At 40.8% G+C, this 144179-nt stretch overlaps 6 protein-coding genes and 3 long non-coding RNA genes across 26 annotated transcripts in view; 4 read left to right on the forward strand and 5 right to left on the reverse strand.

Annotated features, from left to right (window-relative positions):
• Positions 1-237: 237 nt before the first annotated feature.
• On the forward strand, positions 238-48952 carry trdn (triadin). Of its 17 annotated transcripts, XM_021600388.2 has the most exons (33): positions 238-707; positions 2604-2813; positions 5289-5327; positions 9522-9578; positions 10742-10873; positions 13736-13762; positions 15309-15335; positions 17942-19330; positions 28889-28927; positions 29060-29125; positions 31136-31180; positions 31342-31383; positions 31636-31680; positions 31984-32022; positions 32120-32173; positions 32427-32483; positions 32666-32713; positions 33514-33744; positions 33991-34032; positions 34118-34156; positions 34375-34404; positions 34490-34537; positions 34625-34672; positions 34780-34833; positions 34942-34986; positions 35069-35137; positions 35387-35530; positions 38391-38441; positions 39202-39471; positions 39576-39605; positions 39956-39997; positions 47624-47668; positions 47894-47943. In XM_021600388.2, the coding sequence occupies exons 1-31, from the start codon at positions 689-691 to the stop codon at positions 39994-39996; spliced, it is 3477 nt and encodes a 1158-aa protein (XP_021456063.2). In that variant the 5' UTR covers positions 238-688; the 3' UTR covers position 39997; positions 47624-47668; positions 47894-47943. The 17 variants fall into 17 exon arrangements, 16 of the variants coding, with proteins under 16 accessions (XP_021456063.2, XP_021456048.2, XP_021456049.2 ...); XM_021600373.2 differs by lacking the exon at positions 39956-39997 and having other exon boundaries at positions 47894-48952; XM_021600374.2 differs by lacking the exon at positions 39956-39997 and having other exon boundaries at positions 47627-47668; positions 47894-48952.
• Positions 48953-52439: 3487 nt separating this feature from the next.
• Positions 52440-54475, forward strand: LOC110522194. Its single transcript, XR_002473265.2, has 2 exons — positions 52440-52481; positions 52789-54475. It is a non-coding gene; the product is annotated as an uncharacterized LOC110522194 (long non-coding RNA).
• A 3502-nt stretch (positions 54476-57977) lies between these two features.
• clvs2 (clavesin 2) lies at positions 57978-83232 on the reverse strand. Its single transcript, XM_021600391.2, has 5 exons — positions 81302-83232; positions 80389-80563; positions 64469-64579; positions 63959-64179; positions 57978-60201 (listed from the first exon to the last, which is right to left on the reverse strand). Exons 1-5 carry the CDS (start codon positions 81688-81690, stop codon positions 60108-60110), a joined length of 990 nt encoding a protein of 329 aa, XP_021456066.2. The 5' UTR covers positions 81691-83232; the 3' UTR covers positions 57978-60107.
• Positions 83233-97854: 14622 nt separating this feature from the next.
• Positions 97855-100752, reverse strand: LOC110522196. The gene is made up of 3 exons (XR_005051472.1): positions 100410-100752; positions 99734-99858; positions 97855-98707 (listed from the first exon to the last, which is right to left on the reverse strand). It is a non-coding gene; the product is annotated as an uncharacterized LOC110522196 (long non-coding RNA).
• Positions 100753-106330: 5578 nt separating this feature from the next.
• On the reverse strand, positions 106331-107800 carry smpdl3a (sphingomyelin phosphodiesterase acid like 3A). Its single transcript, XM_036975778.1, is given in 4 exon segments — positions 106331-106538; positions 107319-107389; positions 107391-107452; positions 107455-107800. Coding segments are annotated over 4 exon segments (396 nt in total). The 5' UTR covers positions 107552-107800; the 3' UTR covers positions 106331-106372.
• A 1564-nt stretch (positions 107801-109364) lies between these two features.
• LOC110522197 lies at positions 109365-112050 on the forward strand. The gene is made up of 4 exons (XR_005051473.1): positions 109365-109415; positions 110182-110245; positions 110861-111079; positions 111279-112050. It is a non-coding gene; the product is annotated as an uncharacterized LOC110522197 (long non-coding RNA).
• Positions 112051-114112: 2062 nt separating this feature from the next.
• On the reverse strand, positions 114113-115424 carry fabp7b (fatty acid binding protein 7). Its single transcript, NM_001281342.1, has 4 exons — positions 115346-115424; positions 115039-115211; positions 114666-114767; positions 114113-114166 (listed from the first exon to the last, which is right to left on the reverse strand). Exons 1-4 carry the CDS (start codon positions 115416-115418, stop codon positions 114116-114118), a joined length of 399 nt encoding a protein of 132 aa, NP_001268271.1. The 5' UTR covers positions 115419-115424; the 3' UTR covers positions 114113-114115.
• Positions 115425-116774: 1350 nt separating this feature from the next.
• On the reverse strand, positions 116775-137720 carry pkib (protein kinase (cAMP-dependent, catalytic) inhibitor beta). 2 transcript variants are annotated; one of them, XM_021600392.2, is made up of 3 exons: positions 137564-137720; positions 118810-118969; positions 116775-117599 (listed from the first exon to the last, which is right to left on the reverse strand). In XM_021600392.2, the coding sequence occupies exons 2-3, from the start codon at positions 118940-118942 to the stop codon at positions 117517-117519; spliced, it is 216 nt and encodes a 71-aa protein (XP_021456067.1). In that variant the 5' UTR covers positions 118943-118969; positions 137564-137720; the 3' UTR covers positions 116775-117516. The 2 variants fall into 2 exon arrangements, with proteins under 2 accessions (XP_021456067.1, XP_021456068.1); XM_021600393.2 differs by lacking the exon at positions 137564-137720 and adding an exon at positions 127748-127874.
• A 6333-nt stretch (positions 137721-144053) lies between these two features.
• Positions 144054-144179, forward strand: part of serinc1 (serine incorporator 1) — a 4789-nt gene continuing 4663 nt past the window's right edge. Inside the window, exon 1 of the mRNA XM_021600398.2 lies at positions 144054-144179. This exon is cut by the window's right edge and continues 32 nt beyond it. Coding sequence (XP_021456073.1) covers positions 144173-144179 — 7 coding nt within the window. The 5' untranslated portion in view covers positions 144054-144172.

Below are 144179 nucleotides of genomic sequence, written 5' to 3' on the forward strand. Positions count from 1 at the left end.
GGCTGCTATCAGTCTGGCACCAAGGCCAGGCTAATAGAGGTCTGTAGGCCAGATGAACAGCTCCTGCCTGTGGCCATTTTCCTCCACTGTCAGTGACGTGACGTCTCTGTCTGCCAGTCCCAGGCCAGCAGATGGATACGGCAGTGCAGGAGAGCAGTGCTGATGCCCCCTCTGCTACCCTACTCGATGACAGCACAGGTCTGTTGGAGGGGGTCACGCCCCCAGCCTAAAAAGGCAAAGCAGAATGCAGCTGGTGCGGCTAGCTCTAAGAATAACCCAGGCAGGCAGGGCAGAATAGCCTGGGTTAAGGTTACCTTGAAGCCTCTGTCCCGTCCTAAGCTTCCTGATCTACACCAATCATGGGCAGGGGAAACTTTTAGGCTGGATCCCGAACTCTCCACTGGCCGGCCCTGGAACTTTTCCCCTCGACTTTTTGCTCTCTTCCTGGACATTAACTGAACCTCTTCAGAGATCCTGAGACTGTGACCCTTTGAATTATTTTAAATTGTGATTCTTTAGGGGGGATTTAACATCCAGTCCAGACACCAGGTGTAATATATTTAGGGTCTCTTTGCATGGTCCCATCCTCTCCTTGACGATCAGGACTCAGAACAGGATTAGCCCTGAGGCGCTGCATGTATGTTTTTCAACACAACTCTGTTGCTGAAATTACATTTTCAAAACTGCCATGACTGAGGGAGTCGAAGGTACAGTATCTACACAAGTCTAAGTATGTCTTTACATTTTACTTCCTTATTATAGGTCATTTCATTTGTCATTTTAAATGTTTAAAAACGTGACATAGTTCCGCAGACGATTTAGAAGCTTCTGAAAAATAGTGGATATCATGATAGCATAATTGGCTATTTGCTATGCAGCCTTGAAACACTTGTGACGTCAGCACGGCTTAAAGTATCTAGCACTTCACGTGCACAATCCACGTCCATCATCACTGTTACAACCGAGAAAAGTTGACGTTATCTTACTTTTGGGAATCAAACTTAATGATTCTGTCTGATGTACCTTGTTTTGCCTCAGTCTTACACATCAGTTCCAATAAGAAGGGCTTGATTTGAACCAACTTGAGCCTGGGTGTAAAACTTCTATTCAACAGCAATTCAAATAGACCTAGAAATGAATCAGAGTATATATTGAGGGCACCCAGGAGAGGATAAGATCATATCAGTGTTTTGTTGGCTGACTCTATCAGACTGTATTACTGGCTCTCAATTACGGTCCTGAGATTAGTTGTCATGGAGAACTACTTAGGGTTCCCATGACAGGGACGTCAACTTCAGGCAGCAAGAGGTCAGGAGAGAGGTAAAGTAGATGTGTTGAAGCGTACATTCTTTTTTTTCTTTCTTTTTTTTTTCTTTCTTTTTTTTCCAACACATTTGCGTGATGCATTCCATCACTATCCCCACTCCACTACTCCTGGATTCCAGGATAATACAACTCTGTAAATGCCATTACTGTAACCCTGGCAAACACACTCAAATGCACATACAATAACACCACACACACACACACACACACACACACACACACACACACACACACACACACACACACACACACACACACACACACACACACACACACATACACACACACACACACACACACACACACACACACACACACACACACACACACACACACACACACACACACACACACACACACACACACACACACACACTGTTCTAGTTGCAGTATGACAGTATGTCATATTGTATTTTGTTGAATCAAAGTGAGAAGAAGCAGGGCATATGGTGTTTGCCTGCAGAGCCTCTTGAGTCAGCATATTGAGGGGACATGGGGGCCCATAATCCCCCATTGCTGACAACAGGGTGCAGGCCATGGCGAAGAGATCCAACAGGTGGCCTGAGCCATGCTGGGCGAATACACACATGCACTTATTCTCTTTCTGTCTTTCTTTTTTCTCTCTCTTTCACACTCACGACATACATACATTCATAAACATGCAACACAAAAATCAAGGGGTTTGGAACAGCATTTCAGTCAGATACTATCTCTGTCAGGGGCCGACTAAGAAAACACACCAGAGACCCGTGCCACCAGCAACAGCTTGTCTGGTTTGCACCGACCTGATTTCACAGTATAAAAGCAGCAGATAATGTTTTAGAGACTGAACACTGCATTCTAACTATTGCACCTTCACAAGAATCAATGGCTTATTCTGACCTAGTCTGCCACATTCTGGTAAATCGATGAGCAGCCTTGTAAAATGAATTCCGCACATAAAGGTCATATGCTGTGTTTGTAAGGAAGCATGGCCAGCCCATCTCTCTCCATTTAACATCAAATCAAATTGCCACGCTACAGAGATTTATATTCATTTAGAGAGAGAGCTCTTTGATGGCCAAGTCAAAAGATCACAGAGACAACACAATCCACACAAAAAAAGTATATGGATTCCTTTGACACTGTGTACCATACAGTGTAGTACCTTCAGTGTATAGCTATTCCCCTGTCAAAAACTTGTCTCAGTGCAGTCTATTCATGAACTAACCCTTCACTGGGCCTTTATGGTTGGTTCAGCATCAGGCCAACAACCTATCCTTTGTCCTTTCTTCCAGCGCAATCCTTCACCACAACCATGGTCATTGAGAGCAAAAATGGAGAGGCAGGACACCCCCCAGCCAGGGTGACCAAGAGGACCGCGACTGACGACCTGTACACCACCTTCAGTTCACCTATGGCCTGGATCCTGGTCGTAGCCCTGGTCGTCACCTGGTCTTGTGTGGCCATCATCATGTTTGACCTGATGGACTACAAGGGCCTCACAGGTAAGTCCTGAACCTTTCCTTTCCTCCTATACTGTTCCTACCACCATGCATTGGGATGTTACTGATCTGTGTTAGGGTTACGTTTTTGCTTTTTACCTGATACATCATAGGCCTCTGTAGGTTAGAGCTAGGCTTCCTTTTTCCTTGTATGGGCTCATTAGAATGCAAATGGGCAGTAGTTTTTATGATGCCTCATGCGTTGAGTAATCTTGGTCATTTAGACTCTGGTTTTTAATGATGTGGATATAGATTTGATCCCATTTTATACTATTTATACAAAAGTATGTGGACACCCCTTCAAATGAGTGGATTCAGCTATTTCAGCCACACCCGTTGCTGACAGGTGTATAAAATTGAGCACACAGCCATGCAATCTCCATAAACAAGCTTTGGCAGTAGAATGTCCTTTACTGAAGATATCAGAGACTTTCAACTTGGCATCATCATAGGATGCCACATTTCCAACAAGTCAGTTTGTCAAATTTCTGCCCTGCTAGAGCTGACCCGGTCAACTGTAAGTGCTGTTATTGTGAAGTGGAAAGGTATAGGAGCAACTATAGCTCAGCTGCAAAGTGGTAGGCCACACAAGCTCACAGAACGGGACCACAGAGTGCTAAAAATCGTCTGTCCTCGGTTGCAACACTCACTACCGAGTACCAAACTGCCTCTGCAAGCAATGTCAGCACACAAACAGTTTGTTGGGAGCTTCATGAAATGGGTTTCCATGGCCGAGCAGCCGCACACATGCCTAAGATCACCATGCGCAATGCCAAACGTCAGCTGGAGTGGTGTAAAGCTGGCCGCCATTGGACTCTGGAGCAGTGGAAACACGTTCTCTGGAGTGATGAATCACGCTTCACCATCTGGCAGTCCAACAGACGAATCTGGGTTTGGCGGATGCCAGGAGAATGCTACCTGCTCCAATGCATAGTGTCAACTGTAAAGTTTGGTGGAGTAGGAATTATGGTCTGGGGCTGTTTTTTATGGTTCGTGCTAGTTCGAGTGAAGGGAAATCACTACAGCATACAATGACATTCCAGACGATTCTGTGCTTCCAACTTTGTGGCAACAGTTTGAGGAAGGCCCTTTCCTGTTTCAGCATGACAATGCCCGAGTACACAAACCGAGGTCCATACAGAAATGGTTCATCGAGATTGGTGTGGGAAAACTTGACTGGCCTGCACAGAGCCCTGACCTCAACCCCATCGAACCCCTTTAGAATGAATTAGAACGCCGACTGCGAGCCAGGCCTAATCGCCCAACATCAGTTCCTAACCTCACTAATGCTCTTGTGACTGAATGGAAGCAAGTCCCTGCAGCAATGTTCCAACATCTAGTGAAAAGCTTTCCCAGAAGAGTGGAGGCTGTTATAGCAGCAAAGGAGGAGGACAACTCCCTAACAATGCCCATGATTCTAAAATGAGATGTTCGATGAGCAGGTGTCCACATACTTTTTGTCATGTAGTGTAAATAGTCCCTCTTCTAAGGTTTGTTTAATAATTTAGCCTTAACCTTTAGCTTGGGTGAAACAAGTTCATAGATAATGGCTAAAACAGGCGACAAAGGAATGCAGTGAGCTCAGTGAAAGCGATAAGGCCCAGTAGCTTGTTGTTTTCAGGCTGCCACTACTTTATCCAACGGCGTGTGGGCTCTCAGGGTAGCCAGGAGCTCATTGTCTGGTTACTAATAGTACTGACAGTGACAAAGATAGATAGGGCATAGCATTGCAGTTTACTGGGCCTAGGCCCTATCTGCAGCAGTTGCTGAGAGGGTTTGGCAGAATTAGCCATGCCTCTCTCCCAGTCAAACAGCTTTGAGTCAAATAGCCAAATAGATTTACTGGTAGATTAGTTTTGAGATGCATTGCTTCAGTCAGTAGAGATGTTATTGTATCACAGAATTATGATTGATATAGTTCATTACAACTGTTGCAGACGTAATGGTGAAAATCTCTGTAGAGGGAATGTGTAATGTATTGTATTCTTTAAAGTTGTTTTCAGTGTGATATTGTGGTTTAAAAATAAAGTTGTACAATGACAATTTTCAGTGTTTGAGAGTTTGCTGTTTGCCGATCAGTACGTGCGAGAAATTGTCATTGGTGTACATGGATTCTTTCTCCATTTTCATGTCATATGCCATTCACATTTCATTTCATGTCAAAGGTCTTCCATGTGAGACCTTGCACATACATTTTTGAAGCAAACTTCAAAAGTGGGCCACCATTGTCACGTACTGTAGATCCGATTAACTCACAAGTCACGATAGTTGTTGAAGGCTGACGTACTCTGGGGGCGTGGAGTCTAGTCTACCAACCCAAAGCCATTCTAGCCTTCACTGAAATCACATGCACCTCACTCCCTTCATTTATTCACTAGAGTTCCGTAGCGACGTTCACTCTCTCATTTCTAATCTAGTTTCCTCCTCTTTTCACCCTGTCCATCCCCATGTGCCATCCTGTTCCCATCCAATAAAAAGATCATACATTATACTGTGACGACCCCTGTTTGCCACCTGGTAAAGACTCTCTGCCTGCAGTGTAGTGCTCATACCCATCTGTGTGTTCGCTTCCGCTCTGCTACTAACAACCTGCATGCTTTAATTGCTGACAGGGAGCAATTGTCACACACTCCAGTCAGTGTTGTGGTGGCTTGATGCTACGCAATAATGGATTCATGTACACATGGTCCATCAAGTGTTGATTCTGGTTCATTCAAGGCTGCACAGGTTACATCTGGTACTAAGTGAGTCTGTACACCTTTTTCACACTAGTAGATTATCGCAATTGAAGTGGACTATTTTGCCTAATAAAACTCACAGTAATACAGAGATAGTGTCTCCGTTCTGATGCCAACCATAATTATACATACGTTCATAAAGTCAACCATAATCTCCCTATGTGAATAGTTTAGGGTTATAGCTTCCATGAGAAATCATTCACTGAACTGACTCATTTCTGCTTTGTGATTGGAAAGGTATACAGCCTATTTAGTAGTCACTTGATGTGTCATTTAACTAGCTACTATTTACCTTTTTTGTTTGTTTGTAGCTTAACAAAACATACTATAATAACGCTGTAGTGTGTAACGCCATAGTGTGTAACATTAAAGCAACATTCATTACAAGAAATGCATTTATATGTGTGTGCGTGTGTGTGTGTGTGTGTGTGTGTCCATGTGTGTCTTCAGTCATTACTTGATGTCCAGTGAAATGTGTTTAGTGTATGAAGTGCTCATTTGTGATGAATATGCTGTAGCTAACTGTACTATTTTAAATTGGCTGTAGCATTTCCTGCAGCAGCCAATTTCATTTGACCAATTATAACATAACCAGAAAGCTTTAGAATGTATTGAGGCTGTATCACAGGAGGTACTAGAAGGTTTTGTGCCAGGTTAAGCTGTAAAGAATGGCGCAACAATTTGAGTGTTGCATGTTTTTTGTGCCCTTTACATAATTGAGCAAAATAGGCCACCACGATTATAGGAAAAATAACCATTACATTCACCTGAAATCAGTGCTTGACTTGGACTGAAATAGGTGCCGGTACTCATTTTGGGTGCTGGTACCGTTTATATTTAGTTGCAGGAATTCCTCAATATTTTTTAGATAATATTCGATAAGAGGTGCAAGAACTCAAGCAGAAGAACATTTGAGGTGCCAGTACTCAGTTCAGTTGAGCTTCTGCCCAAGTCAAGTACTGCCTGAAATCACTATTATATTACTGTCAAGTGGTCAGGCGTGAGCTTTTTAGTCTGATTTATTTGACAGTGTTATTTAACCTTATTCCCTGGCAACATGATCCCAATTAATTGTGTGCCAATCGCTCCCATGCATCCGGCCTATGTTAACTTTAGTTGCCTTTCCCGTCTCAATTTATACACAATTGCCTTGATGCTAACATCAATAATGGCACATTGAGAGCATATCAGCTTGTGTTGGTGTTATTAACTGTGTGGTATTGAGTAATAACTCCTTCTGGCCATGGAGAATGCCTTTCTCTTTGATTGAGTTCTGCTTTTGAGAAGGATACACCAATCTGATGTGCTTTAATATTTATAATTTAATATTCTATGTTGCAGATAAGCCTGCAAGGAGAGATATAGATTTCCTCTACAATGCATACTACTGAGCATTGAATGTGGCCAATACCGAAGGTCATCTACGGAGGAATGACCTCCTGACCTCCTGAACCATTCCACATGGAATCATGGGAAGGAGTTGACGCTGTGGCCATTTCTATCAAAGCCTCTCAGCCGAGTCATAACAATACAAGAGTCTTTATTAGGTGTAGAAGTCAGACTGTAGCTAAACTATACCCTTAACCAATGTATTAAACAGTAGACATATTAATTGATAGCAAAAGTACTGGGGTCACGCATCCCTAAATTAGATTAGGGAAAGGGGGGTTATGGTTAGCTAAGAATATACCAGGGGATACTGTATGGCACCAGGACAACACATGTGGAATGGGAGGGTGAATCACCACACAAAACCATGGCACCATGGATAAACCCTTGAAAGGAAAAACAGGAGCTATGTACATATTAATAAATTACTAGATTTCCAAAAAAGAACAAACACGCACAGTATAATGTAAATACCCATATGATATAAATCTTATATACGGAAATGGCCTATGAAGCCACAATCTTTGAGGACAATGTGTAATCTGCACCACAGTAAATGTATGTAGCCAACATGTATCTTGAAAATAAGTGAATTATCTATCAGGTATCAATCTGTTCCAATCGAAAGGGTTGGTAAAATTGGTTTGTAAGACCACACAGTAATAGCGAAAGGAAGTCTCATGTTCTTGCTTTTTAAGAATCGGGTAGCTATGTGTAGCACTAGGTCCTCTGTAGCGGTGTCACTCTGTCTCTCTCTATGAGGGATGGCTGTGGAGCTGGACGCCCTTTCTTAGACTGGTCCTCTCTGTTCGTTTGAACCCCTCGCTGTCAGAGAGGAGACTGCCAGAGACAGTGGAATTTACGGGAATAGCTAGAGTACCTGTCAGTCACCATTTCAAATATTTATAGTACTGGACCCAAGTGGATATACAACATGGAGTTTTGGAATTTGTATTATTAAATGTTTTGTATTTTTGTAGACAGTGGTTAGTGACAGCAGATGTCTTATTTCATCCCCATGTCATCCCCACGCCCATTAAATACTTTACTTTTTGAACACATAAAGATGTACAGTAACAGGGGAAATGCTAAATGATTTCACCAAGGTCACAAACTAATAGATGTGTGAAGCAGAAGGCTGTCTGCCCTGAGAAATTGGAAAATTAGAAATTACGAACCTGCCCATTACACAACCATTTAGTTGGACAGCAAATGGGTATTAAAATTGCACTTTTAATAAGATGCAATTTTTCCCACCATGACATTTCAATAAAGGGCGACACTGTGAAAATTAAATACTAAACCAACATTTTGGAACAATGGGCAAGAGTCCTGGCTGTGAGGAAATGGAATTCCCCTTGATGTGCACTGCAAAGCCTGGGAGGCGTCCAATTGGAGTTGAATCAATTCTATTGCCATGCCTCCATTGCTTCCCGTTAGAGAGAGGGGGGTAGAGGGAGAGGGGGAGAGAGAGGCAGGGGAGGATAGGGAGCGTGAAAGGGAGGAGAATGAGAGAGAGAGGGAGGAGAGGGAGCGAGAGAGAGGGAAAACAGTGCTTTCATTAGGTCCTTCAACTTCCTGCTAAAGAGGGACACCTGCAAACTGGAGCCTGACGGACGTAGTGTCAGAGACCTCCTGAATACAGGAATGAATGTGTTGCCAGGTGACATGGTGCTAGTTATACTGCCACCCACACTTCACCGGTTTCTCTAAACTAAACCCTCCAAAGTGTTTTGGAACAATCCACATAGCCTTTCCGTAATGAGGGACTTAGTTTGGAGGGTTGATTCCATTTCCACTCCCAAGTCCCTTGCCTTCTTTACCACTTCTTTCAGGTTAATATGTAATTTATTTCTGTGGATTTAGTTGCAGTCTCCATGCCAGGAATCAGTGTAGATAGACTACAATGTGAGGGGTTCAAATGCACAAGCATTGAGGGATATATTTTTTCTGCTTTATGACGTAGGTTGAAGTGCCATTCAAACAAATGCCACTGAATTAATCAGTATTCATTAGTATTCCTAGTTGGAGTCAATTTCACATTGTTACTCAATGCCATGAATTTTGATGTACTACTTCAAATCACAGTATTATGTTATTGCACGTAATGTTTTGGAACAAATTAACCAAGTCAATGAGAATACATTTCAAATAAAAACAGGCCAAGCACAGAGGAAGAACTGTTGTTATAGCAGATTCAATAAAGAGTGAAAGACATACTGCGTTTGCTATGGTTACAGTACAGCATGTTGCTGTTCTGTCCTGTTTCTCACTCCTATTGCACTATGGGTGTTTACTGTTCGTATGTTGATGTGTTCTCTACACTGCGGCCGATCTTTGTTTCCATTGTGATGAACGTCTATGTGATGACGTTGAATTCTTCTGTCACCATACGGTGGTTGTGAATCGTGAGTAAATTGTGTCTCTGTGCCATTGTTTCTTGTGGTAAGACTGTCCAGTACTTCCTCCCAGAATGCATCACTCTGGAGTCTGTTCTCCCCGCATTGATCATGTGCATGTGATGGAGACTGTTCACTGTCCCTGTCCCTGTGCCACTGCTTATATGTACCTCTCCTCCTAACAGGGGTCTCCCCACCTCCCGCTGTCAGGAAAGTAATTAAGGATGCAGGAAGGTCTAGAGGCAAGCCATTATACTATGCTTTCAACTTTGTCGTGCCGATTAGAGGCCTCTGAGGCCCTTAGTGAGTTTGGATTGACATACTGTAGCAACTAACTTTAAAGGAGAAGATAAAACTAATGAATTTAAAAGGAAAGATAATACAATTGATTATAAGCGACTAATATAGCAAGTAATCAGTCCGTTAACTCATGTTATGACAAATACCTTTGGATACATTTGAAATAAGCCTTTAGATATTGTCTTTAGCTGAGACATCTAATTGTTTTTCCGAATTGCATAGACAATTAATTCCCACGTGAATATTTTCAATTCCAAGAACCAAAATGTTCCTTTTGTTGAATTTGGCTACATCAACCGTGTTTCCTTAACCCACTCAGTCTGATTCAACACGACTATGGATTAAATAACTAACAATCACTCTCTTCTGAATATCGGTGATACTGCTTTGATAAATCATCACTGAAGAGCACTAAAGAGTCTAAAGTGCAATCTCTAAAGACCAGTCAGTCATATTCTGCTGAGAGTCACTAACGCAGTGCTGGGGTACACTCCGCTGGCAGTGGTGTCTGACATGTCCTGTAGTGTGTTGCATGTTTACCTGTCATGAATGCCTATTGCCTTCTGTATGTCTCTGCCTCCGACGAAATGGGAATGTCTGTCTCACGCCGTTTGCCTGCACTGCACAGCAGAAAGCCGTAAAGAATGGCGCAACAGATGGTGGTCTACACCGTATACTCCAGCAGACATTTGAAGTTACCCATTGGACCATGGATGGACAGAGGATATGTTATACTACATCACATTGGTTCTAGTTGATTAGTTCCAGGCTATAGTTAATAGCCATGTACACAGTCATCTTCATATCTGTAGTCTATATTGCTGAATTTGTTTCTGGGTATAAATTAATTTGCTGTGATCTGCCTTTGTTCTCATATTGTTCTCTAAGTGCAGAACATTTGAACGGTGTGCAGTATAATTGCATTTGAAAGATTAAGGACAGCATATTGTCAAATGACTGTTTTTATCGTGTATAATATAATGCGGTGGTAATTCATGAGGTATTCCTTAAGTCTTTTAGTCCAGGTTTAAGTGTGTGTAAATGCATGCTGGCTATATTGTGCTATTAAATCTTGGCTCACACAGCCTGTTCACCACACTCTCAGGAAGCATTCAGCATATCAGCTCGGACCCCATGAAAGTGGTGAACGAGGCGGTGGAGGAGTCCACTGACTGGGGCAAACTGCTTCTGACCTTTGTCTCCAGCCTGGTAGCACCCGAGGAGGAGGAAATCGAAGGTATATTTTCACAAGTTGTCTCTTGAGCTACCCTAATAATAGATGAAACAACAGCAACAACAGTAACATAACAAACAAACCACCAGGGTATTTCAAGAAGAGAAAAAGGGCTGACCTGCTGTGACTTGACCAGTCACCTGGCAGGTCATGCCACATTCAACGTCAAGCCGTTTGATTTATTCCATTTCACTTCCACCATTTCACCTCTATAGGTTCACATATTCAGTTAATGGCTCGGCTGTAACAATTCAGCCCTTAAGTCTGTATGGCTTAGGGTGCAATGCAGGATAAGTCTGGCAGATTGAGAACCTGTGAACCATAGCCGAGCTTCTTTCCAAGGCTAGCTTGTGGTTTAATAAACACTCAACACACGACTGTGTGTACCACACATATCAACCCGACACTGTTTATCATATCTCATAGTAGATGATGTATTGCAATATTAAATACAGCACCACGTCCATCTGTCAAAGCTTAGACCAGAAACGTAGGAGGTGACATTCATTCCCAAACCCGAACTCCAAAACTAAAGAACGGGACACTGTTTTCCAGCCTTTCACGCGGAAGAATTTTGAAGCGGAAGAACAAGGCTCTCGACCTGCAGCGTGATACTTTTAACTCCTGTACCACATTTGTGTGTGACTGTTCTAAAAAAAAAATAAAGTCATCCAAAGAAAGCAGAAATCACCTCTCTCTCTCATCAATCCCTTGCTTGTGTCTTTTCACCACCCACTGTGCTCGCCACGCTCACTTTAATGTGCACATCTCATCTCCAAGCTTGCTCCAAACCATCATTATCAACCTTATACTCAGCAGTTCATGTTACGTGTCTTTCACAACAACAACAGCTCATGCAGTTTACACCATGTTAGCTAAAGGATATCTGATAGAACCAAGGTGCTAATCTCAATTCCTTAGTTTAGCCTAAGATTCAGCTGGGTATTAAATGCATTTTTACCAGCCCTATTGAAACAGGAAGGCAACTTGACGTCAGGTATTCAATCTCAATGACAACCTAGCAATTTACTTTTATAAGAGGAGCTCTAAGCATACCACAGTGTGGAGGACAACTACTGTACGACAGTCCAGGGACAAACCTCCTGCTAAACAGTAATGATTTGTGGCAGAGGAATGAATGCACAACAGTGTGATGTTTTCAGTCAATTAAGCAGCAGCACCACACATACAGTAGGCCTACAGCAGCCTTAACTGAATCACAGGACAGAATATTAATATGGGCAAACAAATGTAACTTACATTTGTTGTGCAGTAAAGGGAACGCATCATTTAGGCACTGATTTGAGTCCCAATGAAGAAACCAGTGTAGTTTTAATATGAACACACGCATGAAGTTAGAGCTGGAGTGAATCAATTAGAACCTACACGGACGGACCAACTTTATACAGGCATCTGCTGCATTAGTGTTGTTTTTATAAATCATACCATATGCCGTTCATTACCAGGATGCACACACACTGTTATTAGGTCACTTCTATAAGGACGTTATTTCAGATGGTAGTATTATGCCGTCTGGGGATCAACAGTACCTCTGGCCTTAGAGCAGTGACCTTCTGCCTAGGCCAATAGAGTGCGTTAAAGTGTAAAAGGTACAAGTAGGTATTGGGTAAAAACATGTATTAGGAAACAGGCACATAATGCACATTTGAGTTCATTAACAATACAAAATGAACATACTGTATTGTATACATTCAGTATGACAGTAGCTCATCATCCAATGGTGTCTGTCAGACAGACTAAAGTGTCTGCGTATCTTAACTGACCACTCTGCATCCCTCCTTGCCTCGGTCACATCGCAATCACACACACACACACACACACACACACACGCACGCAAACACACACACGCGCACACACACACGTAACTGTGACCTCTGCTCCCTGTTAAATGATGGAGAGAGTGAGTCTGTGGAGGGGTGGAGGTGCAAGACAAACGGAGATAATAGAGAAAGAGAGAAAGCAAGAGGGAATGGTCGTCCCCACAATGGCTATGCATAGCTCAGTGGACTAATGCAGAAAGATGCTGACCTGCCTGGCGGTTTGACAGCTGTCTGTGAGTTACAACTCAAAGGGCAGAGACTATTTCGGTCTCATTTTAGAGTAGCTACTCTAAAACAGGCACACTGTCTCACTGTAGCCTAGCCACTCTAACCACTCTCAGGGCACAGTATAGTTTCCAGGTCATGACACCAAAGCAATGCCAACTTCCTAATAGAGAGTCATAGCACTAAATAACAAATTATTAAATAAATGTCATCCCTGGCCTCAGGATAAGCTTTAAAATATTATTTGTTGCTTTAATTTATTTACACAACCTGGAAACTTTATCCCTCAGGCTAATGTGCTTTGAAAGGAGCTATATCTCAAACACATCCCCAAAACATCAAACACACCCTGGAGAACGAACATTTTCCTCTCACCCAACTTCTGAGGGGGAAAAAATTCATCATAGTGTGAATATCTGCTATTCATAGCTCGTGCCGGTTTAGCACAAATGAGGTTGGTGTATTTTCAAATCTCCTTTGAAGAATGGCTGACTAGTCCAATCATTTCACTAAATCCACCTTTGCTCTGAGATGCATAGTAAACCAAATGTAGCCTACTAGCTGTTGTTGCTGTTGTTGTGTAGCCTACAGTACTGCCTTTCATTGAGTTGACTTGTACTCTTTACTGATTTTTAGTGATTTTTAAGAGTGGAGAATAAGCTGCCTGCAGCTGAAGAAAAGCCTTTCTTCCACTCTGATCCACATTCATAATTTATTCTGCCTTCATCAATGTTTTATTAGATCTATTTGGTTGGTTCCTTTCTTAAGCTGACATCTTTTTCGCCCATCTGCTATTTAGGTGAGCTACATCCAGTTAAGAAAAAAGGTTTGTATTCATGCATCTATTCATTTTGCCGTTTACTTATTCATCAATGTATTATAAAAGCCGTCTCCTTCGTGCTCTTTATGCCACAGCTGTTAGGGAAAGGAAAACTCCTCTTTGTCGAGAAACGCTTCCTGGCTATGTGAACGCTAACTCTTCTGCCTGCTACTCTACATCCTGTTTCCTTAATTAAAGGACTGACACAAAGCTACAGGTTATTGTGAGGACGTGGGCTTGGCTTTAGAGTTTAGCAGGCGTCCGCATGACCTGAGATAACAAAATTCACTTATCCAGGCCACTAATGACGCTTTGGAAGTGAAAGCCTTGTTTCTTTCAGCAAGAGCTTACACATGCTGCGTGATTAGTCACTCCAAACCTGCTGCTGAAATGCAGGGTCACTGCATGGAGTCAGACCGACAAGACCTACACCATTTGTAATCTGCTGTACAGACGTAGGATCTTAATTTGATCGCCCAGTTGCAGGAGAACTTTCCTGCAATGCAGGACATTTTAAAACTTGTAGTGTATTTGTGGTTTAAAAAGGCTTCTGAAGTTTGTCATTTCCACTTGGAAATTTCAGACTTGATTTTCAACCCCTACAAAAATGTCCATGAATTATAATCCACATAATAATTCACATTTCCGGTTGCTGCAGGATCCTGCTATAGCAAACTGGCTCGTATTAAGATCCTACATCTGTAAGATATGCTTTGCATGCTTGGCTGTGCCAGAGACCCTAACAGAATGTAGGCCTAAATCTCTCTTAGCACACTGCTGTCTAATACCAAAGGATTCTGCCCTTCTATCCTTCTCTATGGTATTTTGAAACCATTCCATGCTTATTTTCCCACCGCTTATCTACACTATGCCATTCCCCTCACACTCTTTAGAAGCCTTCACATCGTTGACAAAACGCACAAGCAAAAAAAAATAAAAGATTGACTAATGAAATTATGCGTGTTTTTTGTTTTTTATGACCTCATCAAATTGGAACATTTCAACATTGATTAATGTAGGTTAGCTGTTCCAAGTTTTAGGACTTGAACAGGTGATACAGGCTGAGGTTAATGGGGTAGATTTTGTGGAGTGTGATATTTTATGGGATGTTCACCTTGGCACTTAACTGTAAAACCGTCCCAAAAGATATACGATGGTTCGTTGAAGAGGAACAAGCTGAGGCTGAAGGTACCATGGCCATGCTTTCCATGTTTATAGGTAAACATACACCTAGATGTTTACTATATGTAAACTACATTAGCTCGAATGTAGTTCAACTAGAATGACAACGTAGCAAATACACAAACCGGTAAGCACACTCAATGGTTATTTACTCTAATCATGCTATTGCGCAGTGCTAACAAATGGTTTTGTTGTTTTGTGGCTTTGCTAAAAATGCTTACTTTTCCTCCACATAACCATCGTATTAATTTGGCTACTTCCATCCATAGTCCCACGTTGTGTACTTGTCAAGGAAGGTGGATAGTGTTTTAATAATTGTCTTGTGTTCTAAACTCTTGCTGTTGGAATCCCCTTCCGTCCTACCTCATAGCTGCATTCCTACCGTCCAGAAAACAAGGTCTGTGCCCTCCTGTTCTTTATATGATGCTCAGATTGAAAACTCATTTTTCAGGAAATAACATCGGGCATGTGATGATGATTGATACATCTGTTTGATGGGATTGAGGCATTTTGCTGCGTGATGTATGTGGTCATTTGCGCTGTCGCCAGAGCAACTTTTGGGAAATGGGTGCTATCCTGTCAATAATTGCGATGTAATGTGATATTGCTAGCCTGTACCTGTGTGTAACTGCTGGCTCTATTTGTTCCCAGACACCGTAATTATACTCCCAGAAGCTCCTCTAGACAACTTGTCCAATAGCCTTAATTCATGATCACTGTAATATATGGTCAGTACATGTCTTCTAGATGTTGATTATGTTGTAGGAAAAATCAAATAGTACAATAAAATTCAGTGAATACACATTTCAACTGTCGTAGTCGATTGCAGTTGTTAAATAGACCACTACAGTTTCTCTCGGTGTATCTTATTATTTGGTAGTACTATGGTACAAATAGTATTAGTTAAGAACACAACTAATTTGTGTGAGCATGAATTCACCAATACTGCATCTTGTAAACACATGTTTCCATGTGAATACTGCCCTGCAAACAATAATGAGTATTTAGGACGTCCCTGGGACATTATGAAATGGCCGTCTAAAGTCTTCACGGCGTTTTGTCATGGTCTTGTGGAGGTTTTGTCTAGTTCCCGGCTTGTTCCCAATGATGTTTATGTCCCCAATGATGTTTATAGGATTCTCTTAGAACATTTTGTCATGGTCCCCTGGATGTTTTTATCTACTACCTGGTTGGTTTTGGGGATGTCCTCAAGGACATTTATAGGATTCTCTTAGAACGTTCTGTCATGGTCCCCTGGATGTTTTTATCTACTACCTGGTTGGTTCTGGGGATGTCCTCAAGGACATTTATAGGATTCTCTATAGGATTCTCGTTCTGTCATGGTCCCCTGGATGTTTTTATCTACTACCTGGTTGGTTCTGGGGATGTCTTCAAGGACATTTATAGGATTCTCTATAGGATTCTCGTTCTATCATGGTCCCCTGGATGTTTTTATCTACTACCTGGTTGGTTCTGGGGATGTCCTCAAGGACATTTATAGGATTCTCTATAGGATTCTCGTTCTGTCATGGTCCCCTGGATGTTTTTATCTACTACCTGGTTGGTTCTGGGGATGTCCTCAAGGACATTTATAGGATTCTCTATAGGATTCTCATTCTGTCATGGTCCCCGGGAGGTTTTGTGTAGTTCCCGGCTTGATCCGGGGACGTCACCTGATTATTGCAAAGAAACGCTCACACCTTGTTACTGTTTTTACTGTTAACGTCAATGTTTGTAAACAAAGACAATGTCAAGAAAACACTATAAATGTCCACAAATACTATATAGCCTCAAAACATTGTTAAAACCCCCAAAGGTTGATGTCCGTGCCCCTGCGGAAATTAGCATTAGCATTAATTAGCTTTTTTTTTTAAATCCCCATAACAATCCAACAGCTAAAGCTAGAGATATCTGTTTAGTGCAAAACATATATATCTGATCTTTCTTATACCTCTCAGATATAGGACAGACACTTCAGAACAAACTGTTCATATTCTTTGGGGACTATCTGTTGTTCCATGTAGTGAATCGGTTATTCAATGCATTTGTATGGGCTAAAATCAGTAAGGCCATAATATTTATTTTTTGATTCTTCAAACAGTAAGGCCATAATATTTATTTTTTGATTCTTCAAGCAGTAAGGCCATAATATTTGTTTTTGATACTTAAAATTCTAAATGAAATATCAAAATGATCCTTGGCACGACCTTCTTAAAACAATTCCGTATAGCTTAGTAGAACCCCCACCATGGATGGTCAGTCCTTGCGTACATAGCTCTGTCTATGAATTTGAGAGTGATGACATTTCTCCAACCCCAACCCTCAGTTCTTTACTAAAACGGGGTTACTGCTGATTGCTGCTTTAATTGTTGACAGGACTTTGTATTGTTTGGTTTTTGTTCTGTTCTGTTCTGTTTGTTTTTTTCTGGTCTGGGGTTTTATATGTTTTGGATTGCTTTTCATACCCAACATCAGCATCATAACCATGAGAGAATTCTCCCTCACTACCACAGAAAATAACAACTCTTCACTGACAGAATTACTCTTTGTGAATTGACCATTTCTGAACTATTATTTTCCTCAAACAAGTCAACATCTGCAAGTATATCTATATATGCATTTGTCATTTTGTATGGAGGCAGTATTTGACGTGTCCTGCATGGAACACTGTCATTATGTTTACGCCACTGCTGCAATGTACAGTAATGTAGAGAAAGCATTACATTGGCCATGTTTATGATATGAAATAATGATAACGGTAGCACAGCACATACACACTGAGATATTCATGTAGTGTAAACTCACTACTAGGTGTATATGGCTCAGATGAGCAGAGAGCAGCTTGTCAGGTGTAAGCATTATGAGTACACAATAAAGATATTGTGTTAATTGTGTGGCAGTGTGTTGTGTTGTCTTGAAAACAATGAATTATGGGCATTATTGTTATCTTTTTGTTTACGGCCCACTGGACTGAATGTCACTTTTACGCTGTTAATTCTGTAGTTGCAGGGATGTTTGCCGAGGAAAAGGAACCAGTTGCGGAAGTAGAGGAGGAGGAGGAGGAAGAGGAAGATGATGTAGATGAAGTGGAAGATGAGGAAGAGGATGGAGAGGATGAGGATATGGAAGAAGAGGATGAAGATGAGGAAGAAGATGATGAGGATGAGGAAGAGGAGGAAGAAGATGAAGAAGAGGAGGAAGAGGATGAGGAAGCAGCAGCTGAGGCCGAGGTAGATGAGGATGATGATGATGATGATGGTGATGATGGTGAAGCAGATGAAGAGGACTCTGCTGCAGCGACTGAAGAAGATGATGATGAGGACGAAGAGGTGGCTTCGGAGGCTGATGATGAGGAGGGTGATGATGAGGAGGAAGAAGTTCCTACAGAGGCTGATAAAGAGGAGGAGGATGATGAGGAGGAGGAAGAGGCTGCTCCACATGCTGATTATGAGGATGATGAGGAGGAGGAAGAGGCTACTCCACAGGCTGATGATGAGGAGGAGGAAGAGGCTGCTCCAGAGGTGGCTGCTGCCGAGGCTGATGATGAGGAAGAGGAGGAGGAAGAAGCAGCTGCAGCTGATGAGGTGGCAGAGGAAAATGAAGGTGAAGATGAAGCTGCTGCAGAGGTCATTGCTGAGATTGATGAGGATGAGGGCCCCATTCTGATTGATGTTGATGACACAGAGACAGACACTTCTGTTGGAGATATTGGAGAGGAGGATGACACCATAGCTGAAGCTGAAACTGAAGCAATTACAGATGAGGATGCCAGTGATGCTGCTGCTGCTTCCACTGATGATGATGGTGATAATGAAGAGGATGAAAATGCTGTAGCTGGTCCTGCTGCTGCCAGTGATGAAGCCACAGATGATGCTCCTGTTTCGACTGCAGATGATGATGATGATGATGATGATGTTGATGAGGAAGATCATAGCATAGATGTTGACCAAACAGATGATGATACTAAACCCATTGACCTAGAAGATGACGATGATAATCTTGCTGATAGTGAGGATATGGATATCTCAGACACATTAGCTGAGGATACAACTGATGACTCAGATTTAGAGGACACTGATGATGACGATGATGGCAAAGTCAGTGAGGACAGTGGTGCCGTCGTTGATGACGATGACAATGACAAAACAGTCGAGGATTCAGGAGAGACTGTTAGAGAAGCCGCAGACATTTCTGATGACACAGAAGACGATGATGATGATGATGTTGATGATGATGAGGTGAAGGATTCAGCTGAAGAGATCGGCAAAGAAGATGACGATGAGAATAATGAGATCATAACCGAAGCCTTTGATAGCTCAGCACCTGAAGAAGATGATCTATCCAAGGATGATGACGATGACGATGATGACATTGATGACCTTCTTTTGACAGGTACTGACCAATAACTTTCATTACAGTGATGTTTCATCATCATGCATAACCCTTATACCTGTGTAGTAAATGAGAAAGATAATATCATTAATACATTGTTATCAACTAACTGGTCAGAATTCAAACGAGCTGTCTTTTTCACAGGGTACATTATTGATATTACCATTCATGATTAGTACCGGGACTGAAATCTGATATACAATATCGATAAGCGTTAAAATGTCTTAATATTACACACTTTTTACTGATCCATTATATAACAATATGTCTTAAAACAAAAGCTTTCTTAGAGTTACTGTCACATTATACAGCATCGCAAATATATATATATATATTTTATCCATGAGTGATGGCTGGTGATTTATCATGGTGTTAGTCCAATAATTAATACATATTGTTCCTGGTATCAAGGCCTTCAATCATATTGATATATTTAGCATTTATTGTTACCTAAAGACTGCCCATGATATTTAAAATTATATTAAATTATGATATTTGACACAGATAATATAAAGAGTGTAAGGAAGCCTCATGATGGAAGGATGGAAGACATATGAATACAGTGATACAATAGTACAATTAATGAGTATAATCATTTTGTTATTGTCAACCACAGTGGCACAGGTAGATACAGTAAAAACAAAATATGATCTTCTGTTCCTCAGTACATAATGACATTTTACATTTCAATGGCAACCACCAAAGAAGATGGTGGTTGCCTGGGTAATCGGATTCTTTCTCTCTCTGTAACAGGGCCTGTGTAGATTGTATTTTTCCCAATATCGGGCTGATTAGCTACCACAACAAAACAGGAATAATTATAACACATTATTGTTTTCGTGACCAGTGGTGTAAAGTACTTAAGTAAAAATACTTCAAAGTACTACTTAAGTAGTTTTGGAGGTATTTTTTACTTTAATATTCATATTTTGAAGAAAATAATGTACTTTTTACTCCATACATTTTTCCTAAGACCCAAAAGTTCTCTTTATATTTTGAGTGCTTAGCAGGACAGGAAAATGGTCTAGTTCACCCACTTATCAAGAGAACATCCCTGGTCATCCCTTCTTTCTCTGATCTGGTGGACTCACTAAACAAACACAAATGCTTCATTTGTAAAGTATGTCTGAGTGTTGGAGTGTGCCCCTGGCTAACCGTAAAAAATGTACAACATAAAAAATAGTTGGTTTGCTTGATATAAGGAATTTGAAATGAGTTCTACTTTTCATACTTAAGTATATTTTAGCAATTACATTTACTTTGACACTTAAAACCAAATACTTTTAGACTCTTACTCAAGTAGTATGTTACTGGGAGACCTTTACTTTAGTCATGTTCTATTAAGGTATCTTTACTTTTACTCAAGTATGACAATGGGTACTTTTCCACCACTGTTTGTGGCACACATTTTTTTTATGTTCTGGTTTAGATAAATCGGAAAGAGTTTTATTTGGACGTATTTCAAGATGATACACAGATTAGGTTTGGCAGCGAACCCACCAAGACATGAGTATTAATTACATCAGGTGAGGAGATGTGTGTGGCCATGCATGTTCTGGGGGTTCTGATAGAAATCCCTGTATTTATGCTGTGTAGATCAGAGGACAGCAGCTGTTGTTGCTCTGTAGGGTTGCCAGCCCACTATCCCTTTAAGGCAGGGGGTGCTTTCATGTGTGAACTTGCCACTTACCAAACTACTGTGGCTAGCTATTTTTTACTCCAGCAGTTGAAGTTGGCGGTGTATTGTAGTAGGTGTTCTAGAAACAATAGTATTTTTTAAATTTATTATAATTCATATATTTGTTTATCATAATTACTCACCACAGGCACATATTTTACTAATATATCCCCGTAGTCTAGCTTTAATTGTTAGTAATAGTGTAATAGTTAGTAATGGTTTAATAGTGTAATAGTTAGTAATAGTTTAATAGTTAGTAATAGTGTAATAGTTAGTAATGGTTTAATAGTGTAATAGTTAGTAATAGTTTAATAGTTAGTAATAGTGTAATAGTTGGTAATGGTTTAATAGTGTAATAGTTAGTAATAGTGTAATAGTTAGTAATAGTGTAATAGTTAGTAGTAGTGTAATAGTTAGTAATGGTTTAATAGTGTAATAGTTAGTAATAGTTTAATAGTTAGTAATAGTGTAATAGTTAGTAATGGTTTAATAGTGTAATAGTTAGTAATAGTGTAATAGTTAGTAATGGTTTAATAGTGTAATAGTTAGTAATAGTGTAATAGTTAGTAATAGTGTAATAGTTAGTAGTAGTGTAATAGTTAAAAATAGTGTAATAGTTAGTAATAGTGTAATAGTTAGTAATAGTTTAATAATTAGTAATGCTTTAATAGTGTAATAGTTAGTAATAGTTTAATAGTTAGTAATAGTTTAATAATTAGTAATGCTTTAATAGTGTAATAGTTAGTAATAGTTTAATAGTTAGTAATAGTTTAATAATTAGTAATGCTTTAATAGTTAGTAAAAGTGTAATAGTTAGTAATAGTTTAATAGTTAGTAATAGTGTAATAGTTTAATAATTAGTAATAGTTTAATAGTTATCAATAGTGTAAGATTAGTAATTGTTTAATAGTTTGTAATAGTGTAATAGTTTAATAGTTAGTAATAGTCTAATAGTTACTAATAGTGTAGTAGTTTGTAGTACTATAGCAGTAGTATATTACTAATGACGCTGGCTTGAGTAAAGATACTTCATTTCTTCCCTCTTTGTAAAAATGTTGAACCTCGAATTTGCTATCTAAATACTTTTGGCTATACTTAAACGTTGTCATGCAATGTACCAGTGCTCATAGATTAGTCTATTCATATTCAAGCCATCATGATATTTATTGCCAAAAGATGCCATGAAATGCGCCACTTGAGAGGCCCCTGGTTAGATTTTCTAATATGACTTATTGCATGCATTACAGTAACACCGCCCATTGAAGAAAAGTAACCACACCTTCAGAAGAGGCTAAAGAGAGAGAAGTATAGGAGGAAAAGACAGAGGAGATCGCAGATGCAAATGAACCATCGTTTCATGCTTTTCTCACTGGTGGAGGTCAAATGTGTACCAAGTGTTATGTAACCTACTGATGTTAGTAGCATATTATTCCATTGAAAGTCGACACGACCCTTACAAAAGCTGGATAATATCCCCTAACGTTAAGTTTGGTTCTGCATTGATGCATTGAATCCTGGCAAAACTCTTTAGCTCCAGCTGTGAATATATTCTCAGAGATCATCCTTTCAGAAGCACCGGAGGAGGAGGAGGAGACTGAGGAACTATCTGCTGAACCAGAGCTGACAATAGAGGAAGCTCTGGAAGAGAAGGTAGTGGAGGAAGGGACAGCAGAGCCCAAACCTGAGGAGGAGGTAGAACCCATCACTGAACGAGAGGGGTTAGCACCAGTGCCCAAGAGGGAATTACCTAAACCCGAGGAGGTAGAACCTACAGCCGAAAGGTAAATAAAAAGAGAGGGTTGATGTTAGACACGGGATGAGAAGAGATAAGAAACAGGTCGAAGAAGAGAAAAATGTCATGTTCCATAGCAATTTATCTATGTCATGTGTTCAATTAATTGCTGTACAGATATTGAACAGAGTTGACAGCATACAGTCGGCGTGCTTGAATAGAGGGAACGAGGGAGTAGAGTAGGAGGAGCAGAGGGGTGGGAGTGGAGAGAAAGGCTTTAGGCCACTTCTTTGATCTCTCTCCATCTTCTACATTACTCATTCTCCCATCTGTTCTCTTCTATCAATATGAAATATATGTCTGGTGGTTGGCATGTCTGCACAGAAGACTGTGTCACAGGCTGTGCCACTAACTACCTCAGAGACCTGATCAATAACAGTGGTCTGGCTTTGATTTTTTTTTTTTACTTTACCCTTACGGCTTTAGTTCAGCACTCCATCTCTATTCCTGAATCATCTTATGGAGAAAGAAATGCATGGAGAAGGATGTTTACTCTTTTGGTACCTTTACTTTAACAGATTTGCAAAATGGTCAACAACATTCAAACGGGCTAATTAAAATATGACCAAAAAATGATCCCCCTCACAAAGACTTCAATCAAACCTTATTCAGAATGATATAGAAGCTATGCATTCCGTTGAGGTACCTCAGCTTGAAATTCCATATTATCTGACCTGGTAGCAGTGAGAACGATAATAATTTGATATGGTTGAGTTGTGATCAAAGGAATAGTTCTGCTGCTTGATGTGCCATGCTTACACTAAGAGGCTTGGCAGATGTTTTTCCCTCCAGTGATATCGGACCCCATATAGAATGGCCACGGTCACATTTAAACAGAACAGCTGAACCATCCACATCTGCTACAACATATTTGTTTCATTGTGATTTGACATTCAGGACACTCATCACACAGCCAAGATATAATTCCATTCTCAATGTTTGGGGATTGCCATTCCCATTTCTGTTTACATTTGGAGACACGCTGTGAATGAACTGATCTGCAATCGGAGGGAAATGTGATGTGACTGGAATGGAAATGTATAGATTTCTCTGGGTTTCAAGAGTAAAAGAGATGCCCAGATTACCTTGGGTAGCATACGGGAGTGCAACTGGAAATGACAGAGTAGCTCCCACAAAGCTAAAGGTTGTCGTGGCTCTGAGGTATACATCTAAACATCAAATAGGCTGGAGACAATTTCATATGATTGTACAGGAGCCATCGTCATCTAATGGCGATGAACAAGTGTTTGCATGAAAGACCATCATCTTCACTCTCCTATAGTCCCTATCGGGAGGAGGTACACTGCACAGCCAGAGTCCCTGTGGAGAGGCAGGACAGGATCGTCTACAGTATGAGAGGGAAATCATGATGGCCTTTGATGCGAACCCTTGTTCATCGCTATTAGATGATGATATAATGCCATGCCTCTCATTATATTTCAGGTCAATGGTATTGCTTCCTAGAGCTATTTTGAGTGATGTAGTCAAGTATGACGTGTAAGGAGGTCGAATTCTGACTTTTGATGAAGACATTTTTTTGGTTTTCAACAGAGCTTGCTAGCAGACTTCTGTGTTAGCATGACCACATTTGCATTCAGCTAAGCATCTGAATAATTGAAAAGTCGTAGAACGTCATCCATACCACCACAGCGTGTGTTATTGTCCGTGAGTCACAACCACAAGGCCATTCCACAGCAATACGAGCGATTCCACGATAACAGAATGACGCTATGACAGACGAATGACTTAGCTTTATCACTTTTGAATGTATGCCAAACAAAAAAACCAATGATTGCAAAGTTAAACAAACCATTACAACTCTATGCACGAAGGACGACGTTTGAGAAATTCCACATCAAATTAGACACGTTTACTTGGAAGCACAGTGCAGATGAAACGTTTTGTAACAGAAGGACAGCACAAACAGCACAACCCTGTCCTTCTGTTATCAAACTTTGTGTCTACACTGCTCTTCAAGTAAATATGTTTTTGTAACATTGTCAGTAGCGTTGTATAGTCTGGGCAATCATTGGTTTTTGTTTGACATACATTTTAAAGCGAAATATTGGAGTATCAGCATCATTCTGTTACCGTGGAATTGTCCATACGCTATTTTAGTGGTTCCCAGACTTGGGATCGGGAACCTATGTGGGGTTCCCTGATATTGAAATGGGGCCCCTTGAGAAAATGTTTTATAATTCTTAAACAAATTAAGAACATAGGTATATCCAACCAAGTCAACTAACTGTATTTTACACTGTTAGACTACACCTGGATGGCAGTATTATGTGTTGAGGCAGCCTGGGGTAGACTTGTATTGAGTAAATATAAACACACAGCGATAACAGGCAAGATAACATATTAATTGGGGTCCCATTATTTTATTTTTTTACATCAATTTGTGGAGCAGAATAAGATGGGGAACCCCTGTCCTATTTCCTCCAAAATGCAGTAGATGGGAATCTAGGTTCTGAATCCATACAGTGGACTTACAGGAGCGCCTGTAGGCTAGCCTGAGAGGAACAACTCCCCTTTGCCCCTGCAACTGTCTTAGAAACATGATATCATAAAACTGGTATGGATTCACTGTCCATTCTGATATGGCAGACACGGGGCTTTGTAAATATGTATTTATTGAATACTGTTCTGTTTATGCACTTGTTGACTTTGTCAGCTGTAGTGTTTGCCTGCACAAAGTTATCTTACATGCATTCCATACATTTAGATAATTTTGTAAACCAATCACTCCGATAGGCTACACAATACTCTTCTAAACTAAGTACAGATGTCCACTTACAGTGTACTGTATGAGTAATTCATTCTCTTCAGAATCCAAGGACACCTTGCCACGACAAAAAGTATTATGTTAAAGGGGAGTGGACACACTAGGATTCAGAACGCCAGCTAACATGTTTAGTATTTGTGGATTGAATAGATCTCTTGCTTAGATTTACTTCCGAAAGTGTTTCCATTCCCCTTTAATGTCTGTGGAACTTTACATTTTTCTTCTGTCTCGTGAAGTGGTTTGACCTTATTTGTCATGTCTTGCAAAAGGCTCTACTTAAACTGGAATGGAAAAAAGTTTCCATCAAATGAGTGTCTATGTAACAGCTGTCATAGGTGGAAGAAGGAGAGGACCAAGGTGCAGTGTGGAACGTGTTCATGATCTTTTAATTACACTGAACACTAGAACAAAAATAACAACGGAACAAACGACACAGTCCTGTCTGGTACAGAGACAGAGACAGAAAACAACTACCCCCAACTCAAGGGCGAAAACAGGCTGCCTAAGTATGGTTCTCAAACAGAGACAACGATTGACAGCTGCCTCTGATTGGGAACCATACCAGGCCAACCACATAGAAATACAAACATAGAACAAAACATAGAATGCCCACCCCAACTCACGCCCTGACCAATCTAAAATAGAGACATAAAAAAAGGAACTGAAGTCAGGACGTGACAGTCTATTGTACACTAGATGTTCTGTTGTGTTTGTAGCTGGTTGAGAAAGAAGGACAATTTTCCGAACTACAGTTTGCGTAATAACATATATTGTAATATGATAGAAAGGGAAACTAGTATATATAAAAAATAAACAGCAAACAGATACATGAGCATATAGTGTAACGGATCAGTGATCGTGACATGATCGTATAGTTTCATTTGTCCTGTTTTGTCCTACAGCCATTAAGCATTTACCTGTTGATGATGAGGACGTACGCAGTATCTTCTCTAGCACGCTTGTTCAAACTACGAAAGTATAGTTCACAGAAGACAGAAACAAGACCACATGGTTGAGTAGTATTGTTTTGGGGCTAAAATCTTTCCAATGAGATCAGTCTCAATGTCCCCCGAAAGCATCTGAGAAGCAGCTCCAGATTTGATTTCTGTAGCATGATATTTGGATTTACACAAACGGGAAGTATTGCGTTATCCTGAAATTGTATCTCCCAAATGAAACATATGGCCTCAAACGCCATGGTAACCACCATTCTTTTCTCTGTTATCTGCAGCTACAGTGGGGAGAACAAGTATTTGATACACTGCCGATTTTGCAGGTTTCCTTACTTACAAAGCATGTAGAGGTCTGTAATTTTTATCATAGGTACACTTCAACTGTGAGAGACGGAATCTAAAACAAAAATCCAGAAAATCCCATTGTATGATTTTTAAGTAATGAATTTGCATTTTATTGCATGACATAAGTATTTGATACATCAGAAAAGCAGAACTTAATATTTGGTACAGAAACCTTTGTTTGCAATTACAGAGATCATACGTTCCCTGTAGTTCTTGACCAGGTTTGCACACACTGCAGCAGGGATTTTGGCCCACTCCTCAATACAGACCTTCTCCAGATCCTTCAGGTTTTGGGGCTGTCGCTGGGCAATATTGACTTTCAGCTCCCTCCAAAGATGTTCTATTGGGTTCAGGTCTGGAGACTGGCTAGGACCTTGAGATGCTACTTACGGAGCCACTCCTTAGTTGCCCTGGCTGTGTGTTTCGGGTCGTTGTCATGCTGGAAGACCCAGCCACGACCCATCTTCAATGCTCTTACTGAGGGAAGGAGGTTGTTGGCCAAGATCTTGCGATACATGGCCCCATCCATCCTCCCCTCAATACAGTGCAGTCGTCCTGTCCCCTTTGCAGAAAAGCATCCCCAAAGAATGATGTTTCCACCTCCATGCTTCACGGTTGGGATGGTGTTCTTGGGGTTGTACTCATCCTTATTCTTCCTCCAAACACGGCGAGTAGAGTTTAGACCAAAAAGCTATATTTTTGTCTCATCAGACCACATTACCTTCTCCCATTCCTCATGCATGGTCATTGGCAAACTTCAGACTGGCCTGGACATGCGCTGGCTTGAGCAGGGGGACCTTGCGTGCGCTGCAGGATTTTAATCCATGACGGCGTAGTGTGTTACTAATGGTTTTCTTTGAGACTGTGGTCCCAGCTCTCTTCAGGTCATTGACCAGGTCCTACCGTGTAGTTCTGGGCTGATCCCTCACCTTCCTCATGATCATTGATGCCCCACGAGGTGAGATCTTGCATGGAGCCCCAGACCGAGGGTGATTGACCGTCATCTTGAACTTCTTCCATTTTCTAATAATTGCGCCAACAGTTGTTGCCTTCTCACCAAGCTGCTTGCCTATTGTCCTGTAGCCCATTCCAGCCTTGTGCAGGTCTACAATTTTATCCCTGATGTCCTTACACAGCTCTCTGGTCTTGGCCATTGTGGAGAGGTTGGAGTCTGTTTGATTGAGTGTGTGGACAGGTGTCTTTTATACAGGTAACGAGTTCAAACAGGTGCAGGTCTGTGAGAGCTGAAATTCTTACTGGTTGGTAGGTGATCAAATACTTATGTCATGCAATAAAATGCAAATTAATTACTTTTGTTTTAGATTCCGTCTCTCACAGTGGAAGTGAACCTATGATACAAATTACAGACCTCTACATGCTTTGTAAGTAGGGAAACCTGCAAAATCGACAGTGTATCAAATGCTTGTTCTCCCCACTGTATGTCATGTGCCACTCTTTTCAGCCAGATAGGTTTGCAGTGAAGATCTCATCTCTCCAGTGAAAGGTTGCCGTTTAATCAAAATGTGTCACATTAATTCTGACAAATTCAAGCAATCCAGATTTCTAATAAAGCTGTCATATTCGCATCCTGTGACTTACTGTCTCCACTTTTCAAATTAATTCCAGTCATAACCTTTTGATTTATGAATGCATAATGTAAACGCTACAGGAGCTCTGACTTTTACAGAAGGAAGCACGCTTATTGTTAGCTCTGAAAAGCACTTGTTTTGGATGAATATTGATTTTCCAAGGAGAAAAGAATCTCCCTCTTGGTTGAATAATTCATTCTATTAATTGTCTGTGATTCACCTACCTTTTCTTTCCCCCTGTTCTTGGAGCGTAGTACGACAGGTCTTTTATGAGGTGATATCTGTGTGACGTAAAGAAAAAGAGCTCCACCTTACGTTTGCATTGATTGATTATTTCGAAGAGGATTTAGTATACCAGACCATTTTGCTGTTTATATATTTATTAGTATTGATCAGTAAATCTACTTCTTTTTCAGAACTAAAGGTCAAGCAAGCTACTCCTCCTCCAGAACAAGGTATATCAGAGCAGCCTGGTCTGTAGTGATCTGAATATAAGTGAAAAAGAAACAATTATAAATAGGGAATTGCACATTTCAATGATCTATTCCGCTCTATGTAGTCTTAAAGCTATGCATTCCATTTTTCAGTAGTGTGCCCTTGTATGCATTCGTCCAAGCCCAAAGAGGCCACAAGTGAGCCAACGGAGGGGAAAGGTATTTATATACCGATAATAGATCAATATCTTGCATGGTTATGGAGAAGTGAGAGCCATTCATTACTAACCCCTTTTTATCTTTATCATACCTTTGGCTGACCTTATTCTCATAGTAAGGGCTGTGTTCCCCTATGGACCAGATGCATTTGTATGACAAAATATTGGAGTGATTCTTTCTGCATTGCTTTAGTCTTGAATTCATCTTTGAATGTAGAACTGGCTGTAGAGAGAAGCTTTATAAATGTCAAGAAGTATCCTCTGACATTGAGAGGATCGTATGTGTAGTAGACTCAACATCTCTTTCTGTTTCTGACTTATGAGTCTATTGGCAATACTTAAAACTTTGGTTTGGCGATATCCGTGTTGTAAGTTCCATTTGTGGCTTAAATGGTGTTGTTGACATACTAACTCTCAAGTAATGCGAAGTCCATTGTTACAACTTGCAGTGTTTCTTCCAAACATTCATTTCAAGTTCAGTAATGACAATCCTCAGTGACTTCATATTGCGTTATGGTTGGCGTTTCCTTGGTTTTGCTTCTCAAAGTCGCCATCTAGAGGAAAAGTTTAGATAAGCCATGCATTAGGATGCATTTCACTAACTGACGGTATATCTGTGACATATAGCTAAAAGTGTCAAGAGGGAATTAGCCAGGGAAGGTATGTTCGAGTCACTTTATCCTTCGTGTGGTTAGGAATAGCAGCACAGTAGTGTATCTCTTCTTGCTCCCTACGGAGGGTGTTGGTCCCTGTTGAAGTAAGAGCTTATATAGAAGTAGAGGAACAGGAATGCAAAGTCATTAACAGGCCCAGAGCAGCACTCTCAATATATAACTCTCAATGTGTAGGGCGGCTGGTAGCCTAGCGGTTAGAGCGTTGGACCAGTAACCAAAAGATCGCTCGAATGCCCTATGGAAAGTACTGTAAACTGTGATGCATCCATGTATGCTGTAAATTATATGCATGCAGTAACGCTGGTCTCACGTTTTGCATGTTTTTGTAAGCTTTCACTTGAAGTGTTCAGGTGGAGTGTGTTTTTGTCTTAATAACATGTTTGTAACTGGAAGTACGTTGAGACCTCAGAGAGCATGGCAGTATTGAAGCTTGCTGCAATAGGCACAATGCTGGCCCCTGCTGTTTGAAAAGAGGCACATCTACATTGGTGATGGATACAGTATGTCTATATCTATACACTGCGTCGATGTGTGTTCTGTTTGATAGCGCTATGCTAGATAGGCACATTATATGAGCATTGCATGATAAAGTATGCACTCTGAGTTGTTGACTTTGTAGGATCTCAAGTGTCCTATTGCTTGTCTGAAACTACCTTTTTCAGAGTAAGATAAAAGGTTAAAGACAATCAAAATTTAACACTGGTCTGTAAACACATTCATATTATATGTGTTAGCTGAGTCCGAGCCTAATTTAAAATGTATTAATAATATCATTTTTCAAAACTGAACTTTGTGACATGTTTGACTATACCAATTTTGTCGTCCACAGTTAAAATGGCCACTCCCGAGAGGAAGAGCATGTGTTGTGAAGCTGAGATGTCATGTTGCTTTGAAAGTAGCTTTGAAAGTAGCATAGAGACTAGAGGGGACGGATGAACCAATTCAATCTTAGTGCAAATCTGTTGATCTTTATACTAGTGGAGGGTCTTTCATTCTCTTTCGGTTTGATCAGGTATCTTTTCAAAGTTAAAGATGGAACAAAGATCGAATTGTATATTCTTGATGGTTTATCAGCTTCACCTCTTTGCCACATTTGACATAAGTAGTTAGCTGTTCAATATAATAATGCCAATGATGATCTAAGCTATTTAAATGTTCACACATTCTTCATTTTCATAATTTAAAAAATATATAATATGGTTTTATTATAAAACAGCAATACATGCCTGAACGTGTTCTCAAAAAACTTGCTTCCATCTTTGGCATGCAACTACAGTGCTAAGCAAGAATGTGGACCGAATGTTCCCTTATGTTTTGTATTCTGCGTTCATTTTCAGAGGCAGAGCCCCCTAAAAAGGAACCAGTAATGAGAGCTAAGAGAGGTACTATGTGTTTTCTGTACTTTTACTGTGCATTTGAATTGTTGATCATACAGAATATTAGGTAAGGAAGAAACATGATGAAAGTAATAGTTGCTCGATATATGAGAAAGAACACCAATGACACGTATTCATGATTGATTTTCCCCTTTTCTGTCATAAAGAGCGTGACATGTGCAGGCCAGTTGACAAGCCAAAAAGGAGAGGTAGGAATCATCGCTGTTTGCAGCTCATTATCACATTTCTGAAATAGCAGATCAAAAATGTCTATAATATGAATGGCAAGTGATCTTGTGCAATAGCCTACCATATTGCTGCATTTCAACTGAATAACAGGGAAAAGCTGTTTGCAAGTTGTTTGAATAAAACAAAACAAAATGAAACAATGAATAAATGTAAATATTGTAAGATCACTTTGTGGCTGAATCTCTGTATCTCCAACTATGTAATTTAACCAGAGGCTGCAAGGAAATTGGAATTAGAAGCGGCGATCAGGAAGAGAGGTAGGACATTCTGAAATACAGTACAAGCCCAAGATGAATGACTTAGCCGTGTATATGTAAACATCTATTCAAATCTTCCTCAATGTCTTTTACACTGCAGAACAGTACATGCTTCTGTGTAGTTCGATGGAGGAAAGGGTATAGTCGATGATTAAAAGGTATTCTTTCTCAGTGCCTCCCACCATTCATCAGTTCTAGTGGGGAGATGAAGGTCTTTAGAGCGGCGGAGGTGGGAAAAGACTTCAAAGTCACCCATCAGATGTAACCCCATTGTACCGTACCGTTTCCCTTTCCCTCCTTTAGAACTAAGACTTAAAAAGGAAGCGAAGGCCACAAAGGAAGGTAACTCAGTCATGCAATAATCACACCGTGGTTTTAACAGTCCTTCTGTAAAGGTACTTGTGTTTGTCAAACACCTCTTTTTTTTATCACATTGCAGAGTCTCAACATGTAGATGCTGGGGTGCCTGCACCTGCACCTGCACCTGCGCCAGGTACATTTGTAGAGACAAAACGTTTAGGTACTGTAGCACTGTGTCATCTTAGGACACATTGCAGCAGTACAAGAGAACATGCAAGAATGAGAGAGAACATACAGTAGATACGAATCGGACCACCTTTTGAGCATGTTGTTTTTCTAACACGTACTTTGATAAAGCATTCTTTCAAGCAAAAGGTTATTGAATACATTAAACATATCGCAACGTATGTAGGTTCTGTATGAATGTGCGTTGTTGTATGTTGCAGTTCCCGCCTGTCAACCCACACCAGTCTACTGGCCATCATCATCTCCTGGCTGGTATTGTAAGTAGGCACTTATGCTCTAAAGCACCTCCTGAATATACTGTACAATATCAGTGGTATTTGTTTTTCTGTATACTGTATGTCACTCTTCTATTGCAGTATAATACAGTCCTGTACATGTCCAGGGTAATATATCCTTCTCAAACTTGACTGAAAAGGTGTTGATTCCATTTATCTTCCAGTGCATCATATATTCACAGACAATCCATTTCCACCTACAACTATGACAGGTATTTGGTATTATTTTCATTCTTGCCAATCAGGCATTTAATGTCAACATTAACAATATTTAAATGTGCCTGACATTTTGTTTGCAGAGCTCTGTGTTGTTATTTGGGCGAGGAGTTTCTCTTGACCATGTGACTCAACCAGGAAAACCTAGGGCTGAGTGATATTTGCGTCACAGCCTCTGTTTACTATATGTCCTTACGTCCTTATGGCCTTGTATAGGTTTCTAATGATTATCTCTGGGTGAACATTTGAGTAGTGTTAGCAACAACCATTTTGAAAATACTAAAGATTTACATCTTTAAACTGTTCTGTACTATGTTCCTTTATTGGTCTGTCAGCTCCTCGAGTTGCAGTGGCTTTTCCCAGCAGTCTCTTGGTGTTTCCTGGTGCTTCTCACCTCAAAGATCTTGTGTTTACAAAAAAATAAATACATGTAAAAGCCCTTAATTATTTTCAATTACATTCTGTCACATGAATTACTTTTCGTGCACCATATTCTATAACTTCAGTACCATTTAAGTATAGTACATGGTTACCAAGTATGCAATGAAAAGGCATTGTACATAGAAGTCTAACTGATCTGTTGTCTTGCTGTTTAACATTATCTAACGTCCCTGGTTTAGTCCCTAGTTGCTCACCACCTCAGCTACTTTTTTCTCCTTGTCGTCACATACAATTTTAACTAGCGAACCTGTTTGATTTTATCTAGAGTTGTACGTGATACATGATGAGATATGTCATCTGGGCTCCATTTGAATTTACCACTTCTTTCCATCATCTCCACTGCCCATTCCAACAGCTCATCCAGCTCAGCCATTTTACCAAGCTCCTCCAGCTTATCAAGCTCCTCCAGGTTATCAAGTTTATCAAGCTCCTCCAGCTTATCAAGCTCCTCCAGCTCAACCAGCACCAGCTCAACCAGCACCAGCTCAACCAGCTCAACCAACAACTCCAGTTCTACCGGCTGAACCAGCACCTGCACCAGCACCTGGACCTGCACCAGCTCCTGCACCAGCTCCATTGACTCAAGGTAATTATTATCTCAGAACGTAAACTCTAACTTAGTAGCTGATATTGGAACTAGGTCATCTTTCTCTAAAGGGACAGAGTGCTTGCAAATAATATGAATATTACTTTTCCACAAAGATAGAAACAATGCTTATATTCCCTCCATGTAAATTAAAATACTCATATTCAATTCAATATTTTATTTATTTATTGACCCTTTATACTGTGCTTGAAAGGAAACTCTTAACAGACTGTTTTTCCATTGAAGAACCACAGGCTCCCAAAGAAAAGGCTGCCTCCACAAAGAAGGGTACGAACATATTGTGTTGATTCAAAGGGATACACTTACATAACTTGTTCATGTCTGATCGGAACACATTCTTCTTCACTCTTAGTTCCAAAGGAAAAGACCAAGGCAGCTGCCTCAAAGACGGGTAAGAGACTCTCTACATACCAAATCATCCTTCACACTAACTGAAAACTGTATATGTTCAGTACTTGTTATGTAAATGAACTCAATGGTAAGAGTTTCAGTGTTAGAAGTTACTTCAGGCAAAGGTAAGATAGTTGCTTATAAGTATTACACCATAGCAGACACACATCGATCAGATTTTCTAACTATATTTTGTCAATCATTCATTTTTTTCCCCAGAGTCTCCTAAAGGAAAAGTTAAGACGCAAGGTAAGAGTTTGTACAATTGAACGGGATCATTGCTTTCTGTATTTAAATACAGTCAGATAGTTTCTATTTCTTTCTTTCCTTCTAGAACTTGCGGTGTCCAAAGGGAAGTTCAAACCAGCTGTTGTGAAGAAAGGTAAAGTTTTTGCTCCGTACATTGTTAATAACATGCTGCGTACTTGACTTTTATTTGAAAATGTTGACCATGATATTTTCATTCCAGGAGCTGTTGTCGCTGAAGAAAAGACAAAACCTTCCACGACAAAGAAAGGTACTTCAGCGTAGGTTGTAATATGTATACACAGGCATTTTATATATGTCTACCTTTTAGAGTTGTTCAGTGTGTGAATTTACGTTTTTTTTGGTCTGTGTTCTGAGTTTCAGAGGTTGTTGTTTCCAAAGATAAAGCTAAAACAACAACTGCCAAGAAAGGTAACAAATATATTTAGTTGCCATGGGATTCTCAGAGCAACATTGAGCTGTATGTATACTGTATTTTGAATGGTAAAGCATATTTTATTGTATTTTCCTTTGTCTCAGATCCTGTGGAAAAGGACAAGGACAAAATAACTCCTACAAAGAAAGGTAACATCAACTTAGATCAAGTTATTCCAGTCCACAAATTAACATATGTTCTAAGTGTGGATATATGTATATATTTTTTTAGAGCCTGCAATCTCCAAAGAAAAAGTCAAGGCAACCACTAGCCAGACAACCACACCCTCTACCAAGAAAGGTAATACTGTATTTCACAAATGTTAACCTGAGTAAATGCCCACCATGGGTTGTAGTTAGACACATATTACATGTATTGTTTCTATCAGAACCGTCTGCTGCAAAAGCCAAAGCCAAATGGTCGCTTGTAAAGAATGGAATAGCGCTTCCTACATCCTGCTTGGCTTAATTAACTTGTTCAATCAGGAGCCTTATTATCTTTGTGTTTTATTAGTATGTAATGTAATAAATAATAGAATCTCTGCCCTAGTTGTTTTCGAACCCGAGGCCCCTAAAGAGAAAGCCACTCCAAGAGTCCCCACTATGAGAAAAGGTAACCACACAAATGTAGTGGTGCCAATGGCAAAAGCCACCGGAAGAGTTGTCGCTATAAGACCCACGTCTACGAGAAAAGGTAGCCACACAGCAATTGAAATGTTTTTTCACACTAAATACAGATTATTTTCAGTTAGATACAATGAAAATTGGAATCAGGCTGTCTAACTTTGCTCACACTTTTAGGCCCTGCAATGAAGGAGAAGCTAACTCACGCACCTGAAGCAGGCACAGTAAAGTGCATCAGTCCCATCTATTAGGGTGCAGAGCAGAAACTGAGTATTATGTCTTTCACTGTTTTCTCTTTGCATTTTTACTACGTGGTACATTAATAGAAACGTCTTCCCATCAGCAAAAGAGAAACCGAAAGTGGCAGAGAGAAAAAGTAAGAATGAGTTGACTATGCTTCGAGTGGACTTTTGAGGGTTTTTTTTGGAAACAAACAGGTTAACACTTCAAGGGAAGTTACAGGTAGTTGCGAGCAGACACCCATATACTTCCAGTCACGGCGCTAATGTTAGTTAGCACTGGCTGGCGGACTTCATTCATACTGGTGACCAGGACCTACAGCGGTTTAACAGCTCTCTCCCGTTATGTACTCTAGCACCTAATGGTTATGAAACCTACAGGATGACCCATATTAGCAGAGTGGGAGCTTGGTTTTTTACACAATATATAATAATATGTCACTTGCAAAAAATCCTTCAGAAGGATGCTGCAACATCTCTAATACATCCAGTTTTTCCTCCAGTTATCTCTCGATGTTAATAAGATTGTGCTATTCCATTTCCTCTGTTGGTGAATACCGTCATCGCGTGCTCAACCCTCCATCACATTACTATGGCAACCCTTCCCCGGGGCCCACAACATGGATGAGTTTATTTCCTCGCTCAATTATTGTATTGGCTAAACAAGTATGAACAACCTCTGAAATGCAGCATACCGAATAACTGAATACGTGTTCTGCGGAGCATGGAGCGATCAGGTCACGTATGTAGGTTTGAGTCTCTCATACAGGCATCCTGATTGTCTCCACACTCTCCTGAGCAGTTAAATGTAGGGTTCAAATGTTTACCTGGCATTTATTTTTTTGTCTACCCTCAGCATATGTTCTGCTCCTTCCACCCAATGCCTAATTTCCTCCCTGTATCTAGACCATTACCATAGGATCCCTCTCTGAATTACCTCCCTGTATATCGCCTGCGGTTTGTCTGCATGGTAGAGCAAAGTGCCGATTTACTGACCTGGGTAATGGGTTTGGAAGAACTTCACTCCAGATGTACAGTAATTCCCTTCAAGGACTTGAACCCTAAAATCAAACACAAACAGTGGGACATCTGTGAAAACAAAACAAACATGGTTAACGCTATATGGCTTCGCTGTGTTTTGACTACATTGATGACAGGCATACAGTAGGGTGGAACAGGGTGTCATCTGGGTATTACATATCCTTTTGCATAGCTGATGAATCTATTTTCATTAGAATGAAGGAAGTGATTTCAACGGTTTTTAACTCCCTTGTCTAATTCCAAAGAAAGAACCTGGTAGCTTTGTGAGATTCTCAAAAGCTTGCCTTTAACCCTATAAAAAACACTATTCCATGCGATTTACCCTGGCTTTACCCTGAGGCTGTTTACACCAGCCAAAGACGAATTTAAAAAGTCCCCTTTGCATTCTTTTATAGAGCTTTATGCTGAAACGTATCTTGTAAAGGGTCACATGTTGGTGTTGTTGTAGAATGTAGATAGGCAAAACAGGTAGCTAATGAAGGAACATTTTATCTGTGGTGTTTCTTAGATTGGATTCTTATTGGGGTCAAAACCCAGACTCCTGTTGTATGTCTTGCTGCACTGCAGGCAATCCATTGTACAGCACTGAACCCGATTTATACGTTCCCACACAAGGTTAGGGAAAGAGTATGCGTAGAGTATGCGTAATGTAACATCATCAACGAGTTTTTTTTAATAAAAGATGGGAATCTATTTGGATTTGTGATATAGATGGACCCGATGACTGCTAAGACCGGCATGTTCCTACCGTTTTTGACGTTTTCACAGAGAGATTAGAATACATGTCACTCATATACATCTTTCCTCCTTGCATAAGAAGAAGACAAGGTGAAGGATGTGAAGGCATCAGGCGGTGGGTTCTGTTCATATAAAAGTATAAAAATGCTAGGATCTAGTTTGAATAGATGCTGCTACTGAATTCAAAACGGATTAGATGTTGTAAAAGCTAGCTACCGTAGCAACATCGACGCAGTATACCGTATCTGTTTACACAACTACAAACAGACTCTTCTTTTATCTTCCATTAGAGCGATCAGATATTACAGTCCTTGTTTGACTAAGCCTCATCCTTTAGCTATGGGATATTTGGGATGGGCTGCAGCCTTTCATTGCCAGGCCAACAACACTAGATTCCAGTAATGAACTGAGCTGAGGAAAAGTGGAAATCCGGTATTGACCATGTGAAATGCAGCCTATATCAAAGTGCGGCTGCCAAGACTTTTAATCAATAAACCTGAGGCAAATGGCTCAATTTAATGAATGACCTCAGGTCAACTAGAGTGATCAATCAATAGATTGTGATGCGGCATTGAGTTCTTCCATGCCATTTCAGTCCCTCCTCGACATAAATACGTAAAAGACTAGAATTGTTTACTGCGTGCATAGTTAATTCTCCAACTTTTATTGACGGTCACGTGTCAACGCAAGGTGCACAGATTGACTTATAGTTGTCATGAAACGCTTTAAACGCTGTTCGTGAATGACTTGTTCAAGTTTCAACTAATTCAAACGCTGTTTACATAATTACAGTTAAATAATACATGTACATGGTGCAAAACCTTTATCTGATCCCGGCATACACCAAAATGCTTGTAAATGTGTCATTGTATTGTTATTGTAAATGTACTTAATGTTTTTTTTTTCTTTCAGCCAAAGCTAAAGCCACACACTCTGTGAAGACGGCCCAGCCCACTAAACCACGTAAGTAAATGTTCAATCCCGAAGCAAGACATCTCCTTTCTTTCGATAAGCAGGTCACTTCCTGTCTTTTGTTTGTTTACCACGTGAATCCATGTAGGGCTTAATGCATTCCCTATCTTGCCTAAAAGTGGAGCAGCCACAAAGGAGGGGTTTCAAGGGTTTGAATATATCTGTCATGCTAAATAGCACCATCAAATGTGTTGTTTTTTTATTATTCATTGTTTTATTGAGGAGCTCCTTGTCCATGGATCAACCTTGTAAATGTCATATTATAATCACTGGATGCCCTCTTTTTCTCTATTATAGTGTTTTGTAAAGCGGCACATTTTTTATTGAATAGCATGCCACGCATAATGGTATAGCATTATAGTGATAGGTTAACTACATGCCAGCATCAGTTAACTTTCTCATGCTTATTAAACACAAAACACTAGTTGACAAGAAGAAATTGGATCTGTCAAACGCCATGACTTTAGACAAAGGCCCGGCAGAATTACTTTGGCTACTCGACAGCGCAGATCTGTATTGAATAAGCGTTGCATGATTCTCTTTCACATCAATCATTATGTACATTTCCCCGGAACAAACAACACATGAAAAATAAAACCAGTCTCTCGTCACTTGATTAGAGAGGACGTTTATGCATGGCAAAACTGCAATTACAGCCATGTCACTTTGTGTTACAGTTTGAAGAGAAAATGTTTGAGATTATAAGCAGAGTTTGAAGAACAGGTTAACTGGCATTTGTATCTTCTCATAGATAAAGCTGAGAAGGCTGAGAATACTAAAAAGACTGAGAAGGCTGAGAAGACTGAGAAGACTAAGAAGACTGAGAAGGCTGAGAAGACTGAGAAGGCTGAGAAGACTAAAAAGACTGAGAATACTGAGGAGACTGAGAAGACTAAAAAGGCTGAGAAGGCTGAGAATACTGAGGAGACTGAGAAGGCTGAGAAGACTGAGAATGCTGAGAAGTCTGAGAAGACTAAGAAGACTGAGAAGGCTGAGAAGAAATCTGTGAAAGAGTCTCAAGGTATGTTGGCTCAAAGTATCAAATGATACCTTTCCTCAAACAGTTCATACATTATTGATGTATTTTGATGATTTATGTTTGATTCTTTTTTCCTATGATTTCAGAAAAAGAAGTAAAGACCCCTGGTAAAGCAAGTGAGTAAATACCAATGCCTTGTGCCTGTGCTTGATTCAAATGAGAGATACGGATGTAGCATGGTGGTGCTCTGTCTAACCGTCTGATGCATTTACTATTTAGGATTATCTCAGTGTGTGGTCTCAGACTAGTAAAATCCTAATGTAATGCGTAAAACATTTACTGCTACGGTAGTCTGGAAGTGGGAATCATATACATGTGATTTTTTTATGATTTCATATGTACACACCATTTATACAATTGATGTGATGTTGATCATATGCAAATATGATTTTTATTAATTAGCTACTGTAGCAACAGTTTCCCTTGCGATTTCACATTACAATGATCATATGTTTACCATTTCTAGAGATTGGGGCAGAATCTTCTTTAGCTTCTACTCAGGACTAAGGTAGTAGCTATATATTCCACTCCACTGGTCAACTCAAAAGAGAATAGGATTCTCTCTCTCTACTGTTAATTGCTCTGTGGTGATTTATTGGGAGTAAAATAATCGTGTTGATGATGTGCTATTAAACACTGTTCACGGAGCCAGCATTTAGTTATTGAGAGAGATTATGCCTAGTGAGAAATAGTAATAACACTTACTGGATTTTAAACCAAATGCATTAAAGACATTAGGGGGATGTTCTATTGAGTGAACCAGTGGATTCTTGATATTCTAGTCCCATCCCTTCCTGACCCATCTTCCAAGTCACTCTCTCCTCGCGTCCTGTGTGATTTGCCTCACACCGTACCCTGAACCTTAAGCAATACGACATGTACTGTATGTATAATATTATAGCAAAACTGACTGATTTATATATATTTTAAGACCTGCAGCAGTTGCTTTCTTTTAAATAGGGGTTGTAGTCATGCTTGTGCTCCCTGCATGACCTTCCCTCTCTCTACACTTAGGTTATGGTAAACAAACATACAGTACAGGATATGTACCATGTATTTTTCTTATATGTTTTATATGGGCATACTGTATATGGTGGAAACATATATGCCCATATATGCTTATATATGTATCCACACATATACTGTAAGTGGCAGCACAATTAAGTAGTACCCACAAAACACCAGTCTCAACGTCAACAGTGAAGAGGCGACTCTGGGATGCTGGCCTTCTAGGCAGAGTTCCTCTGTCCAGTGTCTTTGTTCTTTTACCCATCTTAAACTTTTCTTTTCATTGGCCAGTCTGAGATATGGCTTTTTCTTTGCAACTCTGCCTAGAAGGTCAGCATCCCGGAGTCGTCTCTTCACTGTTGACGTTGAGACTGGTGTTTTGCGGGTACTATTTAATGAAGCTGCCAATTGAGGACTTGTGAGGTGTCTTTTCCAGCTACAATAGTCATTTACAACATTAACAATATCTACATTGTAATTCTGATCAATTTGATGTTATTGTAATGGACAAAAAATGTGACCCCAAACTTTTGAACGGTAGTGTATGTCTCATACAGTATATGTTGAAATATACAAGAATTGGCCCTTTTCATATATGTGACATATATTTCTGCCTTATATTCACATACAGTACCAGTCAAAAGTTTGGACACCTACTCATTCCTGGGTTTTTCTTTATATTTACTATTTTCTACATTGTAGAATAATAGTGACAACATCAAAACTATGAAATAACACATATGAAATCATGTATTAACCAAAAAGGGTTAAACAAATCAAAATCTATATTATATTTGAGATTCTTCAAAGTAGCCACCCTTTGCCTTGGTGAGAGCTTTGCACACTCTTGGCATTCTCTCAACCAGCTTCATGAGGTAGTCATCTGGAAGGCATTTCAATTAACAGGTGTGCCTTGTTAAAACTTAATTTGCGTAATTTCTTTCCTTAATCCGTTTGAGCCAATCAGTTGTGTTGTTACAAGGTAGGTCTGGTATACAGAAGATAGCCCTATTTGATAAAAGACCAAGTCCGTATTATGACAAGAACAGCTCAAATAAGCAAAGAGAAATGACATATATGTTTGACACATAGTATTGAAGTGTCTATGACATTAATGTCCCTAATATGTCACAATACATGTTAACATATATGTTTCAGGTCATTATTTCAGTGGTACTAGGTAATAAAAACGACACAAAACACAAACCTAATGTAATCCTATACATTACAATTTGTCTCTCATCGCTTCTCAATTCAGCCATTTTACTGTTGTAAGCCGTTCCCGCTCATCGCTTTGTTGCATCCGGGAAGCGCTTCATGACAGCATCTGTGGGGGGGGGGGGGGGGGGGGGGGGACAAATGGAAGATAAAGAGAACATAGAACAGTTATGGGTTGTTTAATAAGAAATCCTTGGCCATTAATGCCCTATTTACAATGATTGACTTGTAAATTCAATTAAGGGATACTTCACTTGTAGCCAGTCAGATGGTTCCTTACCCTGAAAGCAGTCTATGGGCCAGTAGGAACTGTAATCCATAATTCAAAGTTGTTTAAATAGTCACTATTAACTTGAGGGGATTTAGCCACAAACATGTAATTTAGTCAAATGTGTGTTTTTTTGTTAGCCAACTGACTATTTGGTGTAAAAAAGTTAACTATCCTTTTAACATCTTTTAACATCTTCACTTATATTAAGTAGAAATTGACCCCAACCTGTTATGGGGTATTAATTTTTAAAGGGATACTGACAGATTTCGAGATTTAGGTCTTTTTTTTTTACTTACCCAGAGATTAACTCATGAATACCAATATAATCTCTGCATGCAGTTTGGAGATTATTGAAGTTAGCATGCCATGAGTGATGTCATAGTCTTTTAAAAATACCATGACTATACCCGCACACTGTCAAATGCTCATTTGATGAACAAAAAAACTGCTCGGCAGTTATTGCAGTACCTTTTTCACTTTTTCTCCCAGTCTTCTCCCCTTTCAGCTTTGCCACCTAGAATTTTTTCAAATGAAATAAGTGTGTCATAAATAATTCTCCAAAGTCATAATGACACAGCCAGATATTCAAATGTGAGTTAGTTCTGAAGATAATGTTGTTGTTTTTTCACCTTTATTTAACCAGGTAGGCCAGTTGAGAACAAACTCTCATTGACAACTGCGACTTGGCCAAGATAAAGCAAAACAGCGCGACACAAACAACAACACAGAGTTACTGTCACAATCGCGCACTCGGACCAACGTGCAGCGTGATCTGGGTTCCACATCTTTATTTCGTGAAACACACAAAAACAATAAAGAAATACGAAATGTGACGACAATGGAGTGCTAACATACAACTAACCATAAACAATATCCCACAAAACACAGGTTGAAACAAGCTACCTAAATATGATCCCCAATTAGAGACAACGATTACCAGCTGCCTCTAATTGGGAATCACACAAAATCACCAACATAGAAAAACGAAACTAGAACCCCACATAGAAAATATAAACTCGCCTAACCCCAAGTCACGCCCTGACCTACTCATCCATAGAAAATAAGGGCTCTATGGTCAGGATGTGAAATTTACACATGGAATAAACTAACGTACAGTCAATAACACAATAGAAAAGTCTATATAGTCTATATATACAGTGTGTGCAAATGAAGTAAGATTAGGGAATGACTCTGGCCTATCTGTACTACAGATAATACATACAGTGCCTTGCGAAAGTATTCAGCCCCCTTGAACTTTGCGACCTTTTGCCACATTTCAGGCTTCAAACATAAAGATATAAAACTTTATTTTTTTGTGAAGAATCAACAACAAGTGAGACACAATCATGAAGTGGAACAACATTTATTGGATATTTCAAACTTTTTTAACAAATCAAAAACTGAAAAATTGGGCGTGCAAAATTATTCAGCCCCCTTAAGTTAATACTTTGGAGCGCCACCTTTTGCTGCGATTACAGCTGTAAGTCGCTTGGGGTATGTCTCTATCAGTTTTGCACATCGAGAGACTGACATTTTTTCCCTTTCCTCCTTGCAAAACAGCTCGAGCTCAGTGAGGTTGGATGGAGAGCATTTGTGAACAGCAGTTTTCAGTTCTTTCCACAGATTCTCGATTGGATTCAGGTCTGGACTTTGACTTGGCCATTCTAACACCTGGATATGTTTATTTTTGAACCATTCCATTGTAGATTTTGCTTTATGTTTTGGATCATTGTCTTGTTGGAAGACAAATCTCCGTCCCAGTCTCAGGTCTTTTGCAGACTCCATCATTCTTCCAGAATGGTCCTGTATTTGGCTCCATCCATCTTCCCATCAATTTGAACCATCTTCCCTGTCCCTGCTGAAGAAAAGCAGGCCCAAACCATGATGCTGCCACCACCATGTTTGACAGTGGGGATGGTGTGTTCAGCTGTGTTGCTTTTACGCCAAACATAACGTTTTGCATTGTTGCCAAAAAGTTCCATTTTGGTTTCATCTGACCAGAGCACCTTCTTCCACATGTTTGGTGTGTCTCCCAGGTGGCTTGTGGCAAACTTTAAACAACACTTTTTATGGCTATCTTTAAGAAATGTCTTTCTTCTTGCCACTCTTCCATAAAGGCCAGATTTGTGCAATATACGACTGATTGTTGTCCTATGGACAGAGTATCCCACCTCAGCTGTAGATCTCTGCAGTTCATCCAGAGTGATCATGGGCCTCTTGACTGCATCTCTGATCAGTCTTCTCCTTGTATGAGCTGAAAGTTTAGAGGGACGGCCAGGTCTTGGTAGATTTGCAGTTGTCTGATACTCCTTCCATTTCAATATTATCGCTTGCACAGTGCTCCTTGGGATGTTTAAAGCTTGGGAAATCTTTTTGTATCCAAATCCGGCTTTAAACTTCTTCACACCAGTATCTCGGACCTGCCTGGTGTGTTCCTTGTTCTTCATGATGCTCTCTGCGCTTTTAACGGACCTCTGAGACTATCACAGTGCAGGTGCATTTATACGGAGACTTGATTACACACAGGTGGATTGTATTTATCATCATTAGTCATTTAGGTCAACATTGGATCATTCAGAGATCCTCACTGAACTTCTGGAGAGAGTTTGCTGCACTGAAAGTAAAGGGGCTGAATAATTTTCACGTCCAATTTTTCAGTTTTTGATTTGTTAAAAAAGTTTGAAATATCCAATAAATGTCGTTCCACTTCATGATTGTGTCTCACTTGTTGTTGATTCTTCACAAAAAAATACAGTTTTATATCTTTATGTTTGAAGCCTGAAATGTGGCAAAAGGTCGCAAAGTTCAAGGGGGCCGAATACTTTCGCAAGGCACTGTACATAGACATACTGTACCACAGCCATTGTCGCATAGAATTGGAATGAGTAAAATGGACATTCCCATCTGAAACAGTGTTGGTTTGGGTGAACCTAGCCTCTTTCTAGTAGCCTCTTTTCACAGGCAATGTATCTCCGACACAACGCCTGTTATCCGTATATGAGCAGAATGTCGGCCCAGTTCCACCTAGTTCCATCCTGTCCCACTACCCGCAACTGGACTTCCTCTCACTACCATATTTGGTGGTGAGAAAACATTCTAAACTGATGCTTCAGCTTTATAGATCCTGTGATGTGTCTGGATTCGCCCTACCACATAAACCACATAAGTGACACAAGTGACCACATAAAGTGCAGTTGGAAAGTATTCAGACCTCTTGACTTTTTCCACATTTTGTTACGTTACAGTCTTATTCTAAAATTCATTAAATAAAAAAACACCCCATAATGACAAAGCGAAAACAGGTTTTAGACATTTTTGCACATTTATTAAAATGAGCAATCGGGGGAGAAATCCTTGACCATTAATGCCTGACCCAGTGGTCTGGGAGGTGACCAAGAACCCGATGGTCACTCTGACAGAGCTCCAGAGTTCCTCTGTGGAGATGGGAGAACTTTCCAGAAGGACAACCATTTTGGCAGCACTCTACTAATCAGGCCTTTGTGGTAGTGGCCAGACGGAAGCCTCTCCTCAGTAAAAGGAACATGACAGCCCGCTTGGAGTTTCCCAAAAGGCACCTAAAGGACTCTCAGACCATGAGAAACAAGATTCTCTGGTCTGATAAAACCAAGATTGAACTCTTTGGCCTGAATGCCAAGCTTCACATCTGGAGGAAACCTGGCACCATCCCTATGGATGACAGCATCATGCTGTGTGGATGTTTTTCAGTGGCAGGGACTGGGAGACTAGTCAGGATCGAGGGAAATATGAACGTAGCAAAGTGCAGAGAGATTCTTGATGAAAACCTGCTCCAGAGCACTCAGGACCTCAGGCTGGGACGAAGGTTAATCTTCCAACGACCCTAAGCACACAGCCAAAACTATGCAGGAGTGGCTTTGGAACAAGTCTCTGAATGTCCTTGAATGGCCCAGCCAGAGCCCGGACTTGAACCCAGATCGAACATCTCTGGAGTGACCTGAAAATAGCTGTGCAGCGACGCTCCCCATCCAACCTGACAGAGCTTGAGAGGATCTGCAGAGAAGAATGGGAGAAACTCCCCAAATACAGGTGTGCCATACCCAAGAAGACTTGAGGCTGTAATCGCTGCCAAAAGTGCATCAACAAAGTACTAAGTAAAGGGTCTGAATACTTATGTAAATGTCATATTTCTGTTTTTTTTATGTGCAAAATAACTGTTTTTGCTTTGTCATTTTGGGGTATTGTGTGTAGATTGATGAGGAGGAAAAACTTTGTCATCCATTTTAGAATAAGGCTATAACGTAACAAAATGTGAAAAAAGTCAAGGGGTCTGAATACTTTCCGAATGCACTGTATCTGTTTAAGAGAACAAAGAAAAATATACAGGAAGAGAAACGGTTAGTTGTCACTTCTTCGAGTGTTGTTGAGGGGAGGGGGGACACAAACCACTGTGCTCCCCCGCCCCCTGCTGGTGGCAAAAGGAATTAACAATACCCAAAGGAAATCCTTATAAGCGTGGATTTCAACGATATACAGTCATGGATTAAAACAACAACATCTAAACCATGTTTAATAAATACAATGTGATTCCATAACCTTGTGGGCAGCCACAACTATAGTGTACAAAAATTAACATTCATTCTTAGATAGGTTTTTGTGTGTTTTTAAAACTTATACATCACAAATCATAAACCTACAATTGTCTACGCCATCCCAATCTAATCTCAAAATGATTTGGCAAGTATCATATACAGTAGATACAAGAAACAACGAAGTAATAATATGTTTGCTTAACACTAAATGCAATTAGAAAATAATTTATTCCTACATGTAAAAAACTCAAACGTTTCAATAAATGCATTTAACAAGGCTTATATATGTTATTAAAATATAAGATCATATATTTTAAAATGGGTTTTAAATATATGATGAAATATTTAAAAAAATAATATGTCATGTTCTTTGATATGCAGTGCCAGTCAAAAGTTTGGAGACACCTACTCATTCAAGGGTTTTTCTTTCATTTTACTATGGTAACAGCTCTCCTTCCTGAGGTAATTGCGATGTTAATGCGTTCATCTCATTAGTTAAGAGTATCCAAGGTTCCAGCATTTAGCCACATTTTCCTTATTTGGCAACCGGTGTTGCGCTTTGGATTTATGCTGTGGATTCTCTGTTTTTCTCCCTAAGGACCAAACAATAAACCTGTGTCATATTTGATTCGATTAAAAACATTAAAAACATCTCTTTATAATGGGGAAATGATTCTACTTTCTTCATCCATCACAGTAGTTTTTAAGGTCATTTGTATCATTGAAATTCACAGTCCATTTTTCCCAGTGGACTACTATAGACTTTCTGATCAGAATTCCCCAGGAGAGTGAGCCTTTCTCATGTCAGCACAGCCGCACGCATTCCCTGCATCCCTGTAGTCTCCACAGGGCTGGATAAATCCCATTGGGGTTGAAAGGGTCTGCTTTGAAATTCCCTTAATATTCTCTGTAATGGATATATTAAATCTACAGTAGGGGGAAGAGAGACCCATCACATTGTGTATTTATACAAGGAGAATATATACATTGGGTACCTTGAGATAGTCTTTGTCCTCTCACTCTCATACATGTCCTATCTCTGATTCTCTGTGTTCTTATCCCATGTCAGAAGATTCTCAGACTGAGGAGAGTGCCCCGGACAAGAAGACGTCTGGTAAGATGACTGATGGAGAAAGTTCTGTCCATCATAAAGGGAAACTCCACTCAAAAACAGTCTTCTGGTATTTGTTTCATTAGTCCACTGTTGATACAGTCCCAAAATGTCAGCAGTTTTCAAGATATTGGCCACAGCCTCATGCTTCTTCTTCCTGTTAGCAAACACATGCAAAAATAACAAATCCTTAATTTATTCCTTATTTTTCCTCATTGTACCTTACAGGTCAAACATTCTTGCAGTGTGTTTTTATTGGTGGAAAGAGTGCCCACTATCCTTTGCTACCTTCCACCCCTGGTGTGACCCCTGTGTCGATGAGCCCAGCCATGCAGTCCATGATGATGCAGCAGGTGCAGCAGCAGAAAGCCCGATCAGTGGGACAGTAGACGAGCTCCTCACCCCTATGCTGCTCCCTCATCTCAGTCTGCACTTCAACCTTAACCAGCAGGTGGCGCTGCTTGTATTTACTGCTGGCCCACTGGCTTCTTATTAGAAAACGGATGACAATCAGGAACTAAAGGGGAAGGATGGATGGACAGTACAGTATTATTTATTTTTCTATGACCGGTCGAGCTCCCGTGAGTTTCTAAGCCCCTAATTTCATTTCCTTTAGTTGTGGCTTTGCTGCTTTTTCAACACTCTTAGAAAAACGGTTACAAAAGGGATCTTTGGCCGTCCCAATAGGAGAACCCTTTTTGGTTCCAGGTAAAACCGTTTTTGGTTCCAAGTAGAAACATTTTGGGTTCCATGTAGGACCCTCTGCGGACAGTGTTCTACATGGAACCCAAAAGGGTTATACTTGGAACCAAAATGGTTCTACCAACAAGGGTTCTTCAAAGGGTTATTCTATGGGGACAGCCGAATAACCCTTTTAGGTTCTAGATTACACTATTTTTTGTAAGAGTGTAGCGCTCAGTGTTGAATTCTTTGTGATCTATGTTTTCCTGTATTTCTCTGTGTTCTGATATATTTATTATGAAAGGAGTGTAGGTTATGGATACATCACCTTCAGCAGCAAATGGAATTGATCATTTCTGTACATTTCAACCAAATGCAATGTACACATGCATATCATTTGTATTTTAGCTGAAGTTCAATGTACTGTATATAATGCACATCTTGATGTTACATCTTGTCATTTACGTTTGTCGAATGGTTACGTCACACCATTATTTTTGTTACATCACAACATTCATCAAGTTAATGATTTCAATACTTGTGTGTACATTGATTTTTGGGCCATACATCTATGGCACTCGGATATAAATGGAGTTAGGAGTTTCATTTCATGTTTTGATTCTATTTTGTTGAAGGAAACTCACTGAAAATGCTGTGCAATAACAAATGAACAATGTTACTCACTTTGGCCGAACATGTCCATGTTTGTAGGTTTCTGTTGATGTGTGTCATACCCTGCTGATATTGCACTCTGTGCCTGACCTGTGTCAGAAAATCCTAAACCATATTTTGAGACACTATTGTAGAAGTTGCGCATCAAATCCAGAGTACAAACGATACTGCAAATAAACAATGACCCACTGGGCAAAAACAGGTTGAATGAACGTTGTTTCCACGTAATTTCAACCCCCCAAAAAATCTATGTGATGATTGTGGAATCGACGTGGGAAACTGATTCGATTAAGTCCTCAACGTAAGGGCATTTCATATTCTTTTCACCCAACTTTTAACCTAAGTCTAATGACATGGTGACATTTGTCGTTGATTTCAAGTTGAATTCACGTTAGTTGACAATTCAACCAAATGTAAATCAAAACTAGACGTTGAACTGACGTCTGTGCCCAGTGGGGAAGATCTTCAGAAAAAATATATTTTTTAATTGTGTGGCTTTGTGCATCATAGTTTGGTCAAGAAAGAGGATAGATATTTGTTTTTGCCTAAAAATGGCCCTAATATATATTTTAGATTCAGACATAATATCATTAGTTAATGAAATAAAGTTAAAATGTAGTCCCCCTTACAAAGATGACCAGGAGTCTTCACCTACAGTAAACGTGTCCACTCATTGTCAGACGTTATAAAATATGGTTCACAGGCATGCTAACACCTACTGTATATATCTGCCCAGATCTACATACACACATGAACATGGCCTTATCACTCATCACTTACACTGTGATGTTGTTTTATGTATTGTATGTTTAATGTATTGCTTCCATGTAAATAACTGCATCCGCTTGTATTTTGCTGCTTGGCATGTCGGTAAAGGATTGTGGGATATTGAGTATGGTAGAATTACTCATGGGAGCTCCCGTTGTTAACCAGAAGAACCTCTTTCTGGCTCTCTCTCACTCTCGCTCTCGCTCTCTCTTCCTCTGAGGAAGTGTGTGTAATGAGAATGCAACACTAGAGGAGGTCAAGTCAATGACTGTCCACACGTTTTTTTTTAATGACCAACAATGATTATCGTGAGATGGCGTTATGATGCTATCCTGTGATATATAGGTGTGGGTGACTTCATCATCCTGTCATGTTCCTATCATGGCGCTTGCTTCTATGCGCAGCAGCCCGACTGCTGAAATACAGTGCCCTCCATAATTATTGGGACAGTGAAGCATTTGTTTCTTATTTTGGCTCTGTACTACCACAAGTTTGGATTTTAAATCCAACAGTGACAATGAGGTTAAAGTGCTGACTGAGAGCTTTATTTTGAGGGTATTTTCATCCATATCGGTTGAACCGTTTAAAGATTACAGCACTTTTGTGCATAGTCCCCCCCCCCCAATTTAGGGGACCAAAAGTATTGGGACAAAGTAGTACAAATGTAAGTATTTTGTCCTATATTCATAGCACGCAAAGACTACATCAAACTTGTGACTCTACAAACTTGTTGGATGCATTTGCTGTTTGTTTGGTTGTGGTTGTGCAGTCCCTTTTATTGTAAATAAGAATAGAATACATCACTTATACATCAATGTAAATGGTACCATATGATTACGGATACTTTTTTTAATGAATCGTGAAATTGTGAGTGAGTTACAGACAAAGAATTACAAACACAAGAATATTATACCCCCAAGACATGCTAACCTCTCACCATTACCATAACAGTGGAGGTTACAATTTGTGTGCGTCTGTAACTTTCTCACTCATCATTATTCACGATTCATTCAGGATTATCCGTAATATGGCAGCATCCACACATTCACAATAAAAGTGACTCCAAAATGACACAATACATTATTTACCATGAATTTCTATTGGGTACAAAATAATCTGAAATTAAAAGCAAATGCATCCAACAAATGTGTAGAGTTACAAACTTCATGTAGTCACTGCGTGCTGTGAATATGGGACCAGATAATTAACTACTTGCAAGTATTTGCTTTACTGTCTCATAACGGAGGGCACTGCATTTTCAAGTAGGTGTACCTTTTTCTGATAATGGTGTTGCTGAGCTGAGTCCAGCATTTAACTGGGCTCAGCTCAGTACGAGACTTGATGTCAGGAGTCCATGTTTCAAAACCATGTGAAAGAAAATATTGGATCTGAGCTTAGATGTCCTCGCTACAACAGAAGGGACGATAAGTACAGTTGACGTCGGAAGTTTACATACACTTAGGTTGGAGTCATTAAAACTTGTTTTTCAACCACTCCAAAAATGTCTTGTTAAAAAACTATAGTTTTGGCAAGTCGGTTAGGACATCTACGTTGTGCATGACACAAGTAAGTTTTCCAACAATTGTTTACAGACAGATTATTTCACTTAGAATTCACTGAATCACAATTCCAGTGGGTCAGAAGTTAAGATACACTAAGTTGACTGCCTTTAAACAGCATGGAAAATTCCAGAAAATTATGTCATGGCTTTAGAAGCTTCTGATAGGCAAATTGACATCATTTGAGTCAATTGTAGGTATACCTGTGGATGTATTTCAAGGCCTACCTTCAAACTCAGTGCCTCTTTGCTTGACATCATGGGAAAATCAAAAGACCTCAGAAAAACAATTGTAGACCTCCACAAGTCTGGTTCATCCTTGGGAGCAATTTCCAAATGCCTGAAAGTACCACGTTCATCTGTACAAACTATAGTACGCAAGTATAAACACCATGGGACCACGCAGCCGTCATACCGCTCAGGAAGGAGACGCGTTCTGTCTCCTAGAGATGAACGTACTTTGGTGTGAAAAGTGCAAATCAATCCCAGAACAACAGCAGAGAAAGTTGTGAAGATGCTGGAGGAAACAGGTACAAAAGTATCTATATCCACAATAAAACGAGTCCTATATCGACATAACCTGAAAGGCCGCTCAGCAAGGAAAAAGCCAGTGCTCCAAAACTGCCGTAAAAAAGCCAGACTACGCTTTGCAACTGCACATGGGGACAAAGACCGTACTTTTTGGAGAAATGTCCTCTGGTCTGATGAAACAAAAATAGAACTGTTTGGCTAAAATGACCATCGTTATGTTTGGAGGAAAAAGGGGGATGCTTGCAAGCCGAAGAACACCATCCCAACCGTGAAGCACGGGGGTGGCAGCATCATGTTGTGCTTTGCTGTAGGAGGGACTGATGCACTTCACAAAATAGATGGCATCATGAGGAAGGAAAATTATGTGGATATATTGAAGCAACATCTCAAGACATCAGTCAGGAGGTTAAAGCTTGATTGCAAATGGGTCTTCCAAATGGACAATGACCCCAAGCATACTTCCAAAGTTGTGGCAAAATGGCGTAAGGACAACAAAGTCAAGGTATTGGAGTGGCCATCACAAAGCCCTGACCTCAATCCCATAGACAGTTTGTGGGCAGAACTGAAAAAGCATGTGCGAGCAAGGAGGCCTACAAACCTGACTCAGTTCCACTAGCTCTGTCAGGAGGAATGGGAAAAATTTACCCAACTTATTGTGGGAAGCTTGTGGAAGGCTACCCGAAACGTTTGACCCAAGTTAAACAATTTAAAGGCCAGGCTACCAAATACTAATTGAGTGTATGTAAACTTCTGACCCACTGGGAATGTGATGAAAGAAACAAAAGGTGAAATAAATAATGATTTCTACTATTATTCTGACATTTCACATTCTTAAAATATAGTGGTGATTGTAACTGACCTAAAACAGGGAATTTTAACTAGGATTAAATGTCAGGAATTGTGAAAAACTGAGGTGAAATGTATTTGGCTAAACTTCCAACTTCAACTGTATAGACAATACATGGTGACTTGAGAGCCCATACTGTGAATCCCTGAGCGTAAAGGCTGAGCAATGACTTTGTTTTGACTGTAGCTGTCTCAGCCTGCTGTATGGTATCTATCTACTATCTATCCATACATTTTGCAGTGGTACAGTAAACTGTCTTTTTCCAAGGACACGTGCATCCACAGTCAGCAACAACAGCTCGACAAAGTGTTGAGAAGTAGGCCAGAGAATAAAAGAAACTTGACTTTGAAGTTCCAGAGCTCCATTTCCTGTTCCACCAGAGGAAATGCTGCTGTGTGCTGTGTGTTGTTTTCTGTGGATCTGACTAATGGCTGGGGGCAGAGTCCCCCCACCATGAGATACACTCATCAACGATAAACATCAACAACAACAGCAGTGAATAATATTTTTTCATAATTATAACTATGTCTTACCTTTCTATTCTTGTATTTTTTTGTCAGGGAAACTTGTTTACTGGTGGTGGAAAGTACTTGTTGGTTAACTGCTCTTCATTATGAGCTTGGTCATATCATCATACCTTTCCCAGTCACTAGGTATAACAAAGCAACGACAAAGACAACCATACCGTATGAGGTTTTAATACCTTAAGTTTACTTGATTTACAACAGTGCTGCTGGCACATTTCAGTGAATTTATTCACTTGTGGAATGTCTTGACAGAGTACAGACCTCAGATATACATGATTCATAAGCACTGAGTATGTGCCAATTATGTGAGCTGTAACAATGTCATTTCCAAAACATTATTCAGAATTGAAATATGTTTTGGGTTGTTTTGTTCTTTAAGACGATTCAGTTTTGTTAATTGCCTGTATTATGCATGACTGTTATTTGAACAAAGACAACACATTTTGCAGTTGTTGTCCCTTGTTTTCAGCGACACTCTGGTGCACTACTGTAGGACTTGAAATATTAGCTATTAACAGACCTGTCAGACATCAGTTGAGATACATGTAATGGGTGGATATAGATTGCACTGCTATGAGATGTGAACGCTCTGTTGATTTCCTGACATGCACGGAGGAAAACAAACTCTACACCTTATGTAACAGCAACAATATTAGATATGTTCCCAAATACTAATTTCAATGTATTTTCTTGCCAAATATACACAAGGGACATTTTTTATTTTGGGCTATTCCTTTTTTATAGCCCTTTACCCTGGGTTACCTTGTCAGTGCTCTATTCCTACTTTGTGAGACTATTGCTCAACTTTCTCCCTGCTCTGCTGTAGCTCTGTCCTGCAATTAATCACAACAGGATGTCACTGATATGTTTAATGATACTGTTCTTATGTTGTAGTTTTCGTTTTTGAACAGTTTTAATGAAGTCCAAACTCTTATTTAAACAACAGCACATTATTTATTTTAAATCCCCCCCAAAATATATTTTCAAAGTATGTTGTACATGGAGCATAAACCAACTGGTAATACAGTACTTATATAGCTTTGCAGTATTTATATGACTTCTTATTTTTTCATTTCTTTGTTTTGTTTTCAGAACAATGTTCACTTGGCGTCTTTTTTTGTCAACCTTGTTAAGTTTTTAGTATACAGTACTTTGAGCAAAACGTGGCTCTGGACAATGCAATGTAAGCATTACGAATTGAGTAAACAAACATGTTAACATTTAAAGGTCTTTGTGTTTTGTTTTGGTATGGGCTAACTTCATATTATAGATATAGATGTCTTTAATATCTTCTAGTCATGGAAGGGATAGTTCGGGATTTTGGCAATGAGGCCCCTTTTATCTACTTCCCCAGAGTCAGATGAACTCATGAATACATTTTTTGTGTATCTGTGTTCAGTTTGAAGGAAGCTGCTAACTAGCGTTAGCACTGTTACTAACTAGCGTTAGCACAGTTTCTAACTAGCGTTAGCACTGTTACTAACTAGCGTTAGCACAGTTTCTAACTAGCGTTTAGCAAATCTTCAGTAATCTGTCCTTAAACTGTTGTATTCTGCACAGCACATTGTCATGCCACCCAACCACAAAGTTATCTGAACCTTGGGCACAACAGTGACTATAAAGGCAGTTGTTTAGGCCCAATCCTCTTATGTCCATCTTCCCCTGTGTAACAGCAGTCCTTATAGACAGGGAATAAAACAGCAACAATAATACTGTTTCTGCAACAGAGGGGTAATCCTACCTGACATTTGTATTGCTTTTTATTTTACCCCAGTTATGAAGCAGGCAACCTTATGTGCTGCTGTAGAGTGCTTCCATCAATTGCCGCTGTGTTTTTATGACACTTTACCAGCTAGAGAGCCTTTAAGACTCCCAGGACGGTGTATATTCCATTCCCAGGCCTGAGAGGGGAACTACAAATAAGACAGAGTACTTGAGGTGTGTTTGCCTAAATATCATGCAGTGCAGAGAAGTGCTGTTCTTAACATTGAGTCAGTTCCACAGATACTGTATGAGTGGAGGCTACTGTATGCCAAAGGACCTTTGTGGCACTGTATAATTTGATTATTGGGTCCGTCCTTTCTATTTTCTCTCAAGGCTCCTCCCAAACTGGCCCAACAAGAGGAGTCAGTCAGCCCAGCCCACGCCTGGGCCATTCATAAATCTAATGGAATCGAATCAGCTCAGGACAGGGCAGGGAACAAAAATAGAATCCAGTGAGTCAATCTCTCTCTTACATTGGTTTCCTGCTAAAACCATGTTATTTTAATGCATGTTTTCTGTCCCCTAAAAGCAGGGCACTATTTACTGTAAATGCTTAATTCTCCATGGTTCTTCAGCTGCGAAATAAATCAAATCCAAGCAGAGGAGAGATGTTGGTCCTGAGGTCCCTATGTTCCCTGGGCTACAGTAACAGGGTACCACAAAGCGAGAGAGCCACGCTAGGCCTCATCATCAGCTGATGAGCCAGGAGATCTGGGTCAGCCAGAGCACTAAATTAGTACAATGTTCCTCATGCTCGGCAATGCCATCTCTTGCAATAAATAATACAAGGGACTTTTTTTTTAAAAACAACCGCTTGTTGTTTTAGGTTTAGAGCTACCGTGGAGTTTTGGGTGAAAACAGAGTGAAATCAAGGATGCTGTGGGGGTTGTTAGAATTCCTGATATAACCACTGTGCAGACAGATACATTAAAGAGAATATTGCTCCTTGCCACGTAGTCAGAGCGGGTGAGTCTCATGCGTGTGATGGTGAGTAAGAGACCTGAGGTAAAGAGGTGTGATTCATCTCTGCCTATTTGGCCACAGCATCCTCCACAAAACAACTCCCTCCAGCATCAACAGCCTAAACACGCAGGCGGCAGGCAGGCAGCTCACAGAGGCCACCTCAGGCCAGGATTAGACCTCCAATCTCCATAAGAGACTTTCTGGGAGTGAACCAGGGCAAGGTAAGGCAATATGGAAGCTGTTGGTTCTACCTCTGGCTCCTCACACTCTCAGCAGAGTGACACAGCTATAGAACAAAGAGTGCTACATTGATACATTGAAGTCAATGGGGAAGACCAGTAGACTCAGTCAAGGTGGAGAAAGCCATGTGAAATCATAAATCACACCACGTCTGTTGTCTCAGTCAGTATGGGCCTCCTCTGACTGGGTGAACCAACTAGCCAAACAGACTGCACCGTGATGGTCATGTCGGAGGGAATAACGATGGCTTTCTCAATGAATAATTCAAAAAGCTGATGGGTTTGCTGCTGTGTGTGTTCAGTAAGGGATTGAGGTGTGTTCTCTTCTTCACACACACTGCAGTAAACCCAGGGTGGCTCAGTATGGCTCAACCTCAGGAGGCTGAAGAAATTTGTCTTGTCACCCAACACCCTGACAAACTTTTACAGATACATAATCGAGAGCATCCTGTCGGGCTGTATCACCGCCTGGTACAGAAACTGCACCGCCCGCATCCGCAGGTCTCTCCAGAGGGTGGTGCGGTCTGCCCAACGCATCACCGGGGGCAAACTACCTGCCGTCCAGGACACCTACACCATTCGATGTCACAGGAAGGCTGAAGAAGAAAAATAATAATCCAGGACATTAACCACTCGAGCCACAGCCTGTTCACCCCACTATCATCCAGATGGCGTGGTCAGTACAGGTGCATCAAAGCTGGGACTGAGAGACTGAAAAACAGCTTCTATCTTAAGGCCATCAGACTGTTAAATAGCCATCACTAGCCGGCTTCCACAACCCTGCACCTTAGAGGGTGCTGCCCTATATACATAGACTTGGAGTCACTGGCCACTTTAATCATGTTTAAATAATGTTCACATACTGCTTTACTCATCTCATATGTTTATAAATTATTCTATTCTACTGTATTTTAGTCAATGCCACTCCGACATTGCTCAATATAATATTTATATATTTCTTAATTCCATCATTTTACTTTTAGATTTGTTTGTATTGTTGTGAATCGTTGTTAGATACCACTGCCGTTTATAGATACCACCGCACTGTTAGATACCACTGCCGTTTATAGATACCACCGCACTGTTAGATACTACTGCCGTTTATAGATACCACCGCACTGTTAGATACTACTGCACTGTTGGAGCTAGGAACACAAGTGTTTCGCTACACCCGCAATAACCTCTGCTAAATATGTGTATCTGACCAATACAATTGATTTGATTTATAGGCAAGGATGGAAAAATCCTTCTGCTGCGACAATTCCTCATGTTAGCTCTCTACACAGACACCAGCCGCTTGCATTTTGCTGAAACACGGCCTAGAGGTATTCTGGGGGTAATTTTCCACCCGACCAATTACCCTGATCCCACAGCTTTTGATATCTTTCAGAGCTTTTCATGTATTCATCGGCAAATTTGTCAATACACGTGTTTAGTGGAGGTTAGTGGAGGTGCTCTCATTTGAATGCGACCTGCTTACTGAATGCTTTGAAGGTCTCTCAATTACCTGCTGTTATCCTAATGTATCCCGTTCAGTGGTCTGCAACTCATACTTCAACAGCAGAGGTCCGTCTAACAAAAGTGCCCATAAATACAAGGTCAGTTTATCCTTCAGCATAACGTTGGTCTTGACACGGTTTGGCCCACACTCTTATGCCTTACTGCCAAGCTGGAATTGGTGTGAGTCAGGAGTATGGCTTTCCATTATAGGATAGTCATTCGGCGTAAACATAGTGCAAAACAGGTAAATAAGAGAGCAGAGTGATACCAACCTGTGTGTCCATATTTATTGGTTGCTCATGTTTGATTAATTTACATAATTTAATTCAGCAAGTTGTTTTCAAGGACATTTAAACATTAAACACTCTTCCCAACACGTCTGCTTTGAATAATCTGTGATTTGACGAGACCTCTAATTTGAGTTTCTCTCTTATCTGTCCCTACATGTACACTACCGTTCAAAAGTTTGGGGTCACTTAGAAATGTCCTCGTTTTTGAAAGAAAAGCAAATTTATTTTGGCCTGTGCACTATTCAGATCAGTAGTGTACAGTATAGTGTACAGTATATACAATCAAATTGACATGGAAACATGAAACCAAAGGATTAACTCGAAGCAATAACATGCATTCATTTCATGAACAATTATTAACTGTCATAAGAAGTCGTTACTGTACCTTGAAGCCATGGATGAAGTAAAGCATTACACAATAAAGACGTTGTTTTGTCAAAGGGGGGCTTTGGTTGAAATGGCAAGTCTGCATACATGAAAACAGTCGGAAGAATATTACAGATGCTTAACATGTTCACTTCTCAAACGTGTGTTCCAGCCTCAAAAAAGCTGCTGCTGTTGTTGCACCATCATCCTGTATTGTAGGATGATCTGAATAGTGCACAGGCCAAACGAGTCATGGATGCCTTCAAATACTGACGAACATCACATAAAAACATGAAATACTTTAAACCTGGGTGAAACACACAGACAGCAGCATCCGATCAATGAGGCTTCGGACAACAATACCATTGTTCAGCTATCGGGTTATTGCAACGCCTCTCACACATCGCTACCTGATGGTCACTACAGACAGACTGGGTGACACTGACAAGCTGTAACGGCGCCCTCCCTTAACCAAAGAAACCAAAGAGGTTCCTGGGTCTGCAGCAGCTGAGAGCATAAGTTCCTCGGTTATCGAGCTGGAGATGATATTGCCTGGACCGTGTGATCACTGGGTATTAGGACTGTCGATCTGTCTGGCCTAGTTCTGGGCAGCCAGGCAGCCACGCCAGAGTGAATCCATGTTAGTGGCATAGCAGGAAGGCAGCACTGTGTCAGGGCTCAGAGGCTCCAGAGCTGAACACTGCCTCGAGGTTCACCGCCATGCAGGGAGAAACAAAGGAGCTAGCAACGGAAGATCACACAGTGGCATAAACTGACTGTACCCCTGCAGACATCACAAAAGCTTGATATCATATGTATACATTATACTGTATCTTAACTTCCAGCATCCTAAAATAAGATATGAGGTATTCTAATAATAATAATATCTATATATTTTAAATAGTGTATCTAAATTGATTTTCAAGTAGGTGTGTGCAGTAGTGGGCAACATCTCCTATGGAAACAGATCGTTTCAAGATAATCCTTGAACAGGAACACATTTTTGGAATCACATGACACAGTGACAACACTGTTACCTCTTCTGAGCTGAACCAATAGCTGATACTAAATCATTTCAAAATATGAGACATTTGTCATGTTTTCATGGTTACTGGCAGTTAACCCACTGATCTCCGGTAGGCCGTCATTGTAAATAAGAATATGTTCTTAACTGACTTGCCTAGTTAAATAAAGGTTAAATGTAAAATAAAAAATAAATAAATAAAAACGTTATTAGAACAAATCCCGAGCTGCACTTGCCGGTTTGGAAATGTTAAATACTGTACCAAAAGCCCCCAGCTTTCAATCCCCTTTAAGCGTGATTTCCCATCAACCTCCTGTGGTACCACTTTTATCACAAAATATTTCACGAGAAGCACATACAGAATATTAACAGCAGTCTTTGCATGTTTTCCTGTCACAATGACTCCCCCATCCTCCTAGTGTTTAGATCGGAAGTGTATTTACAGTTTTGAATTGGCACTTGACAATAACATTTGGACCTCCGCCATTAGCTTCTCTTCCCTTTTTGTTTTTAGAAATATCTCTCAAAATGCCGGCGTTGTTCGTCTTTATGATGCCAGAAGAGGTTCTCCTCATGCTCCGATCTCTTCCCTCGCATCGTTACGTCTCTGTGTTCTTTTTTTGTTGTTGGAGGGAGCATGGGGATTGTCTCCCCTCTGTCTTTCTGTCTGAGGGCGATGTTTCCTGGTCTGCTTGTGTTGTCACGCTGTACGTTAGTCCAGCGAGAGCAGCGGCTGCATGTTCTCCTCCTCGCTCTTCACTTTTTCTGGCCGTTTAAGCACTCCGGGCTCCACCACCGACTGGGACCTGTGGATATGAATAAAAGATGACTGGCATCAGAGAGGCCTGTGTTCATTGAAGCACTATCACTGAGGACTTCTCACCTAGTACAAGGGAGTGGGATGAAAAGGTGCGCTTGCACCAGAGAACCCTTGCATCCTGCAGAGCAGGTAGCACACAAAGGAATCGCACAAGGTCATAGACGATTGGTTTCATAAATGCATCCCAAAATCCCCCCAGCATGAATTGTTTAAGGAGGCCTCGGGTCGCGTGCAATACCCCAAAAACACAAAAACGTACACACACGTGCAAACGAAACATTAAAAATTCTCTTCCCCTAGAAATGTTGTTGTCTTGTATAGTACATGAGCCCGAAAAGGTCATTTAATCACAAAATGTCACCCTCAGACACTGCTCTAACCTATTTCTGATGTATTTCTCCAATAGAAACCTAAGCTGCTTTTGGGGGAACGGGAGCGACCATTCGTCATGCAGACGTCTGGTACACGTTGGTCTCCTGTGTCTGCCGTGACGGATAAACATTCATATGACTGATGAGGATTACTAAGAAAACAACCAGTGCTTCAACAACCAATCACCTGTGGCAACAAAAAAAAACTCCCACAAACAAAAAAAAAGAGATGATTGTACAGTATTTACACAGGGGCTCAAATGGCCTTTGGAATAGTAACTAGTAGGATCCTGTCAGCCTCAGTGAGCTTAACATTTACAAGTTCATAAAGCTACTGCTGCTACCAGGGACCTATGTAATCACTGCAGCAGTGAACAGTGAATTAAAACAGATCTGCCTCGGAGTCAGCCCACCACTCACACAGACACATCACAGTCATACAGTTCAGTATGGCTGTGTCATTATGGGGTGGCCATGATACAGCGGCTCATCATTCAGAGCATATGGTTCTCCAACAGTGACTCATAACCAATTTTGACATTTTTTTTAATCAATTAATGGATAAGGCAAATGTTGGCTTGACCTTTGTGGAGCGTATAAATCGCAGCGTAAAGTGGGGAGCTGAAAGTCACTGACTAAAATAAGTCACTTCAGATCATATGGCTGCAGGTAATTTACAGCATTACGTTCGCCATATATCAGGCCCCTCGCCAAGATGCTATGATACACCAATCAAATGCTTCTGTCACAGATACAGGCCAGATCAGGGTAAAAGAGGGCTTAGATAACAATAGGAATAAATACATTATTAAATGCTTTTATGTCCTTCATGAATCAATGAAAATCCCATACAGTACCTTATCTCTCATTGCTTCGACTGCTGCGTCAGTGTATTGTCTTGGTAAGCAGAAATGTCATTCACAGTACATTTCACTGATAAAAATCTGCTGAACCAAAACATTTTTTTTACTAAGGATACTGTGCTGTGCATGGGGGAAGTACAAGTTCAGTCAGAGGGTTGTGTGGGGCAGCAGGATTGGAACTGAGCTTATTGCCGAAGGTAAAACTCCATCACTTCTGTTCATGCTCCAAAAGGTAGCTGGCGCACTCCATTGAGTGCAGATCAGAGCATCATATTCATCTATTTTGCCTAATGCTCATTTCATGAGCCAGTAAGTGGAGAGAGACAGCCCTGAAGAAACTCACCGAGACAAGGGACTGTCACTAAAGCAAACTAATGTCACCATGCCTAATTTATTATTTCTATAAAACGTACAAAACTATCCGCTATGGAGGATTTCAGAAACTAGACCACTAAATTAAACACTGAGATCGATTTCTCGGAAAAGGTTTCGCATTTTGAATAGTGAATACATATTATAATATCCAAGTATACCATTTCCTATGATTATGTCTAGGAGCTACCCCACTGAATAATGTTGGTGAGAGGCCTTCAGTACACAACACACAAAACAGAATCTTTTTTGTGCTCTGTGCTCCCGTGTCAATCATGTGTTTTCCATGTATTTTATAGGTCTACGAATCTCTATTTACGTCCAATATCTGCCCTATTTCTGTGGTTATTACATGAGCCATATACAGTTGAAGTCGGAGGTTTACATACACCTTAGGCAAATACATTTCACCTCAGTTTTTCACAATACCTGACATTTAATCCCAGTAAAAAATCCCTGTCTTAGGTCAGTTAGGATCACCACTTAATTTTAAGAATGTGAAATGTCAGAATAATAGTAGAGATAATTATTTATTTCAGCTTTTATTTCTTTCATCACGTTCCCAGTGGGTCAGAAGTTTACATACACTCAATTAGTATTTGGTAGCATTGCCTTTAAATTGTTTAACTTGGGTCAAACATTTCGGGTAGCCTTCCACAAGCTTCCCACAATAAGTTGGGTGAATTTTGGCCCATTCCTCCTGGCAGAGCTGGTGGAACTGAGTCAGGTTTGTGGGACTCCTTGCTCGCACACGCTTTTTCAGTTCTGCCCACAAATTTTCTATAGGTATGAGGTCAGGGCTTTGTGATGGCCACTCCAATACCTTGACTTTGTTGTCCTTAAGCCATTTTGCCACAACTTTGGAAGTATGCTTGGGGTCATTGTCCATTTGGAAGACCCATTTGCGACCAAGCTTTAACCTCCTGACTGATGTCTTGATATGTTGCTTCAATATATCCACATAATTTGCCTTCCTCATGATGCCATTTATTTTGTGAAGTGCACCAGTTCCTCCTGCAGCAAAGCACCCCCACAACATGATGCTGCCATCCTTGTGCTTCATGGTCGGGATGGTGTTCTTCGGCTTGCAAGCCTACCCTTTTTTCCTCCAAACATAACGATAGTCATTATGGCCAAACAGTTCTATTTTTGTTTCATCAGACCAGAGGACATTTTTACAAAAAGTATGATCTTTGTCCCCATGTGCAGTTACAAAGCGTAGTCTGGCTTTTTTATGACGGTTTTGGAGCAGTGGCTTCTTCCATGCTGAGCAGCCTTTCAAGTTATGTCGATATAGGACTCGTTTTACTGTGGATATAGATACTTGTGTACTTGTTTCCTCCAGCATCTTCACAAGGTCCTTTGCTGTTGTTCTGGGATTGATTTGCACTTTTCACACCAAAGTACGTTCATCTCTAGGAGACAGAACGTGTCTCCCTCCTGAGCAGTATGACGACTGCATGGTCCCATGGCGTTTATACTTGCATACTATTTTTTGTACAGATGAACGTGGTATTTTCAGGCATTTGGAAATTGCTCCCAAGGATGAACCAGACTTGTGGAGATCTACAATTGTTTTTCCGAGGTCTTGGCTGATTTCTTTTGATTTTCCCATGATGTCAAGCAAAGAGGCACTGAGTTTGATGGTAGGCCTTGAAATACATCCACAGGTACACCTCCAATTGACTCAAATGATGTCAATTAGCCTATCAGAAGCTTCTAAAGCCATGATATAATTTTCTGGAACTTTCCATGCTGTTTAAAGACACAGTCATCTTAGTATATGTTAACTTCTGACCCACGGGAACTGTGATACAGTGAAATAATCTGTCTGTAAACAATTGTTGGACAAATTACTTGTGTCATGCACAAAGTAGATGTCCTAACCGACTTGCCAAAACTTTAGTTTGTTAACAAGAAATTTGTGGAGTGGTTGAAAAACAAGTTTTAATGACTCCAACCTAAGTGTATGCAAACTTCCGACTTCAACTGTACTTTATGATATACCTGGAAGAAAATGCATCAGCTATGACATATCTGACAGAGTAACTTGTCCATTTCTTAGAAGACACCTCTACTTTTATCTCGTATGAAGACATCACATTGACACACGTGAATAACATGAGTCTAGACGGACCTCTTCATGGTTTTAGGAGACATGTCTTTCTCAAGGTCTTTGACAGACAGGGTGTAGGACTCGGGGCAGTACTCAGTCTCCTCGTCATAGGCGTGGTCCAGAAGGGTGCGGGCCCAGGTGCCCATGTCGTAGGGGGGCATCATCCCACCCAGTTCAGAGGGCAGGATCTCAGGGTGCATGAGCTGGTGAAGGCTGTTCAAGTTGTTCCCATGCATGAAGATCTGCAGAGGGATGGACAAAACAACAACACAACATTGACACCGATAGATAAATGAGCATATACAATCTAACAGCATGCAAAAGTCTACAGTATGTTAGAGAGTATAGGTTCACCATTGTGAAAAGCTGACCTGAACACTGTTTATATGAGCACTGCTCTTCAGAAGGCTACCATAAATGATGTTGAACAATACATTCATTGGTTATACTGTACAGCAACACAGTTGACCCGGTGGTCTCTGTCGAAAATATTTTTCATTATGTTCCCTCAACAACAAACTCTCCTCCTACCCGTTTTCTCGTCTTGTCCTTCAGAAAGGGGCGTATGACGGTGTACAGGGCGTGGATGTACCACGGCTGGTTCACAAAATGGATTCCTCCGAACCTGGCAGGGAAGCTGTCCTGTGGGCAACAAAGAGCACAAATACACTCACTATTCTGCCTGTTGGTATGGTTACTAACTTAATCCTATTTTGCTTTGTTAATTTTATTCTATTCAAATTACAGTATGTCAGAGGAGAGTATGTTTTAATGAGAGTGGAGTTAAACATTGTTATGTAGAATGTAAATTGAACATCATTAAGTGATTTTTCCATTCCCTTTTCCATCATCTTGATGGGTTTTCATGTTGGGTTTATGTTAATGTTGCTCATCGAAAATCACCCAGTCCGTTTATTTTACTAGCTACTGTACACTGAATTAACATTGAATTGTTCAGTGCTGTTGTCTTCTGGGCAATGTTGCATTGCCATGCAGGTTGGAGACTGGCAGCCAGGGAATTTCTCATAGGTTGGACACTATTCTCATAATGGTCTAATCTCTATGTCATAATTTGGACACAGGGAGTATGCTGAGATTGTATCCTGATATAACAGGGTTGGCTGGCGAGCACCAGAACTGGATCCCTGGGGAAACATTTATGTAAATGAGTAATCTGATGATTTATGGGACTGTCTGTGAGGTGGACACAGGAGGAACACCCAGAGTGCACCATGTAACCTAGTGACACAGCCTGGGGGAAACTCAATAGTCTCACATAACATTTAACGAGTTGGTAATGCCTCAGTTTCATATGTAAGTGTGGTTTCCATCTGTTCTGAAGACTTTACTGAGGTTTAAGACCGGTGTAATGGTGACCTGTATCATTCGAATTAGCTAATGATGGTGTCGCTAGCTTACTGCAGCTCTCCCTCTTAAATCTGTCCGTTATTCATAGATATTCATCAGGCTCGACATTTAAGATCACAGACATGACTGTCATTATGGAGTTTTTCCCTCCCACCCTGTTAATTCTTCATTAACGCAAGCCGTGCTGTACCTTTCTACCGAGCAAGAACGTACACCTCCACTGACTAAGCATGGCAATCAACTCATATCACAATACAGATACAGGGGATACTAATTCTTTCTATCACACTTTCAGACAACAAGTTGAAGTGCCAGAGGGTGTTCTTGCCGTGGGAGATAGCTCTTGCCTCTTGGCTATGCAGATGGATTTTTAGAACGTTTGCAGATAAGCAGATGGCTGTTCTTTTTTAAAAACAGGACAGTAATGGCTTCATGTGCACATGTAGTCCTGGAAACCCGAACAGAAGGATCCTTACACCTTAATCCTTTTACACACAGGTACTGTGATCACAGGGACACGGGTGTTAAGAGTCTATTGTTTGTTCAGGATACTCGTCATCACCTTCAGTGGGGCTAGCATGTGTCTGAGAGAGAAAAGAGTCATGTACTTTGATGGCAAAGATGACAGAACTGAGCTTTAAGGCCGCTTTCCGTCTCAGAAATGGACAGCCTCTGTCGCCATGGTGATGCTGAACAGCTGGGTTAGCGTCCCTTGGCCTGGCTGCAAGGACACTGGGCGGTCCAGAGTCTGGCACCAGCGGAGCCGCTCACAGTTTTCTGGCACAAGATCTGACACCAACGAACAGAGACAGCTGACAGTGGACAGGAAGAGGGCAGAGGTCCGAGTCGCCTCACCCGGCCAAATCTCCCAGGCTGCCACAGCATGTATGTTCCTGAGAGCAGCATCAGCCTGCCTAATATTTGTCCCTCTTGCTTTGTGATCCATCCGACAGCTTTGACTTGGATGCATTATACATGAAACACAAATCAGAATACATGATGGACGCTCTGTCTTCCTCCTCTGGTTGTTGGTAGTGGAAGTGGATTGATCTGTACCCCTAGTGTGATGTCGATAAAGTGAGGAAGGGGGAAGAATAGAAACCACCTCTGCTATCATGTATTTATTTATTCAAACTACAAGATACTTCTGCTGCTGCTTAATTTGGGGAGGACAACCTCCAAAAATGTGAGAGCATGAAGCTCAACTGTGATCATCTGTTCATGTTCCATGCTGTTGGTCTCAGACGTTTGGATGTCATCTGCTTTTTTCAGCTGATCCGTTTCAAGTGACATTAGCCACCTAAGATGGATGTCCGCATACCTGGGAATCTTTTTTTTTCACCTTTATTTAACCAGGTAGGCTAGTGGAGAACAAGTTCTCATCTGAAACTGCGACCTGGCCAAGATAAAGCAAAGCAGTTTGACACATACAACAACACAGTTACACATGGAATAAACAAACATACAGTCAAAAATACAGTAGAAAAATCTATATACAGCATGTGCAAATGAGGTAGGAAAAGAAAGGTAAGGCAATAAATAGGTTGTGGGGGTGAAGTAATTACAATATAGCAATTAAACACTGGAATGGTAGGATGTACAGAAGACGAATGTGCAAGTAGAGATACTGGGGTGCAAAGGAGCAAGATAAATAAATAAATACAGTATGGGGATGAGGTAGATTGGATGGGCTAATTACAGATGAGCTATGTACAGGTGCAGTGATCTGTGAGCTGCTCTGACAGCTGGTGCTTAACTTCTTTGGGACTGGGGGGCAGTATTGAGTAGCTTGGATGAATAAGGTGCCCAGAGTAAACTACCTGCTACTCAGGCCCAGTTGCTAATATATCCATAGTATTAGTATATTTGGATAGAAAACACTCTAAAGTTTCTAAAACTGTTTGAATGATGTATGTGAGTATAACAGAACTCATATGGCAGGCAAAAACCTGAGAAAAAATCCAACCAGGAAGTGGGAAATCTGAGGTTTGTAGTTTTTCAAGTCATTGCCTATCGAATATACAGTGTCTATGGGGTCATATTGCACTTCCTAAGGCTTCCACTAGATGTCCACAGTCTTTAGAACGTTGTTTGATGCTTCTACTGTGAAGAAGGGGGAATGAGAGCTGATTGAGTCAGGGGTCTGGCAGTGTGCCATGAGCTGATCACACGCGCTCACGTTAGAGTTAGCTGCATTCCATTGCATTTCTACAGACAGAGGAATTTTCCGGTTGAAACATTATTGAAGATTTTTTATAAAAACATCCTAAAGATTGATTCTATACTTTGTTTGACATGTTTCTACGAACTGTAATATGACTTTTCGTCTGAACTTTCGCCTGGACTTGCCCGCGCCTCGTGAGTTTGGATTGTGTACTAAACAAAAAGGAGGTATTTGGACATAAATAATAGAATTTATCGAACAAAACAAACATTTATTGTCGAACTGGGATTCCTGGGAGTGCATTCTGATGAAGATCATCAAAGGTAAGTGAATATTTATAATGCAATTTCTGACCTCTGTTGACTCCACAACATGGCGGTATCTGTTTGGCTTGTTTTGATGTCTGAGCGCTGTACTCAGATTATTGCATGGTGTACTTTTTCCGTAAAGTTTTTTTGAAATCTGACACAGCGGTTGCATTAAGGAGAAGTGGATCTAAAATTCCATGCATAACAGTTGTATCTTTTATCAATGTTTCTGTAAATTGATGTGGCTCTCTGCAAAATCACCGGATGTTTTGGAACTACTGAACATAACGAGCCAATGTAAACTGTGATTTTTGGATATAAATATGAACTTTATCAAACAAAACATACATGTATTGTGTAACATGAAATCCTATGAGTGTCATCTGATGAAGATCATCAAAGGTTAGTGATTCATTTTATCTCTATTTCTGTTTTTTGTGACTCCTCTCTTTGGCTGGAAAAATGGCTGTGTTTTTCTGTTGTTTTGAATTTCGCGCCCTGTAATTTCACTGGCTGTTGGCGAGGCATATCCCAGAGAGGTTAAAGCTAGGGAGGGAGGTAAGAGTCTCCAGCTTCAGAGATTTTTGCAGTTCGTTCCAGTCATTGGCAGCAGAGAATTGGAAAGAGAGGCGGCCAAAGGAGGAATTGGCTTTGAGGGTGACCAGTGAGATATACCTGCTGGAGTGCGTGCTACGGGTGGGTGCTGCTATCGTGACCAGTGAGCTGAGATAAGGAGGGACTTTGCCTATCAGAGACTTGTAGATGACCTGGACCTGGCGACGAGTATGAAGCGATGGCCAGCCAATGAGAGCGTACAGGTCACAGTGGTGGGTAATATATGGGGCTTTGGTGACAAAATGGATGGCACTGTGATAAACTGCATCCAATTTGTTGAGTAGAGTGTTGGAGGCTATTTTATAGATGACATCGCCAAAGTCGAAAATCGGTAGGACGGTCAGTTTTACGAGTGTATGTTTGGCTGCATGATTGAAGGATGCTTTGTTGCGAAATAGGAAGTTGATTCTAGATTTAATTTTGGATTGGAGATGCTTAATGTGAGTCTGGAAGGAGAGTTTACTGTCTTGCCAGACACCTAGTTATTTGTAATTGTCCACATATTCTAGGTCAGAACAGTCCAGAGTAGTGATGCTGGACGGGCGGGCAGGTGCGGGCAGTGATCGGTTGAAGAGCATGCACTTAGTTCTTCTTGCATTTAAGAGCAGTTGGAGGCCACGGAATAAGAGTTGTATGGCATTGAAACTCGTCTGGAGGTTAGTTAACACAGTGTCCAAGGAAGGGCCAGAGGTATACAGAATGGTGTAGTCTGCGTAGAGGTGAATCAGAGAATCACCAGCAGTGAGAGCGACATCATTGATGTATACAGAGAAGAGAGTCGGCCCGAGACTTTAACCCTGTGGCACCCCATAGAGACTGCAAGAGGTCCGGACAACAGGCCCTCCGATTTGACAACCTGAACTCTATCAGAGAAGTAGTTGGTGAACCAGGCGAGGCAATCATTTGAAAAACCAAGGCTGTTGAGTCTGCCAATAACAATGTGGTGATTGACCGAGTCGAAAGCCTTGGCCAGGTCGATGAATACGGCTGCTGTCATGCCCTGACCATAGAAAGCCCTCGGTTCTCTATGGTGTTTAGGTCAGAGCGTGACAAGGGGGATGTTCTAGTCATTGATTTTCTATGTGGCTGGGTTGTATGGTTCCCAAATAGAGGCAGCTGGTAATCGTTGCCTCTAATTGGGGATTATATTTAGGAAGCCCTTTCTCCCACCTGCTTTGTGGGATATCGTTTTGTGTAGGTGCATGTAGCACTACGTTACTTCACGGGCGTTGGTTGTTTATTGTTTTGTTTAAAGTTTCACTAAATAAAATATGTGGAACTCTAATCACGCGGCACCTTGGTCCGTTTCTCATAACAACTGTGACAGCTGCACAGCAATGTCTCTTATCGATGGCGGTTATGATATCGTTTAGGACCTTGAGTGTGGCTGAGGTGCACCCATCACCAGCTCTGAAACCAGATTGCATAGCGGAAAAGGTACGGTGGGATTCGAAGTGGTCGGTAATTTGTTTGTTGACTTGGCTTTCGAAGACCTTAGAAAGGTAGGGTAGGATAGATATAGGTCTGTAGCAATCTAATTGGCATAATAAAAAAACATCCCCTAAACATCCATCAGTTTAAGCTAGAGATATCTGCATTGGATGCGTCTCAATCCACCACATCTGCCGACGTCGCACTTCCGCATCTGCGGTGAAAGGTGACAGAGCTAGAGAGGTGTTTGTCAGACTATGAGACATCCCGAAAATCGGTCTTCTCACAAGATTGTCTGTAGCATCCTAACAGTTTGGCCTACAAAACTATTATGGCCCCTCGAAAAAGATGAGACTCTCCCAAACACGATGGTATTCTCCGTTTTGCTCTATGACCACCACAAGCTTCTGGAGAATTGGCTGAAGTCGGTACAGGCAATCTGCCAACTTCTGTCTGTAGCATCCAAACAGTTTGGGCTGCAAACTAATATGACCCCTCTGTGGAAAGGTGAGACTCTCACAAACATGTACAGTACCAGTCGAAAGTTCGGACACACCTACTCATTCAAGGGTTTTTCTTTATTTTTACTATTTTCTACATTGTAGAATAATAGTGAAGACATCAAAACTACGAAATAACACATATGGAATCAAGTAGTAACCAAAAAAGTGTTAAACAAATCAAAATAAACAAAACAAAATATATATTACACCTGAGATTCTTCAAAGTAGACACCCTTTGCCTTGATGACAGCTTTGCATACTCTTGGCATTCTCTCAACCAGCTTCATAAAGTAGTCACCAGGAATTAATTTCAATTAACAGGTGTGCCTTTTTAAAAGTTTCAATTGAGGAATTTATTTTCTTCCTTAATGAGCCAATCAGTTGTGTTGTGACAAGGTATACGGAAAATGTCAAGAACTCTGAAAGTTTCTTCAAAAACCATCAAGGGCAATGATGAAACTGGCTTTCATGAGGACTACCACAGAAAGGATAAGTTCTTTACCAGCCTCAGAAATTGTTTTCCATGAAAACATACACGAATTGGGTTGCAAAATGAATAGGAAATATAGTCAAGACGTTGACAAGGTTAGAAATAATTACTTTTAATTGAAATAATAATTGTGTCTTTGCTTTCTTCAAATAATCCTCCATTTGCAGCAATTACAGCCTTGTAGACCTTTGGCATTCTAGTTGTCAATTTGTTGAGGTAATCTGAAGAGATTTCGCCCCATGCTTCCTGAAGCACCTCCCACAAGCTGGATTGACTTGATGGGCACTTCTTACGTACCATACGGTCAAGCTGCTCCCACAACAGCTCAATAGTGTTGAGATCTAGTGACTGTGCTGGCCACTCCATTATAGACAGCATACCAGCTGACTGCTTCTTCCCTAAATAGTTCTTGCCTAGTTTGGAGCTGTGCTTTGGGTCATTGTCCTGTTGTAGGAGGAAATTGGCTCCAATTAAATTAAGCGCCGTCCACAGGGTATGGCATAGCATTGCAAAATGGAGTGATAGCCTTCCTTCTTCAAGATCCCTTTTACCCTGTACAAATCTCCCACTTCACCACCACCAAAGCAACCCCCGACCATCACATCGCCTTCACCATGCTTGACAGATGGCATCAAGCACTCCTCCAGCATCTTTTAATTTCTTCTGCAGATTGTTCTTCTTTATGATTCGAACACGTCAAACTTAGATTTGTCTGTTACACTTATTACACTTATTTCCAATCTTCCTATGTCCACTGTCTGTGTTATTTTGCCCATCTTAATCTTTTCTTTATATTGGCCAGTCTGAGATATGGCTTTTTCTTTGCAACTCTGCCAAGAAGGCCAGCATCCCGGAGTCACCTCTTCATTGTTGACGTTGAGACTGTTTTTTTGCGGGTACTACAGTGCCTTGCGAAAGTATTCGGCCCCCTTGAACTTTGCGACCTTTTGCCACATTTCAGGCTTCAAACATAAAGATATAAAACTGTATTTTTTTGTGAAGAATCAACAACAAGTGGGACACAATCATGAAATGGAACGACATTTATTGGATATTTCAAACTTTTTTAACAAATCAAAAACTGAAAAATTGGGCGTGCAAAATTATTCAGCCCCTTTACTTTCAGTGCAGCAAACTCTCTCCAGAAGTTCAGTGAGGATCTCTGAATGACCCAATGTTGACCTAAATGACTAATGATGATAAAATACAATCCACCTGTGTGTAATCAAGTCTCCGTATAAATGCACCTGCACTGTGATAGTCTCAGAGGTCCGTTAAAAGCGCAGAGAGCATCATGAAGAACAAGGAACACACCAGGCAGGTCCGAGATACTGTTGTGAAGAAGTTTAAAGCCGGATTTGGATACAAAAAGATTTCCCAAGTTTTAAACATTCCAAGGAGCACTGTGCAAGCGATAATATTGAAATGGAAGGAGTATCAGACCACTGCAAATCTACCAAGACCTGGCCGTCCCTCTAAACTTTCAGCTCATACAAGGAGAATACTGATCAGAGATGCAGCCAAGAGGCCCATGATCACTCTGGATGAACTGCAGAGATCTACAGCTGAGGTGGGGAGACTCTGTCCATAGGACAACAATCAGTCGTATATTGCACAAATCTGGCCTTTATGGAAGAGTGGCAAGAAGAAAGCCATTTCTTAAAGATATCCATAAAAAGTGTTGTTTAAAGTTTGCCACAAGCCACCTGGGAGACACACCAAACATGTGGAAGAAGGTGCTCTGGTCAGATGAAACCAAAATTGAACTTTTTGGCAACAATGCAAAACGTTATGTTTGACGTAAAAGCAACACAGCTGAACACACCATCCCCACTGTCAAACATGGTGGTGGCAGCATCATGGTTTGGGCCTGCTTTTCTTCAGCAGGGACAGGGAAGATGGTTAAAATTGATGGGAAGATGGATGGAGCCAAATACAGGACCATTCTGGAAGAAAACCTGATGGAGCCTGCAAAGGACCTGAGACTGGGACGGAGATTTGTCTTCCAACAAGACAATGATCCAAAACATAAAGCAAAATCTACAATGGAATGGTTCAAAAATAAACATATCCAGGTGTTAGAATGGCCAAGTCAAAGTCCAGACCTGAATCCAATTGAGAATCTGTGGAAAGAACTGAAAACTGCTGTTCACAAATGCTCTCCATCCAACCTCACTGAGCTCGAGCTGTTTTGCAAGGAGGAATGGGAAAAAATGTCAGTCTCTCGATGTGCAAAACTGATAGAGACATACCCCAAGCGACTTACAGCTGTAATCGCAGCAAAAGGTGGCGCTACAAAGTATTAACTTAAGGGGGCTGAATAATTTTGCACGCCCAATTTTTCAGTTTTTGATTTGTTAAAAAAGTTTGAAATATCCAATAAATGTCGTTCCACTTCATGATTGTGTCCCACTTGTTGTTGATTCTTCACAAAAAATACAGTTTTATATCTTTATGTTTGAAGCCTGAAATGTGGCAAAAGGTCGCAAAGTTCAAGGGGGCCGAATACTTTCGCAAGGCACTGTATTTATTGAAGCTGCCAGTTGAGGACTTGTGAGGCGTCTGTTTCTCAAACTAGACACTCTAATGTACGTGTCCTCTTGCTCAGTTGAGCAACTCCTCTTTCTATCCTGGTTAGAGCCAGTTTGCGCTGTTCTGTGAAGGGAGTAGTATACAGCATTGTACAAGATCTTTGGTTTCTAGACAATTTCTTGCATGGAATAGCCTTCATTTCTCAGAACAAGAATAGACTGACGAGTCTCAGAAGAAAGGTCTTTGTTTCTGAACATTTTGAGCCTGTAATTGAACCCACAAATACTGATGCTCCAGATACTCAACTATTCCAAAGAAGGCCAGTTTTATTGCTTTTTTAAACAACAGTTTTCAGCTGTGCTAACATAATTGCAAAAGTGTTTTCTAATGATCAATTAGCCTTTTAAAACTTGAATTAGCTAACACAACATGCTATTGGAACACAGGAGTGATGGTTGCTGATATTGGGCCTCTGTACGCCTATGTAGATATTACATTTTAAAAAACCAATAGTCATTTACAACTTTAACCATATCTACACTGTATTTCTGATCAATTTGGTGTTATTTTAATGGACAGAAACAAGAACATTTCTATGTGACCCCAAACTTTTGAACGGTAGTGTATATTTAACACTTCTTTGGTTACTACATGATTCCATATGTGTTATTTCATATCTGTTGTTCCATGTAGTGAATCTGTTATTCAATGCGATTGTATGGGCTAATTGCAGTAAGGTCCAAAATATTTTTTTTATCAAATACATTTTTTTTAAAAATTTTTTATACTTCAAGGGGTCTTAAAATTCTTAATCAAATAGCTAAATGATCCTTGGTATGACTTTCTTAAAACAATTCATTATTGATTAGTAGAAACATCTTCCCCTGGTTCAGACAGGGCTTAGACTCCTATAGGTTAAAACTTGAATCTGATGAGCTAAAAAGGCAGATGACATCCAAACATCATCTGAGGCCAGCAGTGAGGAACATGAACAGATGGATATTGGCGTACATGGGCCATTTTGCATGGCTCCAAAGCTCTTTTATCACAAGATCATTTAAATTGATTTATTAGCTTATTAGCTTATGTTTGGACATATTAGTTAATAGACACATGTCATTGCTTTGATCTCTTGGTGGCTGTGATGTCACAGCTTAGCCTCCTGATGTCCTTTTGTTGGATATCTAGAATTTTCCTGATGTTACATCGCAGATTTTCCCAAGCAACTAAAGCTAGAGACTAGAGCTGAGGTTCAAGGGGAGTCCATCTAACCAGGCATCGATTGTTGATGGGACATTCCCTTGCATTGCAAAGAGCCATTTATGGCAATAGAAGCCTATAAAGCCAAGCTGTCAAACTCATCAGTGAACACTGACGAACACATACTGGCAACATCCCAGAATGAGGAGCTTACAAACTGTGTTGTTCCACAAGGAGTCAACGGTATACACTGATGACATGTTATTTGTCTACCAAAACATGCTGATAATCCGATTACAACAGTGACTATCATTTGATCTTGGCAGAGCCCCACCTGTTTTGAGCCCCCCCAAAAAACAAGATTTACATGCTAAAAACGCCACTGATAGCCTATAATATGTAAGTAAATATTATTTGAATTTTCAATCTGGGCTTCTTCCACTAGTGTCGATGTTGAACATTATGGCATGCGGCTCTCATGTCTCCCCGTTCTTTTTTTAGAAGCTGATGAGCCCATCTTTTCCTGGCTTGACGAGCTCTCTAAATTCTGCTCTGCTCCTGTCAGGAGTCATTGATAAAGGATGAGTGAACTCATCCTGCGGTGAAAATGAAAAAATAATACGTACATATAGCAGAGCCCTTTTTAAAAAGGAAACGTAGCCTGAAGTGAAGATGCTACTTTGTTATCTCTTCACTGGAATCAGGCCTCTTCGTGTGCACTAGTTTAAAAGCAGATTACAGTAAGCAGCAGCATTATCCTCTGGGAAGGCTTTTGATTGAGAGCCACATTAAGTACATTTAAAATGACAACACCATTGCACATTCTCTGTTTTCTTTGAAGAGATACACCCTGGAATTAACACATTCAGCCGTGGTAATTAGAGAGGAGAAAGGAGAGACAGAAGAGAGACACAGTCAAAAACGATAGGTCACGTCAATAACAGGAGACACTTTATCTTCACAAGCCAGATACGGCCTGCTTTACTTAGCAGTGCGAGTGAGTGGTGAAGCTCCACTCATTGGATCGTCCAATCCTGTTGCAGACCAGACCAGCACAGTTCTGCTGCAGGAGAAACAACAACACAACTCCAGAGTGAATCGGAATCTGAGGCAAGCAGACTAAGAATTTGTTTTCCTCTGCCTTGGTCCCAGGTATGTCTGCTGCTGTTTCCTCAGCCAGCCGAGAGTCTCCTGGATGGGGCTGTGGGATAGGAGCCAGTGGAGCTGAACATCCAGATGGGAGATTCACAGTCAGACAGCCAGATGGAGGGAGTACTTTGTTTGGACTTGTTACAAGTGTGTAATGCACTGTTGATCACAGCATTGAATAATCCCTGACCTCTCATGAGGAAAGGTTCTCTTCTTCTGAATCACACTAAATGTGTTAACGGAGCAAATCTGTGAATATTATACAGACTTCTTGCCCTCGATAAAAGTCCAGACTTGACTGAGGGAGGGTAAAATCCATTTTTCACAGATTTTGGGGATACTTTGACTGTGGGGATAAACACATTGGAAAAGGCTCTAGTTCATGACTGGATTCATACGACATAAATACAATAGAGCAAGATCCCCACGTTATCGACAAGCTTGGAGAACCATGTCGAGCGGTGTACTGCTTTCAACTCATCCATCCTGTGGGTGGGCCTAATAAAACATGCAATCGATGGGATACAGTACATCAGAGCTCAATGAGGTATTCATAGAATGGCATTAGGATCCGGTCAGTGTTCTTCTTTCTGCTGGCCTTTTCACCACTTCAGTAGAAAAGGACGGACACTTTGTGTTAACCCCTTCAAAGCTCAGTGGGTATTTTATCGATCTGTAATGACATTACTGCCCATGGATGAATCAAACCTTCATAGCTCCCATCCAAACAATACAGAAACACTGAGTTGGCTAAAGGATACTGACCAATACAAAAACGTGTCTTCTTTCTTTTTCTGGGTGGATTGTAAGAAACCTTTGTCTAGGAAAAGGTTTTTCTCCCTGCAGTACTACCTACACATAATGTGCACACTAGCTACAGTATGTAGAAGAGAGACTCTGACTGGTACAGCTAAGAGATATGCAGTCCGAGGGATATGGATGTTAGATAACAAGGGGAGAAGACACATACAGAGATAACATATTGTTATAAATCGAACAAGTCTCAAGGGCATTCAAAGATCAGGCAAAGCCCAAGTTAAATCCCAGCAACAACAAACCAAAAACTCGAATAAACCGTGTGGTCAAAATAGTCCATCAAATTATCCAGCACTTTCATTCTCAAGCATAAAGCCATAAAACCTATTTATACTACATCACTTCACAAAAGTACTTTGCTAATCCCAAGCCTCAGACAGAACAGCATATAATGTAGGGCCTCAATGCACAAAACAGCCTTGTCTGCTGCTACTGAAACAAGTCTATTAGCCATATGCAGGAAAAAAACCACATTTGTGAAATTCATCTTTCTACGTATTAGAAAGAAATGTCAGTGCGGTATGAATACTTTATAGAGTGTTAATAAACTGAGCTCTGAAGAAAGCTCCAAGCATGAACCTCTCGCAGTTCCAATTATTTCACTGACAATGTCCTACTATCATTATTAAAAGTAATGAGAATTTGGCCACATTAAATCTTGTTGCACAAGAGCTTTTGAAAAATGTGTTGCCCTCACGTATAATTAAAACTGATGGATTGAGCCTGGCTAAATGGTTATAAGCTGTCACCTTTTAAGATGTGAATTAGCACCATTGCACCATGTTACATAATTATGGAGAAACAGGCCAAATCGACAGAGGGACTGACTACAGCCCTACATCTGCAGAATTAGGTTAAAGGCTCAGTGCAGTCAAAAACTTGATTTCCCTGTGTGTTATATATATTTGCACACTATGCGGTTTGAATAATACTGTGAAATTGTGAAAATGATGATGTCATTTTAGTGTAAGAGCTGTTTGAAAAGAATGCCTGAAATGACAACCTGTTTTGGTGGGATTGAGTTTTGGCCTAACGTGACATCACCAGGTGGTAAATTAGTTAATTGACCAACCAGAAAGACGGTTCCAATCCTCTCTGCCAATAACAGCTAGTTTTTCATTTTCCCCTCCACACTCCCAGACAGAAATTGCTATTTGCTAAAAAGCTATTTTTTTTCCTTCTTTTTAACCATTTTAATTGAACTCAATCACACTAAGTTACTTAATTGTTACCCAGATATGATTTGATATTGAGATATATAAAAATAAAAAAACAGCTGCATTGAACCTTTAATGTAAACAGGTTGAAAAATAGATTATCCCCCACTCTGTCTAAAACCCACAGAAACAATGTACACATCATCACCCACACCGAGGGAGAATGGCAGAAGTGTTTTTCTCTCATCTAGCAGCACAACCCATCTGGAGAGTACATAGCATGGCGGATGGATAGGTTGCCACGGAAACTCAGTGTGGGGTGGGATGGGGAGGACTGGTCTGTTGTGATTGGCTGCTGAACACAAGTTATTTCTCTAGACTGATAGGGACAAAAGGCATCGGTAAGACAGAGAGAGAGGGAGCAAAAGGAAACATCAGAGGCTCTGAGATAACAAAGTATAGCTTGGGGAAACCAAGGCCAGCATGATGTGTTCTACTCATTCCAAGCATTTTTTTTTCTTGGAATTGATTTGCCAAGAATATCTGCGCTCTGAACAAGTATTCATTTCTTTCGCCTCTTTTGCCAATACGCAATGAAATCTCTACTGGAGTTTGTGCTCTCTGTATTAGCCATTCCAACAACAATAGATGTGACTGTCAGTTTCGGGAATAAGGAACTCAATTACCACACAGTTGAAATATCCTTATGGGCTATCTTCACATTTTCTTTGAATTTCCATTTTTCTGTTCAGCCTCAGAATATTCCAAAGTCTCTGTAAAAAAAACTGCCAGCAGAGTGTTGTTATTGTTGCCAGTAGTAATGTTAAACGGTTTTCATTGTTGTCAGTAGTATTGAAATTCTTCATGGTATTCTGAACACACCACCCAAGTGCAATAACAAATGTACTGGCAGGAAATGATAAACAACCTGAACCAAGATCCTGAAGATCACACATGTACGCACACACGCAGGCAAATACACACACATAGCAACACACACACACACACACACACACACACACACACACACACACACTGGTGGGCAGCGAACAGTGAGCTGCACCTGGTACAAGTACCAATGATATGTAAGATGGATAGATCATCAGCTACTACATGTCCTTCACAACATAATATAAAAAAAAAACATCTTGACATGTCTTGGTATTTTCAAAAATCAATAACCATACAGGCAACGAGTGTTAACCTCAGCTGAGGGTGAAACCCTTATGTTGAAAGTGCTTCTGCCCTTAATGACAGGCATAGTGACACATGAGGTGTGCTGGCACACACATGAGACCCTTAATGTCATTACAAAACCCACCAGGGGGCCGCAACACCCAGAGATAGTCGCAGTGCTCAGTGTCAAGTGGGCTCACAGATAGGATGTCACCACTATTGATTACAATAAGAGAAGCTTTTCTCTCTGGCGTTAGCATTATGAGGAGAGGGGTCACATGGTGTCTGAGGTGGAAAATCCATAGTGGTATACCATACCATGTAATAATATCCTATATACCTTATGAAGTACCTACTATTGTAGAGCTGATGAACATATATGAATGACTGTAGATAAAGTATAAACTCGATCGAATGGAAACAGATTCAGTTGGGGCTTTTCAGTCTCCGACTGAGGAAAATGTGGCTGATTCCATTAGTTATACAATGTTTCTGTGTGTTTTCTTTTGTTTCCCATTCAAGTGTGTTCCCACATGATTTGGTAGCGGGCACATTGGGAGACTGAGATACTAATAGCAGTGATCAATTATTCACAGTCTATTCTGTGTCTGGAGAAGCAACGGAATGTGCAACGGCCTCGTCATGGTCCTCCGTTGATATTCAGTCAACAAACCTCTCTGATGGTAACTGCCTATGCTCTACATGGTACATTATACACAGCTGCACGGTTAGCCTATCTAAACTTGTCATACACTGGAATTTGAATAATGGGTTACAAGAGGAATTGGCTGACATTCACAAGGACGTTCAGAAAAAATGTCTGTATGCATGTTGTTATTAGGCTATAGGCTTAGGCTACACATCATATTTATATTTTAGTTGGCCAGCTACCAAAGATGCACTTGGCCAGAGATATTGTATGTTTTTATCTTCCATTAGAAGTGATTGAACAGGGTCAAAGGAATGCTGTCTCTATCACAGGCCTACACTGCCGGCAATCAAAATATGAATATCATTATTTACTTCTTATGGAAGTCTTTGATTGTAATGTCGTTTCTGAGAGTACAGAAGAGTGATTATCGAGTGAAAGTGCTTTTACATTTAAACAGTTTGTCACATAACCAAGAGATTGATAAGATAGTTGATCCGAAACAGTTTCTCATGAAGATTTCGAGATGTTTTCGACCTTCTCCAGTAGGTATGCAGGACCATGTGTGGTAAGCGGGTTGAAATAGAGCCTGTCTCTAATGCTCAACGCATATAAACTTGCAACAGTAGTGCTATACTTCCGTAAGAACAACGGAGATCTGCACTTAAAAAATGCAGCACCTGACAAGTGTCTGCTGTATTCAAAATCCCAGGAGGACAAGATCCCTGTGGCAGGCTTGACTAAGATGATTAAATGTAGCAAACCCCATGTGAATTAGGAGTGATCTGGGTAATCTCAGTAAATGGGAGACAAGTGTCAAAAGTAGCTAAGAACTTCATCTGAGTGATGTGGAGCCCAGCAATGAGAAAGGTTCGAGAAATGTTGAGACTTACCTGTAGACCTTCTATGGCCAGTCTCAGCATACTCGGTGTTAGTTTGGAGGCTTGCTTGAATGTGAAGTTGCTCCAGTCGATGATCAGGACAAATCCATTCACCTGTAGCTCTGGGTCTTCTATCATGGACTCCAGCGACAACAGGATAGCTCGAAGTATGTCCACAAATGTATACCTATAGATGTGAGAAAAAGCATTAGAGGAGTAGCCTAGATTACAAAAATAAGACAATGTAGTGATTAAGTGATTATTGTGTAATTATTACGTAATAACAAATGTACCAAATAATCTTAGTACTGTAATTCCAGTTAAAATGAAATGTAACCAGCATACCCTTGTTTGGCATTATATACAGAAAGTGACTCTCCCATTTTCATTCAGGAGAGTAATACAAAGAATCAGATTGGAGAGACAATTTGACTTGTGTGAGTGCTGTTATTGATTAAGTTAATGGCCATTCCTGATGGCATTTAGCTTGTTCATCACATCCTGCTATTGCATGAGGTCTGAAAAGGCTGTTTTAAATGACTCATGTAATTGTCATTGTGACTATGGAGATCACATGAGTGGGCCCCTAAAGTCAAATCTCTGCAATATAGTAATTTGACTGTATCTGATTTAGTCCTTAAATTCAACATTCACTAGTGGGGTGATGATATCATTTCTACTGGCCTGTGCAGCCTAAAGTTTTCTAATTTCCTGGCCTACATCCATGAAACTGACAGGGATTGCCTTTGGGTTCATAGTTCAGTTTGTGGGGATTATGTTTCGATTATGTTCATAAGACTAGGCTCTAACAAATCCAATAACACAGATTTGTGAAAAATAAATAGAGGGTCGACAGCAAGCAAACTGTCAAGTGGTGTTAGAGTAGTTCTGAAAAGACAGCTCCCTAATATCAGACGGACATTACCTGCTCTGGTCCCAGTTAGCAGCGAAGAGAATCAGTATTTTCCTGCCATATCTGTCCAAGTTGGTCAACACCCCCGGAAATCCGTCTTTGAGAGCTTGCTTGATGCCTGGATCGGTTGCTATTAGGTTTTTGAACATATCCAGATTTTGCTGACGATACTCAAAATACTGGGCCAAGAGGCGGAACGCCTCGAAATGGTTAAATTTCCGAGCTCGGAGAAAGCGTAGGATGAAAGCATCGTCTGTCCTAAGAAAGCCAATGTCTGGGCGCGTGATAATCATGTCCCTCACCTCCTGAATGTCCTGATGTGCAGTGTCGGGGTTCTCCTTTAACTCCACCTTGGCTTTCTCCAGTGTTTCTGGGGACAAACCGGATTGTAAGTGAGTCATCGTTCTTGCTTCAACGTCCACGGCCAATTTTGAATGGTAGGTAAAAATGTTACCGTAGATAGAGCCAAAAAGTCGCCAACAATGAATGCGTCACGTACAGGTCTATTGGACCTTCTCAACCAGGACCCTAAAATCAAAGCCTGACTTCAGATATCGTCCTGCTTCCCTGAGTATGATGGAAGGTGCTAGCAACATTGACTGTGTTCACTTTTTGGACAGCTCCATTTGGTTTCCACCTGTACCGTACATTTGACTTCTGTTTCCAAGTTTATTTTCATACGTCGACATTTGTAGCTCTCAATTCAGTCACAACACTGGCTGTGGCTGACTTCCCAAATAGGTCTAAATATGTTGCTGGCTATGTTGAAAGCCTAAGCACACAATTGCAAGACAGCCATTATCGTCCATCCCCACCCAAAATGCCATTAATACAATTACCATAAAAGCGTTACACTATCCAAGCGGGCAGGCAATGCGGCACCCTGCAGCAACTCTTGTCATAACTCTCCTTACCGAAAGCATTTAAATTCAAAATCAGAGAGATGCTGTCACCGACTGCTAGAAATTACAGTCGAAGAATCAAGGCGACATATTCCGTCGACATCCTCACTCCATCCAACCTGCAGTCTATTTCCATTCTGTGTGTTTGGTACCAAAATTGTTTGGATGTGGGACCAACTTCATGTCCCGTTGTTCTGAGCGCCGTGCTGCTCCGGTTCTGTGGTGGAGGCTTTACGTCAAGTGCTACTGTTGCCGTTTAGTTGCTGTTGAAAGTGACTAAAACCATCGCTCCGGTGATACAGTCAGTCTGACCGTCATCACATGGTGGAGGGGGGAGAATCACCCACTCTCCTCTCTCTATTCATCGCACCCAAACACCTGCTCACTGGCTGCTACCAGACCGCATATGGGCTCCTCACTCTGATTTTACATCCGAATTTATGCTGATTTCTACTCTATCCTCGTCTCAATCTGTCTCTCATAATTTTGTGTGGCGTGCATTATTCATTTTATTTCAGGCTGTTCTGGTGCTGTCGCTTATGAAATACATTTTTGAAACGACCGCCAACCTATGCAGTCCCATCATGTTGATGCCATTTAGCATTTGCATTGGGGGACCAAATCTGCATGAGGCTATACATTTTCATATGGCTATGGCCTACAATTAGAACGGAAAAATAAGTGTCCTTATGACTTATTGGTTAATTGTCTTTCTCTTTACATGTTCCCTCAACTAACGCGAATTCAACGTGAAATCAACGAAAAGTCGGGTGAAAAAAATATACAAAACTCTTACATTGATTACTTTTCCCCAGGTTGTTTCATTATTGTTACACTTCGCATCAAAATGCGTACAATGTTGCTACAAATAGACGACACAATTGGTTTGATAGATATATTTAACTGATTGCAGGAACATCCCGACATGGCCTTTGTTTCAATAAGGCAAATTCATTGTCTTGTGGTGCCCGCTGAACTGAATACACCAACCTGTCCGGTCCAACATTTGTTGCGTTTGTTGCTCTCTCCCCCTGGACAAAAAAAATGTATCACAAGATGTGCTACACGGTTGCCCACATTCTGCCAAGCTCTGAGAGCGAAAATCAACGGTGAACACTGATGAGGAAGACTTTGACATGCGCACAGTTGCACGCACGCACGCACGCACACACACACACACACACACAGGGACCCCGTGGCTTAGTTGACAGAGGTCCAATGTGATTGTTTTAGCTAACATCCGCTTCGTGGCTGCTGATTTGAGCCCTTACAATGATGCGTAAACCTCCCACTGGGCACAGACGTCATTTCAACGTCTATTCCACTTTCAACGAGATTTCCAGGGAGCTCTGTGTAGACATTTAGGCTATTCTAATTGCCAACCTGCATGTTGTTTGAACAAATGTTCTCCTATTCACTAAAACTGGAACCAGTTATGCATTGCACCTTGTGTATTTTCTTCAGATTCAGTCACACATTCTTCAAAGCTTGTGTGAGGTTTATTAATTGGTTATTTCGTTTAGTGAATCACAGTGTTAGTTAGCAATCAGGTATGCGGGACCGTCACTCAGTTGCTCACAAGCTCGAGCCGCCACTGGTGACTCAGTGGCGGGAGATAAGGCGCAGCGCGTGGATCATAATGTCATGTAGCGTAAGGGGCCAGAGAGAGCAGGGGACTGACTGACAGCTGAGCATCGTGAAAGGAAGGAAAAACAGACTCCCGCGGGAGGTGGAAATGGGCAGCCGATAATTACATTCTGTTCTGACGGGTGTGTGGAGGAAATCAAATGAATGGACGGACCTGCATAGGAAATTACCTTTGTTGCGAAGGTGCAGCTGTCATTTTGAGGAGCTCGCTCACGCTCTGTGAAAATGTCATTTGATCTTTCGATGGTTGATTCCTTGATTAAAAAATGGGTAGCCTAAGATGACCTTAAACTCAGTTTTCAGAATCTGTATTGATGCATGGTATTCAGAATGACATTAGGCTATGCTTGAAAAAAATTACTCCCATCTCCCCCAAATAATATATTTGTCTTGAGGAGTTCTCAGTTAAAACAAGTTAGATATTTAAACAATTCTTAATGGGGAAGAAGACACATGTTACAGAGCGTGATCGCAAAGGTGTCATTAAATTAGTCACCACAGCGACCGAACTCCTACGCTGCCCGTGGCCGTTTCAGCACCATGTGAGTGGACAGCGCCTTGTTGACTCAGCACTAGCGCTGCCGGGTACTTTGAAACTACTGGTTTCACTGGTATAAATGAGTAAGATAATGTAAGATAACTCACACATTATTTTAGATGTTTACGTTGGGGTGTAGATGAAAAGATCAAAACATCCCAAATATATAGTAGTGAGACGAAACAAGCTACTTACTAAACAGCACAGCACCATTAGGCCTGAACACGGTCAGATTTTGACAATAGACGCTCTTTGGCATGCTGTGAACTCTCCATACCTAAATGTACGTGTGAGTGAAGCAAATCCACCCCTGCATGGCAAGATGCCATGAGTTGCAAACTAGCCTATTTTGTGAACTACATGATTTAAACAAATAAATAGTGTAATGCTATTCACCTCGAACATCAAGTGGTGTTGTGATTCAATTGCATATCTGAATGCAAAGACAGTGCTCTCAGATTGAGTTGTGATTTTTCTACATTATTTATTATTTATTATTTATTTATTACATAAATTCATCGTAGGCCCGGGGCTTCAGCCTCTGACCTTGGCTGGTCCACAAGCGTGTTTGTGTGAAAACCACTGGTCTGGTGCTGCTTCAATATTAGACCGGGTGAGCGCCCACCAAGGCAATGCCCAGGAGCTTATCTCAATAGCCAGATGTTGGAGGGAAAACTATCTCTGAACAAGTCATGGGAGCACGTAGCCTGTTATGCCTTCAACTGAAAATGGAGCAAATTACCAGAAGTGCCGTTTAAAGAATCTCGATAATTGTCATGAATTATTTTCATTAAAACATGTTTTTATTCTTAGCCTTCCAGTTCCCCATTCCAGCAAGTTCAGAGAAATGGATAAGTGGGTTCAACATGGCTGGCTCCCAGTGCCGAGTAGTGTCAGTGCTGCCAGGCCGGATGTGCTCGCTCTTCCAGACAGACAGTGATTCAGATGGCACTTAATGGACTCGTGTTGTTGGTTTATCAGAGGCTTGCCCAGGGGCGTCGCTAATATGGTCGTTGCGTGTGCACTAATGTTCAGATGGAGCAATATGCTTGAACTGCTGTATAAGTCATGATAAATTACACGCCATATGGCGAGCCGGCCCGTGGTTTAGGACTGACCCAATCTCACTATTTTACATCTGGTCAAACGCAGCCTTCATGGTGTTATCAGTGGCGACAGACAGGTTCAATTAATAATCCGGGAATTGAGGGATTTTGTCATAACTGGGCTCAGGTCCAGGAGACCAATAATGTTATGTTCACTGATTATGTTACAACATATAGGCCCAAAAATCTGTTTGTAAACCATGGTTATCTCTGTGGAACATTATGATTATATTTTTTTAGGTTTTATGTCAGTATATCTACATTTATCTCGTAATGTACGTATACTATTGTATACTATTGTTAGGAAGGTGCTCTTTCAATGAAACACACACACACACACACACACACACACACACACACACACACACACACACACACACACACACACACACACACACACACACACACACTAGGTTGGAAAGGCTGGAGCAGAGGGCTGCCACAGTGCAGAGCCCAATGAGCAGATCAGAGGGGTTAAATTCCTTGCTGGAGGGAACATCGCCATTAGGTATGATATGAGGAATGACATTCAATTCCGTCAAGCTATACACATACCATCCTGACATGTTTATTGTTCTTATAATTTATTTAAAATGTCAGTCTGGTCACATCACACGTTTCCAATGGCAAATTATGTAGTTAAGTAAAAAGCACACCACCACTATATAAACAGATTACCCATGCACTCCACAATCAGTGCAACATTTTGGCAGGATTTTCTTCAGAAGGATGCAATGCACATACAATGCCAGAGGATGGCACTGTTGTAGCAGTTAATCTTACAGTCTACCACCCTTTGCCATAGGTGCATAGCCTATTGCATTTTGGGTCAGAAGCTATGGATAGTTTGCATTGTTTGAATGATAATATGATAACACTGAAGATGATCATAATGAAGGTTTTAATAGCCAGTTTAAAACTAAACCTACCCTGTGGGTTAATTGTCGCAAACTACATGAATCTTAGTTTTGTTGGCCTGTATCAGTAATATGTGCAGTCAATACAGTGGTCAAATGACTGTAAGGTCATAGTCACATCATATTGATTGTCTGTGTCAAAACTGAGGTGTCAGCAGACATCCATTTTCCACATGAGCAGAATGCATGGGCCAGGTCTGATTGTGTTAAAGTATGCCCTGGTAACCTTCACACATCACTTCCTCTCCAATAAACAGCACAATCCCATATTCAAGATTTAGCTCATCATGCCATAGCAATGAAGATGGAAATATACTGTATCATGCATCCAACAGTGTAAAGTAAGTGTGGGGTAAAAAAGTATCTTGGGAATTGAAAGTCAACCTGATAATATTGAGGTTATCAGAATAGTATTTCTACCAGTGGAGGCTCCCCAGATGAGGAAGTGGAGGACCATCCTCCTCATTTAATTTCCTAAAATTGAAAAATGTTAAAACATTTAAGAACGTATAATTATTAGATAAAATTATACTAAATATAATCACATCACCAAATAATTGATTAAAACACACTCTTTTGCAAAGAAGGTCTACAGTAGCCTTAACAGCATTCTGTAGGGTAGCATCATGATGTAGCCGGAGGACAACTAGCTTGCATCCTCCTCTAGATAAATTGACTCCAATACAAAACCTATGAGGCTCATGGTTCTCACATCCTTCCATGGACTTACACAGTAATTATGACAATGTCCAGAGGATGTTCTCCAACCTATTAGAGCTCTTGCAGCATGAACTGACATGTTGTCCACCCAATCAAATGATCAGATAATTAATCTAGTACTGAAAGCATAAGCTACATCTAGTGCAGTGCATAAAATGTGGTGAGTATTTGACTAAAAGAGAGAGAAAGAAAATAATTGAACAGTTTTGAACAAATTAATGTCTTCCTAAATGAAGGAGAAGCAAGACAGAAATAGAGAGAGAGATAGATTTCATAATTTCTTTTCACTTTCAGTTTCACTTCCTTAGCTAGCAAATGCAGCTAGCTAGTTTATCCTACTGAAACACACTGCTCAAACAGAGGGATGCTATGTTAGCTAGCTGGCTATGACTATCCAACACAACACTGGAACTCTTCCAAGTCAAGGTAAGCTTTTGGTTCAACTAATTTAATGCCACTGGGGCCCGCCGGTGTAACTGCTTACTGACTGTACACTGTAACGTTACTACATCACCGTAACGTTACTGCATAATGCATTAGTTCTATTAGCTATGCTGACTATGACGTTACTTTACTAGCTAATATGGTGACAATGATGTAGGGTATGTGCAGCGGTTTGGCTTGGAAAGGTTTTTTCGCCTGGTCACATACAGCTGAATTCCACAAGCAAAGGGAAGAGGTGAAAGGAGGAGAGTGCATAACGTACTGTAGATGCGAGAAGGAATACAACGTGGCTGCTATGAAACTGTGAACTGTGTTTACGCGTGATCAGGGGTGTATTCATTCTGCAGATTCTGTTGAAAAGTGTTTCTTAAACAGAAGCAAATGGAACAAAATGGGGATAAACATACCATAATTTGTCCAATAGAAACTCTCGTTTGAACTGTTGGACTAATGATTTTACCCAATATCAGCTAGATGCAGGCAAGAGTGTGCAAGGCGGTATTGAATGTCCCGGTCTGTCCATGTGTCATTGTCTGTCACATCAAATTTGTCTCTCAACCTGTGTGCACCTACGTTGTAAACTTTCATTCCTTGGCTAGGTTGCAGCAACCTCATGATGGGTATAGGGAAAATTTGAGTATCATATAGTAGCCTAAACCTATCGCTGTTACATTTATTTGGGTGAATGGAATATGAATGACAGTCCTCCAATATGCTGTCATAGAAATAAGGCCAAGCTTATAAGGCCAAGCAAAAAAATAATCCTCCCTCGTCTGAAACGGAACTGACAGCCACTGATTTCTACTGTGAATTATTTCAAGGACTATTTGTACACTGTTTCTCAGTTAGCAGGGCCTAAATGCAATGAGCAAATCTGCCTTTAGAAATTAACCAGCACTGTGCCCGACAGTGCACTAAGCTGCGGGAAGGGTCATCTGTTGGCCTATGTGTGTTTCCAAATGGCACCCTATTCCCTACATAGTGCACTACTGTGTGCCCTGGTTAAAAGTAGTGCACATATTAGGAAACAGGCTACCATTTGGGATACATTCATAGTATCATGGGTCAGTACCGTTGTCATCATGTGGAATAAAAGGGGCCATGACCCCCAGGCTCCACTATGATCAAAGACCTTGGCCAACCTGTTCCATCCTGGGCAAACCCATTGACCCTGAACTAATCTGCCTACTGAGGCCCAGCACAAACCAAGAATAAACCCCAAGGGAGAAAACGTGCAGCAAAGACACAATTGGCTTCGGCCTGTCTTTAGGAAATCATTATTGACTGTCCTTCAATCAATCAGAAATGTCCTTCTGTTCACATATTTAGACAAAGCCACAGGGCGGTAGACGGAACGTGATCCTAAGATTTTAGTCTGTTATTTATGAATGGAAACATTGGATGCCAGACGGATGCAAATCCCAAGAAGACAATATACCTTCATCAAGGATTTGGTCATTTCTACTATGGTTTGTAGGTCATTATTTATTAATATCAATCATCTTGTTCACAGCTACTGTCCATAGCCTCACAAAATGTTTGGGGAAAATTCTAAGTGTGATGATCACATCGTGTCAGTTCTTCACTTTTGTCTAAATCCGCTGAAGCAATAACAATGCACAAATTGGTTCAATAACTATTCACACTCGCTGTCAAGCAAAAATACTGTCAGTTGGATTCTTTCCAAATGACGACTTAATTCACGTTATTTTCCTTTTGTATATTTCTGCTGACCACTGTCTCTTGCACGCATACAGTACACTTCCCACTTCCACAATCAGAGCTCTGTGTCTGCAGACAATACGTTAACCCTAGTGTAACATGAGAATCTCCAGCCCCAGCACAGTGGGGTACATTTTAATTGGCAGTAGTCACCATAATGGTGATTTTCCCTGTATGTTTGGCCCACTTCTAAACACTCCCTCATTCACTACTACAAGCCACTTTGGAAAATATGTCCCTGCAGAAATGGGTCTTTTGTTCTCTCTACACTTTGTTGTGTATTCCTAGAGAGAAGTTCTCATGGAAGGCCCGATGGAGTTCCATTCTTTTCCCAGAGTGCCTTTCTTCCTCTCAAATGGGAAAAGAGGGAGTTTTTAGTGTGCTTGCCATAGACATCATCTGACTGTGAGGTAATAGCCTAGCTGCATACCCATTGGCTGATGGGGATCAGGCTATGCTCGGCCCACAAAGGACAGGGTACAATCAGATCTGAACCCCGACTTCATAAAGGTGGCCATTCATGCTGGCTGACAAATTGCCACTGAAGCATGAGAGGAAAGGACCACCCCCCTCCTTTCCCCCTTCAAGACACCCTCTCCTACCACCATATTGGGGAAACAGGCTGAATTGCACAATCACCAAGCCTCCCTCAATGGCTGTCTGTGCTAAGTTTGGCTTTGAAAATCTGTGCACTCACTCTCTTTATATTCTGTATGGGAAGGAGTAGGGTGTGAGAGCTAGCACCACACGAGGCTAGCTCTATGACTAGAACAATGTGTTTGTCTACAAGGAAATCTGGCCATGCCAAAAAGTGATATTAAACTTCATACCGGGTTTTTGATTTACTAAGTGCTTGATGAAGTAGCAATGGCTATCTTTCATTTCACCACATATAAACAATGCAAAACACTTGCCGTTCCTGTGAATCTACAACGCTGAACATTTGAATTTAAATGTCTAATCTCCTGTAATGTAAAAAAAAGGACTACGTGTACATGCCCATGCGTCTCTTCGTTTCACCTCTCTGTGAGTTAAGTTACAAAGGGATTCATCAAAGTCCCTACTTGATGAAGGAAAAACAGCGTTGAGCCTTGTTGTAAAGCCAACAATATTAGTCTCAATAACATTCTGGGGAGGGGGGGGGGGGACACACAAAGCTGGGAGTGAGACAGAGTGAACTGGCCAGTCAGCAGAAGTTACAGTAAGCAATATTTACAGACCAAGGGCATTTCCCCCAGGGGGATTACAGAGCTAGGTTAGGGAGATAGGTTACTAGAAGTAACAGACCAGACGACTCATCTCCTTGTTGACGCAGATTCAGCACCAAGGCCTTGCATTGAGGAAGAAGAACCTAAAGATGACCCACAATTGAGAGGTGTGACTGAAAAGTATCTCTCCCGGATCATCTACACTTTAAATAATACAATACATCTCATGACTCATAGGGTTGAAGGGTTCGTATAGGTCTTGCCCAGCCCTGCAGCCATACTAGCTATAATAGGATCCTATAGGCCTACTGCACAGTTAAATGGAAGTAGCTGCATTTTAGCTGAGTCTGCAATGTACCCTGACATCATCCAAAATGTTGCATCATTCATTGTCTACAAGCACAAATTACTTGTTGCATGAATAGACCCACTGGTGTTTTGGCTATTCTGTGCTGTAAATGGCATCCTTTTAGGTTTTAGTTGCTGCATCAAAAGACCTTTAAAAGCCCAGATGTCAGATATTCTGACATTGAAATCAAGTGACAGAGAGGAGGATATGAGGACAGGTATCACTGATACGCACTACTCTTCACCAAAATGGCTGACGACTTCATTAGACTGAAGCTGTGAAATATTGACTTGGGGTATGAGACTCGTTCACACAACATCTCCACATAACTATCATGCACACTACAACCATGCACCACAACTGTTACTAGACAGTTTTATATATATAAATACAGTACCAGTCAAAAGATAACACACCTACTCATTCAAGGGTTTTTCTTTATTTTTACTATTTTCTACATTGTAGAATAATAGTGAAGACATCAAAACTATGAAACAACACATATGGAATCATGTAGTAACCAAAAAAGTGTTAAACAAATTCAAATATATTTTATATATGAGATTCTTCAAAGTAGCCACTCTTTGCCTTGACAGCTTTGCACACTCTTGGCATTCTCTCAACCAGCTTCATGAGGTAGTCACCTGGAATGCATTTAAATGAACATATGTGCCTTTTAAAAGTTAATTTGGGGAATTTCTTTCCTTCTTAATGCGTTTGAGCCAATCAGTTGTGTTGTGATAAGGTAGGGTTGGTAAACAGAAGATAGCCCTATATGGTGAAAGACCAAGTCCATATTAGTGCAAGAACAGCTCAAATAAGAAAAGAGAAATGACAGTCCATCATTAATTTAAGACATGAAGATCAGTCAATGTGGAACATTTCATGAACTTTCAAAGTTTATCCAAGTGCAGTTGCAAAAACCATCAAGCACTATGATGAAACTGGCTCTCATGAGGACCACCACAGGAATGGAAGACCCAGAGTTACCTCTGCTGCAGAGTATAAGTTCATGAGAGTTACAAGCCTCAGAAATTGTCAAGTAACTGCACCACAGACTGCAGCTCAAATAAATGCTTCACAGAGTTCAAGTAACAGACACATCTCAACATCAACTGCTCAGAGGAAACTGTGTGAATCAGGCCTTCATGGTCCAATTGCTCCAAAGAAACCACTACTAAAAGACACCAATAAGAAGAGACTTGCTTGGGCCAAGAAACATGAGCAATGGATATTAGAGCGGTGGAAATCTGTCCTTTGGTCTGATGAGTCCAAATTTGAGATTTTTGGTTCCAACCGCCGTGTTTAGAATTCAAGGCACACTTAACCAGCATGGCTACCACAGCATTCTGCATTGATATGCCATCGCATCTGTTTTGCGCTTAGTGGGACTATCATTTGTTTTTCAACAGGACAATGACCCAAAACACACCTCCAGGCTGTGTAAGGCCCATTTGACAAAGAAGGAGAGTGATGGAGTGCTGCATCAGATGACCTGGCCTCCACAATCACCCGACCTCAACCCAATTGAGATGGTTTGGGATGAGTTGGACCGCAGAGTGAAGGAAAAGCAGCCAACCTCATGAAGCTGGTTGAGAGAATGCCACTTGAATGAGTATGTGTGTCCAAACTTTTTACTGGTATTGTACATACAGTGCCTTGCGAAAGTATTCGGCCCCCTTGAACTTTGCGACCTTTTGCCACATTTCAGGCTTCAAACATAAAGATATAAAACTGTATTTTTTTGTGAAGAATCAACAACAAGTGGGACACAATCATGAAGTGGAACGACATTTATTGGATATTTCAAACTGTTTTAACAAATCAAAAACTAAAACATTGGGCGTGCAAAATTATTCAGCCCCTTTACTTTCAGTGCAGCAAACTCTCTCCAGAAGTTCAGTGAGGATCTCTGAATGATCCAATATTGACCTAAATGACTAATGATGATAAATACAATCCACCTGTGTGTAATCAAGTCTCCGTATAAATGCACCTGCACTGTGATAGTCTCAGAGGTCCGTTAAAAGCGCAGAGAGCATCATGAAGAACAAGGAACACACCAGGCAGGTCCGAGATACTGTTGTGAAGAAGTTTAAAGCCGGATTTGGATACAAAAAGATTTCCCAAGCTTTAAACATCCCAAGGAGCACTGTGCAAGCGATAATATTGAAATGGAAGGAGTATCAGACCACTGCAAATCTACCAAGACCTGGCCGTCCCTCTAAACTTTCAGCTCATACAAGGAGAAGACTGATCAGAGATGCAGCCAAGAGGCCCATGATCACTCTGGATGAACTGCAGAGATCTACAGCTGAGGTGGGAGACTCTGTCCATAGGACAACAATCAGTCGTATATTGCACAAATCTGGCCTTTATGGAAGAGTGGCAAGAAGAAAGCCATTTCTTGAAGATATCCATAAAAAGTGTTGTTTAAAGTTTGCCATAAGCCACCTGGGAGACACACCAAACATGTGGAAGAAGGTGCTCTGGTCAGATGAAACCAAAATTGAACTTTTTGGCAACAATGCAAAACGTTATGTTTGGCGTAAAAGCAACATAGCTCATCACCCTGAACACACCATCCCCATGTCAAACATGGTGGTGGCAGCATCATGGTTTGGGCCTGCTTTTCTTCAGCAGGGACAGGGAAGATGGTTAAAATTGATGGTAAGATGGATGGAGCCAAATACAGGACCATTCTGGAAGAAAACCTGATGGAGTCTGCAAAAGACCTGAGACTGGGACGGAGATTTGTCTTCCAACAAGACAATGATCCAAAACATAAAGCAAAATCTACAATGGAATGGTTCAAAAATACACATATCCAGGTGTTAGAATGGCCAAGTCAAAGTCCAGACCTGAATCCAATCGAGAATCTGTGGAAAGAACTGAAAACTGCTGTTCACAAATGCTCTCCATCCAACCTCACTGAGCTCGAGCTGTTTTGCAAGGAGGAATGGGAAAAAATGTCAGTCTCTCGATGTGCAAAACTGATAGAGACATACCCCAAGCGACTTACAGCTGTAATCGCAGCAAAAGGTGGCGCTACAAAGTATTAACTTAAGGGGGCTGAATAATTTTGCACGCCCAATTTTTCAGTTTTTGATTTGTTACAAAAGTTTGAAATATCCAATAAATGTCGTTCCACTTCATGATTGTGTCCCAATTGTTGTTGATTCCTCACAAAAAAATACAGTTTTATATCTTTATGTTTGAAGCCTGAAATGTGGCAAAAGGTCGCAAAGTTCAAGGGGGCCGAATACTTTCGCAAGGCACTGTATATATATACACACACACGTATATATAATTCATATGCCATTTAGCAGATGCTTTTATCTAAAGTGACTTACAGTCATGCTTGCATACATTTCACGTAGGGGTTGTCCTGGGAGTCAAACCCACTACCCTAGCGTTACAAGTGTCATCCTCTACCATCTGAGCTAAAGGACCCTTTTTAATGTCTGAACACGTTCATTACTGGCTACTACCCCTCTTTTCCTCCCCAACGCAACCCTGTAGTGTCTAAGAGACACAGCCAAGATAAATGGGACAACAAAACAATGCACAGCTGCCTCTAACACATAACACCATGGCCAAAGACTGTGTGGGCACGGTGAAGTAATTTAAGAGACATAAAAGAGGATGTTTGGCTGTTAAAAAACGTTTTAAACAGAGCCTTTGGATATGACTCGGATAATCCAAGTCACTGAACAGATGCTCTAAGTTTAGGGATCGTAAGACTAGGTATCACTCCCTTATTAACTAACATCGTGTCCTTGCTCTCCATGTTGAATAAAAGCCTCCCTGATCAAAGTAAGACATTGTAATCTCTACTTTTGCTGTGCCGTGTGTGTGTGTTCTCTGCTCTGCCGCCATCCCTTGAATTTAACAGTCCTATTCCACAGATTCCAGTTCCCCAGGGGCCTGCCCAGTTACAAAATCTTGACAGTAATCCACAGTGTTTTGCGGCATCAGCCCAGCCAGCAGGAACAAAAGCGCTGTGAGGAGCGGCGACTGATCACAGTCTGCTTGACCATAATGAGGCCTGGTGTTTAGCGTAGACTTGACCTACTGGGGTCCCTCACATTGACCTCATAACTACAGCTCTTAAGGTTTTCAGGAAGCATAGAGGGCCTAAGGATACGTGACAGCATTAACCGTGCCGTATTACCCACTTAATTGGCTACAGTTCAGTGCAGATAAAAGGAATTCAACAAAATCCTATTCAGACAGTGAAACATGGACATGTCGAGCTTGTGTTCTGAGTTTTTACATCTTTAAAACATAGATCACTGATATCACAAAGACATATAGCAATACTCTCCATTACATAAGCAATGCAGGCTGTTGAGTTCTTAGTATTGCCCTAGTTCACTCTGTAAGGAGATACAAAAGGGCAAAGGGGGTATATAATGGCATTAAGTCCACTAAGGCTTAAGAGCTTGGCCTTCTGTCATTATTGTCTGTGTGGATTATTGGTTTGAAATGTAGAGGCTTGGTGTCTTTCTGAGAAAATGTGCTTTGCTTCTCATAAGATGCCTAGAATACTGCTGATATTTAGGAAAGTGTCTTTAATGGGCTTTGCCACATCCCTCTCTCACCTCAGTTCCACCCTACCCAAAACATTTTTCAGAGGGTCTACAGTGCCTTCAAAAATAATTCACACCCCTTGACTTTTTCCACATAATGTTGGGTTACAGCCTGAATTGAAAAATAACTAAATTGAGAAAAAAAAATTGTCACTGGCCTACACACAATACCCCATAACGTCAAAGCCGAATTCTGTTTATTTTTCAACCCCTTTATTACGGCAATCCTAAATAAGTTCAGGAGTAAAAATTGTCTTAACAAGTCACATAATAATGTATATAGACTCACTCTGTGTACAATAATAGTGTTTAACATGATTTTTGAATGACTACCTAATCTCTGTATGTACCCCACACATACAATTATCTGTAAGGTCCCTCAGTCAAGCAGTTAATTTCAAACACAGATTCAACCACAAAGACCAGGGAGGTTTTCCAATGCCTCACAAGGAAGAGAACCAATAGGTAGATGGGTAAAAATAAAAAGCAGACATTGAATATCATGGAGCATGGTGAAGTTATTAATTACACTTTGGATGGTGTATCAATACACCCAGTCACTAAAAAAAATACAGGCGTCCTTCCTAACTCAGTTGTTGGAGAGGAAGGAACCGCTCAGGGATTTCACAATGAGGCCAATGGTGACTTTAAAACAGTTACAGAGTTGAATGGCTGTGATTGGAGAAAACTGAGGATGGATCAACAGCATTGTAGTTACTCCACAATACTAACCCAATTGATAGAGTGGGTATGCTTGTCATCAGCAAGGACTAGGGAGTTTGTGTTTGTTAGGGGTAAAAAAATATGGAATAGAGCTAAGCACAGGCAAAATCCTAGAGGAAAATCTGGTTCTGTCTGCTTTCCAACAGACACTGGGAGACAAATTCACCTTTCAGCAGGACAACAACCTAAAACACAAGGCCAAACATACACTGAAGTTGATTACCAAGACGACATGAAATATTTCTGAGTGGCCTAGTTACAGTTTTGACTTAAATCGGCTTGAAAAACTTTTGTCAAGACTTGAAAATGGCTGTTTAGCAATTATCAACAACCAACTTGACAGAGCTTGAATTTTTTTTTAAAGAATAATGGGCAAATGTTGCACAATCCAGGTGTGGAATGCTTTTAAGAGACTTACCCCAAAAGACTCACAGCTGTAATTGCTGCCAAACGTGTTGCTGACATGTATTGACATAGGGGGTTGAATACCTACGTAATCAAGACAAAAAAATGTTTTTGTTTTTTTACAAATGTTAGAATTTTTCTTCCACTTTGACATTGGAGTATTTTGTGTAGTTCATTGACACGTTTTTTTTTTAAATCAATTTTAATCCCACATTGTAACAACAAAATGTTGAAAAGATCAAGTGGGGTGAATACTTTCTGAAGGCCATATATAAGAAGTGGTGTGGAGGAGGCCAATCCAGGCATTCACTTCTACTGCCCACTACAGGAGGATCACAGTCTCCTGCTAGATTTATACTGTTGTTTAAAGCCTGGCCTAAACCCAGGACAACTCAGGGAGGCTTGCGGGTAGTGAAGACTGAAGAGCAAGAGACCCATTCTAGTCTCAAACAGAGTCACATCGACAGGGCAAATATTGACCCATCTCTCTCTCGCTTGCTCCATCAGTAGCTGGTCCTTTGAGGGGAACCAGCCCATCTGATTGGCAGTCCAGTGATTCACGCTTATTAGTGCATCACAGAGTCATTAGTGAGGCCTGCCAGAGTTCTGCTGCAGTTACCCCGGAGTCGTCTTTATCACCATGTCAACCACTAACCTCATTTCCACAGTCCCTTCCACCAGGCATTGTGACTCTCCCAGACTCTCTCAGCCCCTGAATGCTAATGTTAACCCCAGTTGAGGGCATATGAGTGAAAAGATTTCGTCCCCAAATCCAAAAGGCAAGGGCAGATAGTCCTTCTGGGCTGTGGGGAGAGGGGGAGAGAAGTGGGGAACAAGGGGAGAGGAGGAGAGGGTTGAATAGGGTTGGGGCTGTCTGATCCCCCCTCCCCCGCAGAGCGGTTTGGTCTAGTGTGGCATTTGCTAGCTTTTCATTTTCTCCAGCGAGGTCATGAGTTAACCTCTCTCACAGTACAGCTATAGAGGGGACTGGGGAGCAGGTGAAGAGGATAACTGTAGCATGACAGCTGGGAAAACAATCTCCAAACTAGGGCCACTTTGATCCAGAGAGTTTGATCTCTGCACATGAGAAACTGATGGTGTCTCAGAGAAAAAAATATCACAACTTACAAAATGCAGAGAAAATTGTCGTGCCATCTTTCATTTTTGGGAAATAAAACAAGTGCATTGGAAAAAAAATAATAATAATAATAATGTTTTTCTCATGAATGCCCTCCCCTTTTGTGCAACAGTACCACTTAGAGGCCATTTGCTTTATACTGCAAGCAAAGCAATTCACAGTTTACAGTTTATTCAATAACTGCCAGACATTTTAAAAGCAATAACCATACAGTGTACTTAGCAGTTAGCGATCGATTTCTCTTTGATTTCAACATGTCAAAGAGAAATCAATAAAAGGTCCAAAAAAAGTTGGACACAATATTTGGCCTTTTGCGATTATATAATCATCAGCATTCTCATCTGGTATCGTGTCCTTATTTCGACCTCAGAGATGCTTAAATTGTCACCATTAAATTGAAAGTATTACATTATACATTTATATTTCATGGTCATGTGAAAACATATTGGGGCGGCAGGGTAGCCTAGTGGTTAGAGCTGTTGGACTAGTAACTGGAAGGTTGCAGGTTCTAAACCCCTGAGCTGATAAGGTACAAATCTGTCATTCTGCCCCTGAACAGGCAGTTAACCCACTGATTCTAGGCTGTCACTGAAAATAAGAATTTGTTCTCAACTGACTTGCCTAGTTAAATAAAGGTAAGAAATGTCTGTACAGCATTAATAAAATCCCTGAGTTTTTACATTACAGTAGTTCACAATAAAAATATCCCTGTTTTAGTGTCCCTTTTCAATATGTTTGATATAGGAGGTATAGTCCAAGGGCTGCACCGCAAAGACCTGAGTCAGCTTGCAGGCCCCATCACACACATCATAGTTCACCATAAAATGGCAAAAATACTTCTGAAACGTTTCACTTTGCCCCAACTCAAAACTCAGGGCAAGTTGAAACAAGCTGTGTGGTTGAATATCCTTTCATCCAAGTGGTTCAGTGATTACGTATTCAAGTTTCCAGTCAGATCTTTTTTCTTGGTTTGCTTCGATGAGATTCAAGTAGTACTGCCAAATATCCTTCAGAGAGAGAAAAATACTATTTCAAAACCATGAAAAGCCATGTAAAAAACCTTGCTCTGAGAGAGTACCTTGATTATAATTAGATTTGTTATGAATGACAGCAACATTAATCATGAAGGAACAGCATTGCTGTGGGTCTAGGGTAGGGATCATCAACTAGATTCAGCTGCGGGCCGATTTCTTCTTGAGCGGATGGTAGGGGGGCTGGAACATAATTACAAATCATTTGTAGGCAGCAAATTGACAGCAAGAAGCCCAAACCAATATAATATTTGACTAAAACATAATGATTTTCCTCCTTGCTTGCTTTTATATAGATCAAGTGTTTCTCTCTCTATTATGCGTGGAAACACTAGGGAATAGACTTCCAAAATGTATAATCATTTGGAGCTGATTTCCAGGGCTTTTTACAGTCTTTTATGTCCAACAATGAAAATCCCCTCGCTCCCTCCCCCCAAAATGACCGACAGTTGGGGAACCCTGGTCTAGGGATTTGTTAAGCTGTTGAGACTGAATGCGCCCTGTTTGAAAAAGTGTTGTCAAGATGTTTCTGATTCGTTCTCATTTTCCACATTGCTTTTCTTAACAGATTACCCCAGGAAGTAGAGCTACAAAGAGACTAACAGTGATTTTCAAAGGCTGGGCCCTCCCCACGGTTACATGTTTGAGCTCCCGTCTTTGGGGCATGCTGAAATCACATGTAAGCTAGTCTGAGCTCTATGCTGTATGAGCGAGAATCACATTGGGATTGCTCTGTTGAAACTGTACTTTAGTAAACCAAGCCAAGGACAGATCAGTGCTGACCTTATGAAAATAATAGGAGGGAAAGTGACAAAGCAGAACTGAAATCAGCCTCTGCATGGTAATCATGAAATAAGTTCAGCTTAACTACATCACCTTGAGAGGGTTAATGTTAGACATGAGGAGGATAATACACCATGAATGGATATTTCCAAATGAAAGTAGATTGTCCCAAACCCCTGGATAATGGTGGTTCACAAGTTAACTGAGTTCCCTACTTACCAGCAGCCCGTAGTCCTATGTGTCATAATGCTACATGTGGAAGGCTCTATTGTTGGAGTACGGCTCTTCTGCCTTTTTGATTGGAGTAACAGCCGGTGTGACAAACAGGGAACTAACCGGCTCCCCTTCAAAGCAAACAAATGATAATTTGGGTAAATAAATAGATGACTAAAGGCATTAATTCCTTAGTTCCTCCTCCATTGCATTAAGCCAGCTAATTATACAAACAAGCATTTTTGTGGCTGTGGGGATTCTAGCCAACACTGACAGTCAGGATAACACTGAACCCACAGGAGGTGAATGGGTCACATTGGTGGATGTCGATTGTCTGAGTAATTTGAGGTGGAGTTGAACACGATCTAAACGCGTCATTATAGTTGGAAAGGTACAAAAGGTCACTTAGCGTATGATGCCTCGTTCACACAATGATACTGTATGTAGGAAGTAGAGTTCAGAATTTGATGACAGATACAAATAATGTCCAAACCTCATCCTGACCCAGGCACTTACCAGACAAAAAATGTACTTTTACAAAAGAGTCTATGATTAAGTTAACAGCATATGATCTATTGAATACTATCGAATGCTATCAATACTATAAGTTAATCAATACTAGTTACTCCTTGATGACAGTCACTTCTCCAACGCAGAGCCTTGACGCTATCCAGTGACTCACCTTGCTGATCCTGCAAGAACTTTATGCTGTCTCTGTGAGTGTGGCCATAGAAATGCCCTGAGATGATCTCCCTGTAGTTGTGAATTATCTTCACAAGTCTCTCATTGTAGAGTTCTCTGACGACCTTGGTGTTCCTGGCATAGGGCAAGTAACCCACTGGAACATGAGCAATGACAATCTACAGAGGGATGACAGGAGAAATAGCATGCTTAGGCATGATAGGACTGGTTTGGAGTCAAACCTTGCTTTAAAAAAACACGTGTCAGTCTTCCATGTTATATCCTGTATAAGCAGTCTTCTGGTGCTTAGAATCCATGCAGGACAGAAGCCCTCCGCACCTTCATACTCGTCGCCAAACCCACTGGCTACAGGTTATCTACAAGTCTCTGCTAGGTAAAGCCCCGCCTTATCTCAGCTCACTGGTCACCATAGCAGCTCCCACTCGTAGCACGCGCTCCAGCAGGTATATCTCACTGGTCACCCCCAAAGCCAATTCCTCATTTGGTCTTCTTTCCTTCCAGTTCTCTGCTGCCCATGACTGGAACGAATTGCAAAAATCTCTGAAGCTGGAGACTCACATCTCCCTCACTAGCTTTAAGCACCAGCTGTCAGAGCAGTTTACAGATCACTGCACCTGTACATAGCCCATCTGTAAACAGCCCATCTATCCACCTACCTCATCCCCATACTGGTATTTATTTATTTATTTTGCTCCTTTGCACCCCAGTATCTCTACCTGCACATTCATCTTCTGCCGACCTACCATTCCAGTGTTTAATTGCTATATTATAATTACTTCGCCACCATGGCCTATTTATTTCCTTAACTTACCTCATTTGCACTCACTGTATATAGACTTTTTGTTTTCTTTTGTTCTACTGTATTATTGACTGTATGTTTTGTTTATTCCATGTGTAACTCTGTTGTTGTATGTGTCGAATTGCTACGCTTTATCTTGGCCAGGTCGCAATTGTAAATGAGAACTTGTTCTCAACTTGCCTTCCTGGTTAAATAAAGGTGAAACAAATAAAAATTAAATAAAAAAAAAACCTGGCTAGATATTTTCTTTTCTTTAACCTTTATTTAACCAGGAAGGGCTCATTGAGAGTAAAATCTCTTTTTCAAGAGCGCCCTGGCCAAGATAGGCAGCACCAAGTCATTACAAAAAAAATACAGACAGACAACATGAAAAACTACAAGTAATCTAGTAAAAACCATTGAATTCACAAGAGTATAAAACAGCAAATTAAAAACATTTGCAGGTCAGGGAATCAGCCTCAAAATCCTTCATCAGTGATTTAAAAACACCAATTGGGACAAGTTCTTCCAGTTTAAAAGTATTTTGTAAGGTGTTCCAAGACGATGGCGCAGAGTACATAAAAGCCCTTTTTACCAAATTCAGTTTGAATATATATTCCTTCTACTAAGTAATGTAGCTATTGTGCTTTCAGAAGGTATTCGCGACCCTTGAGTGTTTCCACATTTTGTTGTGTTACAAAGTGGGATTAAAATTGATTTGTCATTCTTCGGTCAACAATCTACAGTACTCAAAATACTCTAATGTCAAAGCGGAAGATAAATTCTAACATTTGTAAAAGAAAAGTAATGAAAAATAAAACACATATATCTTGATTAGATAAGTATTCAACCCCCTGAATCTGGCTAGAACATGAGAGAACTCATTTTAGGCCTGCTGATCAGGCCTCTTGGTACTTTGCAATTATTTTTTGCATTGTTTTTAATGTCCATAAACATTATATATTGATAACCATTGTAAAACTCACAATAACTTGACCCAGCACACAATAACCTTACCTGACCGTCAATTTATTGTCATGTGTGGCTCAGTTGGTAGAGCATGGCACTTGCAACACCAGGGTTGTGTGTTCAGTTCCCACAGGGGACCAGTACAAACAGAAATGTATACACTCACTACTTGAAGTTGCTTTAGATAAGAGCATCTGCTAAATGACTAAAATATATCTTCTGTGAAGGAGGATTTTACTCTCAGTTGGTGCAGCCCAAGCTATGATTGATAAGCCTGAACACAATCCTATACTATATCCCCAATAAAGTGACAGTGAATTTGAGTAACCCTGCAGAACACCCTGGAAATATCCTCATAGAGAATGGAGAAGGTCAAGAGGTCAAACAGTGCATTCAGAGAGTATTCACACCCCTTGACTTTTTTCCAAATTTTGTTGTGTTACGAATTTAAAAATTATTCGATTGAGATTTTTTTTTCACTGGCCTACACACAATACCCCTTAATGTCAAAGTGTAATTATGTTTTTCATTTTTTATTATTTTTTATTATAATAAAATGAAAAGCTGAAAATGTCTTGAGTCAATAAGTATTCAACCCCTTTGTTATGACAAGCCTAAATAAGTTAATGAGTAAAAAATGTGCTTAACAAGTCACGTAATAAGTTGCATGGACTCACTCTGTGTGCAATAATAGTGTTTAATATGATCTTTGATTGACTAACTCATCTCTGTACCCCACACATGCAAGGTCCCTCAGTCGAGCAGTGAATTTCAAACACAGATTCAACAACAAAGACCAGGGAGGTTTTCCAATGCCTCTCAAAAAGGGTACCTAATTGGTAGATGGGTAAAAAATTAAAAAGCAGACATTGAATATCCCTTTGGTCATGGTGAAGTTATTAATTACACTTTGAATGGTGTATCAATACACCCAGTCACTACAAAAATACAGGCGTCCTTCCTAACTCAGTTGCTGGAGAGGAAGGAAACCGCTCAGGGATTTCACCATGAGGCCAATGGTTACTTTTAAACAGTTTGAGTTTAAAAGCTGTGATAGGAGAAAACTGTGAATGGATCAACAACATTGTAGTAAGTCCACAATACTCACCTAATATCCAAGATGGAGTAGCACCCAATGTGGTGTGGACCTGCTTTTTCTCTAACGTATTTTTCTTTGCCTCTTACTGGAATCTCTCCAACATAAACTAGCCAGCTAACTAGCCAGCTAACGGTCATCAGCTAACCTTAGCTAGGAAAGCTCTCGCCAGTTTGTACAACGCGATTCAACCAGAGCATACCGGACCTATTTTTTTTTCTCTCCATATCCCTGGATTCCTATTGCAAGCTCTGAGCCTTCTCACCTTCCAACCTTCGCAGCTAACGTCCCCTGAATGCTAGCTGTCTATAGCACAACGGACTGTTGGCTTACGAGGCCCATCAAATACATTCCGAAGCCACTAGCTAGCAGTCAGCTATCCTTTGCTAGCGGTCATCAGCTACCTTTATCCTGGACAACTCTCGCCAGTCTGTACAGCGTGACTCAAACCAGAGCTAGTCTGACTTATTCTTCTCGATATCTCCGGATTCCTACCGCAAGCTCTGAACCTATTTTTATTTTATTTATTTTTAAACATTTTTATTATGATTATTATTATTTTTTCACCTGGAATTATAGCAGCTAACGACCCCTGAACGCACAGCCGCTGATTTGCGGCCTGCTAGCTATCTTAAGCACATTGGACTGCTGATTTAAGAGGCTCTTCGGACATATTTCTTCGGCCACTATACATATTTTGCCAATTGGCCCGGATTACCACACGAAACCCTGCTGATCCGTCCGTTTCTGTTAGCCTGCTAGCCACGTGTCGCTAGCTGCTTGAAGCCACGCACTGGACTTGTATGATCACCCGGCTATGCATGCCTTTCCCTAACGTCACCATGCCGTGTCGATTGCTGTTTTGGTTTGTATGTATTGTTTAATTTCACTGTAGAGCCTCTAGCACTGCTCAACCTGCCTCGGCTAACAATTTAGTTCCACCCCCCACACACACAGTGACATCACCTGATTTAAATGCTATTTCTAGAGACAATATCTCTTTCATTATCACCATATGCACAGGTTTACCCCCACTGTATTCACATCCTACTATACCTTTGTCTGTACATTATGCATTGAATACATTCTACCGTGCCCAGAAATCTGCTCCTTTTACTCTCTGTTCTGAACATACTAGGCGTCCAGTTCTGTTAGCCTTTAGCCGTACCCTTATCCTACTCCTCCTTTGTTCCTCCAGTGATGTAGAGGTTAATCCAGGCCCTGCAGTGTCTACCTCCACTCCCACCCCCCAGGCTCTCTCATTTGTTGACTTCTGCAACCGTAAAAGCCTTGGTTTCATGCATGTTAACATTAGAAGCCTCCTCCCTAAGTTATTCACTGCCCTAGCACACTCCACCAATCCGGATGTCCTAGCCGTGTCTGAATCCTAGCTTAGGAAGACCACCAAAAACCTTGAAATTTCCATTCCTAACTATAACATTTTCCGACAAGATAGAACTGCCAAAGGGGGCGGTGTTCCAATTTACTGCAAAGATAACCTGCAGAGTTCTGTCTTACTATCCAGGTCTGTACCCAAACAATTTGAGCTTCTACTTCTAAAAATGAACCTTTCCAGAAACAAGTCTCTCACCGTTGCCGCTTGCTATAGACCACCCTCTGCCCCCAGCTGTGACCTCGACACCATATGGGATTTGATTGTCCCCCATCTATCTTCTGAGCTCGTGCTGCTAGGTGACCTATACATGCTTAACACCCCGGCCATCTTACAATCTAAGCTTGATGCCCTCAATCTCACACAACTATTCAATGAACCTACCAGATATAACCCCAAATCCATAAACACGGGCACCCTCATAGATATCATCCTAACTAACTCACCCTACAAATACACCTCTGCTGTTTTCAACCAAGATCTCAGCGATCACTGCCTCATTGCCTGCATCCGTAATGGGTCTGCGAGCAAACGACCACTCCTCATCACTGTCAAACACTTCTGCGAGCAGGCCTTTCTAATCGACCTGGCCGAGGTATCCTGGAACCACATTGACCTCATCCCGACAGTAGAGGATGCCTGGTTATTCTTTAAAAGTTCCTTCCTCACCATCTTAAATAGGCATGCCCCATTCAAAAAATGTAGAACCGGGAATAGATATAGCCCTTGGTTCACTCCAGACCTGTCTGCCCTCTACCAGCACAAAAACATCCTGTGGCGTTCTGCATTAGCATCGAATAGCCCCAGTGATGTGCAACTTTTCAGGGAAGTTAGGAACCAGTATACACAGGCAGTTAGGAAAGCTAAGGCTAGCTTTTTTAAACAGAAATTTGCATCCTGCAGTACAAACTAAAAAAAGTTCTGGGACACTGTAAAGTCCATGGAGAATAAGAGCACCTCATCCCAGCTACCCACTGCTCTGAGGCTAGGAAACACTGTTACAACTGACAAATCCACTATAATTGAGAATTTCAATAAGCATTTCTCTACGGCTGGCCATACTTTCCACCTGGCTACCCTTACCCCGGTCAACTGCCTAGCACCCTCCACAGCAACCCGCCCAAACCCCCACCATTTCTCCTTCACCCATATCCAGATAGCTGATGTTCTGAAAGAGCTGCAAAATCTGGACCCCTACAAATCAGCCGGGCTAGACAATCTGGACCCTCTCTTTCTTAAATTATCTGCCGAAATGGTTGCAACCCCTATTACTAGCCTGTTCAACCTCTCTTTTGTATCGTCTGAGATTCCCAAAAATTGGAAAGCTGCCGGCGTCATCCCCCTCTTCAAAGGGGGAGACACTCTAGACCCAAACTGCTACAGACCTATATCTATCCTACCATGCATCTCTAAGGTCTTCGAAAGCCAGGTTAACAAACAGATTACTGACCATTTTGAATCACATCGTACCTTCTCCGCTATGCAATCTGGTTTCCGAGCTGGTCATGGGTGCACCTTAGCCACGCTCAAGGTCCTTAACGATATCATAACCGCCATCGATAAGAGACATTACTGTGTAGCTGTATTCATCGACCTGGCCAAGGCTTTCGACTCTGTCAATCACCACATTCTTATTGGCAGACTCAAAAGCCTTGGTTCCTCAAATGATTGCCTCGCCTGGTTCACCAACTACTTCTCTGATAGAGTTCAGTGTAATAGATAGAATACCTGGGGACAGTAGTCGTGGTTCCCGAGGGCGGGGTACACCGGCATGTCTAGGAGGAACTCCCTGATGGTTTGAGTCATGTTGCTGATGACTTGGATCACCACGTCTGTGGACAGCTCCCCTGATGGGACATGTGGAGGGCTGTCTCTGGTGAGAGGAATAAGCTCATTCAAATAACTTATTAGAGAGAGCCCAGGGCAGAATTAATGAAATAAAACAAAGATCTGCTAATCTGTTACCCATAAATCCCTGTAATCCAGGAGTTGTCTTTTTTCACATTTGAATCTAGGTGCAGTGGCAGGGCCTTTCACCAAAGCATCTTAATTATGCTTAACAAGCATTATACATGCCAATAAAATGTCAGGCTTAACCGATTAACTGTTTACACATGCAGTACAAGTCCTTTCGTGTTATGTGTGATTAAAATGTTCAGGCCTTAGCATTTAGTGCATTTTTAGTAGCCTTTGCTATGCATGGCTCTTCATTCATATGCACACCTATCTGATGCGGAGTTGTCCCCACTGGTTGAACGTTGGCATAATGACTTTATAGCACTTGGTTTTAATATCAGCAGAAGTTATTGTATGGATGATTTATGGCCTATTAGGCTGCTGTGGAAATTACTTATTACATTTCGGTTCGAGACAAAGCATAGAGCTGTTTCAAAACGATACACTATACAGACATTGTTCATGCTTCAGTGAGCAAATCACTGATTGGTTGCTTATTTTACAACAATTCCATCAGTAACAATATCATTGTTATTTATCCAATGACAGGAAGGAGGAAGCAATATGCTTTTGTTAGTTGTTTAACCTCTCAAAAGGTGCACAGGCTACTTCTCCATTAGCGTTGTATATGAAACAGGAAAAAACTAATACACATTAACACCACATGTTGTTTTCCATATCATATAAAGCTACAAACCTTGTCCAGATCATAAACTCTGGCTGTGGAGCAACTTGTTTCATGTGCTGGAAGCTGACAGGATGAGCTGGTAGAGTCACACATGAAGTTTCCAAAAAGACCAGGGTTTGAGGCTGGGACACTCTTAGAGGAGAACACACTTTGGTGTATTCATCAGTCACATGGTAGGGGGGATCAAAATGCAGGTCAGAGATGTGCCAGAATCTCCCTGAAATTGAAATATTATTGGGCATGTTATATCAATCTATTTTATTACATGTAGGGGATTATGTAATTCATGCTAGTCAGGATTTGTTAATTATAGGTAACACAACTCAGTGGCCAGTTTATTAGGTAAACCCATCAAGTACCGGGTCGGACCCCCCATTGACTCCATAACATCCTGAATTATTTGGGGCATGGATTCTACAAGGCATGGCATTCAAACATTGCTTAATTGGTATCAAGGGACCTAACATGTGCCAGAAACATTACCCACACCATTACACCACCGCCACCAGCTTGTACCGTTGACACCAGGCAGGATGGGGACATGCGACTCCTGCTGCTTAAGCCAAATACACAAAATTCTAAATCACACAATCAGTATCATACAATGTACAATACATGTATAGATCTAGGCATTGGGGACTGTCTAATTTTGTTATGATGTTTTAAAATATTGCGGACAGGCAGAGATATAGAGAATGAAGTAGGGTTAGTACTGAATCATTATCTTCAACATTGTTACCTTCCATTACAGAACTTTGCTTGTGTGTGGATTGAGGCCTATACATTCAAATCATTGGTTTCTCCATTGTATTGACATTTCCTTGTTTATATTGTGGATGGGGTTTCTGTGGACCAAAGGAAAGTCTACAAAACTATAAGCAAACCAGCATTTGTATTGGATACATGAAATTGTGATGACACTGATTAATTAATCTTGCACACTGTCTATTAGATTTTTAAAAATCCCCTTATTTTACCAGCTAAATTGACTGAGAACACATTCACATTTACAGCAACAACCTGGGGAATAGTTACAGGGAATGAATGAGCCAATTGTAAACTGGGGATGATTAGGTGACCGTGATGGTATGAGGGCCAGATTGGGAATTTAGCCAGTACACCTGGGTTAACAACCCTACTCTTACAATAAGTGCCATGGGATCATTAGTGAGCACAGAGAGTCAGGACACCCGTTCAAGTCCCATCTGAAAGACAGCACCCTACACAGGGCAATGTCCCCAATCACTGCACTGGGGCATTGGGAAATTAATTATTTTTAGATCAGAGAAAAAGGTGCCTCCTACTGGCCCTCCAAAACCCCTTCCAGCAGCATCTGGTCTCCCACCCAAGGACTGACCAGGACAAAACCTACTTAGCTTCAGAAGCAAGCCCACAGTGGGATGCAGGGTGGTATGCTGCTGGAATGTATATTAAATTGTTTGGTAAAATATGCTTAACCTTTTTAGTAATTACCCATAATTCTACACATTTGAATACTTGTACTTCCAATTTTGATCATCATGATTTAGCGACTGTAAATAAAATGTGTTGATCTACCGGGATTTGTTTTTTAAACGTTCTGTTCTGTCTACTTGGATTCAAGAGATTAGTAGCCTATGGTTGCCTTAATCTTTCGCAGGCTGTTATGTTCTTTTGTTAAAGTATTTGCAATTTTGATGGTATAATATAGTTTTGATAAATATAAACTCAGCAAAAAAATAAACGTCCTCTCACTGTCAACTGCGTTTATTAAAGGCAAACTTAACATGTATAAATATTTGTACACGGGCTTAGTAAATATTGCAAAAGAAAATCAATGATTTTTACTTAAAATAATAGGTTTCTGGTTTTACTTACATTTTTGAATATAGTACTTAATTTATATGTGTTGTAAAAGACTGGCATTTGCAAATAAAAATCCAAGGTAATATGCTGCTAAATTTGAACGAATATTTCTAAGTAACAACCATCAACTTAAAAATATATTAAAAATATCATTATTATGTTGGACTAACATGCTAGATCAAGTTCTGAACTTATATTGTGCTTGGACCAGCTCAATGGACCTCCTCTTGATCTTTCTCCTCTGGAAAGGCCATGCAGCAGGTAAGGACCAAATTATAACTTGGAATGTAGTTTGGATCTCTCTACACATATTTTCGACGTGTGTCGAAGTGTCGAAAATATTTGTGGAAAACTTTAACTAATATTCTTCAAGTACGAAAAGCTTCTAGCTGGCTATATTGCTAGAGTACGTTATATTTTGCAAGTTGATAAGCTAGCTAGTTAACGGCCGTGATGTCTGTATAGTTAGCTAGTGGTGGGCATGCTACTAGCTAGCTGTATAGTTAGCTAGTGGTGGGCATGCTAGTAAGTTGCAGGGCATTTACTCGCCTCGGCGCTGTTTCTAACCTTTGTCATTTTTGTGTACGTTATATATTGACCGAAATCGCTATGTGACATATTAGCTACCTAGCGTACCAAAAAGTGCATCGTCAGCAAACATTACAGTAGAACTGAACACATGGTTCAGTTCCCCTGCAATGTAATATTTGTCTGCTAGTCAAGCTAGCCAGGCAGAGACAGGAACGAACCATACGTACTAACTACACTGTCTAGCTACACCTGTCCTTGCGGAAACATTGTTGTTCATAAATTCACAACATGTTCAAGGCAGCACTGCAAACGTTGACCTTGTGCAGTAGTTATCTAGCTAAATGAAATAACTGGGCTGGCTAGTAAGATGGATAACAAGCAGCTCTTCCAAATCAGCTAGGATTGCGATGTTTCTGCTAGCTATCTAAAGCTGAAGTCATTCGAGTTTTATTTTCCTGACATTGTCATAGATTTTAATACAACTCCTCTTCTTTAGAGTATAGGTATTCAGACGTTCCTGGGTACTGGACAGACCATCTTTTCCAGAATACATTGACATGGTATGTAAATATTGTAATGAAACAGCAGGGAGCAGGTCTCGAATCCTCTCGACCTTCGAGCCCGAGGTCCGGCGCGCTATCGACTGTGCAGCAAAAGCATGCTCGTGCGGCCGGGTCGATTTCCGCGCTTATAAACCCAGGGTCGTTACAATATATTTCTGTTGTCATTGTAGCTCATATAAGGGCTTGTAGGGCCCTATGATTTCCGCAATGCCGAAAACTCCGACGGAATCCAGAAATGTAAACAGAATACACGGTACCCCTCGGACAGGATACACCATTTTTATTACAGTAACCCAACATTATTGTGAAGAATAGGGATTAGATATATACTGTATTTGTTTATCACCCAAATGGATTGAACACATTAAGCAACAAAAAGTTATAATGGAATTCCGGACAATAAAACGGCATTTGGGGGAAAAAAGAACTAAAAAAGAAGGATTTTATAGGCCCTATTAGTGTTTTACACAATGCGTTGTCACCCAGGCAGGTATTGACAATGTGTGTCTTCCTTATTTTAAAAGGAGATGATAGCATATGGGATGTGTAAGTAATAATGTTTTAAGCTTATGTATACACAAAAAAATAATGGATTTTATTTTAATTCTGTAGGGATCCGGCGGCACATGCAATATAAGATCTGCAGTTTTCCTGCATTCAAGTACAAATATGTGACAACCACAACATTGTGAGTGTTAAAATGACAAAGACCTTCTCATATCGAAGACAAAATGTCGTTCCGGCCCTTTCTGTGAAGGACTTCAATGAAAGATGGCCAACCCTGTTTGAACCCACTCAGGTACAAAATACAGCCGAAGGAAAATAGTCAATGTAGGTATACATTTTTATTTATTTAAATATTTTGTTGTCTTGACCTAGTATTATAATCTACAATTCAACATGCATTAAAGATTAGTCTGAACATTCTCACTCTACACAAGCTTTGGGAGGGGTTTCCCAATAGCATTCTGGCTCTCGGATCATCTTTTGTACTTATCTGTTCAGAAGATGTTTTCTCTCTCTCTCTCAGATTAAGGAAGAGTTCAGAAGAATTACAACTGTTTCTCTTGAGTCCACCTTTATGCAGAAGCTGGACGAATATACACCAACATGTTTTGACTTGTTTAAGTCAAAAGGAGGTGCTATAAAGGCGGTTTGTAACAGTATAGACTTTACGTCCGTCCCCTCGCCCCGACCTGGGCGCCTACCAGGGACTCTCTGCACACGTCAACAGTCACCCTCGAAACATCGTTACCCATCGCTCCACAAAAGCCTGTCAAAATAATATGTGCATATGGAGTCAGGTTTAAGGGAGAATTTGGCATATATTTTGTAACAAATGTGCAATGTATGTTTTGAAACCCCATGTTTTGATTAATCTAAAACAGTTTGAATGAGGTTGTATTTGAGCTAAGGTTCATATTGTGCTTTGTGTAAAGTCTATTTAGACAAATCGTTAATTTACGTTTCTGTTAAAATATTGCTTTGTTGTTAAGGGGCACACAGACCACCAGAAAATCTTTGCCAATCTGTACACGATGTGCGGTCAAAGTGCTAATCCCAAACTATCACATACAACTTTATGCAGTTGTGAAGATCTATAATTATTTGTAGTTAGGTGCAAGCTATCTGGATGTAACTTTACCTAAGGAGGCAAGGTGTAGTTATACCCAGAATGCTTACAGATGACAAAATATGAATGCCTAAGGAGTAAGGTTTAAAGGGCAATTTGAGATTGAAGTTTGAAGAAATGATAAAATTATAACATTTATTTTATTAAAATAAAGATGTGGAAGTTTGAAGTTGAACACTGTTGTTTCTTTTTGCATATTCCCTTGTATAGAAATAATCATTTGTAGTAAATTTTCCCAAGTATATTGAGGTAACTATTTGCATCAGCTTTTTAAGTATAGTTGTGAATACAGTTGGAAGTCAGAAGTTTACTTACACTTTAGCCAAATATATTTAAACTCAGTTTTTCACAATTCCGCGACTCGTCAGTGAAGTGCACTTTTTGCCAGTCCTGTCTGGTCCAGCGACGGTGGGTTTGTGTCCATAGTCTACGTTGTTGCCGGTGATGCCTGGTGTAACTGGCAGTTGTTGCCATCCTGTACCTGTGATGTTCAGATGTACCGACCCTGTGCAGGTGTTGTTACACGTGGTCTGCCACTGTGAGGATGATCAGCTGTCTGTCCTGTCTCCCTGTAGCGCTGTCTTAGGCGTCTCACAGTACAGACATTGCAATTTATTGCCCTGGCCACATCTGCAGTCCTCATGCTTTCTTGCAGAATGCCTCCTCTGCACATTCACGCAGATGAGCAGGGACCCTGGGCATATTTATTTTGGTGTTTTTCAGAGTCAGTAAAAAGGCCTCTTTAGTGTCCTAAGTTTTCATAACTGTGACTTTAATTTAAATCATTTACAATGAAGATCTGTGAAGTTATTTGGATTTTTAAGAATTATCTTTGAATGAAAGGGTCCTGAAAAAGAGACGTTTCTTTTTTTGCTGAGTTTATTTATGTTTTGAGAAGGCAACCACATTTTGAAAACGCATTTACTGTTTTTCAAAATGTCACAGGGTTGTGAGCATCGACAAAATTGTAAAATAATTAATTTAAAAAGGCTGTACATGATTCAGAAAAACTGTACAAACAGAATAGAATATAAAGGCAAATATCAGCATGTGCTTTCATTTTACATGCAAAAATAGTTGACAGCTCAACAATCAGGTTAAAAAAAATATTAATTGGTGCAATCAACGCATATAAACAATCTACCTATGCTTGGCAGGTAAATGCTATTTACAGGTGCAAGAGGCGCCGCGTAAATCAGCAGCCCGTTGAACAGCAGCACAGCCAGAAGGGATACGACGCCCATACTCTCACATTAAGCTCACAAAATGTGAGCGAAAATGCGTCGTATAAGTTTTCTCAGCAAACACAAACAGGAAGTATGGCGGTCATGTGACTCCTTTAACCGCTCCCTGGTTGTGAAAACAGTGCGGTCACGGGAGCACTTTAGATAGTTTACATTTCAGAGAGAGTCGAGAGAGAGCTGAGGTCGCTCGGCGCAGTTCTACTAAAATTATATTTGACTTTGGCGCAGGCATACACACGCCAAAGCCCTTTTTGAAACATTGTTTCAACATGGACTTCCAAGGGATGTGAGCTTGATTTCTGCTGATACATTGTATCGAATGGTCATAAAATGAATACATTGGGGCAGACACGACATAGGATCTTACCTACGAGAACAACATCCATGCAGGAAGATCCGACATATTAAGGCTACGCAATGCAAGTTTGGAACACCATTATAATGGATTGATTAGGTCATATTTTGTTACATAACAGTTAATAACACTACATGTGTGAACTAATATATAACCTATTATTGTGTTGTAGGACTACAGATAGGTAGCCTACAAAAGCCTCAAAATGACAAATAGTGTTTTGAGGGTTTTACTCTCTGTGAGATATATACCAAACCAGCCTACACACGTGATAACTTGACAGTCTCACAGACAGACTTGCTCAATCCTTGAGTGAGTGAATATGTTGAGTTTGAGGAGATTGTGCAGTCAATGGGTATCAAACAGTCATTTAAATAACAGAGTAAAAATATATACTTTTTGAGTTAATTTTTTTATTTCAGCATGTTTCACACATGTTTACAAAGGATGATCTATCATGAAAGAAATGTATATAAAAATGTCTTTAAAAAAAAGATTTCCAGCCCATGTTATAAAACATTTGGAAGGATGAAGTGCAACGGTCAGCATACAGTAAAAAAAAAAAAAAAAAAGTAAACATTGGCTGTCTCCCAGTAAAATGGACTCAAATGATTTAAATAGTTATGTCTCCCAGCTCATGCCTTCTCATAGGTACGCACTGCCACAATGTCTTCAAATGTGAGAGTCTGTGGATCAGATAAAATAACAAATAAATCACTGAAATTAGCAAATCAAACATGAAATAGAGTGTAAATAAACATTCATCATTATTAAAAGTAAGATATTGCTTGTTTTATGGTGATAAAAATAAGACTCCAGTTTCTATCAGCTAAATACATCCCACCAGGTCACACCAGAAATTACCATTTAATATGATAATTGTATAATATGATAAATGCATAATATGGACAATTAGAGGTAAGCCTGCAAACTTGCATTTAAAAAAATAGATATAGAACTGCAGTAATCATGCTGAACTGATGAGGACAATGAACATTTTCTATACTAATTTTCACATCTCTACATTGACAACTATGCTACTATACTTCAGAATAAAGGCTTTCAGCATAGAAATACCCTCTCCACCAGTAGTATTACTAGTGGGCTTGCTGCCCCACCGCCTTGTTTCAGCATCCATATTACCCAGGAATTCACATTTCATAATTAACTCATTAAGGCTCTTACCATGACCAATTTTCCATCCTTGATTTCTCTCACAAACTTGGTCTCCTTGCCGTCCCACTTCTGAACGTGCGCAAGCTTATCGCCATCCAAGTTCACAGTGGACTACAAACAGACGGGCAAAATAGGTCAGAATATTGCTCTCACCAACTAGTTACATATAATTACAATGTTATTGGAACTTCTATCAAGCAAGGGATACAACATCCAAAACATAATTCAGATCATATTACTAAATTTGGACTGGGCACTGTAACAGGCTTCTCAAACCCAGTGAAAATTATGAGCGGTTCCAACTGCCCAAAGCCTATAGCTGAGTAGTGTCCAGTGCATATATCCCCAATTTTGACCATAAATCCCACATTGAAGCACTTACTTTACAGTTTCTGTCATCGGCAGTGACTTCGTCAAACTCCTCCCCCAGGTTGAATGATATTTCAGTATTCTTGAAAGTACTCTGGGTTTTTACGACCACTTTGTCCCCCTCTTTTGAGATGATAACCGTTGGTTTGGTCACATTTCCGACCTGCCTTGTTGCAAAACCAACACCTGCGAAATTAAGGAAAAAATGTAATAAGAGGTGTGATCATGCGAACGACCATACATCATGTAATGTATCAAATATAAGTCATAAATAAACTGTCTTATTTTTAGGTTATACTTTTAAAGTTATAAAAACTCACCAAGTGCTTTCATGTACTCATCGAAGTTTTCACTGTCGACCAGTTTCCAGGTGGCACAGAAGGCATCAACCATGATGAAGAGTTAGAGGACCGTGCAATAAGAGAACTGAGGTAAAGTTAATACTGATGAGTCTGTGAGCGTTTTCCCGTACACCTACGTTATTTGTTTGGGGCTTATTAATATGCATCCTATAAGGGGCGGAGAATTACTTCCCATTGGCTTAGGAGATAATTTCTATCTTCTGATTGGCGTTGAGCGCTTCTAAAGCTATATTTCGCTTTTTACTTTACAAAGATTTGACTCAGCGTACCCATTGCAAATTACAACTATTATTTATCAACTGCTCGTGCATCGATTGCAGTTGCAGATCCGTCTTGTGACTTACTAGAGGAATGTTCTGCACAACACTAACTACTCTCCTTGCCCTCTGCAAGACAGACTGTAAAAGGAATATGTCATATCTAGGTGTGTGAAAATACTCAGCCGGAATCAGAGCTTGTTTGATAATTCTTTGTCGTTAAGTGGATTAATCCACTCAAACAGTCGCATGGGCATCCCGCATTGAGGACAGCCATTATGCACTCTGTGTGCATTCGACTAGGTCATATGTTTCAGGCAGAGAAAGCTATTCATTTTCAGTATCATAAATCTGAAGGAAAGTAAAAATGGAACATTCATGTATTGCATTATTGAGTAGGCTATGGTTACAGTAATGATTTCAGAGCATGACATCGGGTTCTGACTATACTGATTAAATATGTGATGAATGTGTATGCATGTGCATGTATGAATACTATTAGGAGACAATCGTATTTTTTACTTGGCCCTCTTATAGATGTTCAGTGCTTTGTTTCCAAGCGCTTTGACATTTCATACAGAGTGAGTTAACATGGGTAGCCTAATTCATAGCATGGAGATTTGTTGCTACAGTAACATGCATAATCCATATTTGAACAAATATTTATCCTTCATTTAATTGTTTCGATATCTATATTCAGTTAACAATTTGCTGTATATTTAATGTCAATAAAGGTCTTATAAAGAGAATGTACTGTGTATTTGCCAGTTTATTCTGAACGATCCATTAATGTCGGAGTGAAAGACATGTTTGGTGCCCTCCTCTGGCCAGATACAGTATAAGACATAAATAAAATAAAAAATATAACAAATTCAATGGTGACAAACACAACAATATTCTGGTTTCATGGCTAAGAAAAGCTCTACTGACATACTGTATCATTGCAGCTGACTAAGGAAAAGTAGGATAGACAATGTAATCACCATTTTACTGCCAATTACAAATATTGTAATTGGCAGCAACGTTGGTATCAATTTCACTGTGTAATGAGATGCCTCCCCTGTACAAAGACAACAAACAAACATATATTTTTAAATTATGGCATCTGAAAAATATTCACAACATTGCCGTACGTAGAGGATAATGTTTATTAGCTGCAGTGGACATTGAAATGCATCTTTACAAGGAAGCAAATATAATGTAAAACTATATTTACAGACCGAAAAATACATATATTTTTTTACTTCTAATAACTCAGTTGATAATAATGTTGATTTTAACAGTAAAAAACACACAGTAGAGGTTTGTACTGTAGCACACTAATAAATCACAATTCTAAGATAAAAATTGTACTTACATCACCAAATGGAATGTTTATACTTTTGTTGTGCAAAGAGACATTCCTGCAACTACATGTTAACATTCTGAGAAAATGCTTTCATTGGAACACCTCTGTATGCAACGTATGTACAAGTCACTCTCGCTCAAATATGAAATGACATTTTTCAGAGTCATGCCCAACTGTCAGCCACTTCACCAGTTCACTGCATATGCTAAGATGAACAAGACATAAATGCAGGCTCATTCACCGTACATGTAATGAATTATGGGTAATCTTGAATGAATACCCCCTTAAAGCTACAAAGAAACAACCACTTCATTCCTAGCGACAGAGCTCTCCCTTCCCTTCATCATCCAACAGCTCTTTAAGTTTTCATCATAGGTGTCCTGATGTTGCATAGCACGGTGCATGGCGATTACAGTTGTCTGGTCAATGGGGTTTGTTTGAGGAGAAGTGGTCCATGTTAGAGACAGTCTCTCTCTTGTTCTCCATCTTCTCTCGTAGTCAGTTAGCCAGAGACCAAGGCCCAATTACGTCCCCTCTGCCTTCTCCTCACCCTCTGTAGGACTCTTCGGTGGGCTTCCAGAGGACGAGCCCTCTCCTCCTTCATCATCTGAGAAACACACAGAACAGCATTCATTATTTTCGTCAGAAACATATCATTGAAAATGCCTCAAGGCCCATGTAGTGGAAAATGTCTGCATTCCAATTATAATCCAAGCTGTGTACTCTCCCCTCTTTTGTGTTGCTTTGTAAGATATGGGTGATATGTTGCATTCGCAAGATAAAAGGAATATGAGATTACCAACCTCAGCACATAACGTATAGCTCGCTAGCTGACACCTTGAATATCAACAGAGACTAATCATAGCATAGACCCTCAACTCAACCGCTTTGTTCATATCCAGCATTTTAATACTGTTTCGAACACTGACAAAGTGCAATACGCCACATAGAGATGAGAATCTTCTGAGGAAATGGGCCAATACCGACTGCTTCCAGCCAGACACTTACAGTATTTTATTCTACCGATCAAACACTACTCTGCTTTGATCCTCATAGGGCAAGGCCTAGGGGATTTATACTGCAAATTGCAGGCAACTATGTTATATCTGGTTCATGCCCTCTATAACATGAGGACCTATGGACCCCGACATTGCACTGTAGCCACTAAGTGAAAAGAAACAACGCTGAGTAATACAGTTATATACTGTATCTACAGAGGCCTCCAACTAACAATTACTTCCCCACCCCTATGAACCAATGCATTGATTGGCTTCCCCTCACTGATAGATATCCCTTTCCAAATGACCCTCACAGCCATTGAGCTATTACTAAAAAGAGAAAGATGGCTGTTCCCTTCTTTAGTTTCCATTTAAACAGTTAAAGTTGTGGTACATTTTCCATACTGTTAACTTCCAGATGCCCTTTCCACTAAACCCGGCTTGATTAATGGAAAGCTGGCTATCCACACAGACACTTGCTAATGGTGATGGGCACTGGGCTGGCCGATCCTAACAAAAGCACTCAACCATCTATTAATGACAGAGCGCTTTGTTCTCTGTTCAGTGATGCTCTGCCATGCTTTTCCCTTATATTTAGGTTTGGATTGTATCATTTATGGAAAGGTGCAATACTACATCTAAAGTAAACAGGTAAAACTGTTCATCTAAATGTTGAGATGAAAATACCTTCAATTGTGCAATTCAGCCTAACCATTAACAGAGTGAAAGCATGGAGGCCTATGTACATTATTGTAAATATTGCTGAAAGTATGCAGTCAAGTACTGTATGTAATTTAAAAAATACATTTCACTACCCACCTACAACTGAAAGCTCTGCTAGTTTGTCTGACAGGTCAGCAGGCCCCGCCTCAACGATATCAGGTACAGCGTTCCTCCGGCCAGTCCTCCCCGTGGCTGCAAAGTCGGTGACAACAGGCTCCACATCAGTCATCGCTGGGCCCTGTCCTCATAGCATAGTCTGGAGGGAAAGGAACACAACACCATAGTGTATTTTATGTCTAAACATATTGTGACTGGTTGATAAACACTGCGTTATAAATCATTGCACAAGCTCTCAGTCACACATCCCAGTACAACAGAATATCTGCAGTGCATATTACAGAGGTAATCACTCACAGGAGGCTGGTGGCACCTTAATTGGGGAGGGCGGACTCGTGGTAACGGCTGGAGCGGAATAGGTGGAATGGTATCAAATACATCAAACGGATGGTTTCCATGTGTTTGATGCCATTCCATTGACTCGGTTCCAGCCATTATTATGAGTCGTCCTCCCCTCAGCAGCTTCCACTGTAATCAATGTATTGGGCATGCTGCACTTGTAACAATAAGCAGTAACAGGCCAAACATTTTTTGCTTTTAACTCCAATTATCTGGTAAGGTATTGTACAGTGTAGTAAAGCTCTACAGACAGAAACCTGATATGAGCAATATTACAGATCATAGTGCTTTCACTAAGAGCACTGCTTCAATACCCTGTTCTAATGCCATTTGGTCCTTTAGCTCTAGTCTAAATATCCAGGACCTTTGTTAACTTGGCCTAAAGGCCATTGATTGGTATTACTACAGGGACATATACATCTGATCAATATTGTGATCAATACTCAACGATGTGTTACGCAACCTTTCCTGCAGCTCCATTTCCCCTTTGAATAAACAACCCTGCGTTTTACATTATGAGACCAAATGTAGTAAGACGAAATACCATGCAATGCAGTGTACAACATGACCAGCAGAGGGCGCATTTCACATCAATACAGTATTGTACGTCTAATAATAATCTGCTGTGCATGTTAAACAGGGAGTAAGCCATTCCCTCTTGTTTTGTTTTGTTAACGCTAAGTAAAGATACTCAGAGATTGGATTACAGTCTCTCCTGGACTATTCACTATTTTATATTTTTAACACCAGCGATAACATTTAGACAGCCTATACATTTCCAAAGGCAATATGTCCTACCTCCAAGAACACAGCACACACACAGATAGTGCCTAAAAAACCCATCTAGCCATCCTTCAACAGATGGTGCATCGCCTCCAGTGGGTGTAGATCAAGGCCGTAGGTGATAAGCACCCACTGGATGTCACAAGATTTAGAATTTAATCAAAACCCCCTAAATCAACACAGGCTATTCTTGGATTAGCTTTGTCGCTATTTTAAATAGGCCTCCAGCTTAATACCTGGGGCACCGGTGAGGCAGGTCAGACGGAAGCAGGGAGACGTTAGTCAGAATCAGGGCCCAGCAGGGAGACGTTAGCCGGCATCAGGGCCCAGCAGGGAGACGGTAGTCAGAATCAGGGCCCAGCAGGGAGACGTCAGTCAGAATCAGGGCCATGCAGGGAGACGTTAATCAGAGTCAGGGCCAAGCAGAGAGACGTTAGTCAGAATCAGGGCCAAGCAGGGAGACGTTAGTCAGAATCAGGGCCCAGCAGGGAGAAGTTAGTCAGAATCAGGGCCACGCAGGGAGACGTTAATCAGAGTCAGGGCCAAGCAGAGAGACGTTAATCGGAATCAAGGCCAAGCAGGGAGACGTTAGTCAGAATCAGGGCCCAGCAGAGAGACGTTAATCAGAATCAGAGTCAGGGCCACGCAGGGAGACGTTAGTCAGAATCAGGGCCAAGCAGAGAGACGTTAATCAGAATCAGAGTCAGGGCCACGCAGGGCCATTTGGACTAGAAATGTAATTGTTTTGACTTAGGGCGGTGAGTGACTAACGGTGTTATGCAGTGGTGTAAAGTACTTAAGTACAATCACTTTAACATACTACTTAAGTCATTTTTGGGGTACTGTACTTTACTATTTATATTTTTGACAACTTTTACTTCACTACATTCCTAAAGAAAATATTGTTACATTTTGGATGCTTAGCAGGACAGGAAAATGATCCAATTCACACACTTATCAAGAGAACATCCCTGGTCATCCCTAATGCCTTTGATCTGGCAGACCCACTAAACATAAATGCTTTGTTTATAAATGATGTCTGAATGTTAGGATGTGACCCTGGCTATTCGTAAATAAATAGAAAAACAAGAAAATTGTGCCCTCTGATTTGCTTAAAATATATAAGGATTTTGAAATGATTTATACTTTTACTTTTGATACTAAAGTCTATTTAAAACCAAATACTTTTACTTTTGATACTAAAGTCTATTTAAAACCAAATACTTTTACTCAAGTAGTATTTTACTGGGTGATTTTTCTATTAAGGTGTTTTTACTTTTACTTAAGTATGACAATTGGGTACTTTTTTCATCACCGGTGTTATGTATGGCCAGCTTCATCTGTGGCCAGCTTCATCTGTGGCCAGCTTTAGAAGACAGAAATCTGGTTAAGCAGCATGGCCCATATAAAGGCCCTGTGTGCGCTGAGAGTGAGACCCTCGGAGGAGTGATCCTGCATGTTTAAAGGCCCACTGCTAAACACATGCATTCATAACTGTCTGAGCCTACAGAGAGACTGCTGTATTTGGACTTGGGTCCCATCCAATAGAGGGCTCTGGGAAGCAGTGGAACCAACAGTGCCCTCACAGAGTGGGAGCAGCAGGAACTGGTGTTGGCATTCTCCTCAGTGCAGCCATTCAATCATCCACGTCCACTGGAATAAAAGGAGCTGGCTGCGTTGCCAGCAGGCCCCTGTGCCAAGCAGCCAACGAGAGCCCAGTGCCAGGAGACAGGAGGGAGGCAGCAGCTTGTGTATGTTTGACTGAGAACATCACTGCCCACTGTTGTTAGAAACACAAGCTTGTCTCCGTATGGTTGAGCTCACTCACACACTGCAGCAAGGAGGGCGTCGTAAAGCATCCTATGCATATGTGGGATGAACGGTGTCGGTGTGTAAAGGCCTATTGTTGTCGGAATCAGAAAGGATAGAATCTGACTACAAGTTAGACCACTAAAGACTGACTATAAGAGCCTTGCCAATCAGCAAACATGTTTCCCTTGAAAGGTCTCCCGAGTGGCGGAGTGGTCTAAGGCAGTGCTAGCTGTACCACTAGAGATTCTGGGTTCGAGTCCAGGCTCTGTCGCAGAAGGCCGTGACCGGGAGACCCACGGGGCAGCACACAATTGGCCCAGTGTCATCCGGGTTAGGGGAGGGTTTGGTTGGGAGGGTTTGGTTGGCAGGGATGTCCTTGTCCCATCACGCACTAGCGACTCCTGAGGTGGCCGGGTGCCGTGCACGCAGACACGATTGCCAGGTGCACAGTGTTTCCACCGACACATTGGTGCGGCTGGCTTCCGGGTTAAGTGGGCATTGTGTCAAGAAGCTGTGCTGCTTGGTTGGGTTGTGTTTCGGAGGATGCACGGCTCTCGACCTTCGCCTCTCCTGAGTCTGTACGGGAGTTGCAGTGATGAGACAAGACTGTAACTACCAATTGGGGAGAAAATGGAGTAAGATTTTTTTTTTCCCTTGAAAGTATGCAAGGAAGTCAAATATCTTGAAGTCACTCAAGTTACCCCACTTGAGCAACTGGTGGAACCAGCCTGATGGCTGCATTCACCATTCTAATTCACAAGTGTAATAGAATGATGAACACAGTGATCAGACTGGTTCTACTGGTTCTACTTCAACATTATCTAATAACAAACCCCTCTAAAACAAAGACTGTTAATCCAGTCTTAATCCTTAACAGTATTGGAGTAGCACAACATCTTATCTCCTTCTAATTCTTTACAACTTTCCAGCTACAGTACAGTATGACAACAAGAAGTTGTTAATGGAGAGAAATCTCCTCATTCCTGAATGCGTTTCCTTTCATGTCTATTTATGATAATGCTCAATGACTACCCAGCTAGGACATTTGGTTCCTCGGAAGTTGTGGGAATGTAGGTTTTTGTTTCCCATTGGTTCTGGGAACGAAGCCATACGTTTTTTGACTGGATTTTTTTTTTAAAAACGTTCTGAAAACGGAAGTGAACATTTCGTCTGTTCTGGGAATGTTCATTTTTAGGTTGCAGGGAGGTTCTGAGAATGTTTTACTATGGTTCCCTAAAAAATCCTGGGAGGTTTTATTTATGTCCCGAGAACGGAAATTATAGGTTATCTGTTCTGCAATTAAGTTGGGGATGGGATTGAAGGGACAAATATAGGAAAAATATACTAACCGAGCACAGCACAGATGACTGACATCTCTCCATCAGATGGAACATGAAACCCGGATAACAGTTCCAAAATGCAAACATAAATTTGGAATATCTCCAAAGCATTTGCAATTATTATGGTCAACAACAGAGGAGGTAGAGCCGTCTTTCATTTCAGGCACGTCAAAGCTAAATATAGAAGGTAACACTACTTGTGAAGTACACACATATGTCCATAAATATGCAAAAATAGGTCTTAAACGGCTGACCTAGGAGTGGACCCTGGGAGATGAGTGATTCATGCTAAAAACTCAGATTATGTTCCAACTCATCAAAATATCAAATCAGTTGTAATGGACTTAATATTTGAAAATGGACACTCATTTGAAAAACACGCCCATCTTATTGACTTAATGAGCCATCCCTTTAAAACATAGGATTGGTTATAGGGACAACAGGACTATACAGATACTTATATATGCAGCAAGCACTCATGCGTACGATGAAAAATGTATGCCGTGTGACCACTCCACGTTGCGTTTTATGAAGCATGAAAAGAAACACACCGTGTAAAAAAATACTGTGGGAACATAACGATCAGGTCAAAACGTATTGGACATGTAACCCTCAGGTCGTTTGGGTTCTATTTACGTTCCAACAAACAAGATAAGCAAAACATGTTTGAGTTCAGTGAATCATCGCTGCTCTACGGAGTGGGGATAAGATGTGCACAGCCACTGTGCCGCAATGCCATTCCATTCACATGGCATTTCCCAGGAGACACTGTACAGACTAAAACTAACTCGGCACAAAGTCGTAAACACACTCAACTCGGCTCTGCTGCTCTACTACTGAGAATGTTTCACTGCAGAACTCTTTGTGGAAAATATCTGGTTCAGCCACCGACTTGTCTTTCTGAAATTTGAATGGAAACCTGTCCTTAGTTGTAAATGGTAGCTTCTTATTTCAAGTGGCCTGTCCTCACAACCTATCAAAGCGTCGTTATTTTAGTGGCTTGAATTGTCTCACCAACTAATGGCTGAACTGTAAACCGTCTCCCTCTGTCCACCAGTGCTGGTTGGACCAATGTGGAGTGATGACCTAGAGCAGCTTGGCTGAGTGTGGTAAGGGTAACGGCCATTGGAAGTTCCTACACCTGTGTCAGAACAAGAAACAATGTGGAGCCCCATTTCATTTACTTAGTGACAATGGCTTGAACCATTACTCTGGGCTAGGCTGACCTTCAAGCTCAGACGGCCACCACCACTCATCACACCCTGCCAGCCACGAGGTTTCTTGATCCTCCTCATATTAAATGGAGAATATAGCACACTTTCAATAGCCCCACCGCCTCTTAATCTACATGGAAATAAGCTTTCGATTGAGGTAAGAGGATTAATAGGTGAGGGAAAGTGGAGCAGTTACAACAGCTCAGATGTGACACAGGGTGCAGAGTCAACATGCCAATTAGCTCATAAGGGAACGAAAAGAACGTCAGTGCACGTTTCTATTTCAACCAACTGTTTCCAGAGCCTTCTATAGTATTTCATCTCAAGGTGATAAACACAATTTGTAAGCAAATCATGCACCATAAACTGCATTCAACCAGCTGTCATAAAGGCCATTGTTGTGATAAGGTTATCCGACAGCACCCGTATGTATGTCCGATTGCCAGGAGGCTTACATGGACAGTTATACGTGATCCTCTGTAGCTCAGTTGGTAGACCAAGGTGCTTGCAATAGTAGGATATTGAGTTCAATTCCCAGGACCACCCATACATGTATGCACACGACTGACAAAGCATCTGCTAAATGGCATATACAGTGCCTTGCGAAAGTATTCGGCCCCCTTGAACTTTGCGACCTTTTGCCACATTTCAGGCTTCAAACATAAAGATATAAAACTGTATTTTTTTGTGAAGAATCAACAACAAGTGGGACACAATCATGAAGTGGAACGACATTTATTGGATATTTCAAACTTTTTTAACAAATCAAAAACTGAAAAATTGGGCGTGTAAAATTATTCAGCCCCTTTACTTTCAGGGCAGCAAACTCTCTCCAGAAGTTCAGTGAGAATCTCTGAATGATCCAATGTTGACCTAAATGACTAATGATGATAAATACAATTCACCTGTGTGTAATCAAGTCTCCGTATAAATGCACCTGCACTGTGATAGTCTCAGAGGTCCGTTAAAAGCGCAGAGAGCATCATGAAGAACAAGGAACACACCAGGCAGGTCCGAGATACTGTTGTGAAGAAGTTTAAAGCCGGATTTGGATACAAAAATATTTCCCAAGCTTTAAACATCCCAAGGAGCACTGTGCAAGCGAGTATCAGACCACTGCAAATCTACCAAGACCTGGCCGTCCCTCTAAACTTTCAGCTCATACAAGGAGAAGACTGATCAGAGATGCAGCCAAGAGGCCCATGATCACTCTGGATGAACTGCAGAGATCTACAGCTGAGGTGGGAGACTCTGTCCATAGGACAACAATCAGTCGTATATTGCACAAATCTGGCCTTTATGGAAGAGTGGCAAGAAGAAAGCCATTTCTTAAAGATATCCATAAAAAGTGTCGTTTAAAGTTTGCCACAAGCCACCTGGGAGACACACCAAACGTGGAAGAAGGTGCTCTGGTCAGATGAAACCAAAATTGAACTTTTTGGCAACAATGCAAAACGTTATGTTTGGCGTAAAAGCAACACAGCTGAACACACCATCCCCACTGTCAAACATGGTGGTGGCAGCATCATGGTTTGGGCCTGCTTTTCTTCAGCAGGGACAGGGAAGATGGTTAAAATTGATGGGAAGATGGATGGAGCCAAATACAGGACCATTCTGGAAGAAAACCTGATGGAGTCTGCAAAAGACCTGAGACTGGGACGGAGATTTGTCTTCCAACAAGACAATGATCCAAAACATAAAGCAAAATCTACAATGGAATGGTTCAAAAATAAACATATCCAGGTGTTAGAATGGCCAAGTCAAAGTCCAGACCTGAATCCAATCGAGAATCTGTGGAAAGAACTGAAAACTGCTGTTCACAAATGCTCTCCATCCAACCTCACTGAGCTCGAGCTGTTTTGCTGAGCTCGAGCTCGAGCTGTTTCCCCCTCTTCTTTCCACTCCACTGAGAGAAGAGAGAGCTCCCTACGTCTGATAATGAGCTGTGTTCAGTGAGAAACTTAAGGGAATTAAGTCACATGGAAGCATTGTGAATAAACAGTTGGCTGTTCATTATTCAGGTGGGTCAGGGACTCTCATTACTGGAGCCCCAAACAAACAAAAGAGTCCTGCTCACAGAGCATAGTGAACAGCCTGCCTCTCCACTCCCGTGGTTTACTCCCACTGTTACCCGGTCATATAGCAGCGCAAAGCATAACATGACATCATTGATCTGGCACCATTGTCTAATTGTCCACTGAGGTATTATTGAAAACAATGATATTCCACAGATGGAAGATACTCTACAAGGAAGAGAAATGTGACAGTGTCCTATTTATATCTGAGAGATGTCCATCCAAGAGTGTTGTATCCTGCCCCTATGGGCTCTTTACCCAACCCAGTGGTAGCTGTGTTGATCCCGCTGTGAATGACAGCGTGGAAGGCCGGCCCGTCCTCGGTCTGTCCCTCTCAGCAGGCTCACAGGCTTTTCCCAGCAACCCTCTGTCCAAAAGGGCAGCATGTGACCGAGCGAGCGGTCAGATAACACGGCCAACACAGAGAGACTCAAGCAAGGCAATGGGGATGACTGCCAAACATAACCTAGAAATACTGTGACAACATTTGATTAAGGCAGATCAGAAATAAAAAAAACAAGCGCGCACGTAACAGCCATTAGGCAAAGGAAGAAAATTAGTCATCTCTTTGAATGTTGTAGGAGCTGATGTAACTGATAAGAAACCACATTACATTGCGAAAACATGCAATTAAATTAATCACAGGCATCACGGCTACAGTACAGTGTGTCTCTGCACAATGTTATTTCAGCATTACTATAAAGCCTTGACAGCAGATGCCCATTTGATCATGTTACACTGCTCATTGGACCTCTTCTACCCAGAAATATATCCTAGTTGAGGAGCCTACAACTACTAATATTTGTCATTTTGCTATGGAAAGATGTCATTTGAAACAAAGCCTACAGATGTTGCCTCCATGTTTTGCAGCATAGAGAGGGTAATTAAGTAAATGTCTCCCATAGCAGCCGGGAAGAGAAGAGGGCCCTCCACCTCCATATAGGGCTATATTTGGACAGGCGATCTCCTGATGCCTGGGATTTAGAGGACACAGCTCCCAGGGCTGCACATTCTCTGTCACTCATATGTAAGAGCACCAAACTGACAAGTGACTTTAATGCACTGAAAAGCTTATCTTTTTCAAATCACTGAGTAGGGCACCTCCAGGGTATTTCCAATCGAGAGATTCATAAGCCTGATTGAGCATCTCTTCAGTTCATACCATCTGCAAATTCTTGTTGCCATTTCTCATAAATATCCTACATTATTGTAGCTAGTGTCACATCTGGTCAGACAGTCATGGTCAGTCATTCTTAAAGCCACTGATGAGCTCATAAAACGTCTTTATAAACACCCCCAGTGCTCAAAGAATACATATTACAAGCAATGGAGAGAGAAAAAACCCGAAACATACTTAGCAGGCGAGTTGAAGATGCTGTGCAGGTAAGCCGGATGAGAGGTTTTAATCTTTCCCTATTTATAGCCAAGTGAGTTGGCCTGAGCAGCAGCAGCGAGGAGAGATGGAGACGAGGCAGAGCAGAGAGGCAATGTGATTCATCTTCTACTGACCACTGTAGAGGCGGGACCATGGTCGTTCTCCCATTCCAGACGGAGGGAGAGAGGCCGTCCCTGGAGGATGCCTGTCCTGCTGGCCACCTGCCTCCTCAAACAAACATGAAACATTCTCCCGATAGGCTTCATATGGGCTGTTTCCCAAATGGCACACTATCCACTGTATAGTGCACTATGTTTGACCAGGGCGCATAAGTCAGCGTAATAGGTTTGGGGTTGGCATTTGGGACACAAATATGATCAAATCCCTCCAAGATTTACTAAAGTCCTTTGAACTGGATAGTCAATTGGATATCTTACATGCTTTGAAGTGAAGAAAGCCAGTACCTGATCTTGAAATAAGCCACAACAGAGCTTTGGAAAACAGCTGCCCGTGGCTGAGTTGGCAATTTACAGAACACAACACATTGGGGTCTTATTGAAGTTGAGCATTTGAGGAACAAAATGTATTTTTCACTTAATATTTCTGTAAAAGTCCTAACTAAGTCATAATAGCGAAGAAAATCACCCAGATGCCTAAAATGGTCCCACAAAAAATACAATACCGAAACAAACATTTCTATCACATCAGTGTGTTGAAATAAGGCCAGAGGGGGTGTGGTATATGGCTAATATACTGTGCCACAGCACGACGCAACACCGTGGGTTAGGTACGATGCAACGCCGTGGTATATTGGCCATATACCACAAACCCCCGAGGTGCCTTATTGCTATTATAAACTGGTTACAAATGTAATTAGAACAGTGAACAATACATTTTGTGTCATATCTGTGGTATACCATGGCTTTCAGCCAATCAGCATTCAGAGATCAAACGACCCCGTTTATCATCACAATTAATGCATATCTTAGATGCTGGTTTCAAAGCTTGATGCTGTGACCCGTCGTGTTGCCAAGGGCATCTTCGAGACTCACTGTCAAGTCATGGCCCTCTCCCCCAGGAAGCAGCCAGTGACTTTGAAAAGGCTTCCTCCCTTTGCACTTTGTTGAAAAATCACCTTGAGAAGATTTATGAGGAGTTTAATGTCGGGGAGAACAAGAGTCAGGGAGCGGAAATACTGAAAGCCGATTCATTACACACACCTGCCAGAAGAGGCAGGCACCCCAACACTGTAACTCCTCTCTCTGGTAGGTCTGATGGCCTCACCATTATGTGCCCGAGTGACAGTGACCCTATCAAATAAAAACAGCTCTCTCTGCTCAATTGAATACAATTGCATAATTGATGATATAAGCGGATTTGAATAAAATATTCATATTTTGTACTGTGTATATGCACACACATGCACTGGCAATCTCTACAAATAGATCTTTATGGTGACTCGTCTACTTGGCTACATGTGAAATAACACATTTTCAATAGGCCCAAAGACCCTCCTATATAATCAGTCAATCAATTCATTCAGAAAGTATTTAAACCCCTTTACTTTTCCCCCCACATTTGTTGTGTTACAGCCTGAACGTAAAATGTATTAAATTGCAATTATTTTATCACTGGCCTACACACACTACCCCATAATATCAAAGTGGAATAATGTTTGTATTAAAAAGGAAAAGCTGAAATGTCTTGAGTCAATAAGTATTCAACCCCTTTATTAGGGCAAGCCTAAATAAGTTCAGGAGTAAAGTCACATAATCACATAATACGTTTCATGGACTCACCCTGTGTGCAATAATAGTGTTTAACATAATTTTTTCATGACTGTTTCATCTCTGTACCCCACACATACAATTATCAGCAAGGTCCCTCAGTCAAGCAGTGAATTTCAGATACAGATTCAACCACAAAGACCAGGGAGTTTTTCAAATGCCTCGCAAAGAAGATAACCAATTGGTAGATGGGTAAAAATGAAATAAAAAGCAGACATTGAATATCTCTTTGAGCATCGTGAAGTCATTAATTACACTTTGTATGGTGTAGCAATACACCCAGTCACTACAAAGATACAGGCGTCCTTCCTAACTCAGTTGCCGGAGAGGAAGGAACCGCTCAGGGATTTCACCATGATGACATTAAAACAGTTACAGAGTTTAAAAGCTGTGATAGGAGAAAACTGAGGACGGATCAACAACATTGTATTTACTCCACAACACTAACCTAATTGACCTAAGCGAAAAGAAAGAACCCTAACAGAATAAAAAATATTCCAAAACATGCATCCTGTTTGCAACAAAGCACTAAAGTAATAGTGAAATACATTTGGCAAAGGAATTCACTTCTTGTCCTGAATACAAAGTGTTATGTTTGTGGCAAATCTAATGCAACACATTACTGAGTATCACTCTCCATATTTTCAAGCATAGCGGTGGCTGCATCATGTTATGGGTATGCTTGTAATAATTTAGGACTGGAGAGTTTTTCAGGATTAAAAATAAAACGTAATGGAGTTAAGCACAGGCAAAATCCTAGAGGAAAACCTTGTTCAATCTGCATTCCACCAGACTATGGGAGATGAATTCACCTTTCAGCAGGACAATAACCTAAAACACAAGGCCAAATCTATACTGGTGTAGCTTAGAAAGACAGTGAATGTTCCTTAATGGCCGAGTTACAGTTTTGACTTAAATCTGCTTGAAATCCTGTGGCAAGACCTGAAAATTGTTGTCTAGCAATGACCAACAACCAATTTGACAGAGCTTGAAGAATGTTGAAAAGAAAACTGAGAAAATGTTGCACAATCCAGGTGTGGAAAGCTCTTAGAGACTTACCCAGAAAGACTGGGTCGCTGCCAGAGGTGATTCTAACATGTATTGATTCAGGGGGTTGAATACATATATTAGTGTTTTATTTTTCATACATTTTTCATCTACTTTGACATTTGAGTATTTTGTGTAGATTGTTGACAAAAAAAAAAGTACAATTAAATCAATTTTAATACCACTTTGTAACAGCAAAATGTGGGTGTGATTAAATGTGGGTGTCAAGGGGTGTGATTACTTTCTGAAGGCAGTGTATCTGTACAATTTCCACAGCAATTTAGCGTAAAACAATCCAGATTAACAAGGTTTATTACACATGAAAGGAAAAACAATCATCCAAGACTCTTGGATAACATGGTGCCTCTTGGGCAATTCAAAAGACTGATTGAGGACCTTTTACCTGAATAATGAGTTTTTCTATGATTGTGTTTTGCTTTTCTAGTATTGATATGAATATTGATATGTACTGCTGTATATACAGGGCTAATCAGTAAAATAAACCTTGGTCTCAGCATAACTCCCTGTCAAAATGGTTGCGGATAGTTCACCCAAATGGCACATTGGTTTCCTTACCCTGTAAGCAGTCTATGGACAAGGTATGAAAGCAATCCATTCTTTGGTTTAGATTCCCTGGCACGGTTTCCACATGCTAACGTTTTAGCATTTTTGGCACAAATCCCATTCAAGTCATGGGACTGATATTAGCATTATTCGCACATCGTGTCCAAATAATTCGAAAGTATCTCAAATGGATTGTGAAGCTCAACAAAGTCACCTAGCTGCATTGAACATGATGCACGAAAATGCTAATATCAGTCCCATGACTTGAATGGGATTTGTGCTACAAATGCTAAAATTTTTGCATGTGGAAAAAGTTCCAGGGAAACTAAACCAAAGCATGGATTGCTGTCATAACTTGTCCATAGACTGCTTACAGGTTAAGGAAACTATTATGTAATTTTGTAATTTATTTGCGTTACTATTGCTTGTAAATAAAATAAATAAAAACTTTAATTATCAATGGCTTTAATAAATAATGAATTTCCTCACATTCGAGATAATTCCTGCCAGAGGTTAATAAAACACTTTGTGAATGAAACCCTTGTCTTTATATCGGCCCATATATCATGTGTCACAGACTTCATGAGCAGACAGGTGGTTTGTCTAGCAGTAAATGAGAGTACCATTTCATCAAATCACATAGGGCAGCCTACAATAAACAACCGGCTTGCTGAAGACCTTACCAGGCAGTTGTGTGGTCTGCTGGGGCCAAACAATCACAGCTAGGTGGTCTATTTCATATTTGTTATTCCTCGTACAGTATCTCGTTCAACCGCAGCTTCATCAACAGAGTGCAACGCAGGATATAAAGCAGGGTGACGAGTACAGCCTAGATTGCTTGTGGTTTATCTTTAGCCTCTGTGATGACTCGGCTCAAATCCAGTGATTTAAGATTACACAATCCTGGTTGTTTTATTGCCCCAAGTCTCTAGACTTTACACAAGGCTGGATAAAGACAAGGATTAGGCTTCAGAGCTGTGTGACTGTGGGGCTCTTCATCTACTGTGTGCACTCTGTGAATTATAACGTGTATGGTTATAATTTATGCAGATGGACACTACCGGTGAAAGGTTTTAGAACACTTATTCATTCATGGGTTTTTATTTATTTGTACTATTTTCTACATTGTAGAATAATAGTGAATACATCAAAACTATGAAATAACACATATGGAATCATGTAGTAACCAAAACAGTGTTAAAAAAATCTAAACATATTTTTTATTTGAGATTCTTCAAATAGCCACAAATTTCGTTGATGAGAGCTTTGCACACTCTTGACAGTCTCTCAATCAGCATTTCAATTAACAGGTGTGCCATCTTAAAAAGGTCATTTGTGGAATTTCTGTCCTTCTTAATGTGTTTGAGCCAATCAGTTGGGTTGTGACAAGGTAGATAGCCCTATTTGGTAAAATACCGCCCATAGTATGGCAAGAATAGCTCAAATAAGCAAAGAGAAACAACAGTCCATCATTATTTTAAGACATGAAGGTCAGTCAATACGGAAAATGTCAAGAACTTTGAAAGTTTCTTCAAGTGCAGTTGCAAAAACCATCAAGTGCTATGATGAAACTGTCTCTCATGAGGACCGCAACAGGAATGGAAGACCCAGAGTTACCTCTGCAGCAGAGGATAAGTTCATTAGATTCAAGTAACAGACACATCTCAACATCAACTCTTCAGAGGAGACTGTGTGAATCAGGCCTTCATGGTAGAAGTGCTGCAAAGAAACTACTACTAAAGGACACCAATAATAAGAAGATACTTGCTTGGGCATAGAAACACGATCAATGGACATTAGACCGGTGGACATCTGTTCTTGGTCTGATGAGTCCAAATTTGAGATTATTGGTGAACGGATGATCTCCGCATGTGTGGTTCTCAGCATGGAGGAGGAGCTGTTATTGTGTGGTGGTGCTTTGCTGGTGACACAGTCCATGATTTATTAAGAATTCAAGACACACTTAACCAGAATGGCTACCACAGCATTCTGCAGCGATACGCCAACCAATCTGGTTTGGGCTTAGTAGGACTATCATTTGTTTTTCAACAACCAAATTGAGATGGTTTGGGATGAGTCGGACCGCAGAGTGAAGGGAAAGTAGCCAACAAGTGCTCAGCATATGTGGGAATTCCTTCAAGACTGTTGAAAAAGCATTCCAGGTGATGCTGGTTGAGAGAATGCCAAGCGTGTGCAAAGCTATCAAGGCAAAGGGTGGCTATTTGAAGAATCTCAAATATAAAATATATTTTGACTTGTTTAACACTTTTTTGGCTACTACATGATTCCACATGTTATTTCATAGTTTTGATATCTTCGCTCTTATTCTACAATGTAAAAATAAAATAGTACAAATAAAGAAAACCCCTTGAATGAGTAGGTGTTCTAAAAACTTTTGACCGGTAGTGTACAATGTGGTTTATTTGTGTTTTAAAGTAAATCTGTCTGTGGTATGAATTACCATCTGTGGCCCTGGGAACAAGGAACCCAACCTGTGTTGTGGTCTTAAAATGACTTTTGCTGGTACGCACCGGTGCACTGTGTAGACTAGAATAACATAATTGCACATGCTCCCAGTGAGAGCTAAGTACTCTCATGGGGTTGCTGCATGTGTGTCATGTAAGACTGGCACTGCAACATATAGTAAGCTCCACTGTCCACTTTTCAGTGACAAACTGGCAGCTGGTGACCCAAAGGGACCAAGACAGAGAAGGATGGACAAAGACAAACCAAGACGGTAGGAACCTCGGAGGAATACCACTGTTCACTGTGGGTCAATGGGCCAATCAGCACATTTGGATCGAAATCCAGTGTGGCAACAACAGGGAAGTGGAGATTTCATCCCCAAAATGTTTATTTACAGCCTCCCAGGTGGCGCAGTGGTCTAAGGCACTGCATCGCAGTTCTAGCTGTGCCACAAGAGACTCTGGGTTCGAGCCCAGGCTCTGTCGCAGTCGGCCACGACCGGGAGGTCCATGGGGAGACGTACAATTGGTCTAGCGTTGTCCAGGTTTGGCCGGTAGGGATATCCTTGTCTCATTGCACACTAGTGACTCCTGTGGCAGGCTGGGCGCAGTGCACGCTAACCACGTCACCAGGTGCATGGTGTTTCCTCTGACACATTGGTGTGGCTGGCTTCCGGGTTGTGCTAAGAAGCAGTGCGGTTTGGTTGGGTTGTGTTTTGGCTTTCATCCTTCGTCTCTCCCAAGGGAGTTGTAGCGATAACTACTAACAATTGGATAGATACCATGAAATTTGGGAGAAAAAGGGGGTGAAATTCAAATAAAAAAAATGTTTTTTTTTTTTTTTTACTCCAAAAACATGATGAACTTAACACTCCACTACAGTACACAACATAAGAATAATGTAGTAAGGATAAAGCATTAGCATCCAAAAATAGTTTCCTCGTATTCAATATTTCACAAAAAGGACGTGTGTGTGTGTGTGCAGCAGCCTCTGGAGGCTGTTCTGACACTGGCAGAGCAGTCCAGAATGACTCCCACAATGGGCCAGATTTGTGATCATTTTATTGACTCAATAGTGAGAGGAGCGAGAGCATGCTTGGCTAAGTGCTAAAACTGATGCGGTTTAACAAGAGCCAATAGAGAGAAATATTAACGGCGTCTTTTTGTAGGCACTAACTCTGCCATGGTTCGTTGGACAAAGCCTATGGGAAAGTTCATTTAGTTTTTGTCGTTTTTTTTTTTATAAACACAGAAAACAGAGAATGCGGTAAACACAGGTTTAGGAGATCTTATACGTTTTGTTCTATGAGATCATCTTCATCAGCTAAAGTCACGTTCTGTGCATTTTGAAGCATTTATGTCATTTAAAAAAACACATAAATGCTTCCTAATTCATAAAGATCATGTCAACTGACTGGTATTACAATCATAGAACAAAAATGTATAAAATCTCCTAAACCTGTGTTAACCTTGTTTTCAACCTTTATCCCACAACCATATTCTTTCCTCATTCATTTTCTCCATAGGAATGGCTGAACGAACCAGAGGTAACTCAGTTCCGTTTTTTAGGACTACAAGTTGACGAGGTCTAATAATTACCGTAGGGCAGACTAAGCTGAGAGGGAGCGAGGCAGAGGAGAGGAATGATGGGAAAGAGGAGCCCTCCTGGGGCATTGCTAGTGAAATACCAGCACAGAAACTGTCAAAGGCAGAAACAGATGCCTTGATGACACTCACTGAAGCAGAGAAAAAAAACTTCAAACAGCATGAGCCACAACAAAACCGCTTTCCTGTAGCAGGCAGACTGTAGTTAAAGATGGCCAAATTGAAATGCCACCTATTGTCAGCGTTTACCTGACTAAGCCTTAATCCTTTCAGACGCCATCTTTAAAAGACAGTTGGTCTCTGGGGATTTAAGGTAGAGGTGTCTTCGATCAAACTCCCGATGAGTCTCTAATCAGGTTACAGCTTACCCTCCTTGTTTGAGACAATAAAAAGCACCGTTTCTCTCTGCATTTGTTTCATCAGACATTCCTGAGAAAAACGTTTGATGTGTAGATACGACACAACGTGATAACAGGGAAATAAGTGGTACCAAACTGCCCTTTTCATTCCCATCATGTGTGCAAATACACACACTAGTAGGCAGACAACATTACTAATTCTCTGTCATCAACTCAGCCAATTAACAGGATTATACAAATGGGAGGCACCTAAACTCATTACCTGAATACGTGTTTTTAAAGTACAGTCAATACTGACCAATTTGGAATGATCTACTGTGACATAAGATCCTTAGTGACAGATGATGGTCACTGGTCCACAAGAATGATGAATAGTTATATTTGCATATCTAACACCGGACAACCTCCAGATAGCAGGAATATAAGCCTATAGGCAGCTACCAGCTCGGGACATACAAACCCCACCTCTAAGGTGAAAAGGGTAACAGCGTTCTTCCCATTTCTCTTTACCTTTCCAGAGAGTCATAACAATGGTATAGCATTGCGAGGTGAAGGAGCGCTGAGTCTATTTGACAAAGTGCTGACCAGAGGAAGCAGAGGGGGGTGTAAACGCCACGTCCCCATGCAACTTCAGCTGTCCCTCTGGATATGCGTTAAACAACATTTCACTTCTACTTTTAGTGTCCTCTTTAGAAAACACAGCAGTCCGTTGACAACAACAGCCTGGTCCAAGCTGAGTGGCACTGTTTGGGCGGTAATCTGACACCTACACTACAGTCATTCTAAACTTATACAATAATTATGGTGGAGAAGGTCAGACAGATTGTGCGATGGGATCTGGAAATGACATGTTACACAGGATTCTAAAGACTAGAGCAGACAGTCAACAGATTTAAGACTGGAATGTGTCTGCAATCTCTTCCCTCCCAGTGTCATAATCAACACATTTCCCCAGGCTGGCTCATTACTCTGCCAGTCATGTAGTCTCTCAGGGCAGGTGTTGACTGGTGGATGTGTTGATGGTGGGAGTGAAAGGAATAGCATGGTGCTTACCCTCTACTCAGCAGGAGCTAGGGAGTCGGACACTGGAATGGAATGCATGCTGTAATCAGGAATAAACCCAGTGCTTGGAGATCACCATAAATACAACATCCTACTGCATGATGCACGTAGAGCAAACAATGTTTCAAACCATAGATTTGAGTTGTCATCGGAAAGGTTTTAGCTGAGTGTCACCTTCCTCAAACAGCTTATTCAAAAGATGAGAGCCATATAAATGTGACCATGCTTTATTTGATCAGTGGGAATAATACAATATAATATATCATATAAAATAAATGAGGAAACACTGATTGAGAGAATCAGTATTGTTCCTCGTGATTGCACTGCTAAGCTAATTGAAACATTTATGGCATTAAATCAAATCAGCTAGGCGTTCAGACAGAGGGACAAACAATTGAATTAGAGATAGGTGAGCTTTGTTTCAAGTATTGAATAGCCTTCAAAGGCTAATGTCATTTGGAATGAGAGGAGGATTTGTCCTTAAAATACAACGACCTTATGAACAATTGATAATAACCCTGATTATCAATCAATCCAAGTAGCATGATATTCGTCGATATTCTTCTGCTAGACAAACAACATGATTGTTCAATAACAATGGAATGAATGTAGCCTACAACGGATAGATCGATTGACAAAAAGGTTGCTCCAACATCTGCACATTGTAGTCTATAGTGTGTATGACATTGCATATACGGCATTGTCATGAGTGGAATTTACATGACTGAAATCCTCTGGCTGCAGATTTCTACCGCAAGTAATGCCAACAATAACCAGCTGAATTAAGAACCGTATAACTTGCGCATAAATTAGGCTTCAGCAGCCTGTAGGTTACTTGTCGGCATTGGGCAACAACCTGACGACGAGTAACCTTCCAAAACACGACATATTGTGACACTTACTTACCCAATGTGTAGAACAAATGGTTGTTACAATAATGTGCTTTAAATGCGCTCCCCCGAAATATATATTTCACCATCGACAACCCATGGATAGGACGCGTTGCGCACAGTCCATCCTCATCGTGATTTCCTCTACTCTCTTTATTCTAGTGAGAGGAACTATATCCCCGACACGGTGACATCACACAGACATACTTCGCACGGGAACGCGCAGAGGCCAGTGCGGGTTTAACTTGAGCACGTTTGTTTCGTCCTCTATCACAGTATCTTTGAAGTCTATTATAATGTAATTACGACCCTATATCACCAGTTTGATGGACATTCAGATTGACATATGCTCTGATAAGGAACTGATAATGTAGTATTGGCATTTGCATTGCATCAGTTTGAATTGAACTGTCATGCAATGAAAAACAAAGCCTTTGGCCTACTATGTCATTATAGCAATTCCAGTCATTGCATATTTCTGATGGATAAAGACAGTTTACCAAATGAATGCTTATTCCTTACTTGTCTAGTGGTTCATTTATTTGTATAATAAATGTGCATCATTGAACACATGTATGCTTCCACATTATTGCTCTGTTTCCAGAAATAAAATGAGCAATGAGGTTTTCTGTACATTGTGAAATGTAACATTACATTCCAGAGTAGACAGGCAGCCACAGAGAAAAAATTGTTTTCCAAGATATAATTGTGCGTATCTGCATGGAAGGACAGGGAACACACTTTTTCAGCTGGAGAAAACACAGACCAACTGAACGGGGACAATGCCAAACGCAGCACAGTTGTGTGTAATGAACTGCATGTATCAGATGCAGTTCCATTTCAAGAGTTTCAAATCGTTGGGGTCTCTTGTGATGTTGAGATTTGTTGTACTTCTTTGTGAATTGCATTCATTTCCCCCAGACCTTCCTGTTCTATTAAATCATATGCGATAATAAGTAGCTTGGAGAGGTAAAACAAACTAACTCTAATATAAGTATGCATACTGCATATCTGCAAATGTGATTTTACTTATCACTGCATTCAAACAACTGTCATATACTGAGAATGTATGAAGTCCCTTTGGTGAATTAGGCTGCTTCCTATCAATGCAATTTGTTTTATGTACTGTCTGAACAAGCAGTAGCTGTTGCAAAAGAATAGCCACTGCTTTGACTTAGATTAAATGTGATTTAAAACCATCTGTCACTCTTCTTACTGTATAGAGTAAGCCTATGTCAGGCTTTCATGCAAACTAAACAGGTTAAGAATATATAATTAGATAAGGGAGGAAATGTAACTTCTAAATCTAACTAAAGCAATTAAAATGGCAACATGATCAGACTGTGCTCCCCTTCCACAGCCAAAATTAGGGCAAGGTACCTGGCTTATAAATTGATGCCCATGTGAAACCCATGAAACCCATGAAACCCATGAAACCCACAAGCCAAGGCTCGTGTAAGACTACTTACATACTTACTAATTTACATGTGAAACCCAAGGTACTCATGAATGACTTCCTAATACTCCATAGCCAGAATATGTGCTTATCCAAATTAGCCTAATCTGATATGTTGAAGGTGACAAAGCTACCAAAGCTATCTGACTGTGAATTTGAACAGTAGCCCTTTGTACTGTTGCTCACTGCAAAAAGCCATGAATGACTCATTTACATACTTATTTTCCACACATTATCTTTTTTCCCTATCTTAATGTCTCCCACTGCTGAGGCCATTAGTGAATGATTCAGAGCAGCGTTTTGTGCTCGGGGGGGAATGCAATTGGGATGCATTTTTCTTCTCAAATTAAAGTGATGGTGATGGAATCCATGAGAGAGATTTAAATGAGTCCATTTGACCCCCTTGATTGATACATATATTTCTTTCCATTAACATGATTCCAGAATTAACTCTGCTTGTCCCTTTGAAAACAGCCCAGGGTCTATTAATAGAGGTTTCCTAGAGATGACCTTGTTGTGACAAGGTGTCTGAGCTCACTCCTCGCCAGAGCTGTCTGCTGTCTCCAACAGCTGGGCATTTTGGGTAGAGAAAAGCTCTAATGTCTGTCTTGTAGAATGTCTCATGCTTTATAACCCCTTCTAATCTGTTGGGTTCATGCTAAATCATTGCTACTATGGGTTTTTATTGGTTGGGTGGGTTGTAGTAGCTACAAGTATAAGGTTAGACACATGGTTGAGCAGGAAATTTGGCATCTACTGTTCAAGAAGTGAATGATTTCACTTGAAAGGAAATTTACTGAATACAAATATAAACGCAACATGCAACAATTTCAACAATTTCACTGAGTTACAGTTCATATAAGGAAATCAGTCAATTGAAATAAATTCATTAGGCCCTAATTTATGGAGTTCACATGACTGGGCAGGGGCACAGCCATGGGTGAGCCTGGGAGGGCATAGGCCCACCCACTGGGGAGCTAGGCCGAGCCAATTAGAATACGTTTTTCCCCATTAAAGGGCTTTATTACAGACAGAAATACTCCTGTTTCATCAGCTGTCTGGGTGGCTGGTCTCAGATGATCCTGCAGGTGATGAAGCCAGATGTGGAGGTCCTGGGCTGGCATGGTTACACGTGGTCTGTAGTTGCCAAATTCTCTAAAGCAACGTTGGAGATGGCTTATGGTAGAGAAATCAACAATCAATTCTCTGGCAGCAGCTCTGATTCCTGCAGCCATCTGTGGCGTTGTGTTGTGTTATAAAACATTTGAGAGTGGCCTTTTATTTTCCCAGCACAAGGTGCACCTGTGTAATGATAATTCGGTTTAATCACCTTCTTGATATGTAACACCTGTGAGGTGGATAGATTATCTTGGTAAAGCAGAAATTCTCACTAGCAGGGTTGTAAACAAATTTGTGAGATTTTAGAGAAATAAGCTTTTTTATGGGTATGGAACATTGCTGGGATCTTTTATTTCAGCTCATGAAACATGGGACCAACACTTTACATGTTACATTCATATTTTTGCTCAGTATAGAACTATCAACTGACACGGAACAGGTTGTGCCATCCAGCAAAGAGGGAGCTGAATTTTAGATACTTCCTTTGTCTGGAGTGAAATTGAATGGAATGTGTGCCAATGAATTTGAATATTTCCACCCCTGGATACTGTTACCTTCCTTCATTGTGTTACAATGTTAATTCAACAACAATGAGGGCATTGTTTTTAGAACAAACCAACAGAATCAAAGCAACAAATGTGCCAATTTTCTGAGCATGCTGCATTTATTCACACTTGTGCATGATCACATCTCTGATCACACACACCGGAAATGAGTCATAGATGGGGGTGTTTCCCATGTTAAAGAAACGGGAAAGTCAGTGAGTTCGTAAACAGATGATGAGCGGGTAAGAAAAATGGTGTCCCTTTAGAGGGCAAACACAAGATGTACGGTATGTCTGGAGAAGTGCAGTGTTCTACTGAGGAGATGTATACCTGGAATGCGGAGGAGGAATGGAGGGAAAAAGAGAGGCAGAGGAGGTCAAAGAGAGAGAGGGAGGAAGAGGGTGAGCTTGAATTGGTTTAAAATGGTGGGGAAAAGGGAAAAGGTTTGTTAAAGCAGAATGGAAGAAAGTGTAAGCAGAGTGAGCTGTACACTGGATCGAAGACATGAGGAAAAATGGATTGGGGGAGGGCGAAGCATCAGAGGGGGTAGGTGTGGTGAAGTTCTCGGAGCCAGAGGCTTGTACCAAGGGTCAGGATAAAGATGAGACGTGAAGGCAGGAGTGACATTTTTGGGAAAAGTGTGTACCCTTGCTTTTTGGCTGATCCATTTGTGGTTTCAGGGTGAGTGAAAAATGAGCTGGGTGCTGTGGAATCGGTGAAGGTTGTTGATCATTGTTTGTGTTTCTGCTGGTCAGAGGAAGCAGGCCATCCGCATTTAAACGAATGGGGACAAGAGATGTGCATTTTTTTATTTATTTTTTGCTCTCAGGATAAGGGCGCCATTGAAAGGAGTGATTACTGGGGTAGCGGTAAACATGAAGTTGACCAAATGAAGGGGAAGATTCCAGGTGCTTGTGATGCTTGTCGTTTGGTGCGATGCAGACAGGGTGGCGTAAGTGGTGAAACAGAAGAGTCGTTGTCTGTTCTTTTGAGTTTTGATGTTGAGTCTTGGCCTGACAAAGTGATGGTAGAATATATAAGTTATCCTGTGTGTCAAACACATTACGCTGTTACAGGTGTCAAGCTTATGGGCATGTGGCAGCAGTGTGTAGGAGGGAGGTTCCTAGGTGTGAGACGTGTGAAGGGCACGAGACAAAGGAATGTGTAGCATTGGGGAAAGTAGTGGTATGTGTTAATTGTAGGGATGCCCATGGGGCTGCGGATCAGAAATGTCTGGAGGAAAGAGGCAGGTTGAGGTTTCAAAGTTTAGAGTAGTGCAGAAGTTGTCATATGCTGAGGCAGTAAAGAAAGAAGAGGAAGATGGGTTAAGGGGGAGGGATTCTGAGAGGAGTGGTGTGAGTAGTAGATCTGTACCAGTACAGAGGGATAAGCCAACAAGTAATATATGCTTCAGCAAGATTGGATTTTTAGCGTTTATAACAATGGTTATCAATTGTACTGCAGGGAAAAAACATAAGTTGCAGAAAAATGTGTTTTTGGTGGCAGCTGCAGAGAGGTATTTGGATGTACGAGACCTGACGTCAGAAGAGATACAAGGTGTGTTGAGTGGTGGTGTCCCGTCCTTTCAGGCTGTTGGCCTGAGATAGGACTAGATAGATGCAAATAGTGGAGTTTTTAGTGAGCGTAGGATTAGATGGTAGGGTATTTGTTGATTTTTTATTTATATACAGCACCAGTCAAAAGTTGGGACACACCTACTCATTCTAGGGTTTTTCTTTATTTGTACTATTTTCTACATTGTATAAGAATAGTGAAGATATAAAAACTATGAAATAACACATATGGAATTATGTAGTAACCAAAAAAGTGTTAAACAAATCAAAATATATTTTATATTTGAGATTCTTCAAAGTAGCCATCCTTTGCCTTGATAACAGCTTTGCACACTCTTGGCATTCTCTCAACCAGCTTCATTTCAATTAACAGGTGTTCCATGTTAAAATAGAAGGTAGGGCTATTTGGTAAAAGACCAAAGACCATATTATGGCAAGAACAGCTGAAATAAGCAAAGAGAAATGACAGTCCGTCATTACTTTAAGACATGAAGGGCAGTCAATACGGAATGTCAAGAACTTTCAAAGTTTCTTCAAGTGCAGTTGCAAAAACCATCAAGGACTGTGATGTAACTGGCTCTCATGAGGACCGCCACAGGAAAGGAAGACCCAGATAAACCTCTGCTAGAGAGGATAAGTTAATTAGAGTTACCCACCTCAAAAATTGCAGCCCAAATAAATGCTTCACAGAGTTCAAGTAACAGACACATCTCAACATCAACTGTTCAGATGACACTGTGTGAATCAGGCCATCATGGTCAAATTGCTGCAAAGAAACCACTAGTAAAGAACACCAATAAGAAGAGACTTGCTTGGGACCAGAAACACGAGCAATGGACATTAGACCAGTAGATATCTGTCCTTTGGTCTGATGAGTCCAAATGTAAGATTTTTGGTTCCAACCTCCATGTCTTTTGTATGACGCAGAGTAGGTGAACGGTTGGTCTCCGCATGTGTGGTTCCCACCATGAAGCATGGAGGAGGAGGTGTGATGGTGTGGGGGCGCTTTGCTGGTGACATTGTCTGTTATTTATTTGGAATTCAAGGCACATTTAACCAGCATGGCTACCACAGCATTCTGCAGCTAAACGCAATCCCATCTAGTTTGCGCTTAGCAGGACTATCATTTGCTTTTCTACAGGACAATGATCCAACACACCTGTGTAAGGGTTTTTGACCAAGAAGGAGAGTGATGGAGTGCTGCATCAGATGACCTGGTCTCCACAATCACCTGACCTCAACCCAATTGAGATGGTTTGGGATGAGTTGGACCACTGAGTAAAGGAAAAGTAGCCAACAAGTGCTCAGCATATGTGGGAACTCCTTCAAGCATGTTGGAAAATGATTCCAGGTGAAGCTGGATGACAGAATGCCAAGTGTGTGCAAAGCTGTCATCAAGGCAAAGGGTGGCTACTTTGAATCATCTAAAATTAAATATATTTTTATTTTATTAACACTTTTTTGTTTACTAAATGATACCATGGGTTTACTACATGATACCATGTGGCGGCAGATAGCCTCGTGGTTTGAGTGTTGGACTAGTAACCGAAAGGTTAACCCACTATTCCTAAGCTGTCATTGAAAATAAGAATTAGTTCTTAACTGACTTGCCTAGTTAAATAAAGGTAAAATAAAAATACCATATGTTTTATTTCATCGTTTTTATGTCTTCACTATTATTCTACAATGCAGAAAATAGTCAAATAAGAAAAACCTTTGAATGAGTAGGTGTGTCCAAATTTTTGACCGGTACTGTATATTTATTTGTTTTTAAGCAAAGTGTAAGGGAGTTATACTCCAGTCTAGTAGGTGGCGGTAATGCATCATTTATTGGATGCCAACTGCGGTTAAACCTCATTGAAGAAGAGATCGTAAACAGACGAGAAGCATCCATATTTTTTCACAGAGAAGTCGTATTTCAGCAAAACACCATGGGGG

Source organism: Oncorhynchus mykiss, chromosome 4, assembly GCF_013265735.2.
Source record: "Oncorhynchus mykiss isolate Arlee chromosome 4, USDA_OmykA_1.1, whole genome shotgun sequence".
NCBI classification, from domain to species: Eukaryota; Metazoa; Chordata; class Actinopteri; order Salmoniformes; family Salmonidae; genus Oncorhynchus; species Oncorhynchus mykiss.

Coding starts and splice junctions, on each gene's coding strand:
- clvs2 (XM_021600391.2), bottom strand. CDS start 81,690: ATGACTCACTTACAATCCGGTTTGTCCCCAGAAACACTGGAGAAAGCC. Junction 64,580..80,388: donor TGGCCATAGAAGGTCTACAG/GTAAGTCTCAAC, acceptor TGTTGCCCACAG/GACAGCTTCCCTGCCAGGTT. Junction 60,202..63,958: donor TCTCCTAAAACCATGAAGAG/GTCCGTCTAGAC, acceptor TCATATCCACAG/GTCCCAGTCGGTGGTGGAGC.
- fabp7b (NM_001281342.1), bottom strand. CDS start 115,418: ATGGTTGATGCCTTCTGTGCCACCTGGAAACTGGTCGACAGTGAAAAC. Junction 115,212..115,345: donor TGAGTACATGAAAGCACTTG/GTGAGTTTTTAT, acceptor TTAATTTCGCAG/GTGTTGGTTTTGCAACAAGG. Junction 114,768..115,038: donor CCGATGACAGAAACTGTAAA/GTAAGTGCTTCA, acceptor GTCTGTTTGTAG/TCCACTGTGAACTTGGATGG.
- pkib (XM_021600392.2), bottom strand. CDS start 118,942: ATGACTGATGTGGAGCCTGTTGTCACCGACTTTGCAGCCACGGGGAGG. Junction 117,600..118,809: donor AGCAGAGCTTTCAGTTGTAG/GTGGGTAGTGAA, acceptor TGTGTTTCTCAG/ATGATGAAGGAGGAGAGGGC.
- trdn (XM_021600373.2), top strand. Junction 31,384..31,635: donor TGACAAGCCAAAAAGGAGAG/GTAGGAATCATC, acceptor TAATTTAACCAG/AGGCTGCAAGGAAATTGGAA. Junction 32,484..32,665: donor ATCATCTCCTGGCTGGTATT/GTAAGTAGGCAC, acceptor TTTATCTTCCAG/TGCATCATATATTCACAGAC.